General features: G+C 41.6%; 2 protein-coding genes across 2 annotated transcripts in view; one reads left to right on the forward strand and one right to left on the reverse strand.

The window, feature by feature from the left end:
* syt9b (synaptotagmin IXb) overlaps positions 1 to 7287 on the forward strand; it is a gene marked incomplete at its 3' end in the record, with an annotated part of 49627 nt that extends 42340 nt beyond the window's left edge. The window contains exons 6-9 of the mRNA XM_084058981.1: positions 3558 to 3678; positions 4227 to 4398; positions 4589 to 4718; positions 7210 to 7287. Of these exons, the coding sequence (XP_083915107.1) occupies positions 3558 to 3678; positions 4227 to 4398; positions 4589 to 4718; positions 7210 to 7287 (501 nt within the window). The remainder of the gene's footprint in view (positions 1 to 3557; positions 3679 to 4226; positions 4399 to 4588; positions 4719 to 7209) is intronic.
* Positions 7288 to 18854: 11567 nt separating this feature from the next.
* spon1b (spondin 1b) lies at positions 18855 to 84184 on the reverse strand. The gene is made up of 16 exons (XM_084058980.1): positions 83719 to 84184; positions 81179 to 81285; positions 67028 to 67161; positions 60675 to 60748; positions 58821 to 58943; positions 58382 to 58530; positions 38061 to 38125; positions 35255 to 35456; positions 32517 to 32657; positions 31359 to 31434; positions 28801 to 28986; positions 27729 to 27899; positions 25302 to 25469; positions 24883 to 25041; positions 24084 to 24362; positions 18855 to 21842 (listed from the first exon to the last, which is right to left on the reverse strand). The coding sequence occupies exons 1-16, from the start codon at positions 83942 to 83944 to the stop codon at positions 21679 to 21681; spliced, it is 2424 nt and encodes an 807-aa protein (XP_083915106.1). The 5' UTR covers positions 83945 to 84184; the 3' UTR covers positions 18855 to 21678.
* Positions 84185 to 132500: the final 48316 nt, after the last annotated feature.

The raw sequence follows: 132500 nt of genomic DNA on the forward strand, positions 1-132500 counted from the left end.
GGAAGAACGTTCCCTGTTGGAAACCTTCTGTGCCAGTCAGTGTCTTCTAAAGACACCAGTTATAGATTCTCATCTTAACACCTTATTTTCAGAGGTGTTGATTAGGGAAGGAACTCAGTGTGTGAGCTGTTCTGGATGCACTGCAAAGGAAAGAAATCCTCTATAGGAAAACCAGGGTGGTGTGACACCAGACTCCCTCCTGTTCAACTATAGTTACTAGGGATGTCCTATTCAATAATGTTTTCATCATTTAATATGGAGTATCTGCCAATATAGAGTCTAGATCCAACACATGCTTTTTCCCTAGAAAATTATGTTGCACAGTGCACACTTCAAGCAAATCCAAGTAATTAAAATTCACCAATTGTGCTCTCCATGTATGACACCTGTTTGAAGGCTAATGTATATAGCTGATATCGATCGGTTAAGAAATGCCTTATTTCAGTTACATTTACTGATACAGAGTTGAAACAAGAAGCTGATCCAGCTGGTCCAAGCTTTCAACAGAGTCGTCACAACACATTTAAAATGCTCATGATATACACATGAGATAACCCTGTCTATCATCAGTATGCTGATTGATGGTGATGATGAGTGATGTAAATTTGTCTGCTGATTAGACTGGTTTCTATCAGTCTCTGTGGGAGGTGTTGGAGCATGATCCGTCAACAATACAGTGTTGTCTGAGGTGCAGTGATTTATGGCACAGTTTACTGAATATAACTGAAGTATCATTTCCTAAGTTTGACTAGCTAATATCAATAGCTGTGACTGGAATCAAATGGTGTCTCACACTCTTCATGATTAGGCCTATGCACAGTATGGATTGATGTCACTACAAGCTGCAAATGACAATGTACTAGAAATTAAAACAAATCAGGTCTGAGAGAGTAATACTTTAGAATTCAACCCCATGCAGGCCTGAACCGAGAAATGACTGATCCCTTGGCTGACCCTTCTACATCTACATAGATGTACCAATTATAAAACATGCAACACTGATGGTACTGAACAGTCACCTCCAAACAGTCACCCCGCGATGTTAATTAGTTATGGACGCAGCTGTGTGGCGTGTGTGTGCATGCAATGTCCTTGATTCATGTCTACAGGGCACGAACTGCCCCGTGATATTCAACCACTCAACCACTTTAAAGTGCAACATGCTCAACAAAGATTTGCCACACAAACAGCCACAAGTTGCTTCTGTATTATTTAAATGATATTAAATCATATTTCCTACCTTGTCTTTCTTGGCTCTTACACAGCCATATTCCTTGTGTTTCTGGGTGCAAAGTGCCTTGACGTCTGAAAGTCTGGTTAGCCAGGTCACACTCAATAGAAAGTAATAACAGCTTATTGAGTCTCTCCTGGCTCATTATGGAACAGATGTTATCTCTCTTCAGCGAAATATCCTTAATGCAAATGTCACCATAAATGATCTATTCTCCAGCCTCATGTCATAAATTCTGTAGAGAAATGTAATGGATGTTAATGATCCTGAGAATGTAGAACTTTATATCTCTTTCCGGTGGAGCAGTTTTTTTCCAAATCTTCAGATAGATCTTTGGGATATATATATTACATGTATGAAAAATTAACCTAGTTCCTAACTGCTGGAACCAGAGTAAATTAATGTCCTCGACTAACTGAAATCTGGAATTGTTCTGTGCACTGGTCCTCGTTTGCTATGGGAAAACCAATCTCGAATAGGAATCTTATAGCATGCCATTTGAGCTTCAGTGGCATTGCAAGGTACTCGTCAAGTAAATTATTTCTGCTGTAAGTTATTGCTTAAATGTTTCTAAAAGTTTTTGACATCACAGACAGGTCCTGCTGAAGGCTATTATTTTTCATCCACGGACTTGTTTTGTACATTTCACAACACACATTTTGCTGGCACACAGAAACACACTCACAAGAGCCAGGTGTGACCTGAGAAGAGCCAGGTGTGACCTGGCTCTTCTCCTCCGTGTCATCAGCGCCCATACCCTTGGTGGGGTTGGCGAAAGGGCCTACTCTGTGTGGAGTTTGCATGTTCTCCCCGTGTCTCCTAGGGTAGTTAATACCCTCACAAAAACATGTAGTAATCCTGGTCACTATACTGCCTCCCCCTGGTCAGCCGGGGCGCCTGATGGAGGGGAAGGGAACTGGTTGGAATAACGTGTTCCTTCCACGCACTACGTCCAACCAGGGAAACTCTCCCCTGTCAGGTGACAAGAAGGTCAGTTGGCTCTCATGCATTGAAGGAGGCATGAGCTCGGCCCTGGCCTCCCTAGGCTGGTGGGGGGGGGGGGGGGTGTTGTGCCCAGGATCACTTAGCAAATTGGCACCGGGTGTAAAAAAAAAATCACACCCTGTGTGAAGGTAGCGGCGCCTTTGAATACATTATGTCATCGATATGTGTTTATAATGTGTTTATAGCCATGTGTCATGTGAAGCTTGACCAATCACTTTGTTGACGGGTCTGACCAATCAGAGCGTCGACGACAGATAAAGTTAAATTGAGGATCTAACTTTAAATAACTTACCTAGAAGGAGACTTTAGCCAAATAAAAATATATACAAAAAAAAACATGAGGAAATAAAAAATAAACCTTGACATCATAGTGATGTCATGAATAGTCCCCTTGCCTGACAAATCACAACCTTGACGGGCCTGACCAATCAGAACCTTGACGGGCCTGACCAATCAGAACCTTGACGGGCCTGACCAATCAGAACCTTAACAGACTCTTGGATTCTCGATCGTCTCTATCAAACCATTCTGTCATAACGGATGACTGGGTCCCGAACTCAGACTTTCTATACATTCACCCTTCATCTGTTCTTGTATCTTTCTCTTTCTATTCGTCATATTAACTTTAAATAACTTACCTAGACGGAGACTTTAGCCAAATGAATAATAAGATGAAGTCATTGTCATCGTTTATATAGACATCGAATTCTATATTCATGACATCATAGTGATGTCATGAATAGTGACCAATCACAACTTTGGCGCACCTGACCAATCAGAACGTTGACGCACCTGACCAATCAGAACGTTGACGCACCTGACCAATCAGAACGTTGGCGCACCTGACCAATCAGAACGTTGACGCAAAAGCCAGGCATAGAGGGCTAATATCCGCTCTATACCTAAAGGTATAGAGCGGCTAGCGCCGCTCTAAAAAGGGTTACAAAATCGTGGGATAAAAATCATAGAACAAAAAAAAAGAAACACACTCACAATTAACATTATTATGTATAGCTGTGTTTACCTGACAAAATGGCACAAAAGCGGGTCCATTTCCATGTGCACCTTCTTTGGCCATATTGATGAGTTTGACTTTTGACCATATTGACGTATGTTGACATTGGATAAAAATGCATTATATCATTTTAAAAAGGGGGTTTTGTTTGTCAGAGAGTTAGTTGTGTGTGTACCTCATGTCACCTATCCTGTGAGACTTTCTGTTATATGTCAAATATGGAATTAGCTATAAATGATAGTTTATAACGTGCCTTTAAATATAGTGACAAATATATCCGTCTTGATTCTTGATATCACATTACAGGACAATGTGGACTTGGGGGAGCTGATGTTCTCACTGTGCTATCTCCCCACTGCTGGAAGACTCACCATTACCATGATCAAAGCTAGAAACCTCAAAGCCATGGATATCACCGGCGCTTCAGGTCTGTACCTCATATTGCTGTATTGATTGTCTGATCATGGCAGGAACATGTGTCTGTTTCTTTCTGTATATCTTGTTTGTTATTATTTGTCAGGGACTACGGATGAAAATGAGCATTCTTGCTAACTATTACGAATAAACACTGCCTCAGCTCTAAAGTAAAAGTACCAACTAAAAGTGAAATGTTTAAGTTATAAGTAGCCACCAACACACACTGTATCAACAGCTTCACATCTGATCATGAAGATCCAGTCTTAAATCCATCTCTGGGCCATGCAGGCACATTCATACTTTGTTGCGTGCATGACCCTTTCGCTCAGCTGCGGCACTTCATTTTTGTTCACTAATGTTGAAAAGGCTGTTCAATGATACATATTCATACGTACGTTATCAAGAGTGCAGTTGCCCTGCTTCACCATTCATCTTGTTGGTCAACATCCATTCATCACATCCGTATTTTTTCATCTACTGTATAGTACTCCATGTCAAAAAATAAACTTTCCTCCAGACCTCTACAGTGGATTATCATATTACTATAACTTTCTACAGATCCATACGTTAAAGTGTCCCTGATGTGTGATGGGCGGAGACTGAAGAAAAGAAAGACTTCAACCAAGCGTAACACCCTGAACCCAGTGTATAATGAAGCCATAGTATTTGATGTCCCCCCTGAGAACATTGACCAAATCAGCCTCCTTATAGCAGTCATGGATTATGATCGGTTAGTGCTATCTGTTGATCTTCCTGCCTGTATCATTGTGTAACTTATTCAATACAATATGTACAGTATGTTAAACTAATTTCACAGAAACTTCCCTCTTAACTATATACTGTAGCATACTAAGTTACTGAACAGAATGGCAATGTACTAATTAGACAGATCCCATTATGTTTTTTTTCTCATCTCACAGGGTTGGCCACAATGAAGTCATTGGAGTGTGCAGAGTGGGCAATGACGCTGAGGGTTTGGGTCGAGAACACTGGAGTGAGATGCTGTCATACCCTCGCAAACCCATCGCACACTGGCATCCCCTCATAGAGGTACCAAGTGTGTATGTGTGTGTGTGTGTGTGTGTGTGTGTGTGTGTGTGTGTGTGTGTGTGTGTGTGTGTGTGTGTGTGTGTGTGTGCGTGCGTGCGTGCGTGCGTGCGTGCGTGCGTGCGTGCGTGCGTGCGTGCGTGCGTGCGTGCGTGTGCAGTACCACAAATACATAACTCAAAACAGGAATGATTAAAGTTAAATCTGCATATGATTTCACGTTGTCATGTTAGCAATGTATTTTGCAGAGAGAGACGCACACAGACAGACAGACAGACAGACAGACAGACAGACAGACAGACAGACAGACATGATACAGAGAGATACAGTAGTACAGAGAGACAGAAGTGGCTTCATTCACAGTGCTGTTTCTATTTCTGAATTCCCAGCCCACACTCATTAGTACAAACATAGCATACTGACACAGAACTTGGACGGATTCATGTAAATTCATGTTGAGTTGTTAAAATTAAATCAATTGATATTCAGCTTGGATGGGAGGTAAATGGTTAAAATGAGTCAATAACATGCTGTTCAATTCTTTGCATGCATGCCAGATAAAATATCTATTGTGTGTCACATTTAAAACATTTCTGTTATTTTTGCTTAATCGGCTGAGTGGGAAAATCCGTTTTTAGCATTCCTCACTGGTACTGATATAGCCACAAGTTAGCTCATTAATCATCCACACTGTGCATTTTCTGAACAAAATGCATGAAGAAGATGGTCAAAATAAAGGTCAGCACACACCTTCCAGAAGCTTCCCATGTCTGTACCTTCATAAGCACACAGCAGAAAGCTACTTTAAAACACACACAGCATAAAAGTATGGCACATAAACCTGTGTGTCAAAGACCACCATTGGGAAGACTTTCTGCAAGACAACTTTCCAGTAGCCTGTATTGTAAACTCCTGAGTATTAAGAAGAGTGTACTCAGAAGAGTGTACACAAATGTACGCAAAAGTGTACATTTGTAAAAAAAAAAAAAAAAAAAAATACAAAAGAGTGTACAAAAAACAGTGTACACAAGTTATACACTTCAGAGGTAAATTAACACTGAGAATTTTGCTGTGTGCGTTCCAGTTTATGCGGAAAAATGGGAAAGTGAATCAAAGAATACTGCTACCATCAGGTTTTTAGGGTAGATCCTTATAGAAGTACCTGGTAATGACTAAAATAACAGCACATGTGTCTTTGAAGCTCTAGATGTAAACAAATATGCCCTGCAAAAGCTACATGAGAAGTTTAAAAAGGCTATCCAGTCACTGCTGTAGTACAGTAGTACTGAACTGTAGCACACACATGCACTCACTCATGCAAGCTCTCACTCAAGCACGTGTGCGCACGCACAGTAAATTCCTTCATATACATTTTCTCCATCTATAATGCTGAGTGTGTACAAATGGAAACAAATGGACCCTTACTTTGGTTCCATTTGTACACTCTCAGAGCTAAATGTACACTGTACATTTGACAGAGTACAGACAGATATATGCCGCTCACCACGTGTTTTGTCTTTGTTATCAGACGCATAGAGTGGTAGTGGTGTTCAGTATTTAGGACCATTAGTGACCTAGTAGCAGCATTATTCCAGCAGGCTAATGGATTATTATTGTACAGCTGAATACATCTGCAGATGGCTCCTTAGGGGACACATGTTAAACACAATGCATATGATATACTCACACATAATTACTGTACTCAAAGGTATGAATGAAGCAAAATGAGAGAGAGAGAGAGAGAGAGAGAGAGAGAGAGAGAGAGAGAGAGAGAGAGAGAGAGAGAGAGAGAGAGAGAGAGAGAGAGATACAGCAGTGGTTCTCAAAGTGGGGTCCAGGGACCCCCAGGGGTCCTTGAGGGGGTTCCAGGAGGGTCCTCACCAAAATGAGTTAAAATACAAAGTATCAAAATCAGTTTAACCACTATTAACCCTACATACATTGGCTATTTGAAAGTAGCTGATCTAAAAGCTCACAATCGTGACATGTTGTGAGGAAGTTAGTCCAGTTGCACAAGCTTGGGTGCAGCCCGATGTCTCTAGGTTTTTTGTCAAGCCTGGCTGGGACTACAGTGTTGAAACCGAGCTGTAGTCCACGAACAACATGTGCACATACTGTATTTGACTGTCCACCAGCTTCTTCTCATACGAGAGAACGTTGTGAAGACCCCCCCCCCCCCCCCGCCCTCCCCCGGGGCCCATTTTGCGAACTAATGATCTACCGTATGGTATGCAGAGTAGTGTGTGTCCAAAAGAAAATGATGTCTAGTGAATCCTTTGATGGTAAAGGTAAGACCTGTGTACTGTGTTTGTAATTACAGTGAAAGTCAGCATGGAGCAGTCATATTCACTGTGGCTTTAACACAGGTTATGACTTTGAGAGGTCATGATTGTGACTTTTTCTAATTGCAGTGACAGAGCAATCACTTTCTCTCCATCTCTGTCTGTCTTTGTGCCTGCCTGCCTTTCTGTCTCTCTCTCTCTCTATGGTCCAGTGGGTCGGACAGGGGCCTGCAGTGGGTGGAAGTCAAGGAGGATCCACCAACTCTTTGAAGACACCACCTTCACCATGATTACACACACACACACACACACACACACACACACACACACACACACACACACACACACACACACACACACACACACACACACACACACACACACACACACACGTCATGCGCATAATTTTAATGTGTGCCTCACTATCACTTTGAAATCCAATGTACGCTGGAAATCCTAGACATTACCATTTTTTTAATAGCCTGGCTGAAGTTATTACTGTGTAACCACATGAACCCATGGTGTCCCTAATCTGGGCATGTCACAATGGCCAAATATTCAGCAAAAATAGTAGATCTACAAGCTAACAACACATTGCGTTGCGACCCGTTGTGAGCTTGTAGATTGGCTATTTTCTCTATTTTACATACAACACTTATTATAGAAGAACACAAAAATAGAAGATCTATAAGCTAACTATGTGTCACAGCGTTACATGTGGTGAACTTGTAGAAGCGGCGAAGACATTCGGTGTAGGGTGAAAAAGGAAGGGACCAAGTATAGACCACTGGGGGACACCGGCCAATGAAGTATATTGGGTCTATGTGGTTAAATGGTTTTAACTTATGAGCCATTATCGTGTCATTAGATCGAATAGTATTTACTGTGATATGAAGCTGGAAAGGCAGATTTATATTCCTTATTCCTATTTTGTCATGAAAACCAAAAAAACTAGACCACATTCTGAGAAGGCTACTAAAGTACATTCATGCCTAACCTTTATAGCGGCATAACTAAGCTAGATGTTTGAAATAGATTAAACTAACAGTTGTCTCTGTCCAACTGCAGTACGCGGACCAAAATGTTAACTTTGTCAAGAGTGTGTGAGGCTTCAGCTACTGTAACAGTCGGCTCTGTGTGAATATGTAGATAGATAGCCTAATAACGAGCAGAGTTAGACAGGTAAGAATTGCGATGGACAGAATTGGACATTCCTGTTCAAATCAACGTTGTTGAAATGGTTCTTCATCTGGTGCACTTCAGACGGCTGCCTCAGAGCTCCAGCTAACGCTATCATGGAAATGTATGGTTCCAAATTGTCGCCGTCAGGCAGAAACCTTGTATCTCCATATTTCGACTTTTAATGTTTTCTTTGTGAATTAATACCCTACTTTGGAACACAGGTTATTTTTTTCCCCATTTCCTTAAAAGTAACAGTTTGACATGAGAGGCTTCTGCCCCCTACAGTGACGAAATGTTTCAATGCATGACCCTCAGGACGGCATGTTGCCATAGCAGCAAGGTTATCATTTCACTGAACATTCCAGTGGCAGTTGTGTTGGAACAATACAGCTCTCTCGAGTAACAAGTACATGTACATGTACATGTACATGTACATGTACATGTACAGTACAGTAAAGTACAGTACATTACACTACGTGTGACCCCAAGTGACGTGTTGTCATAAATATATGTATGGCAGCATTATTAAGTGTACCAAAGGAGAACACTGCAATCCATGGAGACAGACCGTTTCTGTACATTTTCTATTAAGGATGAATTAAGTATGAAAAGCTGTTGTTGGGATAAAAAATGGACAACATGTTTTATTTATTGCATGTCAAATCATCTTTTATTTTTATTAAAAGGTATGGTAAAAATAATAGAAAACACTGCAGTAGCTTACCGATTGTCTTCGCTCTGTAACGGTTTTGTGCGTTGCTTTTCCTGAAAGTTCATTCTTCTAACTGCGGAGGGCATCGTAAGTAGGCTAATAATGACAAACAATGTTTTTGAATGATTTGGCGTTATGATGATGGTAAAGAACTAGCAACAAATTAAATTGCTTTAGCTCAGCAAGAAACGTATTCGCTTGTTATGAACCACATGAACCCTAGCATCCCTATTCGGGGCATATGTCATAATAGGCCAACATTTGGCAAAAATAGGCCAACACACAATGCACCAAAAGAAGACTTGTGCCCTTTTGACTGATGTGTTTATGTTCTAGAACCCAAATAATTTGTTGCGACAAAGGATGTTCAGATTAATGCCATTAGAAGTAATTTTCATTTGTGTAGTGTGCCAATGATTTGATTGGGTCCTTGCTGGTAACCCCTGCCCTCCAAATGTTACAGAGACACCAGTTCACTGAAGTTCCTTTAAACCATGCATGGTTCTCAAACGTTTTCATGTCAAGGACTCCCAAATGAATATGTATTTGGCCGCTGACCCCCATCTGAAAGCATTTTGTGTCAGGGACCCCCATAAGAGAAGATTTGCGTAAGAGAAATTCTAAATTATTCCAAAATCTTCCCTGGAAAACAAATTACACTTTGAGAATCACTGCTTTAAACCATACCTGGTTATTTCTTTTGAGGACAGGGGAAGAATTGTATTATTTGAATTTCAAGATAACACCAGATTGTTTTGACTTTGTATTGCAAATTATGATTTGTTCTCTGTTCTTCTTTAGGTACAATGCATGCATACATTTTGTGAGATGTTGCCATTTTTAAAGCTTTTCTTTGTTGTGAGATACTAATCCTATTGTAAACACAAAATGTATTATGAAACCATGGCAGACTGTGTAAATTGTCTATTCAGATGTTATTAATAAATATTTCTATATATAGTACTGATTTATTTTATATTAAAAGTGTGTGCATGTGTGCATGTTTGGTACTCAGAGTGAGAGAGAAAAACAGTATTTCTCAAGAAGAAAGGTAAAAAAAAAGGGAGATCACTGTAAGTCTTCACTTACAGCAAAAAAAAGTATTATACCGAGTAGAGTACTGTGTTTCAGTCCAACTGACCATCATCAGGTATCTCAAGAAGGAACATGAAATATACTGTAACTGTACTTTAAATGATTAAAACACCCACACCCACACACACCCGCATGGGGAACCAAACATCTACCTGCACTCAGCCAAATTAAGAGCCTGAACGTGTCAGAGTAATGCAAGAGTAATCTGAGTTCCCAGAAGTTTTCGCCAGCTCTCGCATACAAACGGGAGCAGCGAGGAACTTCTGGGCCAGAGCCCTAGTATTTGTGGGCGGGATGTAACTTACGCTCAGAATCTGAGCGGACACGCCTCTTACCGGTCTGAGAGCTGTGCAACTCGTCTAAAAAGTCAGACGAGAAACAAACAGCAGTACACAACAATGGCGGCCGCAATTTCTCAAGGGGAAATTGCTTCCCGTCCTCCTATTTACATGCAACACCCACTGCATGTGGATCCCGCCCCCTTTTCTTCATTGGCTGTTGATTTGAATCAGAACGCGGTGGCCGCGCCCCTGTTGTTCAGGCTTTGAGCCGAAGCCTCCCAGACTAACGCAAGAGTAACTAGAAAAAGTGCTCCTCGGAGCACAGGTCTCCGCCAGGGCAGGTAGGTTATTTTGGCCTCCTGGCGGCGCTATAATAGGCCAATGTGAAAAGGGCCCCATCTCTTCCTAGGCCGTGCACGGCAATCGGACACCGCATTAATGATTTGAGGCATCTTGTTCTAAAAATGTGTTTTGCTAAATTTTACCTGCTGGTGGCGCTACAACAGGCCAATGTTAAAAGGGTGGCATTTGTTCCTCAACATAGTGTGAATGTGCGTGGAAAGTTTCACCGCAATCAGACGATTTGTTCATGATTTGAGGCATTTTGTTCCAAACAAGGCACTACTGCAAACTTTAGATGTTAATCTTTGCCAATCAGGATGGAATATGAAAAATCAAACAGATCCGTCTTGATCACATGACTATAGAGATCATGTGCACCGATTTGTGTGAAATTTGGATGAAATGGGAAGGAGCAATATAAAAAAATGAGTTTTACATAAGTCGCCTCTTCGTGGTGCTATAAAAGGCAGATGTGAAAAATGCAGGGCAAAGGTTTTTCCTATGCGCACTTGGAGTGCGCATACAAAGTTTTATACGGTGGAGTTATAGGTAAAAACACAAATCGGCCTGTTATAGCGCCACCATGAGGCTGATTTGAAAAATGTGAAGTGGCATTTCTTCCTCGGCATAGTGGGAATGTGCGTGCAGAATTTCAGGGATGATGCTGTGATCATGATTTGAGGTATTTTGTTCAAAACGGAGCACTCCTGCAAACTTTGGAAGCCATTTTTTGCCAATCAGGATGGAATATGAGAAATCTGAAATACCGGTTTTGTTTAATGACTATAGAGATACTGTGTACCGATTTTCCGTGATGTTTGGACAAAATCTGTAGGAGTATTGTCAAAAAATGTGTTTCGGAAAAAGCGGCCTCCTGGTGGCGCTATAACAGGCCCATGTGAAAAATGTGGAGCAAAGGTTCTGAATTGGCATCCAGGGAGTGTATGTGCACAGTTTCGCTGCGATGAAGCCAACGGTGTCGGAGATTAGCTGTTCACAGACGGACACACACACACACACACGGACAGACAGACACACACAAACACACACACACACACACACACACACACACGGACGGACGGACGGACGGACGGACGGACAGGGTGCAAAACATACTCTCTCGCCATACCTTGCGGCCTGGCGGAGACAATTAATCCTGAGGTTGATGTCACCTCAGGTCTCCCCACTGGAAGCCTGAGGTATAGATGGGGAATCTATCAAATAGTGCACCTCTGACATTGTACAGTAGGCTACCAAATACTGTAGATAAGAAAAAAGTTCAAATGTTTTAAAGTCTTCTTCAGGGTTTGAAAGTAAAAGTTCAAGCCATCAGGTTTAGGAAAGAGGCAAGAAGAGGAGAAACACATAACAAGTTATGCAACATTGAAGCTATGTCATCTTTACTTCCAAGTAAAATGATGAATAACCCCCGGCATGTGTTGGCGACCTATAAGGCATATGTTTGGTACAGTCATTCATACCATCAAATCTCACTCTAAGCTGATCTCCAAGCTCACAATGCAACACATTTTAAACCTCACAAAGAAGTGAAAGAGTTGAAGATCAGCATACGGAGAGCATGGCAATAACTGAAAAGGATGATTCAGCATTGCGTCATCACAAATCAGATTGGACAGGATTATGACTACGGTGACTCTGAATAGACAGACAGTGAATGAAGTGCATGCATAAATAATTAAATCAAATCCACTTCGAACTGTCATACCCTGTTTTTTTTTCAGTGCCAGTTTCTCAACACTAGCTGCTCATTTCATTGCCATCAGATACCAGTAATCTAACCTCTGACCTGGGCCTCTGGGAGACCTTTTTCTAATCACTGAAGAACAATGAGGTGCATTTGTAACATTCAGTGTATTCAGAACTCAGACGACTACACCCTCAACATTTTACAGTTACAGCAAATATTTAGGCACTCATCTGAACAGCTGCTTCAATACAAGACAACTGAATGTGTGTCAGTATATCAATTAAATGAATACAGCACTGTTTCCAGTGCAAATAAAGTAACTCTCTTTCAAGAGGCAGCCAACAACCGAGCCTGTTGTCTTGTGCCAGCTTAATTTACACATGTAATGGTGGAAATTAAAAAGAAATTAAATCTGCAAGCAGCGATGAACGGGCCCTCGCACGTCTGTCCACATTAGGGGCACAGAGGGGGAGGGGCTTAAGCGATTACAGTCTGTCTCTATTGGCTGCCTAAGTGTAGCCTGGTAAACCCTCCCTCCGGAAATCGCATTTCCATTTGATTTCAGGAAGGAGTCTGGTCTGAAACGCCTTTCTCCAATAATCGCTCTGCTCGCCGAGCCGACGAGCCTATCAGCGTCGTCGCTCATTGTTCTGTGATTGACAGCGACAGTTGGCCAATCAGGTGGCGAGTTCGAGTGAGCCCGAATGAACCCGAGTGCAGCCTGATAGCCGCCGACAAAAGACGAACAGCAGCCATTGTTGTTGTCCGAGTGCCGTCACTTCTTAGTTTCGTTCTTAAAACGGTCTCAAACTTCTTTTTTGAGGCACGGAATTTACTATTAACATATCGTTTGGATAGAATTTAGTTGTTTAACTTCATATATGTGGTCAATTAATCATGACAGAGCCTATTTAAAAATATAAATTTAGAGAACCGGCAGGGGCGGGGAGTGACACGCATGTATCCCAATAAGGCAACCTATTTTCGGCATGGCCGTCCCAAAAGTCCCGTTGCGTCACATAGTCTGGAGCTCGTCAAAATGAACTGCTGATTGGCTGAAGGGGAAAAACGATCATTGGTTGAAGGGGTTGTCAGTCAACGGTATTACTCCCGCCCAACTCCAGCCCACAGCGATTATTGCAGAAAGGCGTTTCAGACCAGACTCCTTCCTGAAATCAAATGGAAATGAGATTTCCGGAGGGAGGGTTTACCAGGCTAGCCTAAGTGCGCCTAGGAAGTTTCGGAAGTCTAGCATGCCTGGAACTGGAGTTGTGGCTGTTTGAAGGTCAGCCAATAGGAACACAAAGGGGGCGGGGCTTAAGGGTGTGTGGGCATCACTTCCTGTCGATTTCATTGGATATCATTGGATTTCATTGGATAAAATCGACAGGAAGTGATGCCCACACACCCTAGGAAACTTGTGGATTGACCATCTAGTTTTGGAAGTTAACCATGCTGGGAAATGGAGTTATGGCTGTTTAAAGACCAGCCAAAAGGAATTATAGATCGGCTATTTTCACTTCCTGTTTGGCGTTGAAGTTTGACGCTTCGCCTTGGTCACGCAGTTTTACAAAAACTCAAGCTTTGATAACTTTTCATCGTTAAGGTCTTTTGTGTACTCTGAGCGAATTTGAGGCGGATCCGACAATCCGCCTAGGAGGAGTTTGTTAAAGTACAACCCGTGAAAATGGCGTGAAATGCACAAAAACTAAACTATAAATAAAAAATGGCCGACTTCCTGTTTGATTTAGGTCATGGCTCCAAGAGACTTTTTTGTAAGTCAGGAAATGATACAGGTGCATACCAATTTGCCTTTATGTGGGTGAAACCGTATTGTGGGGCTTGAAGCATCATTATGCCACGCCCCTTTTTGAGACGATTAAAATACGTAATCTTTCGCCACTTGTGTGATGTGTGTGCTAAGTTGCGCAACTTTTTGAGTACGTATTGCCCCTGAAAAACGTGATTCATTTGTGCAAAGAATAATAATATTCCTTGCAGTTTCAATAGGGCTTCGCACTACTGTGCAGTGCTCAGGCCCTAACAAGACTAGGCAAGCCTGGTCCAGCCAGACCCTACACACTAGGGCATTGGTTCTCAAAGTGGGGTCCGGGGAGCCCCAGGGGTACTTGAGGGGGTTCCAGGGGGTCCCCAGCTAAATGATGGACAGGAACTAAATGGACCCTTATGGGTCTGTAACTCTCAGAGTTAAATTAACATTGATTTTACAATATGAATTGGGGTCCCAGAGATAGAAATGCCATTAAATGGGGGTCCGTAGCCTAATGCATGTCAAACTGGGGGTCCTTGAAATTAAAATGGTTGAGGATCACTGCAAGAGAGCTCTAAAAGGTTGAGAACCACTGCACTAGGGAGTATACAAATTGCAAAATCAAAATGTTTAACCTTCTTCTCTTTTCTCTAATAATTTTGATAATTCACCCAGGGATGAAATACAGTACCTGCATATCGCTGGCAGTGAATTAACTGTGTTGTGTGTGTGCATTGCTAGATGGATATTTTTCACACTTCTGATAGCGGCTGGCTGGGTGCAAGAGAGCTATTACACCAAAGTGAATCTCATAAAAACTGAGCAAGAGCCACAGGATCCCAAAATGTGTTACGCATCAGCGTTGCCATGAGACACATTCAATGGAAGTACTGTAGAGCCCTGCTCTCGTACTTCACCACAATGAGGAACTATTTCATAAATTAAATGTATTCGCCTGTCACCTAAGCAACCAGAAGGTGCATAGCCTACTGTGAGACCGGTCTGAATGAGTTATTTGAGACACACAAGTCTGGTCTAGACACCTTTTCTGTTTTTCTGTGACATGCTGAAGAAAAGAAAATAGGTGCTATTATAGCGCTAATGCAGGAGAGGACAGCCATTCAGTGGTACAGTACACGAGGAACTTGACAATGGCTGTCTCGGTACATGGAATTATCATAGTGCATTTAAGGATTCATTTCTGGTGGGTGCGTTGGCTATGCACATCGTGTGTGAAACTGGAAAGCTGTACTGTAGGAAGTCCAGGTCAGGAGCCATTTAGGCCAGGTTATACCGAGGAGGCTATGTCAAAGGAGAATTTACTGTATGGTCATCAGCTGCTGTTTATTATGTGGGGCATGTGAAGTGTGTGTGTGTGTGTGTGTGTGTGTGTGTGTGTGTGTGTGTGTGTGTGTGTGTGTGTGTGTGTGTGTGTGTGTGTGTGTATGTGTGTGTGTGTGTGTGTGTGTGTGTGTGTGTGTGTGTGCGCGCGCGCACACACGCGAGCGAGCAGGGGCATTCGTGAGAGATAGAGAGGGAGAGAGAAAAATATCAACAGAAAAGTTAAAATGTTAATCAGGGTGGATAGAGTACCAAAATATTCTAGTCAAGTAGAAGTGCTTGACTTATTACTCAGTCAAGCACAGTAGAAGTACGCTTTACTTGTGTTCACTTCTACACAGGTAAAACTTATGACCTGGCACTTTGTCCATAATAAATGGGAATGGGAAACAATGGTTAACACACTATGGCAGAGGTCTAATAATGGATGCTATTAACTGAACAACCAAATTCAGTATGGAGAGAGAGAGAGAGAGAGAGAGAGAGAGAGAGAGAGAGAGAGAGAGAGAGAGAGAGAGAGAGAGAGAGATTAGTTTAGCAGGCAGACTGGGCTCCTCAGCTGTTCCAGGTTACTCTAATGAGCACAGCCATGTGAAAAGGCAACAGCAACCCTAGATGACAGCAGGGGTCATCACATCACATAACTACTGTATCTCTTCTGAGTAACAGTTACATATGGTCACATCCTGACCTTAATATGAATGTGTCCTACAACCAATCCCTCTCCCATTCTGGGTTACTCTCCAAAGTGGTCATCATCTTTTCTTTAAACGAAAGCTTTCTCAAAGTAGCTTTCTCAAAGAGCTAACTTAAATCCTCCTTATTACAGTACAACACTTGATCAAAAACCAAGTGGAAGTAGAATTACTTAATTCATATACAAAAATGACAAGGGTCGTCCGCCACTGGTATTGAGCTGGTAACCAGTTTGATTTTCAGCTCCTCTTGCTTGCATGTTGAAGTGGCCTTGAGCAAGACACTTAACAACTATAGCCGATGAGGTTGGTGCCTTTTAAGACCCCTACCTTACATGGTTTCCTCCACAATCAGTGTATGAATGTGAGTGGGTGTGTGAATGTAATTCACATTCTAAAAGGTGCTATATTTGTGCATTTTATGCTGTTAACTTGTTAACTACCTGTTAACAAAGAGTTAATAACCGGCTTGTTTGTTCTTTCTGCTTATGCTGATGTGTAGGTGGGTAGCAGTGTGAGCTAATTTAAATACACTCCCACACTGTTGCTTTGTATATCTCCCTATTCCCATTTCCCAGAGAGCATTAAGGACACAACATTTTGTCTGTAGGTGAAATCATTTCGTTACACAAGCAGAATAAAACATTGGGTAAAGCCACAATGTCATTCAAATCAACCTACAGTTTAACCAATTTAAACCTACTGTCCAAGGTCAGAGACTGGTCAAAGGGACATAGTGCGTTCTTGCCCAGTGTGTTGCCCTGTAATCCAGGCATAAACTATAATAGTCAACGGGTGATACATTTCATCCATCCATTCATCCATTTGTTCATTCCTTTGTTCACTTTGTCTGGGAACTCATTAACAAAGAATGCAATGCTCTATGCTGCTCCACTTTCAGTCTCATCTTAATGGAGAGTCTATTCCCTGTGTGTTTGTGTGTGTTTGTTTGATCCGTCTATGATTTACAGCCAGGCAGAATGAGATTGGGGGGGGGGGGGGGGGGGGGCGGTATTGAGTTCACTCCTCTAGCTAGAAGCAGCACTTAGTTCAAAGAGCGGCAAACAGGGTCACTTAGTCTCCAACCACAACACCGTCAGGGGGATTCCACCAGGCATCGCACAAACACACACGTGCGCGCACACACACACACACACACACACACACACACACACACACACACACACACACACACACACACACACACACACACACACACACACACACACACACACACACACACACACACACACACACACACTCTTGCTGCATGCTAATGGTATCACCATCTACCCTATCCTCTTCCTGTCACTGTTCAGTGAGTTATGGACTTGTTTGTGATCTGCAAATGCAGACCCCCCCCACCCCACACACACACACACACACACACACACACACACACAATACCTTTCGGTATCCATGCGTCGGTCTCTCTTCCTATCTGAAAGCCCCGCCCGCTATTTCACGATGGGGTCTAATCCCAAGGGTCATCTTCTCTTATGCCGTCCTTTTAGTTTCAGCATTAGACCTTGATATGCCGTGGCAGCGATAGGGACCAGGCCCAGGACCACATGAACCATGTAAAGATGTGAGGGAATTATGGAGCGAGAGGACAGAGAGCTGGGTACAGAGGAACTAGGACTGAGACAGCGGTGGGTGCAGTAGCCTATAGCTGTGGACCTGTGGTATTGTATGAGCATAATGACCCTATTTGCCATTCGCTTATGCAAGTTGGACACAGGGCATAATAGTCACCTCCAGGTTGCAGTGCACCATCCCTTCCATTATAGCACCAAAGTAGAAGGGAAGGAGATAGCATGGAGATAGCAATTAAGGTACAGTATAGGTCAGTACGTAGACAGAGGAGAGAAAGATGAGAGAGACCGAAGTGATGAGAGAGTCAGATAGAAAACAGATGGGCAGGCAGGCAGGCAGAGAGAGAGAGAAAGAGAGAGACAATCAAATCAATATTTCTAAAACTATCACGTCATAAGGTCAGGTCTAGCTTGTCCTGAGATAAACCTTTGAGTCTTATAGGTCTTGGTGAAACAGATGTCCCAGAGAGCTTCTGCCTGAAGCTGTTTGTTGGTTACAGAAATCAATGTCTAATTGTGTGACTATTGTATCATGGTGACATTATGCGTTGATACTTCAATCCACTACTCAGTATGCTGCACAGCATCATTTATAATTGATGGTTAGTAGATAAAAAGCTATTCCCCATTGCTCTGCATTAATTATTCATGATCATACTGAAAACATACACTGTAGTTTTGAATCCCCTTGCTATCCAATACACATCATTTTATGCACCAAATCATTTGAAAACTAAGAACAGACATTTCCTTGTAAAAGTCATACCCCCGCCCCCAAAGCAAACATGCAAACCAAAGCCAGTTTCATTTCGGAAACACATCTATTGTGTTTGGATCTGTTGCCAACAGCAACACAGCCAGAAGCGCCCCGGCAAAGGTTTTCTCATTCTTTTGACTCCATCTAGTGGAAGTAACGTGTAATCACAACAGAAGCACTGTCATGAGAGAACATGTAGGCGAGTCCTACAAAAACATGGACAGCCAAGATGTTTTATTTTTGTGTGTGATGATGTACAGTAGTAGGCTATTTGATGTCCGGCCATTTGATGTCCGATGCATGGATATCCCATTAACTACAACTACATATTTGCAGTAATGTATATAAATATTGTCCAAATACATTACGATTCTCACATTTACCTGTTTATTGTAAAGACTGTTTAATACAAAAAAAAACATGGTCACATGGTACAGTATGGAGGCTAAGAAAGGTAAGAAAGGAATAGGCCTGGAACAGAAATCGTGAATGGAAAAAGGTAAAATTAACTAAACATTAACTGAACATTAAAGTGAAATTCTTATCAAAATACATCGATATTACAGTATAATATGCAACCTAGTCTTTGGAAAAAAAAATTGCCTTGTCTGCAAAGCACTGATGACAGCAGAAGAAAAACAAGTCACTTTGTCTCTTACAGTAACAATGCTCTGAAACATACATTTCAATGGTACGTTTTTTTTACCCAGCCAAGTCAGCAGAAAACAGCCTACTCTATTCTTAACTTGGTGAATTCAATTCACAACATGTTTTATTACAATCAGAGTACAATTCAGAGGCTCAGACATTACTGTATGTACAGTCAGTTACCCCGGAGGTGTGGGAAGTGTTTATACAATGACACATTCAGTGGTGGAAAGTACATTTACTCAAGTACAGTACATAAATACAATTTTGAGGTACTTTTATTTTACTTGAGTATGTCCATTTCTCAATACTTTACACTTCTACTCCACAACATCTCAGTGGAAAATATGGTACTTTTTACTCCACTACAATTATTTGAAAACTTTAGTTACTAGTTACTTTGCAGATTTAGATTATTAATACAAAACTAACATTAACCACTTAAACTCTATTTTGTATTTCGGCTATTCAGAAATAACTGCTTGTAAATCAGCTATTTTGGAAAAAGTTTGGCAAAACTTCAAAGTGAAATAGAACTCAAGTACAAATTAGTATACAGGATTTTTACTTGTAAAAGAGTGTTTCTACATTGTGGTGTTGCAACTTTTACTTCAGAAAAGAAATCTGTACTTTTTCCACCACTGACAATGACACATAAAAAAATGGTCTATTGGTTGCTGTTCCATTGTAGCAAGTTCACTAGCACTTGCCTAGTTACTTTGAAAGGCCTCATTAACAGGCTTTTCTGTACATCATCTTTCAGCAGGCGGCTGAAGAAAGAAAAAAGTTGGTTCCTTCCTATTCTTTATGTAAAGCGACTTTGGGCGCTATATAAATCTGAGCTATTATTATTATTATTATTATTAAGAGAATGTCTGATTGATGTGCTGAGTGAGACGGCTATCCTAGGATTAGTGCTACATGAGCTGAAACAACAGGGAAACAGTAGTACAGTATATAGTATAAAGAAATGTATAAAACATATGTATTTATATAGTATGTCTGAGTATTTGTGTGATAGTGTTTTAGTAATTACACAGATGTGTCATTTAAAAGTGTTGGTTAGATAGTAGTTATACAAACTTAAGTCTTGAGACTACTAACTTATGTCTGGTATACATTATACAACTTTACGCCAGAGCCATGTCATGTAATGTTTAAAGCTGCAATCTGGAATTTATTTTAATGAGTAAAACACTGTGACCAATGTGTACGGTATATTAATACAATATAACTAGCACATCTGCAGTGGTCTCCCTACTCTTTCGTCTATACCCTGTTGTCGGGTAGGGCACCTGCTGGTTGACAAGTAGCACTGCCTTTACGCTCATAAACCCAATATCTCCCCTGGCCAAGCGGAGATTCCCTTTTGCACGAGTGGTAGATGTTTGGTTTCCCACAGAGGAGAACAGAGTTTAAATCCCAGGTGTTACAGTTGCAATTTTCCAAACTTATGGGTCGCAGCTTTAAGGGCTGCGACTTCTGAATCTCGCTGCTCTTTCTGTCCTTAAGGGTGTCTTACTAGGCGACTACAAATCTCAGGGAGGGACTAATCATTTCAGGATTCCCTCACAACTTTTCACAGTGATTCCAACAGCTCCGTACCATGCGGTCCCTAGTTTTGGTAGCCAATCAATCTGTAGCACACTAGAATAAGATGAGGACCACTTCTTAGCGGCTATCGGTACCCCTGCCAAAAAACAAGCGATTGTCTTCCCCAAAAAAACAATATAGCCCACTGGTTCTCAAAGTTCTCAGAGGTCTTTGAAGGGGTTCCAGGGGGTCCCCAGCTAAATTATTGATAGTTAGGAACCAAATTGACCCTTACAGGTCTGTAACTCAAGAGTGTGTGCAAATTGTTCCATTTTGCACACACTTTGAGTTATGGGGGTCCGTGGCCAAATGCATACCAAACTGGGGGTCCTTGAAATGAAAAAGGTTGACAACCACTGATATAGCCTATAGTCAATGGATGGAGATTTTCTTAAATTATGTAAATGAAGGCAGAGGAAGAGTCTGTACGTGATGTTACTCTGTCTAGTAACTTCTGTGACTTCTCTGTATGTCCTCTGTTGTCCCTTTTCCCTAACCCACTTGTAGAAAATAAGTAAACCTAATGAAAATATTACTGACATATGTGGGCCATGCTTGGGCATTGAAATATACTTTCCTAAAAAGGTGCCAGGTTTTTGCAGGGCACTGATATGTACTGGACTATTTCTGCTCTGGACTGTAATTTCTACAATAGTTTGACCAGACAACATCTAATCCTCTTCAATCACATTCATTTCCTCTAATCCTCTCATCCCCTCTTGTTTCTCCTAATTTTTCCAATACATAGGAAACTTTCTTACTACCACTGCAAATTCCCCTTTAACTTGGGGTCAAGCTAACTCGGTCCCCACCTTTTACCTGACCTTAAAACACAACTGCATTATCTTCATCACTCTCATCACCATCATCATCATCATGAAACCGCATCATTTTGATAACTCATAATCATATAATATAGGAACCCCCCCCTTAAAAAGCCACCCTAACTGAGAGGCTCTTCCTAGCAGGGATGTACATTACAGGCACGTATCTCCTTCCTGTCTTTACAGACAGCCATGTGAGTGCTCTTAGCTCTTTTCTTCACCAACATGAAGCGCTCCTGGATACCCCCGGCACAGGGTTTGGTACAGTCTGTCCAGCTGGTCCACGGCTGCATCCTGCAACCTGAAGGTACAGTAGGAACCACTCAGGTGAGTTAGTAGGGACACACATGATAGAAACGGACACTATAAACAACGTCTTTGGTTTATTATTGTTAATCAATCGCTATCAAAGTCTAGAGTGGCAGCTACAAAGTTATGTTTAATATGAAGACATGAGATCAATATAAAAAGAAATCAAAGACAGTTGGTAAGCAAACTCCCTCAGCATTCAGGTCTGTATGGCCCCGACCACATTCAAGCTCACTATGAGAAACTAGGGGCTAAGAAAGATTCTTTCTCTTTCAAACCTGTTTTGACTGTTGATGTGCAAAAAAAACTCCTCGCCCTACAGCCAAACAAGGCCACCGGCCTTGACAACATCCCCACCAGATTCCTCAGAGACGCAGCGGTCTCCATTGCTCCCTTAGTAGCCCATATTACAAACTTATCCATAAGTCAGTGTCATGTCCCACAAGAATTCAAGTTGGCAAGAGTAATCCCTCTATTTAAAAAAGGAAGCAAACTAGATCCTGGCAACTATAGGCCTGTTTCCATCCTTTGTTCCATCTCAAAGGTTATAGAGCGATCAATCCAAGAACAAATCAACAGCTACCTCAGCGAGCGTAAGCTGTTGTTTGAATTCCAATCGGGCTTCAGAACATCCCACTCCACTGACACATGCCTACTGTACTTGACCGATCACATCAAACGTGAGGTAGACTCGGGCAAATACTGCGGCATGGTCATGCTGGACCTCCAACAGGCATTTGACACTGTAAACCACGAAATTCTACTTGATAAGCTGAGGGCGATTGGTTTTGATTGCACATCACTAAATTGGATGAGATCTTACTTGGAGGGTAGAGAACAAGTGGTTGACATCAACGGAACCATGTCCTCATCCCTCCCGGTGAGCTGCGGGGTTCCTCAAGGCAGCATTCTAGGGCCGTTACTGTTTCTTCTATACATTAACGACATGAATGCTGCCTGTAACTGCAAACTGTTCCTGTTCGCTGATGACTCGGCACTCCTGATTTCGGGAGAGGACAAGTTGCAAGTCGAGGAAGCTCTCAGCTCTGAACTCTCAAAAATCCGTACCTGGCTTACCGATAACAAACTGTCACTACACCTTGGGAAAACCGAATCCATCCTATTTGGGACCAAACATTCCCTCAGTAAAATGAAGGTAAATGACTTCAAGGTCAAAGTCGATGACACAATCATCACTAGCAAAGAAGAGATTACCTATTTGGGATGTATTCTTGACAAACACCTGTCAGGTGAAAGCATGGCAACAAAGGTGTTCAAAGGAGTAAACCAGAGAACCAGATTTATGGGCAGTGTTTCCTCCTTTGTCAACCCTCAGGCACTCAGGACCCTCTCGGGGGCCCTGATTCAGCCCCTTTTTGACTATGCTAGCTCCTCTTGGTACTCCAACACCTCAGTGTCACTGAAGACTAAGCTTCAAACCTCCCAAAACAAACTGATTCGACTACTTCTCGGACTGGGGCCCATGACCCACCTCTCTCCCACTCACTTTGCCAGCCTAGGCTGGCTCAGGGTGGAAGACAGGGTTATACAACTAAAAATGGGACTGGTCTTCAAAATTGTAAATGCAGATCTGCCCGAAATGCCCCCTATACCCGCATATCTGTATAAGTACCTCGAAAAAGTTAGTGACACCCACAGTCACAAAACTAGAGGGAGCGTAAACAATAATCTGGTAACACCCACCCATAAAACAAACATGGGCAAATTCTCCTTCTATAGCACTGCCACCAAGGAATGGAATAGTCTAACCCCATCCCTCAAAAAATGCAGTTCGCTGGGCTCATTCAAAACAGCCCTAAAAACTCATCTTTCTGGAGGCCTAAAGAGGAGCTAGTACCAGTTTCCCTGTAGACAGACGACCCCCCCCCTCCCCCTTTTTTTGTACATACTTTTTATTTTATTTACTAATGTTTTTTTTTTTTTTTTTTTGTATATATATTTTTTTGTACATAATGGTATTTTTTTCCCCCTCTGTATTCTTATGTTGATTATTGAACTGTTTGGTTGCTACTATATATGTCTATGAAATTAATTCAAGGACCCCAATGGAAACAAGCCCGCAAGGACTTTTTTGGCCGGACCTTTTAGACAAAAGTATTATAAATGTAACTGTGTTGTTTTACATTATTTTTGCCTAATAAAAATTTCAATCAATCAATCAATCAATCACTAGCAAAAATATTGTTATAACATACTTATAAGCAACACTGACCTGGCTGCGCCTCCACAGCGGCATCTCTCCCCTGTTTACCCCTTCTTCGCCTTTTCCCACCTCCTCCACCTCCACCTCCTCCCCCTCCTCCTCTCTCCTCTTTGGTTTTCGTGCGGCACTTCCTGAGCTTGCACTTCTTCCTCTGGACACCCTCGGGACAGGGGCTGCCCCCGAATTCTGGCTCCAGTTTGACCATACGGGTGCGGATGGTGTGTCCTTTTCCACACGACTTGTTGCACTCTGACCACTCTGACCACTCGGACACCATGCAGTCAACAGCTGTTCGGAGGGCATAAGAAAGTAAAGCCTGATTTATATTTTGTTGCGTACTGAAATGCACCGAAAATAGATGATCTGCTATTTTCACAGTGCAAAACTGTTGCACATTATAATTTAAGCGTAAGTGGTAGCCATGGAAGTTGATGTGCGTAGAGAAAGAGGATTAACATAAAACAGTGAAATTAACACTAAACTAACACTTTACAGAGTACTAGAGCATTTTTTTTGTCACTTACGACGTTGGTTCTCAACCCAGGGGGACCCCCAGGGGTCCTTGGGGGGGGTTCCAGGGGGTCCCCAGCAAAATGTGTTAATATAGCATCACAATAATTTTAACCACTTTAACCTTTTATACTTTGGCTATTTAATTATTTTTTTTGCAATATAATATTTTTTAAAGCGAACATTTGTAACTCAAATCTGTCCCTGGAACAAAATATTTTGACATGGGGGTCCGCGGCTAAATACATATCATTTTGGGGGTCCTTGACATGAAAAAGTTTGAGAACCACTGACTTACGACACTCAGGCAGCATGCATTTCTCAGTCTGCTCCAGCTCCTCCGTGCAGTCTGACGGCTCTGACTTCAGCATCCTTTGCCGCGTGCGCATGCCCATCCCGCACGTCACGCTGCACTCGCTCCACTCAGACCATGGTGAAAGCATGCATGGAATGGCATCTGAAAAACCAGCACATGTACGCATGAAAACATGTTTTTAAATTGTTTGAAAAGCTTTGCATGTATTTAATGACATGCCCAAAATAGGGATATCAGGTTGAAAGTGGTTAAGTGTTGAGACTAAATAAATGCTAATGTTTCAAGTACTGTCATATCATTGTGGCACTCTGCATTACTCCTTGAACGGTCACATCAGGGTTTGTTTAATTAGTTTGTCTCCCTGGTAATGGCATAGTGGTATCCAATTAATTTCTACTCACGACAGTCTGGCATCATGCATTTGTCCACTTCAGTCACCTCAGCTTTACACATAGATCCATCTAAAGGAGGCATCTTCACCATGCGCTCACGCCTTCTCATACCCAGATCACAGGTGACACTGCAGGGGTCCCACTCTCCCCACTCTGTCACCACACAGCTACTGGGTGCTATGGGATGGAAAATACAATATCACACACACACACACACACACACACACACACACACACACACACACACACACACACACACACACACACACACACACACACACACACACACACACACACACACACACACACACACACACACACACACACACACACACTTCAATTCAATTCAATTCAATGGGCTTTATTGGCATGAGAAAACATACGTTTACATTGCCAAAGCAAAAAGAACAATACAACAATACAGCAATACAATCAAAACAAAGAAATGTACATTTGAAAGTCAGAATCTTCAATAGATCAATTTCTATGTACCAAGATCACTGGGTGCAGGTATAGTGCAGGAATATACACAATGATTAGTCTTTAGGGTGGTTGTGTTCCGTTTGATATCCTTCTCCTATCACAGCAACTCACGAATCTTGCTGCTGTGTTTGCACATTGTTGTACTTCTCCCAGCAGATATGGGAGTTTTTTGTCATTGGTCATGTTTTCAAAATCTCTGTGTGTGGTTGTAATCTGTGGGAAGTATGTGTCTCTGATGTCTTGGTACAATGGACAGACGGTTAGGAAGTGTAGCTCGGTTTCCACTTCCTTTTGTGTGCAGTGGGTGCATAGTCTGTCTTCTCTCGGGATACAGGTCTGCCTGTGACAACCTTTCTCGATCGCAAGACTGTGCTCACTGAGTCTGTACCTAGTTAAGATTTTTCTTTGTTTTGGGTCGGTCACGGTGCTCAGGTATTCTGCCACTGCGTATTTCCTGTTTAGGGCCAGATAGCATTCTAGTTTACTCTGCTTTTGTGTTGCTTCTTTCCAATGTGTCAGGTAGTTTTCCTTTTGCTGTTTTATAATTTTGTTTGGTCCGATGGGTTTTCTATCTCGTGGCTCTGTTTGTGTTTGTGCCCGGAGTTCCATGGCCAGCTGGCTGAGGGGGCATCTCTCTAGAGTTTCGCTGTGTGTGAGTGCTTTGTTATGGAGTGCATCTAGGTCGCTTTCTTTTAGGTGGTTGTAGAACTTAAGTGCTCTCTTTTTTATTTTGATTATGAGTGGGTATCGTCCTAATTCTGCCCTGCATGCATTATTTGGTGTTTTTCGCTGGGTACGGAGAATGGATTTGCAGAATTCTGTGTGTAGGGTCTCGGTTTGGTGTTTATCCCATTTTTCAAGGTCATGGTTTGCTAATGGTCCCCAGATCTCACAACCATAGAGGGAAATTGGTTCTATCACAGAGTCCAGTATTTTAAGCCAAGTTTTAATTGGGATGTCTATTTTGATGTTTCTTTTGATAGCATAGAATGCCCTTCTTGCCTTGTCTCTCAGGTCCTTTACAGCTTGGTTGTAGTTCCCTGTGCTGCTGATGTTTAGGCCAAGGTAGGTATAGTTTTTTGTTTGTTCTAGTGGGATTGTATTTAGGAAAAATTGATGGTTTTGGCGGCTGCATCTTTTTTGAAATATCATGATTTTAGTCTTAGTTAGGTTCACTGTCAGGGCCCATGTCTGCGAGAATTTGTGTAGGAGATCAAGTTGCTGCTGTAGTCCTTCCTTGGTTGGAGACAGCAGCAGCAGGTCATCTGCGAAAAGTAAGCATTTGATTTCTGTGTTTGCCAAGGGGATGCCTGGAGCTGTAGACTGTTCTAACGTTTTTGCTAACTCGTTGATATATATGTTGAAGAGTGTTGGACTCAGGCTGCATCCCTGTCTAACTCCTCGGCTTTGGGGGAAAAAGTCTGTGTGCTTTTTGCCTATTCTAAATGCGCATTTGTTGTTTGTGTACATTGATTTTATGATGTCATAGGTTTTCCCCCCTATGCCACTTTCCAACAGTTTGTACATCAGACCCTCACACACACACACACACACACACACACACACACACACACACACACACACACACACACACACACACACACACACACACACACACACACACACACACACACACACACACACACACACACACACACACACACACACACACACAAATTCATGTGATTCATTGAGCAACAGAGGGAGAAGGAGAGAAGAGGAGGAGAGAGGGAGGTTGTGTGTGACATCAGACCAGAGAGAGAGAGAGAGAGAGAGAGAGAGAGAGACAGAGAGAGAGAGGGGTTGGGGGGGTGCTGATAATGCAGCGCAAAGTACCACATTCTCTGCTTGTTTACAGCATAGTGTATATACAGTATGTGTGTGTGCATGCAAAGAAGCATGCACACATCAGCACCGACACTCACACAATGATACATCACTAGTACTACTCACAGCATTCGTCATTGACCACACACTTCTCTGTCTCCTCTGTGTGGAGCTGGCAGAGGGAGCCATCTTCTGGGTACTGTTTGATGTAACGTTCCCTAGACCTCATCCCCATCCCACAGGACACGCTGCACGCCGACCAGCCGATCCACTCCGACATCATGCAGGTTGATGGCTCTGCCCGGGGAGAAACATTTTATGAAAATGAAATCCACTTCCACTTTCAAAGTGGAACAGTCAGCCACTTTGAAAGTGGAAGTGGATTTTATTTTCTTTGTTGTTGACATTCTCCACTCAAAATCATTTCTTCACAATGGGTGAATAAACTTGAGCAATTTCACGTGGATTTTTATTCAACATCACTGGCTCCCCTATTCCTCTTCCTCTCTCTCTCTCTTTCTACAGACTGAAATCAATAATACTTAGGAATGGTAGCATAATAAAGCAGAACCAATAACACTTAGGAATGGTAGCATGATAAAGCAGAACTAAGTGAATAATTAATAAGAGTTACAGTTAACACTGGCCCACATTAATATTAATTAACCATTCCTTTGCCCCAGCTCTCGTGGTTATCAATCTCCCAGTGCAAGCTATGAGAGCTCTGAATGAAAGCAAGGGAGAAAAAAAATGCAGTACAATTATGCATGTTGCGACAACATGTGAAGAGTGTGTGTCTGTCTGTGCGTGTGTGTGTCTGAGAGTGTGAAGAGAGACATAAGTTAATGTTGAAGTGTCCTTGAGCGAGACCCATAACTGCCATAACTGCTTCCGATGAGCAGGTTGCATGGTTGCCTCGGCCAGTGGTGTGTGAATGTGTGTGTGAATGGGTGAATTGTAAAGCATTTTGGATAAGGCCACTATAAATGCACCGTTTACAGCGTGTGTGTGTGTGTGTGTGTGTGTGTGTGTGTGTGTGTGTGTGTGTGTGTGTGTGTGTGTGTGTGTGTGTGAAATAGCTGCATTGTAAGGATGACTGTATGTATATATCTCCAACACCTACACAGTAAAATCCTCACTTCAAAATGTTACTATGAGGGTGTAAACATTGACCCCCAGGTCCCATTTGGATGCCTACCCTCCTCCAAGCCGCATCCGGGGCCCATGCATGGCTGGAAGTCCTGTGTATGGGGGCAGGGCACACTGAGGTCCAGCTGGGCTTTCAGCATCCTCTGCCTCATCCTACGGCCTTTATCACAGGTAGCGCTGCTGCACGCAGACCATGGAGACCAGGGAGAGTAGATGCACGTCTCTGGTGTGTCATCTGGGGGGGGGGGGGGGGGGGGTCCACATTGATTAGAAAAGATCTGGTCCTCCCACTGTTATTATGCTTAATTTATATAATACATAATAATTGTATAATATATCAAATAAATCATATTATGATTAATGTGTATCACCAGAGCACAAACAAAGTTCCGAAAGAAAAATAAAGTCGTTTGAATTGAATGAATTGAATGAATTGAATGAATTGAATGAATTGAATGAATTGAATGAATTGAATGAAATCAGACTGCTATAGAAACACTAATGAACAAATCAACTATTGGATGTGCCATAATTTTCTTCAATTAAACAAAGACAAAACTGAAGTAACCGATTAAAAGTCAGCACTCAGCTTCAATCGGTAATGTTAAAAACCACAAGCCAAGACAAATACCTTGGTGTAGTCATGGACTCAGACTGGAACTTTAACAGCCATATTAAAATAAATACAAAGACAGCCTACTATCACCTTAAAAATCTATCACAGATTAAAGGACTTTATGTCCAAACAGGATTTAGAAAAACGTGTCCGTGCATTCTTCATCTTCAGTAGACTTAACTACTGTAACGGTGTGTTTATAAGTCACCCTAAAAAAAAATCGATGAAACGACTGCAGTTGATTCAGAGCGCTGCTGCAGGAGTTCTAGATCTTTACACTGGCTCCCTGTACTGTACATCAAGAATCAATTTCAAAATACTACTGTTGGTTCTTTTAAAATAACAGATAAAAACCTTACTGTTTGCTGCTGCATTTCCTTGAGATTTATTTTATAACTGTGCTCTTATTTTTACTTTTTTTTGTGTTTTTTGCTCCGTGTCCTCCTGAATAGGACACTCTATTAAGGAGATACATGTTTTTCTTTTCTTTCTTTTCACTGAATTCAAATGCCTTATTGTTGAAATGTGCAAATAAAATGAAATGTACAAATAAACTTGCCTTGCCTATCGAAAATAGCTAATGCTCACAATGCATTGCAACACACTGGGAGTTTGTAGATCGGCTATTTACGGCACGCAACACCGGCGTGCAACTAAGTATAAATCAGGCTGAAGCCCAAACACACTGTTAAGTATGAGTATAGATTAAAACGGACGGACCAACGTATGGACGGACGGACGGACAGACAGACAGACAGACCGATGGACAACTGAAAACATAATGCCTCCGACCATGGCTGTCGCAAGCAGAGGCATAAAAACAGAAGTAAATTGTGTGTGTGTGTGTGTGTGTGTGTGTGTGTGTGTGTGTGTGTAAGAGAGAGAGAGAGGCATAGAGACATAGAAACACGAAGACCTCAGGGTCCAGAATGAATACTTGTGTCTGGAGTTACAGTACATACAAGGCAGTACATACAAGGTATGGGGACAGATAGACCAGCCTGAGTGTGGTACAATGTGGTTAGTAGTAGTAGTAGTGTCATCTATTAACTTCTTTCAATTCATTGATTTATTTGCCACATTCGCCAAACCTAACAGCAATGGGTAGCCACTGAGCAGCACCCAGCTCTAAGGTCAGTGCCTTGCTCATGGGCACTGACAGGAGGACCCAGAGGAAACCCATGTTAACATGAGGAGAACATGCAAACTCTACACAGAAAGGCCCAGTCGGGTTCAAACCGCAGACCTTCTTGCCGTGAGACAACAGTGTCACTAACAACTGGGCCACTGTGCCACTCCTAAGAGAGACATGGTAAGAGAGAGAAAGAAAGACAGACAGAGAGAGTAGGAAGACAGAGATAGTGACAGAGGGAGGTGGAGGGATGAGAGATAAAATGATGTGACCGAGGTCCAAACCGTTCATCAGTGAAGAGGACATTTTTATGAGTCTAGGGACCCAGGGAAAGAATTCCGTAAAAACTGGCAATTTCTTGCACCACAGCCCAGGCTTCTTAATAGTAGACACAAACCACAAAGGTACAAAGCACAATTCAGGGGCTATTGTACACCACCGTGTCCAATGTTAGAGACTGCTCCATCACAATTAAGGTCACGGGTTGAATCCCTGCAACCACTAATTACATGTCAATCAATGGTGTACTCTAGTGCCTGAGAAAGACCCAGAGCCCTTGGCTGCTCCATTAGTGTTAGAAGTCTTGGATAAGAGACCCTCAGCTATAAATACCTAGTATGTAATTATGGATGCTTAGCATTAAACAGAATATGGTAACAAACAGTAAAGTACACACACACGTAATTGCAGGGTGTGGTTGGTTAGTCAGACAGACAGACAGAAAGACAGACAGACAGACAGACTGACAGACAGACATATGCAATAATCGTGTGTGTGTGTGTGTGTGTGTGTGTGTGTGTGTGTGTGTGTGTGTGTGTGTGTGTGTGTGTGTGTGTGTGTGTGTGTGTGTGTTTTGTACCTTCCTCCTTCTGCTCCTGTCCAATGTCGGCTACAATGTCGTCCACTGTGTCTGGCACCACATTACACTGCTCACCCTGGGAACACACACAAGGTACATTTTATTCGGTACGCCTGTCCAACTGCTTGTTAACGTACATTTCTACTCAGCCAATTACATGGCAGCAACTCAATGCATTTAGGCATGCACACATATTCAAGGCGATCTGCTGCAGTTACAATCGAGGATCAGAATTGGGAAGAAAGGTGATTTAAGCAACTTTCAACGAACGTAGCATGGATGTTGGTGCCAAATGGGCTGGTCTGAGTATTTCAGAAACTCTGAAAATCTACTGGGATTTTCATGCACAAGCATCTCTTGGTTTACAGAGAATGGTGCGAAAAAGAACAAAGAATCCAGCGAGTGGCAGTTCTGTGGGCAAAAAATACCTTGTTGATGCCAGATGTCAGAGGAGAATGGCCAGACTGGTTCCATCTGATAGAAAGGGAACTAACTCAAATAACCACAAGTTACAACCAAGGTACGCAGAAGAGCATAAGAAACACGTCAAACCTTGAGGCAGATGGGCTACAGCAGCAGAAGACCACACCAGGTGCCACTTCTGTCTAGCCTGGTAAAAAATCCCGGTTACGTGAATTCACATTATCATGCGTCTTCTGCAGACCGGTCTGGCCCCCAAGCACTAGGTGGGCGTTTTGCAGAAAGCAAAAAGTGGAAGAGCCAATCAGCGTCTGTCAATCACAGAGCCCTGAGCCTGATCTCCTTTCTTCGCCATTCTGATGCTCGGTTTGAACTGCAGCAGATCGTCTTGACCATGTGTGCATGCCTAAAAACATGAGTTGCTCCCATCTAATTAGCGGATTAGAAATCGTGATAATGTGCATTTGGACAGGCGTTCCTTATGAAGTGGCCGGTGAATGTATTACTGTATAATCATGTATATATACAGTGAGTATATCCTTCATCATACTGTATGAATGCACAGCTCTGACCTGAATGCACACACATGTATGCACCCACACACACACACACACACACACACACACACACACACACACACACACACACACACACACACACACACACACACACACACACACACACACACACACACACACACACACACACACACACACACACACACACACACACACTTACCTTCCTTGCAATACGTTCCACCAGCACCCTGGCTAGAGGAGTGATGGCCCCTCCTTCAGGGTCATAGAAAGGGCTCTGTGGATGGTCCAGACTGGTCAGCGGTCTGATCTTCTCCTGAGGATTGGTGGGAGTGTTGGGGGACTGAAAGAGACAGGAGTTAACGGTAGGGCATTTTACTTCACTGTTTGAAACTGCTGGGCTGCACTCAGTATACACTCAGTATACTGAGAGCAAGGATTGACAAACATGGGATCCATTTTTACATTCTAAGTTAAATGATCACCATCTGAGGATTTTACTGTGTTGAGCAGAGACACCAAGTAACGGTTTGTCCCATCAGCCATCTGGTCAGGGGCGTCTCATCTCTTTGATCTAACAATGCATAATGTATCACACACGTACTATCTCTTTAATAAGAGATTCATGGCATTGTTTCCTGGTACGTGCATGATGTGTGAATGTGTGTGTCCTCCAACCATTAAGCTTTCAAACAAACTCTACGGGGGAGAGAAAAAACAAATGAACTACAGTACTACATTAGCCATTCTCTTTAAAGTTCTTTAAAGCCCATTCAACTTTGTTGTTTGCAAGTTTTAGATCAAACTTTCTGTTTAATATGTTCAGCAGCACCAAATTAAAACTGAGAATATGTACATTTACCGAACAATCAATCAATCAATTTATCATTTTTAATAATGTTTAGTGAAGTTTTCAAAAATCATTTTTGTGGAATGATTATTGTGAAAAATACACCATTGAAAGATTATATCAAACGTAACTTTTGTTTAATTGAAAAAGTTACAGTCTGACTTTAAGTGTACCATGTGCTATATAATGACTGTATATATAGCTATAAATATATGCATCTCTCTATTTAGAATACAGTTGAGTAGGAACTCCACACTTCATCTACACCAGTAGATGGCAGTCATTCAATGTCTTGCACACTGTGTGCAAAGATACATCTACTGTAACATACATCTACTGTATGTCACGCATGCACGCACAGCCACAACAGGCACAAAGAAGTGTCACTGGCCAACCAACTTGCCATAATGGATCTGTAATAACTGTAATTTATTAGAAAACTCCACTTTCACTTTTATCCACTTTCATAAATACATGAACAGTTCAGGTGCATGAGGAGTGGAGAGTTACAGTCTTAAAATGTTCTATTATGTTGTGAAATTAGGCTGGATTGAAGTTAAAAGCTTTCTTTAAATGCCGTATACAACAGTCTTAGAGAAAGAGACAAGAGAAAATTATAAAATAATGGATTTATATTTGCTGTTTGTGTTTTGCATAACCTTTCCAAAGCCTGGTTCATATAGGAATTATGTATTTTTAATCAATTCCACAATATTTTCATTGTTATCATGTAATGCCTCTTTAGAAACCTCCATGTATTGTACTGACAATAACAATTCTCTCTCCATCTGGCTTCATTATTTACTGTTCCAAATCTAGAAGTCACAATACACCCCCCCCCCCCCCCCCCCTATCTGGTCTCTAGCTCCTACTGTCCGTCTCTTTCTGTCTGACAGTCAAGCTCTCTCTCTCTCTCTCTCTCTCCAACATTTACACCATTGCTTTGGTGGTGGTGCAACAATACTGCACTGCACTGTAGGCTACTGTAAAAGTGGAAAACATTGGATTTACCAACTGTCACTTTAATGTAATCTACAAATAATATTAAAGATTATTTCAATGAGCTATGAGGGTACAGTACATCTGGATTCTTAAGTACCAAATAATGTAAATATTGCAACATCCAACATTGAGACTTTTAATGACTTCTCACAACCAAGAATCCAGGGAGAGACGGTGTTCTGCATAGTACAGGGCAGTGGTTGTTTTACATTCCAAAATATATTCCAAAAATAACAAATGTATATTTACTGCAAAAGTAAGGTGCGATCCATGACTACTCACTCTAAATTCCAAACACAGTGCACTAACCTAGGTTGCCTTCAGTATACAGTACACAGCACACAAGGCTAGTCATTGAGGTGTAAACAAACACATCCATCTTCGTAAAATGACAACCGACACATTGAAAGAGGGCCTTTTATTTTCCCAAGGCCTGAAAATTATTTACTCTCTCCTCAAGAAAAACTGTATACTGTAGCTATTTATTAATAGCAGTAATTTCAAAACAATTGGTAAATGTGGAGGACCCATCTTCCATTCCAAGGATCAGACAAATAAAGATAGATTGTATGACAACAGGTAGAATTTTGCTTGCTTGGAAATCGGGACAGGCAGAAAAATCTTTCAAGTCTAAGAGTGTTAAAGGGGAACATGCAGCCCACATTGTGTATACAGATGCTCTTGGCACCATCATTGTGCTCTTAAGCCAGGCACTCATACCCAACATACATAATATATAACTTACATGTAATATAATATGGCATGTGTGCCTGTTAACCAGAGTATGTGGTTTATCACCTACCATTAGAGATGCACCGATTGCAATATTCTTAGCCAATATTTTTTTTTCAACAATACATTATTAACAGAACTGTATTGCTTACTTTTCATAATCAATTGGTGTCATTACATGGGTTCAAATGAGCATGTCCAAGAAGTTTTCTGAATTGTTTTATCAATAAACTCCCCAGACCAGCTCTCCAGCCTCAAGAGTACAGATTTTAGGGGGCATTTCTTACAGCTAGAGAGCGAGTGCGCTCATTGGATGAGTATGATCTCCGAGCTCACAGGTAAAAGGGATACAGTACCTCATATGTGACGCCACTGTCTGTCCCTGCGTCAAAGGGTATGAGCTCTGTCTCCAGACGCTGGACCCAGCCACATTCCTTTGTACAGAGATCCTCTCCTGACAGCCCCACGTTCCAGTCAGGGCTGGGCCCTAGCATGGTAAGGAAGGACATCAAGTGATGGGTACGGTCCACAGAGAACTCTGCTGATGGAGCCGCCCGTCTGGTGACGGTAGTGATTGGGGTTGGGGTGCAGAACAAATGGAAAGAGAGACGGGAGGAGAGACAAAAAGACACCATTAAGATAAGGACTACAACTGAGCACATTGTTTTTAATTGACGTTAAGGTTTTTTCAGTAGCATCAGTAGTTCTCACACTTTTTGAAAGATTTTTCAAAATTGTTGAAAAATAGCAGATGTACAAGCTTGTAGATCTGCTAGTTTTGAATAGCCAACTCTAAAATCTAAAATGACATTGATATATGTCTTTCTTGAAATCCACTGCCTTGTAGTTACACATAGTATTGAGACACTCACTCACGCTACTCATGCAACCAGGTTTATGCTAGTAACGTCAGTGTTCTAGTTGTGTTATCAGCTATGGCTTTAGAGCAAAGCCTTTAGTTTACTTTAAAAGCCAAGCCGATAAAAATGAAAGTGAAACTTAACTAAATTGCATTAGTAGGATGGTTCAACATACTTCCTAAAGCTATCGGCATATGTTGCTGTTGTAGAAAAAGCAGTGTACATCACATGTTGGAGCCAAGCCCTTCAACAACAAATGAATGTGTTAAATCTAATCTGAGCAAGTACAGAGTCAACTCAGGTCAAGTTTACTACGTTATAGTGGGTTTTAGTGGTTAAACCATTCTTAAAATGATGAGTAGCCTACAAGCTAGTTCAGGCAGATACTACGTATACACTTGAGAGGTTTACACACGTTTGCATCACTATGTGGTCGATGTATGTGACGTGTCAAGCGGCTGACCAAAGGCTGACCAAATTGGCGGTCTATTTAAGCTCACCTGATTCATTGTACTTCCTCTTGCTGTCAGTGCCACTGAATGTGTGAATGCGCTTTGCTTGCTCCCACCAGTAGGCTCTGCTTTCCCTAATGGTTCCGTTTTCCCTGGAGGGGGGTTGTTATAGATGTATATATCTCCCTGCTCTTAAATGGTTGTCATCTAATGGGCTGAGCAAGGAGTAATGTATAGCAGAGCCTGAACACCAAGATCAAATATAACATTCACACTTGTATTTACATTTTATAAACAAAATGTTCAAAAGCTATTCATGCTCTCAATCCATTTCTGAGTTATCTTTGCTGTTTTCCCTGAATTTGCTTTCTTTCTAATTCTCTTTCCTTTCTTTTCTTTTCTGAAACCCCAATTTTCCTTTCTTGGGGAAAGACATGACTATTACATTGGTGCTACAGCATCTGCAGTCAATCGATTATTAGCTGCATTTAAAGACAAATCATATACAGTAACTGCCACCTGGCTTTCCGCACCACCTATGAAAAGCTTAGTTTCCATTTACTGTTCATATCTGGTCTATTGGATGAGGTAATTCTCTACGCTCTCTACTAACAAAAACAAATACTGTACGTCCATTTAAAACGATATAACCATCACTTTTCGCATACTTCCATGGGTTTTGCATACTTCCAAGCGTTGTAGACAGCAGTGGTCTGTGAGGCAACAAATACATTGTGACATGTGGAGAGAGAATTTTATTTTGTCAAGTCTCGCCTGAACAAATAGACGTTGAAATTAAGTAGCTACACTACTGCCATGATTTCCATTGGTACTGCTCCATCTCGACTGAATCCATAAGCTTTCACAAAATGTGCACAAGTAAGGTTGAAATCAACACAGAAGATGGACAAGAGGGCTTAGTCTGTATCCATAATATGTATTTAACTTTGAGTCTTTAAAAGGTATCTAATCATCTGGAGAAAATTACACTTATGTGTACTATTGATGAACAGTTTTCTTTTCATTGTCTGAAGCTACATACTAGAACATACTGAGTATATTACCATGCCTGTGGGCAACCACACTCATTTTGAGATGAAGTACCTCCAAAAAACAAATGCAGAAACACAGATCTGATCACAGCTTGGCAAATGAATATACAGGACTGTGCTGTCGGACCAACCTGACAACGTTGTGCATAGAATTGTGTGTGTGTATGTGTGTGTGTGTGTGTGTGTGTGTGTGTGTGTGTGTGTGTGTGTGTGTGTGTGTGTGTGTGTGTGTGTGTGTGTGTGTGTGTGTGTGTGTGTGTGTGTGTGTGTGTGTGTGCGTGCATGTGCGTATGTGAGTGTATGCGAGTGTCCTCATTAGAAACAAATAATAGTGGGATGATATCACAAATGACAGACAACGCTTGGAGGGCTAATTAAACAGATGTTTGGCTAAAGATACTGTATGTGTGCGTGTGTGTGTGTGTGTGCGTGCGTGCGTGCGTGCGTGCGCAAGAGGTAGGGTACTTTTCATACTGTATATGAATATTCAAACAAAGTCCCGTAATATAGAATAACAAAGAGTGGTGGACAAGTGGTGCACGAGTCATGATAATCCTAAAGTTTTAATTTATTCATTGTTGATTAGAATGCAAATTATTTTTCATAACTTCTGTACAAAATAATACAAATATACTGTATATATATTTGACTAACTTGAGAGTTAAAAGGGTGTAGCATCATCATCATAATTGAGAATTCAAACACCAGTGATTTACACTTCTCTGTTCAGAGGAGCATTGAGGGATCTCACAGTAGTGGCTGTGTCTATTAGTCCAACTGTCACTGAACGATACTCACAGGTTGAGTGGCTGCCATGCTGGCCACTGGGCCTTGGTTTTAATGACGGTCAGCACTTCCTCTCCCTGCAGAGAGATAAAGATGGGGGGGGGAGAGAGAGAGAGAGAGAGAGAGAGAGAGAGAGAGAGAGAGAGAGAGAGAGAGAGAGAGAGAGAGAGAGAGAGAGAGAGAGAGAGAGAGAGAGAGAGAGAGAGAGAGAGAAGAAATAGAGAAGACATGTAGTCATGTACATCAATGCGATGAAGAAAGGGATAATTAAAGGGCCCAAAATGACACATCGGCTTGACACAGGGTGATCACTGTTATTAAAGACACCAAAGTGTTTTCTACTTTTCAAAAGCCAGAGAGTGCAGACAAATTATATCCATTATCAGGACAATTCAGTTCTGTGTCACAATGGCCATCTGTCTCTCCAAAAGAGAACCCAGCTCTCTGCTAACCGCACACAAACCTAAACCACTCTATTGTAACGTCCTCATTCTCTCTCCACCATTACGGTCAATTTATGGACAGGCTCACAAGATTTTATATAAGAATGCCGTGGACATAAATTCTTCCGCCAATAGCAGGGTGGTAAATGATGAATTCGGCAAAGGAGCTGATTAGAATTGAATTGAACAGTCTGAATATGCCCTTTCAAAATTAATGAGTACTCATTGTCTCCATCAGACCCCCCCCCCAACACACACACAGACACAAAACTGGCAGATAAGAGACTGAAAAACAAGATACAACAAAGACAAAGGCACAATACGTCAAACAAACAAGAACACATTACGATATAGAGACAGATGGACTTGTTCATTTGGTAGACAAAACGTTTGATGATCACACACACAGTCAGTTTTGCTTATTTTGCATCAATATATTTTCCTGAATGCTTCAGGACATAATCTGTTATTCTATCAAGAAGAGATGGAAGAGGAAAGCAAGGGAGTAGACAGAGTGAGAGGAGATAGCGAGGGAGGACAAGAAGAGATGGAGATGAATCAAAGGTTAGGAAAGAGGAAGAAAAATGATTGGCACACGTCCGCATGTAAAAGGGAGTGAAAGAGAGGGATGAGGTGAGGAGAAATTGATGAATGGGTACGCTAAAAAGCAGGGGAGAGATGGACGGAGGCAGAACAGACAAAATGAAAAGATTTAATGAAGATCGCGGAGGCTGCAGGATGGGGCGCTGAGGGGAGGCGCAACGGGGAGGGGGGAACACGGACGCGGAAAGTTAATGAGAATGAGAAACGGAAAGGAGAGGGCATAACATAGGAGGAACCACGGAGCGGGCGGGTTGGGACAAGGAAGACAGGACCATGCTGTGCTGGAGATGTGTTGTAGAAGATAAGAGGAGCGAGCGAGAAGCTGAAAAGGTTAGAGGAGAGGAGCGAGTGAGAAGCTGAAAAGGTTAGAGGAGAGGAATATTTTAGTTCAGAGGTTGGTCATAGTGACACGTCCGACCTACAGCATGCCCCCCCACACACACACACACACACACACACACACACAGGATTCAACTGTGGTGATTCTCCTTCATATTAGAGAATATTTGGTTGTTAGAGAGTTGCCTTTCATTCCCTGCGGGGAACCAGATACTAGTCTCACATAGCCAGATGATCTACGTCTATCAATACATCTGCTGATAACTAAATTCTAATGTAGTTGCTAACAGACCTATGACCACTGCTTCAAATCATATCACCATCCCATGATGAAGGACCGCCCTAGAGTCTTGGTTCTGCATGCAGTTATCTTTTAAATTTCCAAATTGTTTCCACACAGTTTTTAGCAATAACACCGGCGTGTATCTCAGATTGTCTGGAGAGTGAGACAGACACAAGTGAGATACAAGAAGACTTTTGATTTGATTTGATTTGATTTATTTGAAAAGCCATCACCACATGGTCACCGCAGTTCGAGGATAACACAAGAAAGTCCTGAGACTTATTTCCGTTGAGGTCCTCTTACAATTAACAATCAATACGTTAAAAATACTTTACAATACAACACATGTAACTAACGTAACACTACATAGACACAAGTGACATACACAGTACAGACACAGTACACATTACACAACAATACAAAACACAAGTAACAGTCACAGTACATACATACAAACAATACAAGAACACAAGTAACATACAGAGTACACAAACAAGTGCTACCTTATCTTTCCTAGTCTAAAGACCCTCTATAGGGGAACCTTTTCTAATAGACATGCTTTCGTTTTGTATTTAAAAGTCCTCAGATTTGTTGTCAGTTTGACACTGTTTTCGAGGTCATTCCACTGTGTGGCTCCTATGTAAGTAAATGATTCCCTGCCTACTTTACTTTTAAAAGCCGGAAGGCTCACGTCTGCTACACTGGCTCTGGTGAAAAAATGGTGTACTTCGCTTCTCTGAGTAAAACATGTCTTTAAAAATATGGGGACCTCTCCATACAGTATATTATCTTATGAACCATGGTCAATCTGGCCATGATTACCCTGGATTCTACTGGGAGCCAGTTGAGTTCTCTAAACTGGTTCCTACCTATATGGGATCTGGGTCCTAACCCTAGAATGACCCTGATCAGTCTATTCTGAGCTGACTGTAGCTTTGTTTTGAGGGATTTCAATAAGCCCTTGAACCAAGATGTACAAGCGAAATCAAAATGGCACATAATAAGAGAATTGGCTACCACCTGTTTTGTCTCCCTATCCAAGTACCTTGCTGTCCTTGCCAGAAATTTAGTCAGTCCGGAGACTTTGCTCAGCACCTTGCTGGCCATATTTCGGCCATCTAGGTTACCCTCCAAGATACAACCCAGGTATTTCACCGATGATTTAGCCTCAATGAAGTCAGAATTTAATTTGACCTTGAACTCTGGGCTCTTTCTTAATTTGATTTTAGAACCAAATAGGATAGATTCCGACTTCCCTGTGTGTAAAGATAACTTATTATCTATAAGCCAGGAATTAACCTTTGTCAATTCCTCACTCAGGGAACTCTCCAGTGTGGATTGTTCCTTATGGGACATCAGCAGAGCAGAATCGTCGGCATACAAGAACAAATCACAGTTACAGGCGTCTGTCATATCATTCACGTATACCAAAAACAGTGCTGGGCCTAGAATGCTTCCCTGAGGAACACCACATTTCATGAAGCTTGAATCTGACAAAACACCATTTACCTCTACCCTCTGTTCGCGGTCCGTTAGGTAGGATTGAAACCATTTGCATGTTGCCCTGTCTGCCCCCAGGGCCTCAAGCTTGTTGAGAAGTCTAATGTGGTTCACCGTGTCGAATGCTCTCCGTAAGTCCAGTAGTACCATTCCACACAGCTTCCCACTATCAACCTCTTTCCTAATTTGTTCCGTTAAGAATAGTAAGCATGTGTCAGTTGAGTATGACTTTCTAAAGCCTGATTGGAGTTTGTACATTAGATTGTTCCTATTTAAGTACTCGTTTAATTGGTCATTGATTACCCTCTCAAATATTTTTGACACTGAACCCAAAACTGACACCGGTCGATAGTTACCGGGGTCATTTTTGGCTCCTTTTTTGTACAGGGGGAGTATTTTGGCCTTTTTTAGGTCATGGGGGAAGACACCCTGTTCAATTGATAGGTTGAAGATGTGCGTGATACTGGGCGCTATCTGCATTGCAGCATCCCTTAAAAAGAGAGGAGCTATTCCATCCAGGCCTGTGGCCTTAGCGCAATTGATCTTGGATAGCATCTCATAGACCACCTCCACCTCTACCCTCTGCAGGGAGAATGAGTTGGAACACACTCCTTGTTTCCCATAAAACTCCCTGACCCTGTCTATGTCATAGATCCCTGGTGCTAATGGCAATTTGGAGACCAGGTCTGCTGCGACATTTGTGAAATAGTCATTGAATTTATTTGCAACCAATTTTTGATCGAATACCATCTCTTCATTAATTTTAAGACCTATATTACTGCATTTATTGCTTTTGATTTTATCTCCTGCACCTAGTTCTTTTAGAGTTTTCCAGAGTTTTTGTGTGTTGCTTTTATTTTCTAATATTTGTTCTTTATAGTGAGTCTGTTTTGTACTAATAATGAGCCTCTGAGTTTTATTCCTCAGCTCTCTAAAAAGGGCCGAATCTTCAACTGTGTTCGTTTTACAATAGCTCTTGTGAGCTTTCTCCCTGGACCTGATTGACTCCAAAATGTCATTATTGAACCAGCGGCTGGACCTCTGTTTGATTCTCACCTGCCTAAGTGGTGCGGTTGAGTCAATAGCTTGGTGGAAGATCTTCCCAAAAGCTTCCCATGCTTTATTGACACAGCCACATGTTAAACCTGGAGTCCAGTCCTTCTTGTCTATTTGCTCTATGAATTTTTCAGCTGTATAATTTTTGAAAGTCCTTGCTAGGACAGTCTTGTGAGCATGAAATCTTACCTTCTCTATTCTTCTTGTACACAGTATGTCATAAAGTGATCGCTGATGCCATACACAATGGTGCCACTCTGTGATACTTTTGTGACATCTGAAACTAGAATGAGATCAATGATGGATTTCGTTGTTTCACTTACTCTCGTGGGTTGTTTTATTAATTGTCTGAAACCAAAGGAGTTACACAAATTTTCAAACCCTTTAAAGGTAGACTGAGAGGCAGAGAGAGAGAGAGAGAGAGAGAGAGAGAGAGAGAGAGAGAGAGAGAGAGAGAGAGAGAGAGAGAGAGACAAAGATCAAGATCCTCCCAAATCCCTTACTGATCTCAGCACTACCCACGACCATAGACTGTATAAATGAGATGGACAAACCCCCTCCGCTGCTTTCTACAGACCGAAAATGACGCCTTTGCTGCAAGACTGTAGGTCCGCCATCTTTCAATACGCGTCAGAATGAGTTCAGACCATTATTGGTTGGGTAACTTGTCAATCAAGAGCGGGGGGTGGGGAATGAATGCTATTGGTTGTGTAGCGTGTCAATCAAATCATCCCGCCCTTCCTAGAGAATAGCCTACTTTATCGTCAATTTTATAATAAATAGAACCATAATTTAGCAAAACGCATATCCTGATGATTGAAAGGAGACTTTAAACTAGCGACTGGAAGCATATAGAATTTATGACAATTTTTATTACAGTAAGAAAATCTAGTCTAAAGTTTGTCAAAAAACCCATTCACTTGCGCTAAAATAAATTCTTTCTGAACTCACAGGTCGGCGCAGGGTAAAACAGCGCCACTCTGGCCATTTTGTCGGCCTCATCGTAAATATCTCAGCCTTGCCCCTTGCCCACGACTCACTCCCTCACTTTGGAAAAAAGTTGTGCCAGGAGGGACCTGGCCCACACATCATTGTCTTTCTACACCCATCCTAATAAAGGCTAATGAGCCTGGAGACTTTGGGAAAAGCTTTTCTAATGTCTAAATGCAATTACAATTACACAGACGCTATGGAACAGATGGATGGATGAGCCACGCTGCTGTAATTTGTCAATACAGTAGCTTAGGTTAAAATTAGGTGATTCACACGCGCACACACACACACACACACACACACACACACACACACACACTAGGGCATTAACAGAATAATCGAATATTCGAATATTTGACAATCAAACCGACTATTCGACTATCAAACCACTATTCGATTATTCAATAAAAAAAAAAAAATAAAAAAAAGTTTTTTTTTTTTTTTTTTTTTAGATTTTTTTTTTTTTAGTGGCTTTTCTGCAGCAGACACGCAGCTGTGAGCTCTGGTGTGACGTCAACTCGCATTCCTTGAGTCCAGTCATCAATGTCATTGAAAAAAAAAAAAAAAAAAACTTTTTATTTTTTTTATTTTTTATTTTTTTATTATTTTATTTTTTATAATCAAATCGATTAATCGAATATTCGAATACTTATAGGTCGAATAATTCGAATACTAAAAATCACTATTCGTGAATGCCCTAACACACACACACACACAGTACACTTATGCATTCAAGTTGTTGAACCACTGTCTAATCTTATGAAGCCAATTACATGACTACCAGGCTGTCTTCCTGGAAATGTGCTGCAATTTAACTCACCTATCAAGGTGTCTTTGATCATGTGCAAAACCGCACACGCACACACACACACACACACACACACACACACACACACACACACACACACACACACACACACACACACACACACACACACACACACACACACACACACACACACACACAGTTGTCAATTGTCAGTCATCTATGACATGGTTATGAAGCAAAAGCCCTTCAGTATCATGTGCCCAATTATACTTTCCCCTAAGGCTGGTTGCTGTAATTGTGATAGCAAAATAACAGTTTCTGCATTCTATAAATACATCATAAAGAGGTATTTGAAATGAACAGACATCCCATCCCCCCTGCAGAGCAAGAAATTGGAAATCCAATTTTCAAGTATATTAATATTTAATGTCTGATACTTTTGGTTAACTCCGGTTAACTGTCAGTAAGGTCTAAATGTCTTATTATCATTATTATCATTATTATTTTCATACCGTAGCTCATTAGCTCAACAAATCCAACGCTTTATGTACTGGTATCTTAAGCTTAATTTATACTCATACAACTGCATCATAGCAGATCTACAAGCTCACAGTGTGAGCCTGTAGATGTGCTATTTTCGGAGCACGACAAAGTCATAGGATGAAGAATCAGCCGACAAAATCATAGCCCACATACATTCAAAAACAATATGTCGAATAAAACAAACCTTTCTCTTAAATAGTGTGATACAATGCACAAATTACTTGAATTTGAGAGTGAGAGTGAGAGTGACACTGCCTGCACTGTGACGTGTCACTGACGCACGTGAAGTGTTATTCTGCTGCGCTGCAGGGAGAACACCATTGAGAACACATAAAACACACTTGATTCCTCACCAGACAGTCATTTTTGGGAAGATTTAATGACTAGAGGTTCAGGCGACTACACAGCCCACACATCTAGAGTTCGGACCGTTGTGCAGCCCTCACACCTACGTTGCACCGCCAATTTAGGACTTCTTTTAACTACAAGGCACTGATATTAACATGCTGCTTACTCAGGTTTTTTGTGCTCAACTTGTTTTCCATTCTTTACTGCCAATTCTTTTCTTTTTGCTCCCTGAGCTGCAAACATATGCATAAACAAGAGTTTCACCTCACTGTTACCTGTAATTGTGTTGTGACAATAAAGTTGATTGATTGATTGATTAGACCGATATGCGCCGCCTAGCGCCGCCGGTGTTGGGGTTTGTGCAGAACATAGACAATAATGGGGCGGGTGTTTTGATGTGTGCCGTGTGGTGTGTTAGCCTATAGTATGCACCTAAATAATATTACAAAATGTAAAAAGGTCATGAAAATGATCATGGAATAACAAATACGTCTCTTTAATAATATTGTTATTTGATATTAATTAACTGTTACTGTTCACTTTGTCCATGCACAAAATGTCACATGCACTGTATGTCTTTTTATCCATACTGTATCAATATGCATGTGTATGCTTGGCACATTGCCTTCTCCTATGTGCACCCATACGGATGCACACTGTAGGTATCATAGGTACGGTGTACCGTATGTCCCCTGCTTCTGTTCAGATAATCACTTGCATTTGTTTGTCAGGGAGTGCACAGGAGCCTGACTCCTTTTGTGTGCAAGTGTGCGCACGCGCATTAACCTGAGGCTCAGGTAATCCATCACACCACTGTCAGATGTAATATGTGACACATTCACCTGGGGAAACACTGTCACATTAGTCAGCATGGATCACTGACTGCTGTGTTTTGTCTTGTCAAAATTATCTGTCTCTTGCAGGAATATAAAAAAGCAAGACTAGCTAGCGCCTAGCACTACCTGCTGGCACTTCACGAAAACACTTATTTTTACAGTCTACTATGCAATGCACTCATTTCTGGCAAAAGAAGATTGATAAGATGACAGACATTATTTTATTCATAATGGAGGATATAGCTCCTGTTGTAAGGTTTTTGCTGGTATGATTTGATCAATTTGGATAAACTTGGGTGGCCCCAACCTGCCAAAGCCCTCCAGCATGTCATACTAAGGTCCATATGAAAACACTTTATATGCCATGTTTTAACCTAGTCTTCGAAGAGAAGAGAAGAGAAGAGAAGAGAAGAGAAGAGAGAAGAGAAGAGAAGAGAAGAGAAGAGAAGAGAAGAGAAGAGAAGAGAAGAGAAGAGAAGAGAAGAGAAGAGAAGAGAAGAGAAGAGAAGAGAAGAGAAGAGAAGAGAAGAGAAGAGAAGAGAAGAGAAGAGAAGAGAAGAGAAGAGAAGAGAAGAGAAGATAAGATAAGATAAGATAAGATAAGATAAGATAAGATAAGATAAGATAAGATAAGATAAGATAAGAGAAGAGAAGAGAAGAGAAGAGAAGAGAAGAGAAGAGAAGAGAAGAGAAGAGAAGAGAAGAGAAGAGAAGAGAAGAGAAGAGAAGAGAAGATAAGAGAAGAGAAGAGAAGAGAAGAGAAGAGAAGAGAAGAGAAGAGAAGAGAAGAGAAGAGAAGAGAAGAGAAGATAAGAGAAGAGAAGATTTGGGTGTAACAGTGAGAAATGATAGCTGGAGTAGTGAGGTGGGGGGGGGTGACAGGGAGTAGCAGTAGAGTGGAATGGAGAGGGGAGAAGAGGAGGTGGGGTCACTGTGTGAGTGAAAGTCCAGTAATTGCTTTGCCCTCAGGCCGAGCCGGGTGGTCGCTCAGTCAAAGCTAGTGATGAATTCCATGCCCCTGGTTCTGCCCTGGGAATAAAGTTACTCTTCACAGGGATTTGTGTTTATGACCGCTGGAATGAACAAAGAAAGAGACTGCAAGGGCTGTTTAGAGGAGAGAGGGAGAGGAGGGGAGAGAAAGAAAGAAAGAAAGAAAGAAAGAAAGGGAGAACACCAAGTGGCAAGCACTTCCCAGAGCTCCTGTTAAATGGACAAGATGAGCTGGAGGGGATGTTTGGACAGAGAAAGAGGGAGAGATGGGTGAAGGGGGAGGGGTGGGAGGTAATACAGGCAGGGCAGATGAGTTCCATCAAGACCTCTGACCTGTCAGCAGCTGACAGCAGTGGACAGTTTAGCTGGCCCGAGGGCCCCTGAGGGCCACACAGTGACACTGGTGAAGAGGGAACTGATATTACACTGTAAAAAGTATACTGTTAAAGAGTGTTAATTTAACTCTCAGAGTTACGAATGGATAAATAAAAGCAACAGATAATTTTAAATGACAGAATCAACTAACATTAAAAAAGGAGGAAAAAAAGGGGAAAAAAGTAAAAAAAAGCCCACAGATTTCTCGAAGCAGCCTTGGAAAATATTAATTACAATGATGAAACAACAGTACAGTTTATGGTATGTAACTCTGGAATACAAGCTCTTGTGGATTTCTTTGGTTCCTGTGCATCTGAACTATAATTATCTTGTCACAACAACCTGATTGGTATGTTGAAAGTAATTGTTTACAGTGACATTGACTGCCCCGATATAACTGAATCCAAGCTCTGTAATGAAGAGGGACAGAACTTGCATTAAGCCGCAGACATGTGGTCAACACAACTCACATATCAGTAATGAGCAAGGTGCAGTTCCAGGTCTGGATGATGCCTCATCATCCACATGTGTCTGCAGACTGTTAATCAAAGGAGAAGTGACAGGCATTAGCAGGGGAAGATACGGCAAATTGTCAGATGGAAGGTGTTAAGGTTAAAGTGGAAGGAAGAAAGAAGGCAGGTAGGAGAAAAGAATGGATCCATTGAGTGTAATTCATAAGTATAACAGCTTAGATTTTTAATTAAAAATGTTTTTTTTTGGGGTGTTGCATTAGTCGACTATTATGCAAGGCAACATTTGGCCAATCAGATTCAACTATAGAAATCCGTAGTCGGGGACAGGCCTTATATGTATGTATGTATGTATGTATGTATGTGACACACACACACACACACACACACACACACACACACACACACACACACACACACACACACACACACACACACACACACACACACACACACACACACACACACACACACACACACACACACACACACACACACACACACACACACACACACACACACACACATATATATATAAAACACATACAAAACTGTTAAACAATCATAAATGTTTAACAAGGTCTTCAAAATGGAGCACATGGTCCTGGGTAGATTGGTTTCACTTGAGGCTAATTCTCCTATCAGTAAGTCAATAGAAAAGAATTAAGCTGCAGTGAGACTGTTTGTTGGGCTATCTGGCAGTGTGGGGTTTGTTTTGTCTGGTCATTTTACTTTGTCTACATTTTCCCTGCAGAGTGGAGCCATCTTGTGTTCAAGGCCGTCTAAACTCTAGAAAATGGAAAAGGGGAAAAATATTTTGATATTCATTGCAGATAGCAAGCAGAACGTCAATGTTTATCAATTAAGGAAATAGCAGGTGTGTTTGAACATCTAAAAAAAAAGAGCAGAAATGTGAACTATTGAAGGTCATGTCACTCTTTCTTGACCCAAAGCGAAATCCAACTACAAAGTGAAGTCTTTCATCATAAGATGAAAGAATGGGAGTGGTACCTGGAGACAGACAGCAATGAATGCACTGAGAGACGCGGTCTCTGCATCAATCACCCTCTTATCTAGATGCAGATGAAACATCTTAACACACACACATATATATTATATATATACATATACGTGTGTGTGTGTGTGTGTGTGTGTGTGTGTGTGTGTGTGTGTGTGTGTGTGTGTGTGTGTGTGTGTGTGTGTGTGTGTGTGTGTGTGTGTGTGTGTGTGTGTGTGTGTGTGTGTGTGTGTGTCTCTCTCTCTCGATGTTTAATTCTCACACACACACACACACACACACACACACACACACACACACACTGCTAGTTAATAACCACACTATTATCCCTCTTAACTTCAGTAGCACAACCAAGGGTGCACACTTGTCTTTTAATATTTGACATAAACAAATGTAATATGCAAATATCTGACATCATTTAATTTAATAAAGACCAGACCAGAAGCAGGGATAACATTAATGACCAGAGGGGGAGAATAAGACAAAAATACATTCAGTCTCTATACACGTTGCTGCCCACCATTTGAATATCATTAGTTTGGATGGATCCAATCAAGCGTAATTCACACTTGGAATCCTTTTCACCTTTCAGTGGGAAGTGTTCCCACCTCACACAGTTTTCTTATACTTGAGCTCCACATCAGCGTTTGGACCTTGGATGTCATTGGTGGGCGGGTTTCTGAACAGCCCATGCACCTCTGAGATGCAGAGTGATTAGACAGAAATTGTGCGCTCCTACTGTATAATGAGCATTAGCGGGGAGCAATTATATGAAGATAAGGTTGAAAATCGGAGTGTTCCTTTAATTACTGCACATGAAAACTTCTTGAGGCTTATACAGTCTGTCAGCTACAGTACACTGATTAAAAGTTGGTTAACAGGCTATTTGTTGAATAACATTTCTTTAACTACATTAAACATATAAGCTAAGCCAAAAACAAGCAGTTATTTGGTCTATCTCAAACAAGTGCGTTTTTGCTGTTCTCCTTGGATCGCCACCTTTCTGTGGTGGTACGGTCTAAGCTTATATGTATTGTAGCTTTATTTCCAATGTCAAAACATGCAACTATTCCAGGTCCTCAATAGCTCATAGGTAAAACGACACTGAGCAGGTGGAGGTTATTGCAATGTTAGGTATTCTAAGAACTAGCTTGTGAATACGATTGAAAAGAAAACCTTGAAGGAGAGGAAAACTAATTCTATATGATATGTCTGATGTTCAGCCAGCTTACATAAAATAACAACAATGGACAACTGTTTTTTATGGCATTTATGCAATGCAACTGCATTTGGAAGGCAACTAGAAAACCCATTTACTCAAACCATTATAGCATTCGGTTTAGGGCTCAAACTTTGCAAGCGTATCCATTTGCAACGGTAATAAAACCCATTTCACTGGAGGTGCCTTGTTATACGGAAATAATGGCTACCCTCCAGCCAATGTGATTTGAGCATTCACCCATTATATAAACAGCATTATGACTCCATTTTGAGTGATTATAGTTGACAACTCTCCACCTCCTCAGTTCAACAGTGTAAACAGATAAACCATGCACATCTAAACAATGGAACAGAACAGAGAGTAACAGAACAGGATGGAACAGAGCAGAGCAAAAGAGAACAGACCAGACATAAAGGGTGGATCAGAAAGATGCTGTGTTAGTGGCATCCTCCCGACTTTAGAGTGAGGCGGTGCCTGTCATGTACTCACAACACCATGTGTTCTCTTCTGACCTCTGAACTTTGCCGTGTTTGTAAACACTCTTCCATCCTCCCAGTCTCCCTCCTTCTGTTCAGTACCCTGACTGATAAAAGGCGGCACATCATACAAATAGAAAAAAAAGAAATGTCTCGGCTGCCACTACTCTCATCTCCAGCTCCGTGTCCAGCTTCCTCCCTCAGTTTGGCCCGTCTGAACCTTTCAGCCAATTAAGAGTCGGCTGCGAGGGTCTGTCCATCTGTCATCCGCCAAAAGCTTTCTGAGCTGTGTGTGTGTGTGTATGTATTTGCCCTTTGGAACTTCCTAACTCAACTACCTCAGTCTCTTACAAGCACAACTCTTGATGGATAGCACTACACTATATAACTCCCTAACGTACGAAAGGCTCAAAGATACAGACTCCCACCACAAAAATATGTGCACACACAGAAACACATGTGCATGCCCCGCTTTTTTAGAGAGAGAGAGAGAGAGAGAGAGAGAGAGAGAGAGAGAGAAAGAGCTGTCTCCTACTTTTCATCTACTTTCTGCTCTACAAAGTAAACTCCTGTTAATTAACCTGTGTTAATTTAACTCAAGAGTTACAAATAGATAAATGAATACAGGATTTTACTGTGTACAAGACACGTAATGCCATTACGCTGTAGTCCAGCTGACCCTTTATAACAATCCACTGGGATCAGCATCACAAACACTGACCTCCACCATCACCACGGATAAATAAAACTTAAAGCTCAGCAAAGTGAGCACACGTGTCGTGTCTCAGAGTGGGCGAGTGAGTTAACATGTGTTTGTGTGTGCATTAAATGCGTGCACGTCTTAAGTGAGTGATACACCAGTACAAACCATCCTAGACAATAAACCAAAAGGTTTAAAGGTTAATATATTCCATACTGTTTTGAAGATTATTGGTATATGAATATGATTAAAAAGAAGCCTTCTGGCAGAGAGGAATGCAACGGGGCATCAGGTTCATGGACAAAGGCGGTTTAAATCCATCCAGACATTTGCAACTAATAGATATGGAGATCTTGAAACCTCTTTTCTTTTCCTGTACGATAGTCTATGATACAAATGCACAGCGAGCAAGTCATTACAAATGATACCACCGGTAACAATTTTCCAAATAGATGAATACATGATAAATACAAAGGATCATTAAAATGTAAATCCTCCCCTCTAACCTCTTTCTCCTTCCTTCTGTCCTCTTTTAAAAGTGAGACCGGCAGAGAGTTGCTATAAACATGTGTATGTGTGTGTGTGGATTCAGTAATTGTAAACCTGCATCCGCAGGTGATCTTACGAAGGTGTAATCTGAAATGTTTTCTTTTTTCTGTGCTTTGCACCCTGTTAAAATAAAAGGCTCCAATCACCCGAGTTGCTCCAGCGCCTTCTTTATTCAGCTATATGCGTCCGATCCTGAGACGCACCGGATCAGCCTGAATTCGGCTTGAGGCGCGGTGGAATATCCCTTTAATCCTGCATCTGCAGGTATTACGAGGTAAAAACTGTTAAAGCCAGCACAATAATAATGTGAAATTATGTAGCCTATATATTCGACACAAAATATGCTTAGATGTGTTCCCGAATGCAAATTATACACAAAACACAGATAACAATCTTGCAAAGCATCTTCTATCTGCCAAGCAAATGGAAAGACAACTTCCAACCAAGTCTGAACAATGCTACTGTTGACAACTGCAGCAGGTAAAAAAAGAAAAAAGAACACACAAACTTTTACTTCACACGAATGTTGACGCTGTGATAGTTTGACAAAATGGTTCTAAGCACGGAGATGGCTTGAAGACGCACAGAGGGAGAGAATGTTTCTCTTAGCACTACTTTCTGCCCTCTTAATCTGACAGGTGTCAGGAATGAGAATAGATGGTGTGTGTGATTGTCTGCCAGTTTGAGGGAGGTCTACGGCATTTTCCTGTGAAATGTTTTGAGCACAGAGATGAAGGATAGTTCCATCGACCCCCTGTGACAATCTCCCTGAAATGAGGTCTTCAAAACAGATAGAGTATAAACAATGGGATTAGGGTGAGACAATAACCCATTTAGACCTGAGGCCGATTCTAAAAACGCCTTCTAAATCCTGACCTAAGTTCTCTGAAAAACTTCAAATATTTATAAAAAATTACAACAAATGTATGTTGCTGCTATATACTGTACATAGCAACAAGAACCCCAAAAGGGGTTCCCGTCCTGAAAGGTATAGTTACAAATAGGGGTTCCCACCCAAAATGGGATAAGAGAGAGAGGGTGTGAATGTATGAGAGGAGTCAGTCCGTCAAGCAGCTGTAAAGATGGAAAGAAGGGATGAAGGGAGGAAGAAGAAATGGAAAGAGTCAATAAAAGATATCAAGAGCTCCGGTGAAGTTCATAGTGACATATTTTACATTTCCTACACTGTCGCATAACAATGTGGCTCAAACAAAAAGCTCTGACCCTAAAGTACAGCACAAAAAAAAACAATCTATACAGGACTCCCCAGAGAAAGATGATGGGTACTAGCCTGGGGCAATATGGCTAGGCTCAAACCTACTGTATGACCCAATGACCATTGCAGGAAGGGGGTGTTACACCCCGAAACAGGATATGAGGAGGGTGCTGTGAAGTGTGAACATCAGTAAAGTAGCCGGACCGGCGAGTCATAAAGACCTGCATCAGTGCAGGTCCTGCAGGTCCTGGTGCCAGTGTTCAATCACAGACTGTCTCATACAATTTCAAATGCTGCCGGCTGTCTCGAGAGACTACATCAATGCAGCATAATTTAGCACTTATATAGCACACGTTTTTCATTTAAAACTCTTAACCACTTAAACCCTCTATTCTTAGTAAAATGGACCTGAGTTACAACTGTACTTGGACCGCTTTTTCCCATCTACACCAAATCTCTTTGCCAAAAATAGCCAATCTACAAGCTCACGCAATTTGCTATTTTAGGCGAATGTTCCCCCCAGAATAGGCATGCTGGGGTTCAAGTGGTTAAATAAAAAAAAGAGAGAGGGGAAGGGCCTTTCGCTTCAAATGGCTTTTTCAAAGGTCATGTAACAGTCACAATAGATATTTCCCAGAGGAATCTTACCCGAGTGACGCTTTTGAAAAATTAGGTGTTGGATGCATGACAAAAGGTTAGTTATGGCAGTGGTGGGGGTTCAAAGCAGACACACCGTGGAGCTCGTTCTAATGCACCTCTGAGATTTTATGTTGTGGGCCGTCACATCCGACTAAACTCATTACAAGTTAATTGCATCAACCTATCAACTCACTTTTCCACTTCAATTTTAATGCACAGTGCTCTCCGGCCGGCCGCTCTTGACATTTTGCTATCTGATCATGTAAGATTACACTTGGCTGTACAGTATGTGACATTTCGAAGCAAGTTATAATTAGGTGCACCATGGATTTTTTTTTGTCCCTGTTCTCCGTCAGTGTGCCATCATGGTATTAAAAAGGTTGAGATTTTAGTCCTTGACCAGTAGCTCTTCACATTTCACAACCTTGACTTTTACAATATTCTGGTCTGTGTGACATTTCACAGTAATCCATAATTAGACATGCCATGTAACTGAGTGTGCCATGTAATTTAGTGTCCCATGTACAGTAAGCGGGTTGTGACTTTAGAAAGGTGGAATTTTACTGTGCTGGATGGATGTTGGGCGTTTCCCCTCAATCAGTCAGTTGTCCTGGATGAGAACAGTGCACTCTTAATCTTTATTTACCAATATTACTGAGCACAATTTGTTCCTAAGTGAGATTACAAAAATATCATTACTGGCACAAAATACAACTCAAATTGTATTTATTTTCACAAAGTCAACTACGTACTGTGCACCTCTACTTTATTTATTCTTGTAGGCACCCTTTACTTTGGCAGTCGTAGTGAACCAACTAAATTACTCAAGCACTTGGCATGTCAAAACCTGTGAGTGCCGTTTAGTGCCAGAGAGACCATGACTTCGAATTAAGGCAGAACTGTGGTTATCAACTGCTGGGGTTGGAGTGGAGTAAGTTCAGGTGTGCCTGGAGGATTTGCTCAAATGAACTTCATCACACATACTTTTCCACAGGTTTTTGCATGTTGAGCCTTGTCCAGTTGCTCTTTGTACTTCCATTTGCTACTCTCTCTTACAGAAATGATGTGTAGCCTGCGAGCTAGTTCAGGCAGATACACGAGAGGTTTACACGCATGAGCAGCTCTATGTGGGCGATGTACTGTACTGTATGTGACGTGTCAAGCAGCTGATGAAATTGGCGGTATACTTAAGCTCAGCTGATTCTTTGTACTTTCTCTTGCTGTTAGTGCTGCCACTGAATGTTGTATGCACTTTGTTTTCTCCCACCACCACCACCAGTAGGCTCTACTTTCCCTAAGGGTTCTGTTTTCCCCTGGGGGGGTTTGTAATAGATGTATATCTCCCTGCTCTTAAATGGTTGTTTGGGGGTCATCCCTATGTTCCCCGGGTTCTATGTTCCCCCACTAAGGTTAGGGTTAGGTTTAGGTTAGGTCCTATGTTCCCCGCTCTCCCTAGGAAAGCGGGGAACATAGGACCCGGGGAACATAGGTACAGTCCCGTTGTTTGCTAATGTGCTGAGCAGGGAGTAATGTATAGCAGAGCCTGAACACCAAGATCAAATATAATATTCACACCTGTATTTGCATTTTATAAATAAAATGTTCTCAAGCTATTATTGGTCTCAATCTATTTGTAAGTTATCTGACTGAACTACTGCTTACAGTATATGAAGTTTCTGACTGAACAACGAGTACGTCATGGATTTCGGTTTCTTATCACAGAATGCCACAGGTGACTACCAAGTCAGAAAAATATCTCAGGGATTTATCTTTATATCATCGTCACAGTGAGTGTTCCCAGCTGCCATCGCCACTGCTTGATTGTGTCTCTGCCTGCCTGTCCGTCTGTCTTGTGTCAGGGCTTAGGCCGTTGGTAGTTAGGAAAGCAAAGGTTCAAGCTTGTAATAGAGGTATCTCTTAAGGCTTTGTCCTCGCATCACCACAGCTGATCGCTCCCCTGGATGGTTGAGATTCTCAGCTAAGACAGGGATTATTGACCCATGTCAACTTTCTCTGTTCCAGCTTTACAGCAGCCTCTTCCAAGTGCACGCTGACTGAAGCTAGAGTTAATTGAAGGAACATACAGTAGTATTTGTTTCTTAGCAGTTTGCTTACAGAAAATGTTATGTTCTGTATGTACTGTACATGTGAGAGATATCAGTTGCACTAGTTTTATTCCACAAGTGGAGATCATTATCTACTTTCACATCTATTCATTTAACCACATTGTCGCCCACTACTGTATGATTACTATTCATAGTCATTCAGCATGACTCTTCTCAAAATATAGGCCTATTATGAATTCTGCAACAAAAAAAACCCCAAAAAACAAGACTATCTTCAACATTATCATTATTCATAATTATGGCCCACTCAGTCTAAAATTGGTGGACTGTCCCTCTTGTTAAAAAAATATGCTGCATATTCATCTGGATCTCTTTGTTCCTGTCGTGTTCTCGCTCTGGTTGCAAAAATGTGACAGCTAAATTTGCAAGTTACACAAGCTTTGAGTTTGAAAAATAAGAATTTAAAGTGTGTTTTCTCTTTAATCTTTATCTACTCAAAAACAACAAACACACACACACACACAAAGTACCACGGTTGTTGGGTTGAAAAGGTTAACTACCTAGGGGTCCGAATTTTGGGGCAATCATTTGGCGAAAATAGCCGATCTACAAGCGCACATCACCTCACGTTGCAATGCATGGTTGGTGAGCTTATTATCATCTATTTTCGCGGAAGAGTTTTGGTGTAGAAGGAAACAAGGAGCGAACCAAGTATAGAGCCCTGGGGGACCCCGGTCAACTAAGTATATAAAGTGACATCATGTCACAATTAAAGTGTGGGGTACTCCATATAGTGATGAAGAACCCCACATTTATTTTTATTTTGAAAACCCAACATTCCATAGTAGAAGGCCCACTCAAGTCATGTCAGTGAGTCTACAGCACAATGGCTTACATTCCAGGCTACAGTACACTCGCAAACCCTCTCATTCCACATAACATTTCCTTTGTGTCAGGGTAGTGTTTAGTGCCAGAGACAAGACAAGGCCAGCCAAGAGAGGAGTTAGGCCTGTCCTTCAGCCTCGAATGTCTCCATATAACAACCTAAACCCAAACTGACAGGCAAACACCCAACTGTCAGACCACTAAGAACACACTATTGTTCAACTATAAACTGCTATGATGCACCTTTCAGCACTCTAGGAGAGAGGCAGCATGGCATGGAGCAAGCACGCACGCCCCCCCCACACACACACACACACACACACACACACACAGAGTACAGCATACACTGTACAGTAGGCCACACTCAAGTACACACACGTGCACGCGCACACACACGCAAGCATGCGTGTGACATGCACACACTCACAGGCTTTTCATACACATAATAGCAGTCTTATCACACACACTTCCTCTCCCAAATATCTTAACGCAACCTTCTACACCCACACCCACACACACACACTCCAAGAGAGCTCAGCTCAGCTTGTAGCCCATTCTCTCGGGGAGGAATCCAGGGGATGCGTCACATAAACATATGATCTCCGAAGGCACAGTTCACTTAAAAAGGGGTTTGCGGTTTGCTGGTGTTTTCAATAAGGAATCTAAAGTCAAGCTGAATCCAAGCTTCAAATATCATGAACAGACCAGCTAACTACGCAGCATGCTCAGTCTAATGTAGATATGCATTTGGTTTAATGAAACGGATAATGAGGGGATATAGGTACAAGAAAACCCACTCTCTGTATGTAAATGCCTTGCCCCCATGCTGTCGGTGGAAATGGGAATTTCACACTACTGCGAATTCATCCATTAAACCACCATTGTGACAGAGGAAAAGTAGAGCGTGCGAGAAAGGATATGTACGTACATGCAGATGCACGTTTGCCACAATTTACATTCCTCATTTCATCAGACCCCTCATTAACTTCAAACTGTGATGTAATGGCTTCTGACAACACACATTAACAGTAGGTGGAGGGACCCAGCAAGCAATAATAATCATCATACCTCAACTCTCTATGCACTGACAAGGATGAGAAGCGCAATGCAGATACCATGCTCTCTGACTTTATCTGAAGACATTTTGCTGATCTTCTCTTGGCTCAGCATACTGTTATTTTGAAGTAACAGCCTTTTTTCTTACTAGTGCAGGGATTCTCACACCAGTTGACCCCATATTACAGACTGAAATCCATCTAATCCCAACCTTTAAGAGATGGAAATTATGCATTTACATGATACTGACATTTACAATAGCCCCTTGGTTGTAAAAGGTTAAAATTTTCAATGTGACAGGAATCAATTTGTTCTTCTGAGTTGGTTAATGGTAATGCATGGCCTGTCTGCATGGGCGGTCTATACAGCCAGATTATATTACTGTCATTTAGGTTAGTACGGATTTGTCTTCACTAAAGAATATTTTAATGGGAATTTGTGAAAAGAGAACAGAATACCAGTCCATAATACCTTGGTCAAAATCTCAAGGCACAATAGACACATTTTATTACTCTCATCACTCTGTAAATGTTTATTTTTATGTACCAATGCTACCAAGCCCCATTTCATACAAAAGGAAAAAAAACACACACAGCCGTTCTCAGAGTACTTAGCGCAGTACACATTATCATAGTACTTGGAGGCAAGTCCATGTCAGTACGATGACGTACTATCGATGACATCAAGGATCTCCATATGACCGATACACACTCACAGATTCCTTGCATTTATATATAGCAAAGAATAACCTCTACAAGCTCAAAACGCATCAAAATGCGTTGTAAGCTTGTGGATGTGCTATTTTGGCCGAATGTTCGCACCAGATTTGGGATACCAGGGTTCATGTGGTTAATAAACAATGAGTTTCCAGGTCTCATTAGCCTCTGAGCCGGTCAGACTTTGCCACTCTTTCAAAATGGGAGTGAGAGTAAAGATCTAGACTAAGGCATTATGTTACCTTCTGTCGAATCTCTTCTTCCATCTTGACTGGAGAACCTAGTTCAGCAACCTGACGGACTCCTTCACTGGCATAACCACCATATTCCCACAGGACGTAGCTTCTGGAATGTGACCCTCCAATCAGAGCTGACCAGTGGTTAGCTCGTCCTGGGACACAAGAAAGGATAACAGGTCCGTATAACTTACAATGCAGAGAACCTTTTCAGTATGCTCCTTGTAAACACTGCTTACTGCTTCTCTATCCTCTGTGATACATAGTTCTAAGAACACACACACACACACACACACACATCATGGTGTGTGTGTGTGTGTGTGTGTGTGTGTGTGTGTGTGTGTGTGTGTGTGTGTGTGTGTGTGTGTGTGTGTGTGTGTGTGTGTGTGTGTGTGTGTGTGTGTGTGTGTGTGTGTGTGTGTGTGTGTTCATCTTTTGAACTCACTGGGGTAATCTTTAGGATGAACTTTCTCAGACCAGTTGCCAAAGAAGGTGAGTCTGTACTTTGCCGTTCCACAGGCGCAGCACTCCAAGAGAGGACTCTCTGTGGCCGCACCAAACACAGGCTCTATAGAGAGACAACACATACAGTACACATAAACACACAATTCAGCCCTACCATAGACACTCACATGCACACATTAGGAAGTGCGCAAGTGGGCTTAAACAAAAACGCAGTACCTTATGAATTACTAGAGGTTGTAACTACACCTAAATGTCACTAAATAGCCCACCTATAAACTGGTACATGAACCCTAGTGTTCCTATTCTGGGGTGAATATTCGGAAAGAAATAGCAGATCTAAAAGCTCACAATGTGGCACAACACGATTGGCTATTTTTGGGGACGAGATTTGATGTAGAGGATAAAAAGGATAAAAAAACAGACTGACGCTATAACAGACCTCACTTGAGAGAGGGCGCGTGTGTGTGTGTGTGTGTTCGCGCGAACATGCGAGCGTGACGCTTCCCTCTGGAAACGACAGTTTATAGCTTTATAGCCTTCCAGATTTATGCTTCCTTTAACAACTGTGTCCCAGGGCAAATACAGCTGATCTACAACCCACGTTGAGGGTTTGTAGATCCGCTCGCGTTGGACTTGAGTTTTCCTTCTAGGCACAGTGGTCGATGTAACAACATCTTTATTATTCTATAATCATTGCCTACATTGTAACATTAAGGCAAAAATAGGTTACAATATTTACATACAGATATTCCAATTATAATAAACATACATTAAATAGTACATAAACGTTTAGCCCTGATAAGGCATGATTAGTCTAATATTGCATTTTGCCATAGTGATGACGGGGTCTGACGGAGATGGGGGGGGGGGGGGGGGGGGGGGGTTCTGCATGTTGATTCCAGGGGTGTGGCATATTCATGAGGGGTTGTTCTTGCAGTCTTGGAATATTGGCATAATTAATAGATCCTGGAATTGTTAATGAGGGCAAATAGACAGAACGAAGTTCAAGGTGCTATAAAAATCTTTTTTTGGATGAAAAAAATACTTGACATGGGCATTACTGATCAAACATTTATATTTCTGACCAAGTTTGGATGTGTGAACTGGACCTTTAAGATTTTAAGCCTGAGAGTCTCTGTGTAACTAAGTTACTTACTTATTATGTAACTAATATTTGGTTTGATAGTGTATTTAAAACGGATCATTAAATTAATCTGAGAATAAAATGGTCACCCTTTCATGAACCTTGCATAATGAGATAACATGGATTGGGTAAAGTTGGCAAAACAAACTAAAAGGGGGTCAGCTTCACTAGCTTCCACAATACTCTGCAAAACTATGTTGGATTGGTTAGAGAAGGTTTCTTGAAATAAAAGGGTCCCTCAAGGTACAGTGCTTGAAAACCATTGGTGCAAGAACATTGTAATGCCTCAGTGATTGTGAGCAATCAGTGTGGGTAGCTGGAAGTGTCCTGCTGCCACTCTTTTGTGTTTATCTGAGCAGCCTGCACATCTCCAATGCTGACGTAGTGTTTCCCTCCACTATAAAATCACAGGGAACATAAAAGCATTACTGCCGCACGATGGTAGATTCATTGGGGTATTTAAAATTCCACAGAGCATGCCAGGAGATCTATAGCCCTCACTGAATTTTGTTGTTGACAATGTAATTTTTGTTGTTGCTTTGAGACATTATTTGACACTTCCTTTTGAAAGCCTATATGAAAGGTATTAAAGAACGGATGACAGAGGGATAATGGACAGATGACAAGCAGACAAGCATAACACTGCGAATAGGCAATGATGGCAGGTGGATGACGGACGGCTGTCATTACCTTTCTCACACAGTGGAATGGTGAGGGAGCCCTCATCCTGGAAATAGATAATTCTCTTCTGGACAATACTGGCCCTGGAGACATGGATAGTGACAGACAGACAGACAGACAGAGAGACAGACAGAAAGAGAGAGAGAGCAAAAGAGAGACACACACAGAGAGAGAGACAGAGAGAGAGACAGAGAGAAGAGAATGAGAGAAGAGAATGAGAGGAACAGATACATCGACAGGAGAGGGGTGGGAAAGGGAGGAAAAGACAGCAGAGGGGAACATGGGAGGAATTAGAGGACTAATACCATAGTTGTTGTTTTTCCCCCCCGATTCCAGAACCATGTTTTTCCCAGACAGGCAAAGGTAATGGGTTCCTGGGGGTATCATAATGGAGTTGGAGTGCACATCTTTTCACAGATGCTGTGTGGTATTCTCTGCCCCCTCGTGACACGCTATCGCGCAGCTGTGACATAAAACGTAACCGATGTCCATGCAGAGAGGGAACGGAGTGAGGGGAATGTAGGCATTACCTCGGAGGTAGGTGTTATGTTTGGCATATACTGTACATATTTTCATAGACTCCAAATAGAACTAAAACTTAGCCTTTTTGAGTCTCAACATGGCTTCGAAAAGAAACTGGTTAAAAGGATTTCATTTTGTCTTCCAGGGTGATTATCGCGCCTTTTATGACTCAATAAAATGACTACAGTAAAATTAAAACTTAAAGACGTAAAGAGGGAGTGAATGTATAGGGACTACCAGCACTGAGTTGTGTCCTTCTATAGAGATTCCTCAGTGACTGAATTGTGCACAACAGTAATGCATGACACTACACAACCTGAATTTAACAGTCTCTGCATGGCACTGCTACATTCTGCTGTGTTCAGTCCAGAAACACTTTGCACCAGATAGCATAATATAAAAATTGTATATGTCAACTGAACATCAGTTCCAGAGAGGATGAAGGGATATTACCTCGTTATCTGTTGTATTGGCCATATAAATCTTTAACAGTCTCTAAGTGGCACAGTGTACTCGATATAGCTTTGACTGCTTGGCCATGAAATTGAAGAACACAACTGATATACATTATATATGTCCTGGACACACAGATGTCTGCCTGTGTGTCACACCATGAAAAATAGAGTCTTTTCTTTTTTGTAGTGAGCCGCCTACAAATGGGTCTGTGTGTACACGTGTGTATATGTGTACACGTGTGTGTATATGTGTGTGTGTGTGTGTGTGTGTGTGTGTGTGTGTGTGTGTGTGTGGTACTGCCAGTAGGCCAAGGAAGTATCTACTGTAAGTTGGGAGGAAAACGGAAAGCGGGAAAAAAGGGAGATAAAAAAAGAAGAGAGGAAAAGAAGAAAGTCTTACAAGGAGAAAGTAATGCCTAATTTATGCAACACATTGTTAGTTTGTAGATCTGTTATTTTGGCAAACGACGCCATTGTTCGATGGATTATAAATTAAGCCTAAACCTCCTTCCAGCATGAGGTGTGTTCTTGTTGCTGCCATTGTTCATGCTTTTTAATGCAACAGTGTCTCAAAATACAGTTGCTCAAATGAAACGAGGCTTCCCAAAACGAAAGCAGTGCTAGAAATGTACTGTCAAAGAGCACATCAAAGTGACTAGCTGTTCCTGTCAAAATGGAAATAAATAATAAGTGCTGTAGTAGAAATGTTTGGCAGAGTTTCCAGCAAATACTTTCAAATCCAGTCAATATACAGTACAAACCCACAGAATCATGTGAAACATGCTATGAATCTATCATAAAAGAACTCTTTTGCTTATTTTGTTGAATACTTGATTCTGAATGTTCAATCCGGCATTCTAGGATCTGTTACTTCTATATCAAAGACCATTGTCCTGCCTCAGAAGCTTGTAAGGAAGCGGAAGCTTATAGGCCTATATAATCTTTTTTTAATGAATTATTGATTTAATTTGTAAGTAGCCGTGTAATAAGCAGGATAATGTAAGGTGGACATTATTGGAAAATAATTCTTTCAGGGTGAAGCAGGACCTCTTCTTCGCGTATGTCTTGCTTCATCCTGTAGGGATTATTTTTTTAATAATGAACACCACACTGTACAACATTGCCCCAAACATAATTAAGCTCAGAGAAATAAGGTAATGAAAAAAGTGCAAAAACCTGTTTAGGTGAAATAACAGAAAACTTGTTGGCAGTTATGTTTAACACATTTGAAATACAATAAAACGCAAAAGAGATGCAAAAACAACGCTGAAAGGTATAACAACATGATGACTCGTCAAATTGAGGGCCGGGGAGTTTTGAAAGGAATTGAAGTATAAAGAGATGGAGAACTGATTTACAACTAGAAAAGGTGCTCCTCGGAGCACAGGTCTCCACCAGGTCAGGTAGGAATATGAAGAATCGGACAGATCCATCTTGATCACATGACTATAGTATCACACTACCGATTTGCGTGATGTTTGGACAAAATATGTCGGAGTAATATAAAAAGATTGTTTTGCAAAAATCTGCCTCTTGGTGGCGCTATAATAGGGCAATATCAAAAGGGTGGCATGTGTTCCTCAATGTAGTGTGAATGTGTGTGCAAAGTTTCAGCAATCAGACACTGTATTCATGATTTGAGGCATTTTGTTCAAAACGGGCCACTCCTGCAAACTTTAGATGTCAATCTTAGCCAATCAAGATGGAATATAAAAAATCTAACATATCCGTCTTGATCACATGACTAAAGACATCATGTGTACAGATTTGCGTGAAATTTGAATAAAATCTGAAGGAGTAATATAAAAAAGAAACTTTTACATAAGTCAGCCTCCTGGTGGCCTATAACAGGCTGGACTGAATAATTTGGGGCAGAGGTTCTGCTCTAGCAGTGTGCGTGCACAGTTTCGCTGCGATCGGCCCAACGGTGCCGGAGATTAGCTGCTCACAGACAGACGGACGGATATACACACACACGGACAGACGGACGGACAGGGTGCAAAACGTATAGTGTCATTGGCCAGACTGATAACGTGGATTCACGTTCCTCCACGGTATCGTGGAGGAACGCGTGAGTGAATCCACGTTATCAGTCTGGCGAATGCCAGGCTACAAAACATAGTCTCTGCCACGCCTTTGGCCTGGCGGAGACACTGAGATTGGACACACTCTGTGTCTGTGTGTGTGTGTGTGTGTGTGTGTGTGTGTGTGTGTGTGTGTGTGTGTGTGTGTGTGTGTGTGTGTGTGTGTGTGTGTGTGTGTGTGTGTGTGTGTGTGTGTGTGTGTGTGTGTGTGTGTGTGTGTGTGTGTGTGTGGGGGGGGGGGGCTCTGGGGAAACATTTCTAGACAGAAGCTTTTCCAGAGATCAAAGATCAGATTTGTCCTGAGCTCATCAGACCTAATACAGAGAATGGATTACGCACAAACAAAGCTCATAACACTTTAGTGCACAAAAACTGTCAATCACCTGCGTATGCACACAAGTACATTTGGGGATGTTGGATAGAGGCACATCATGTACAGTACACACAAGATTTCTGTTCAGATCTAACAGGCTGAAAAATCATGTGGTTTTAATAAAGCAAATATGTTTTCAATGAAGCAGTTTTTTTTTAAAGAAAACAAAGATTTTCTTAATGATCGTAACAATTAATTGGTTTAATGTATTTGTTTGCTTGTGCCAGCATGATGGTAAGATAAAGCACACCCACAACTAATGCCATTACCTTCAGCTGTGTTTACCGTTTACTGTTTATCCAGTAAAATGTCCGCTCTGAAAAAGGTCTATTTACAACCTCAAGGATTCCTGCAATAAAGCATCATGTTAAATATATAAATAACCCAAAATGACAAAGTGACTGGAGTTTGACTTGGCGTGTCTGGGACTAAGCTGATAAACGTATGCTTTATGGTGCGAGAGACAAGATGTCTGTCTGTTAAAGAGTGCAGGCGAGGAAGTGAGAACAACAGAGAAGAGGCAGTTGACCTGAGAGACAGAGAGAATGAGAGTGATGGATCGAGGGGGCTGGAGAGAGAGAGAAAACGAAAGTGAAGGATTGAGGTAGCCGGAGAGACCGAACATGAGTCCGAGAGAGAAGAAGAGGTAGAGAGACATACAGCTTCTATGGAGGTAATACGAAGCTGTAAGCTGACGAACATGACAGCACTATGAGCCGAATTTGCATAGCAGATGTTCGCCTACGCAAGGCTAGATTTATTGGAAAAACAAACAGCGGAATGGCTGTATGCCATCTGTGAGACAGCAGTGGCAACCAAATATTATAAATAACAGCTGTCAGTATATGTTGTCAAAGAGCGGAGGTAAGGGAGAGTCAGGAAGAGTTACCGTGTCTAACGAAGAGGTTATTCCCTCTGAGGTGTGAAATGAGAAGAGAGGTGTGAGATAGACCGAGGAGTGATATCGACCGATAGATATTTACTGTATACAGAGAAGAAAGATAAAGTTTTCAGAAACTGATATACAGTATTTCATGTTCACATCTTGTATTCGAGGCTACAGCTTGCGGTGAAGTAAGGGAGAGCATTGCAAGCTTTGTTTGTACCTACTGAGGTGGCCTGAATTACACTTACTGTACACTTGACAAAATATTAATAAAGCAAGGCAATTGTAGCACAGCATCTAATTGCTATCAGTGTTATGGTTGTACAATCATAAATCATTGTCATCATGAATAAAATCAATTATTTATAAGTACCAGTGTCAGAATATAATTTCATCTATCTGCTGCTCTCTCTCTTACAGTATACTCGCAGCCATAGCCCTCTCTTATTCTCTGTTCTCTCTCTCTCTCTCTCTCTCTCTCTCTCTCTCTCTCTCTCTCTCTCTCTCTCTCTCTCCCCCTTCTACCTAGCGATTTTCTTTTTTAATTCCACAACAGCCTGAGGCGTTCTTTGTAAGAACAACATTAAGAATTAATGTGTCCATCATGGCATGGCCGTCAAAGTATTATGGGCCAGGGGCTAAACACAGAGTTCACTCTGTTCCACTGTTTTGCAATCCAATTCAAACTAGAAAAGGGCGCTCCTCTGAGCGCAGGTCTTCACCAGGTTGGATGGCCTACCCAGGGCTATGTCAGTCACGGGTTGCGGCTGACAGGACTCGAGGAAGTTGCGGCGGGAAATAGCATTTCTACAATATGGTTCAAGTTTTCGCATTTATGGGGCCCCCTGAAGAGAAAGCACTTTTGGAGGTGCGCTCCATAAAAAAACCCCTTTTTTGTAAGAAATAGCACAAAAAAAATGAAGCCAATTTTGGTATTGAAGTGTGACAAAAAAGATCAGAGACAGTGGGGAACAGACAGAGAGAGGAGGTGGAGGTTTGGAAGGTTGACCCTTTTAAAAATTTGAAATACGCCAAGGGGTTATTGTAGCCACTTTCGAGAAAGGAATGAAATAAAACAAACGTCACGCATACATGCCTGCACACATGCAAACATAAATGCACACACATGCGACCCGGTGCGCACGCGCGCACACGCGCACACACACACACACACACACACACACACACACACACACACACACACACACACACACACACACACACACACACACACACACACACACACACACACACACACACACACACACACACACACACACACACACACACACGTCATCAAATTAAGCAGTGTAATCACACCTGCTCCAGTTCAAACCATAAAATGCTCTGTATTTTCTGCATCACTCTCTTTATTTTAGTTCCAGTCACAGTACACAGGCACAGTATACCAGAGGTTTCGGAGAAACACCTGGTATTTGTTTCCTTAATGTCTTGAATATAACCAATAATCAGTGTTGTTAAAAAACAACAAATAAACATTCCCTCAATGGAATGTTCTGTGCCATATATTTTGGGAGAGGTAGAAGAAGACCAAATGGCAAAGTGATCTTAAAAGGACTTCAAATACAGTACTTCACAAAAAATATATATATTGTAACTTCACATGCATAGATTATCAACTACGATTCAACACTCCATATAAGTTTCACTGCTTCAACAGGGGCCATATTGTATGATGCGTACACAGTGCTCTGCGCTTCTCTGTATGAGCACTGGACCAGTGCATGGCTGGTATCCTGGGTACTCCACCAATAGGGAAAATATACATTGAACCATGCATCTCTTTTCAGATTATAAGTGTAAGTACAATGGTGGCATTAGCAACAAAGTAGTTAATAACCATCTGATCTTGAGGAGATCTTAAGCATGTTCTGACATGAACTGTGACTGGTCTACTTTCGAGGAGACATATATATACATTACATGCATACAGGCAAACCTTGTCCTAGATGCCATAAAAAACAAACCTTTGACATGAGACTTTAGTTGCTATCCAAATAAGAGGAAAAAAAGATACCCACTTTAGTATGACACAACCGGTCCCAGTGGGTGGGGCTGTCCAGAACACCTGTATCCTGGTGCGCCTGCGGGGTGTGCTTTCTGTCACAGCAGGGGGGCAGTTGGTCATGAACTGGGTGTCGTCTTCATCAATAATCTGGGGACAGAGAAGGAGGGACAGGTTCAATTAATATTGAACCCAGCATTACAAGTGGTCAAATTAACATAATCAAATACCAACACCAATAATCCTGGATATACGCAAGTAGAGATTTTCGCTTGTGTGTAGCAGTAGTAAACAGAATAAATATGACATTTTTTTGTTTTTAGAGACTGGGGATACAGTCACAGAGTTTCCCATTGCTTTCTGAGGCATAAGGTGCGGAGAAAGTTGAGACGATTTGTCTCTCAGGGGTCTATTCTTGGTCTCCTTTTTCATTTTTTCATTCTACACCATTATCTTCACAAAAAAAATGTTCGCCTATTATGACGCCCAGAATAGGGACACTAGGGTTCAAGTAGTTAATATAATATTGTATTAGTTGGGAATGTGGCCTTTATACAACATTGGAATTGGCTGCAAGCTACATGAAACATTATATGACCCGAATACATCATTAACCCAAGACAGCTGTTGCCCCGCCCCCAGCTATTCATTTCTATTAAAGTGCTCAGTGGCGTTTTGAAGCACCCAAAAGTAAGAATAGGTCAATAGGAACCAATATGGAACCAATATGAACCAATGGAATGGATCCATGGGTTGTGACACGTTGTGAGCATGCGCACAAAACGGGAGATGCACGCGCAGTAGCATTTAAGTGCATTCTCAGATTTGACCACCAGGCTTGGCCGCTTCACTGTTCTACCGTAGTTCTGGGGGCTTGGACCCAACACACGGAAGAAGAAAAAATAAACAGTCCGACAAAAAAAAAAAGAACGCATACAACAATCGCTTGCTCTTGACAATCGGCAGGGAGCGCTCTCTTATGGATATAATGGTACTGACCAGTTCTGACATCGCATGCGCATCATTTTCTATGCAAAATATAATAGAATAATAATTGAAAACCAGCCAATTTGTAAGACCAAAATTCTAATATAATGTCTGAGCTCAGTTGACAGCCCTATCCCAGATATGCCAACCCAATGCTATAATCTATTGATGAGAATACTGTGATCAATAGTGTCAAATCAAGTCCAACAAAACAAGCATGGAAAAGTTACCCGTGTCAGAATTCATTCAAATATAGTTTGTGACTCTAATAGGTGCATTGGTTGGGTCAAGACCAAGTTTTTTTAAGAAGGGGCTGAACACAGTCAATCTTAAAATAATTAGGGATAGATCCAGAAGATAGGGAGATATTAAAATGGCAAGATAATTAAGGGGCAAGTTGGCAACTATCAGGGGCGAGTTGGCAACTATTAGAACACATCTTGAAGAAATGAGTAGCCAGCCAAGTTGGCCAGTATTTTGCCTGTTGTGGAGAGGAGGCAGATCCTTCTATCTTTTCCACAGTCTGCCTGGTCTCCTCTGATGAAGACAGTAATGATCATGGCATCACTGAACTCAGATGAAATGTCCTCCTTATCTCAGATTTCTTCAAGCAAGGCCATCTTTGACATCCCATCAAGCACAGTGGATTTGTCGTTGCTTAGTTTCTTTGTAACCAATGTCTTCCATAGTGTGTTACTAAGAGATTTGATTGATGCTACTCATCTCAACAGTTGTGTTATGGTTCAGCAGTTCATGGAAGTTTTCTATCGGGTATTGATGGCCACATTGTCCTTCCGTGGCAAGCACATGAATCCATCCACACTGACGATGGCTCCATACTGTAGTCAGAGTTTATTTGAAGCACAACAATAGAGTGTTGCATACGGCTTATGTAGACGCAAAGTCGCAAACGTCATTCGTTGAACATCATTGTCGTTTATTCAGACACTTCCTGACTCTTAGTTCCTGGTCCCACTGATAGTGTGAACAGACCGCAAATCAGATCCCACAAGCACGATGTCGCACACTTTTGGTCGTGGAAAAGAAGCTATAGAATGCATAATGCCATTGGTTTAAGGAGCAGTAGTTATGGTAACTATGGTAACTTTATATTCAGATCCAGAGGCTCACGGCAGAGCAGCAATGATGACAGCATTCATACCTGATGAAGGCCAACTGTGGCCGAAACGTTGTACCGTCATGTCATTTTTTTGAAAGGAAAGTAATCACACTGCCGTTTTAAGAATCCTTTTGAAATTGCCGGCTACAAGGCTTAGTTGAATTGGATCGGTCTTTATCTATACCCCATAAAATGCTCAGCCCTTGAGTGCGACATAATATAACAGCCAGGTACAATTAAAACGCATCAAACTCATCTTCTGCACCTGAGCCTTGTCAGACAAATAGTCACACACACATAAAATCAGACACACACAGACTGCAGGCACAACCACTCGTATGTACAGAAAGACGCACGCACGCACGCACGCACACACCACACACAAACAATGACCTTCTACTCAATATGCTCCAGCTGCAGTCTGACAGGATATAAAGACAGAGACAACAGCCCTCTCTCCTCTCTCTAGACACTTTTTATGTGACTCACAAAGATTCCTCACTTCACACATTCCCCTGTCTCACACTCACACACACACACACACACACACACACACACACACACACACACACACACACACACACACACGGGTGTCATGATTTTAAAATGTCATTCCTGTTAGGCTTCACGGCTTCGTAAACAAAAAATCCAAATTGCAGGTATGACAAATAACTTAAATATATATATAGAAATTAGTCACATGATTAATACCTTTATACTTAATACATTTTTTTAACAGTGGAAATGACCGGTCTACAAGCCCAAAGCCTGTCGTGATGCAACATGTTGTGGGCTTATACAGTAGATCGGCTATTTCTACTATTTTGGGGAAATGTTTGAAAACATCATCTTTCAACGTGGAAGTGATTATGACGTTTTTGGAAAATAATTGCAATTATCTCAAATAATCGATACTTAATAAGAGTGACAGGCCTAACGCTCACTCACTCACACATAGACCCCTAACTCATCTTCTCAGTATCTCTGTATCTACTTCCTCAAAGTGAATAATATTCATTATTCACTTTGTGGTTTATTTCTGTTTTGCCAAGACTACGGTTCTGACAGTTAAGTCTAGATGCAAACAAATGTTGAGAGATGACAAATGAGCAGAGAGAGACAGGCAGAGAGCAAAAGAGCAAGAGAGAGAGAGAGAGAGAGAGATGTGAGAGGCACAGAAATAGAATTAGATCAGCGTCAAGATATGACAAATTGATAGGAAACCTGCACTGTCTGGAAGTGTAAAGAACTATACATAAGAAAAATACTTCTCTGGATCTATAATGGCACTGGATGTATACTATTTGAACTTACTCTTCAACTACATTAAGCTTACAGAGGGTATATACTATAAATACGAGTGTCCATCACTGCTTTGTAAATGGTAAAAATAAATGGTGCATTTGTAGTGCACCTTTATCCAAAGCGCTCTACACTGCATTACATTCACCCATTCACGCAAACATTCACACAGCGACGGCGGAGGAAACCATGCATGATTCAAGATTTTTTGTCATTTCCGTCTGCAAGCATCAGAAAACTAAATTGCGTTCCCCCTAAAAGGCAGTGAAAAAATGTATAGTGCTAAACTCAATATCTAAATCTAAATAAATACATCCTAAACCAACCTGCTCATTGGGAGCAGTTAAGGTTTAATGTCTTGCTCAAGGACACGAACCCAGGGGGAGCCGGGGATCGAACCCGGGAACCTTCCGATTCCCAAACGGCCGCTCTACATGAGCCACAGCCGCCATAGACACTGTACAATAAGAATGCTGCACTGCAGACCATTTCTCCTCCAACAATGTGTGCAAATGAGTGACATCCTCTAATACTACACAGAATTAATGGAACACATGCATTACTAGGGATGGGACGATATGGAATTTACATGTCACGATTATTGTGGCAAAAATAATTGCGATTAACGATATTATGGCAATAATCAAAATATGCTTAAAACTTAAAATGCCACTTTTGTTAACCACTTGAACCCCCAGCATCCGTATTCTGGGGGGAAAATAGCTGATCTACCAGCTCACAAGCTTGTGAGCTTGTAGATCTGCAATTTTTGGCGAATCGATTTGTGTAGAGTGAAATAAGAGCGTACCAAAGGGTACTGGGTACCTTTTACTGGGTACAGTACCCACGGACCTGTAAAGAACGCATTAATTTAATGCACTCTTTACAGGTCTGTTTTATCAAGAATAGAGGGTTTAAGACAAGTGGTACTGAATTTGCAGCACAACAAAAGCAAATTCAGCCTAGTGTATGTATGACGGAGGACAATTTCACAATAAATTAAAATCTCCACGATACGATTATTGTGAGCGTTTTTTTTTCTTGATAAATTATAACGATTATCGTCCCATCCCTATACAGTACAGTGCATGAGTAGTGAAGCATTGTTCTACAAAGTGTTTTGGACAGTTCAATCCACTAGGCCAAAGAGTTCAAAACTTTGTATCCCTATCCGAGTGGATAAGATCTGGATTTTGGGTGTTAAAGATATTATTTGATTAATCAAATATATATTTCTTATTGATATGTTTGCTGAGATAATTCCATTATCACAGATCGGATGTCAAAGTGATCCCAATGCTGTTTTGAACTACCAAAAACCTAAATCTGATCCACTTGGATAGGGATTAAAAGTTTTGAGTGATTATTATTACAGTACCACCAACCGTAGGATTAGTTACGGTTTTATTCTGCAAATATAGTGAGTGTGTAGATCTGCTAGTTCACGATTTGACATACAACAAAGTATACAACATTTAAGTGGTAAAGTTGCAGTCCCTAAAGTTTGGTATCTGACTGTCTGGCAAGACAGTCACAGCGAGTGAGGGTTGAAGAGAGGGCAGTGAACGGACAGCATAGTAAATGAGTCTTTGTTTTAATTGCGGTTGCTGGTATGTCTGTGCGTGTGCGTGCGTGTGGGCGTTTGTGTGAGTGTCCAGAGTTCATCCCACTGTCTTTGTCAGCGGAGATGGTAAACACAGATGTCTGCTAAAGCAAATGCAAAAGCACACACAAAGACAGAAAGAGGGAGGGGGGAGATGGACAGAGTAAAGATCTCTGGAGAAAATCAACAATTAGAATAATATTAACTTGGTGAGTGTGTGTGTGTGTGTGTGTGTGTGTGTGTGTGTGTGTGTGTGTGTGTGTGTGTGTGTGTGTGTGTGTGTGTGTGTGTGTGTGTGTGTGTGTGTGTGTGTGTGTGTGTGTGTGCGCGCACGCACACACGTGTAGAACTGTGTGGCAGCACATGCATTGCGGCTATGTATTTATATGCAAAGCAGTTATCCAGCAGTGAATCAAACCTCTGGGACCGAAGTACGGAGTGAAACTTTTTCTGACGAACGCACGTCACAGACAGACAGACTGAAATGTCACGTCAACATTTGAAGACACGCTTACCTCATAAAGTGAGAGAAATCTCTTGTCTTGATGGAAGCCTCTGAGGCACAAACATTTTGCCTTGAGCCTTCTATCAATCAAAGCTATACATCATCACTTCAGATCACTGCTGAGATCTTGGGGCCACCTTATTACATCATATAAAAACAGACTTATACTTAGTTGAGTTCCGCCCAGCGGAGGTGGGGTGTAGAGGCTTTGTGGCAAGATCTACCACCAGACTGTTTGCTGACCTGGGAGTCAGAGCAGAGGCGAGAGTCAGCGCTCAGCCATCAAAGCTGCATCGGAGGCAGCCGAAAGAAGCTTAGGCTTGACTCAGGGAAAAGGACGCAACTGCCATGCATAGTCCCGTGGGATGTCTGCCATTCAACATCAAGGCGACTCTATAATTGGGCATGGAACGCAAGCTCAAATCTGATCACCCTGTAGCTGGCCGCCTTTGGGGAAGGTGTATACTAGTGTAAAAGGCACGCCCCAAGAACCAAGGGAGCCCTACTGATGATGCGTCCCAGAATTACAACCTAGCCCCAGCTCCCTTGCGTCCACCATTCATCACCAAGACGACACTCTCATGCATGTGCTTGCGCAAAGGAAATCTACATCTTATCCTGTGTTACATAAATTGCGCGGGTGTCGCGCACCAAACATAGTCGATCTACAAGCTCACAATGGGTCACAGCTATTTTCCGAGTGTGACACGGCGCACAAACCAATAAAGTATAAATCGAGCGTAACAGCTTTTGTCATCCATGCAATGGGCACAGTAGTGTTACATCTCCAAAAAGCACCTTCTAAAATAACCTGTAACTGTGTGTACCTGTGCGTACCTATCAAAAGCATCCTTCATAGAAAAATAATTACTTGAAAATTTGTTTTATAATGCAATGTAGTACAGTACTGTCCAATTGTATTCTCTGTGGAGGGCACTGCATTGGATATTGGATATTATATACTGCTTATAAGTTTGACTTTATTAACAATACTGAATTTATTTCCAGTAAAATGCATTGGAGGTTGATTTGTAATTATATGAACTGAAATGGTTCATTACGTTTTGCTGTATTACTCAAACCAGTGGGTATGTAACCAATGTGTATATACTGTGCATGAGTACCTGCGTGCGTGCCTGCCTGCCTGCCTGCCTGCCTGCCTGCGTGCGTGCTAGCCTGGGTGCCAGCCTGCTTCGCTACGTTCGGCGGATTTTTTTTTCTCTCTGCACAGAGAGAAAAAAAAATCCGCCGAACGTAGCGAAGCAGGCTGGCACCCAGGCTACGTGCGTGCCTGCGTGCACACGCAAATCTGCAGTTCTAGACTGTCTTTTGTTCACGCCGTTTGTTTAGGCTATTGTCAAAGAGAGCAGCATGAATAAACTGTTGACGTCTTGCTCAGACTTTGCAGTCCTAAATGATAAAAGCGCTGATGACTGTGACCCTAGACACCCCCAGAATGGTGAACTCTAAAAACAAAACTATTACATTTTCTTTAGTCCTTTCAATCCAGTTCACTTAATTGGCACATCATTATTTACACACACACACACACACACACACACACACACACACACACACACACACACACACACACACACACACACACACACACACACACACACACACACACACACACACACACACACACACACACACACACACACACACACACACACACACACACAGATTATAAAACATTCATCCCAATGACATATCTGTCATCCTTAATGCTTACCCTTATTGTGCATTACTAATAGGAATAGTATTAACAATATCAATATGGGCCACTAATCCATAATCAGGCCATAATCAAAGACACTGCAAATAACTATATAATTACTCAAAAGTGGAGTACACTTTTGCTTGTCTGAACATAAACGTGTCCATAAAGGACAAGGAGCAGTAAATGAGCATTGGGTGGTGATGTCGTTTTTTGAGTGTGATTGGTGCTAAATCTTGAGGTGTTTATCTCAGAGCTGGAAGCTGGGAAAATGCTTATTGTTTGAGAACTATTGTTGGCACACAACAAGGTCACTGTCATTTCAGCTCTGCACAGTGCATTCAGTCTTTCTCCTTAAAGATCCTCTCGGCAGCAGTATATATAGCATTGCTGGGCTTATGCAATAGTCTGAATCTCTGAAAACGTACTGAATGACTTTAGCTTAGGCACTTCAAACTGATTGGGTTTGTTTATCCCCGGCTAAACTCGGAACCCTATATAGCCTTAAAAAGAAGATAATATCTGATGTGTGCTGCTGTGCTCATCACTCCACTTAACCAAACAAGCTCCGTTTTGTCTCCATGGGCAATAACATGTCCTCTAGCCTAGATAAATATGACCCCAGAGTCTGAAGGAGTAAGATGATGGCTGGGAAAAACACACATCTACTCCACTACACCGTGTACACAAGCAAGCACGAACACACACGCGTGCGCGCGCGCACACGCACACACACACACACACACACACACACACACACACACACACAATAATGGTGGCTGAGTGAAATAAAGGGTGAACACATAATAAAGCAGGAACTCTCAGTGGCTGTTAAAATGAATGTGTGAAAAGTTTTCTTCTCTTTTTTTGCGTGTCAGTGAGACAGCAGGCGGGCACATTCCAGAAGACATGCCAGAAACAACTGAAAAAGAGAAACCAAAACGAGAGGAGAGCCGGACTTGGAGCTACCAACCTGCAACCTCCTCTGCACAGTATAATGACACTGCAAAACCAGACAACGATTTTTTGGGGGAAATACACGGTCAAGGAAATAACCAAATATAACCTTGAATTTTGCATTTAAATAAAATCCCTGCAGTCATGTCATGCACATACTGTAGAACATAGCAGTGCTGCCACTAATTGTTGATCCACAAAAAGAAAATCACTGGTAAACAAAATGACTGAGAGTTTATTCCAACCTCAAACCCATTGCTCTTTTCCATAATAATAATTCTAAAGAAAAACAGATGAATTCACTTAGTATAGCTGACAAGAGCTGAATTACAATGGCAAAATAAGAATGTGAACAACTGCTGTAGAAGAGTTAGTAATTCCCACAGTTCTTAAGGACTTAATCCAAAATGTAATTAGCAATTAGTGCTACCATGCTACCCTTCTGACAGGCCAACAAAACCAATATTTAGTAAAGACAAAATAATATAAAAATGTATTTATCTGCTAGCACATCTAATGAGGTGATATCCACCAGGAGCACACAGATGCTGCATAAGTATTTATCCACTTGACTACAAAACCTTTCCAAAGTATTTAATCGCCCCCCCCCCACCCATAATGAAACAATTGGGATGCCAGGGTTAAAGTGGTTAAAGACCAATAGCCTCTTTGCACACTTAGTGTATGTTGAAATTGACATAAATTTCGGCTTATTACAGTAAGTGAACAGAATAATACAAATAAACACTCCTTTCCTTCTGTTATGCAAGTCGATAATGATACAAGTTGGAAATGCATGTCCCACCCGGTTAGTCAATACCCATTGTCAAAGTACCTGTTGTGCCAGTCTGTCTGTCTGTGTCCCTTTTATGCCCATATAAAGAGAGAATTCTGTATCTGTCTGTCTGTATCAGATGCCAATATATGGAGTTCTTGTCAGGCATGCTCAAATATGGGCCAGGCCAATCTAGGCCAACCGCCGATACAACCAATATGGGCATTTACTGATGACATCAGGGATCTCCATACATGGGCATAAAAGGGACAAGGACTGAGAGATACAGATATCTCCATATATGGGCATAAAAGGGACACAGGAAGACAGACAGACAAAGCCCCCAACCCTATGACTCAGACATATTGGTTGGATCGGCGGTGCGATGTAGGTGTGAGGGCCGCATAGCCTCATAGCCCCTATATTTGTGTTACTCTAGTAACACAAATATACACTCCTTTCCCACTGTTTGATACAGAACACCTCATCAGTGTTATGCAATCTTTCATGAGATGGGATACATAACACTATCCGTGTTCTTGCTGTTCTATATTCTTTCAGGAGATGGAATACAGAACACCTCAGTGTTATACAGTCTTTCAGGAGATGGGATACAGAACACTTTGTGGATTGTACAAGTAATTAAGAGTACACAAAAGTGGCAAAATGAGAAAGAAATGACTTGTTAAAACCCACGCTAGTCAAGTGTCTGCTTGCTTGTGACTCATTCTCAAAGGAGGCCCGCTGAGACATACCGACACTGGAAATCCAGTGGAGACGAGTGGGCGGACATGTTTGTTATGGATTGAATTTCAATTAGTTAAATCAAACCATCCTAGTAAGTTGGCAGCATGATGTGGCGGGTTGCGTTCCTGGTGTGACCAAGTGGATGTTCTAAAAATGTCCTTCAACTGCATTCATACAAAACAAGACATCCTTGTTGTTGATTAACACCAGCTGTGTAGCAGTCTTCATATACTGTAGATCTTCTGTGACCTGTATGGGTCCATTAATGTGTATAACATGTCGCTAACAATCTAGAGATCTTGGAGGCAGCCAGGGATCTGCTGTCCATTTCAAACGCAAGACCAAATAGATCTGGGTAAGAACCAGTCTTTTCTTTATTGCCATTTTGTCATTCCTGAAGATCTTTAAATCTTGTTTCCCAAAGTTCAATCTGGGAACCCATCGTCAAATAATAAGGAAAAACAGCGCCCCCAGCGTTTTTCATTTTTGCTTTTGACTCTGGGGGGAGTGATTAACTAGACCTATGCTGACTGGAAACCGGGGTTTGGTCCATGCCCTCAGCCCTCCACTTCCGGTGGTGCACCTATGTTTTCATTCCGACTAGATAACATTTCTTCCACCACGGAACACTATGGGCCACGCAGTAGGACTCTTTTATGCTGAGGCACACAAACTGATTTAGCTCTGTTCATAATAAACAATTTACTTAGGAATTATGTTCAATATGAGCGGGTGGCTTAAAAGAGACATTTTGGCAGTTTTTGTTAGTCCTAGAGAGAGAGAGAGAGGGTCCATGGATCCATTTGGTTCCGTACCCTCGCAGAGTTAAATTTAGATTGCGATGTAACGTTACGGTGCGGAGACAGACGCCGGGGAGATCATTCTCACAGACAGACAACCACACCAGTTACAGACGGTTGCCGCAATGGAGAAAAACGGCACCGTTGATGCGGTGGCCATAGATAAAATATGTTCACTTTTAACTGTTTCAGAGAGAGGGGCTCGAGTCGCAAAGCGACTCAAGACTGACTTGTGTCAGTCCGGGCCGTGGACCATATGTTTCGCCTTGCAGACCTAGAAAGTCTGTGGAGACTGGATCGGCTTTGATTGGTTAAAGCGCGGCTTGCTTCCGGATCTAAGGCCTGCCCACTTGTAGGCCACTTGTAGGCCAATGTGCACACGTTCTGAACGACGTCCCGACAGATTGCAAAGCTCTGAATCTGTTCTTGAGATATTACCCAATGTTTTATACACTGGACTATGACTAAATCGTAAAATATTAAGTATCCTATGCACTAACCGGTCATTGATGAGCTTCCAGCTCTGGCCATGCCTCTGGTTAACGTGCTCAACCTCCCTGATCTTTTGGGTAAGCTCCTGTTGTTCCAGTATCACGTACACTTAGTATAGTTCCTCTTTTTTTCTGCTTATACTCCTCCCTCAGATGCTCTTTTAACCCCTTACAAATGGATACATTAACACTGAGGATTTTACTGTGTTCAGTCAAACACAGGGACTGTAAACTACACTAAAGAGATCCAAAAGTAGAGCAGTGTGAGAAGAGATTCAGTTTGAACCAAAAGTTGTTTGGTGAGATGATGATTGAGTTTTGGAACAAAGATAGTACAGCGTTCACAGAACTAAAAAAGAAAGCTATTATACTGAGAGGACTATCTAAGATGAATGATGTAAAAACTACGCGAAGAACAAATAAGTTAACTAATTCGTTTAAATTATTAGTTAAAATTAGTTAAGTTAGATGATCCCAGTGGTTTTCATACTTTCGTTATTTGTGTAACCTGGTAAATGGTGCATTTATATAGCGCCTTTGTCCAAAGCACTTTACAGTGTGCATTACATAAACCCATGCACGCACACATTCACACACGGACGAGGGCGGAGGAAACCATGGAAGGCACCAACCTGCTCATCAGGAGCAAATACTGTAGGGATTCACTGTCAGTGTCTTGCTCAAGGACACTTCAACACTAACTCAGGGGGAGCCGGGATCAAACTGAATTGTAGGTCCTATAATCAAATATTTTCCCCTGGATTCCTTATGTTGCGATTCCACAAATAGGCCACGCCCATTTCCATGGTCCAAAATTCACACAAATCGATACACATAATCTCTGGAGTCATGTGATAAACATGTGCTGTAACATCCCTATTTTTATATTCCCTTCCGATTGGTTATGATTGGCTTCCAAAGTTTGCTGGAGGGGCCCATTTTACAAGAAGTTGAAAAATGTGTGAGCGCACCCCAATTTTGAATCACATATTGAGGGGCATCTAAGCAACACAGAGCCATGATCGATTTAAGTTACACCCGGGGCGGATGTTCCATACCGTTTGCTTGGAATTGGCTTTAAAAAATGAATGGGCATCAAGATCTTTCTAGCAGCAAGCAAGAAAGCGATCACGCGTCACTGGTACCAACAGGATCCTCCAACCAAAGACAATTGGGTGGACATTATAGGGGAAATCTACACTATGGAAAAACTTTCATACTCAGACAATGTTACACAAAAATTGGGAGAAGTGGTCTTTCTTCTTTCAGCCCATGTCAATGTATAACAAATCTTTACTAGAGTAATAACTGTAACAATTGTAGAATGCAGCCTTTTTTCTATTGTCTTGTCCTTTTATTTTTCATTTCGTTTTTCTTTCCTTATTTTTGTTCTGTTACTCAGCCGTGGGTAGGCTAGAGGCTACCCAACCAGGCAAAGACACGCTCTGAGGTCTATACTTGTATGACCACATTAACCCTGGTGTAACTATTTTTCTGCAATTAAAAATAAATACATTTAAATGATCAAAATTCTTCCATACATTTTATATTTTTATTTTCAAAAATAGCTAAAATAGCCGATCTACAAGCTCATGTGTCGCATCGGAAACTTGTAGATCGGTATTTTAGCTATTTGTCGTATGACGAAGTATACAGTATATAGGGATTAAGTGGTTAAGAAGACACAGAGGCAGGAGGGCATAAAGAACACTTGTGTGGGCTCTAGGCTGAGACACTGAGCAAGTGCAGCTCAAAGGCTGAGCTTCAAGATGAATGGGCTGAATAATTACGGTAGCATTTGAAGAAAATAACCAAATGTTCTGTAAAACAAGATCCCCCATTACTCCTCCAATCAAATCAAACTAATATTCCACTTGAAGTTGTTGGCTACATAAAAGAGGCTTCCACAGTCTCACCTTGGTATTAATCTGGTTAGTGTCAGGGAGTGGAAACAGCGAGAGATGTGTGTTCCTGTTTACACTGAGCAGGAGGTAATTGAGGAAGTCTGTCTCTCTCCTCAGGAGCTCTCCAGCTCAGTAGGAGCAGAGCTACTACTCAACAAAATAGATCACATCCCCTCTCTCTCTCCTGTCTACCTTTCCATATCACTCTCTCTCGTTTCCACAACTCCCCCCACCAACCCACTCACCCAACCACCCTCGCTCTTCTCTGCTTTCCCTTCACCGGAGGAAATATGCGCTTCTCAGTTGGAAGCATGTCATGTCTGTCTCACCCCAGAAGAACCCAACAAATGAGAGAACTAGTTTCTCTTCTCTTCGAACTCACCCCCCGTTTGCAACAGGAGAACTCTGTAGTCTATCTATGGGAAGCTTCTTCAGCAGCAGAGCCGAGTCCCTTGTGCATTAAAACATGTCAGATAAACGACTCTGCTGCATATCAGGTGGGTACATGGATTTTTTTTTCTTGAAGCACAGCCTATCCCTTCGGCGTTATGGTCCTCACTAGATGGTAGGGTTGCCTCGGTGTGGAGCTTTTCCCAATTACTAACCTCATGAACACACCGGGAAAAAAACAGTATGCAATCTGAGTATTGGATAACATTAATTTATTCATCATTGCACTGATGAAGGCCAACTAGGCCAAAACGTTAGCATTTGCTGTCCGGCCAAAATGAATTGGTGATATTGAGGCACTGTCCTTGTCCTGTTTTTTAAAACATTGGTGAGTGTTACCATACACCTCTGGATATCTGGTCTTTTTTAGTATGGGTTTAGCATCCACAGTCTCATTCGGAGAAGGCACCTCCAATCCCTCCATTGCAATATCGATAACATGCTTAGTATGTTACAAGAACATGGGTGCCACACAGAAATGAATGGATTTTCTATATTAGAAAAAGGGCAAGTAACATAGCCTACATAATTGGTATCCCTGCACACCATGTACACCAGTAATAGTGGACACCGTGACAACCTCAACCCTCCCTGGAAAAGATGAAGGTCCCACAAGAACACCCTCCCCAGAACTTTACCCTAACCATACCAAACACATGCCTAGCCTAACCTTAATTAAACTTAATTAAGTAACGCCTAAACGTAACTAAATGTAATTCATAACAGACATCCCTATACTTAACGTGGGACATCATCCCTCTTTTCTAGGGTGGCCATAGTGAAGATGACCATGTGTTATTCCCTACCTGGAACTGGCCAGCATAGTCATCGTCTGTGGTTCCCTCCTTGCCCTCCTTTAGAGAGATGAGAGTGAAACCTCTGAAGTAGGAAGGACTGGAGGCCAGGAGTGTCACTGTGTGTAGAAGATATAACGCAGCATGTTAATACATTGCCTTTGCATTATTCAACACACGTACTGTAGCGTGGGTTAAAGGGATTCCCCATCAAAGGTTAGTCTATGGATCCAGGGGCGTGTGTGTGTGTGTGTGCGCGTGTACGTGTGTGATACAGGGTCACTTTGGATGCAGGGTGACATAGATAAGATAGATAAATAGGTCCCACAAGGGAAATTCAGTTGTCATTGCAGTAGCGCAGTATGAAACGCAGGACAGATACTGAATAGAGAGACATTTTTTTATTACCGTTTTGTTGTATCTCTCCGACAGATACAACAAAACAATGATAATAAAATAAATAATAGGAGTAAACAGTAACGTACATGGATTAGGAATAAAGTAACAAAACCAAATGAGATTTAGGGGCTTGATATACTTACTAAGTACCGGTGTCGTGCACCGAAAATAGACGATCTACAAGACGATATACAAGCTCACAATGTGTTGCATTGCGATGCATTGTGAGCTTGTAGATCAACAATTTTCAGTGCACGACACCAGCGTGCAACTAAGTATAAGGGTCACTCTGTAGGATACAGGGGGACACCAAATGATGCGGGGTCACTCTGTAGGACAAAGGGTGACACCAAAAGATGCAAGGTTTTTACGGCTCTGCAGGAGTCTAGCCGTGTATAAGAGCGTTTAGTGTGTCTGGCAGTGGCCTGAGCTGATCTCACAAACCACCCAAATTTGTTGTGCACACCACCAGAAGGCCACAGAAACACCTCCAGTATTTAGTTTTTCAAATATATTTTATGCTTTTTGAAATATTTAACTTTAATTTTACAATGGAAGTCAATGGCACTTCTGATTAGGCTAAAACCTCGCCCAAATTTAGACATACATCATATGTGATGGACGACGACTGACATCACAGGCTGGCCACATAAAGTCTGAAATCCACATTGGAGCCACTCCGTTCCCATGTGTCACGATATCCACACGATTTGATTTCTTTCTTATAACAGGCACTTAGCATCTCAGACCTAAACAAGGGGATGGTGCCAAGAAATCTCAGTCTGTTGCTATAAATAGAGCTGTAAATTGTCTTAGAAATGACAGAGGCATAATGGAAGTTAACGAAAGCACACTGTATTTCGTGTGTTGATTTCACTCGGAGAGTGTACACATTTAACTAAAGAGTTAAATTAACACTTGAGTATTTTAATGTATATGCCACACCCTGCATTTTAGAAGACAATTGCTGAGAACTGCTCATGTAGTGATTTTTTATAATATATAATATATAAATATAATAAAAAAATATTTTACAAAATAGTTTAAGTATTTCATTCTGACTAAAGTCATGTGGAAAGTGTACTGTACAGTAGGTTCCTATTGCACAAATATTAAATGTCTAAATTGTGATTAATAGATTTAGCCACAAAAAGATTGAAGCACACAGCCACATTTTCATAATCTGAACACCCCAATGCAGTAATATTATTTTAATAATCTCCTTGAAGCTTATCATTCCAGCACTGACTCACTGGAATGAAGACATTTTTCACTGTCTGTCACTGAGTTTTTAAAACAAGACAAAATGCCTTGTTAGGACTGTGTGTTCAAGTTGAAAAAGTTTTCAAGTTCAAGTCCAACTGAGTGTACTGATACTGATTTGTGTAAAAGTTGGCATTTGTGTAGGACAGCATCTTGATATCGTCACCCACTGACAGGAAGGGGAGAGGAAATTAAGAAGAAATATAGGTCAGGTCAGAAATGATATCACAAAGTGGCCCCTATCAAGGCCAAACCCCTCCCTTTAGGGATCATGAGGAGGAAACCAAAAACAAACATAGGGAGGGAGAGAGAATGATAAAGACATGGTGACAGATAACGTCCTTCAGCTGCTGTCTCTATCGACATTTTTGCTCTGCAGCCATTAACACACATTAAAATGAAAAGCAAACACATTTCAGAAATCAATGTGTAATGAGCACTCTAGTGCAAATAGCCTACAAATCAAGTATTAATTTTATACTACCAAATGGATCGCATTTAATTTAGACCCTAACAAATGGAATTAAATATTGACTAAAGGGTGTCCAAGGAAGTCCCCAGCAAAATTGGTTAATGCCATCAAAATCAATTTAACCTCTTTAAGCTTAAACATCTACAAGCTCACAACGCATTGATTGATTGATTGGACACTTTATTTAAGTTTGCAGAAAAAAGCACATGAACACACATCATAATGTGATGCGTTGTGAGCTTGTAGATCTGACAAAAAATGGCTTAGGCTACATTTGCACAGTGTCGGTGTTAAATTAACTGAGGTTTTTAGTGTGCATTGCATTTTACAAAGACATGTTAAAATGTGTTGATGTATTTTTTGTTGTTGTTTTTTTTCTATGTAAGCACCAATGCAATGACTGTAAAAGTAACCGTACCCCTGTAGGTGCTACCGGGCTGGTAGGTCTCCGGGTCCCCCTCCACTCGGAGTCTGAACTCATGGTACCCGTCCCTCCGGGTGCCCTGTGTCTGCGCCCGGAGGATACGACCGCAGTAGCCGTCCGATCTGCCGGCTGCAGGCTCCTCAGCGAAAGCGACCGCGTTGCACACAACAAAACTCGAGACAAAACACTGCAAAAGCAGTGAATGCAAGTATATTCCCATTTCGTAGAAACCCGAGACAGGAGTCTGTCAATTCAAAGAAAACTCTCCCTGGAGAAGAAAGAATGAACGGGTTGATCAAATCTACGCCTAACAGATCAACATTGAGACATTCCACCAAACTAGGCTTCTAATGTTTACTGACAGTTCGGGATAAAGAGCAGTGGAGCCATTCTGATTTCTGATGAACTAAACGCGGAGCGGAGTTGCTTTGCAGCTCGTCTGAACTTCAGCGGCTCACACACGCACGCGCGCGCGCACACACACACACACACACACACACACACACACACACACGGTACAATGTGTGTGCAGTGCTGGAAAGTAACTAAGTACGTTTACTTAAGTAATGTACTTAAGTACAATTTTGAGGTACTTTTTACCTTACTGGAGTATTTCCAATTCCCAGTACTTTTACTTCTACTTCACAACATCTCAGAGGCAAATTGTACTTTTACTCCACTACAATAATTTGAAAACGTGCTTACTATAATAGGCTACTTTTTAGATTTGCATTATTATTACAAAACATACATTAACCACTTCAGCCCTATACTTTTCGGCCATTTGAAAAAAAGCCGATCTACAAGCTCACAATGAGTTGCAATGTGATGCATTGTGAGCTTGTAGATCTGCTATTTTCAAACATTTTTTTATACTTGTAAACTTGTGAAATATGGGACATTATGCATAATGAGTAGGTTTTTGTCTTTAAGGACATTTTGATACTAATATGTTGCACTTTTACTAAAGTACATTTTGAATTCCGGACTTTTACTTGTAACACAGAGTAAATTTCTACATTGCAGTATTGATACTTTTACTTAAGTAAAATATGTGAGTACTTTTTCCACCACTGCATACGCGGATTGAAATGCTGTTCAATTAATCTGTCAGTTTGTTTGTTCCATGAAATGTCAATTGTTCCGTAATCTATCAATTCGTTTGATAGTGTCTCTGTCAGCAGGGTTGAGGAAATAACGAAGTTCGACTTTACGCCACTGTTTCCTCTGCGTTGGACAACATCAGGGAAGGTCTAAATTGGAGTCACGAAAGAGGCAGCAGCTGTGGACTTTTAACGAAAAACAGACATTTCCCCCCTGATCCTGCTGAGCTCTTAAGGGAGGGAAGCTGTCTGTCTGTGTGTCTGTCTGTCTGTCCAGCAGGGGACCATCATCTCACAAATAAATTATGCACCCAGTATATTACTGCTCCACACCTGTGCGCGCTTTACGCACGTCGTTGTCAGTTTCTTGAATAGTGGTTAACAATGGGTGTTTTAGAAGCTAGAAAACATTTTATTGCTTATACAGGAATGACTAATTGGCAGTGTGTTCTCTTTAGAATAAGCTTTCTTTTGAGTGCCTTTCAAGTTTCAATAAAATATGCAACCTTTTCTGACTAATCAGATTGCCCAGATGTGCCCCAGAAATTAAAGCTGGAGAATACAGCCATAACTATTGTAGCCTAGTTATCCTACTTTATATGGTTGCCTGCAAGGGTTTTCAACAGGTGGTCTGTGGACCACTGGTGGTCTGTGAAGGTATTGCATGTGGTCCCTGACCATGCATTTTGTAATGAAGGAAAGTGAAGATTTAGATTTTTATTCCACGGAACAGTGCATTAACGACCTGGTGTTGTCAGTTACTGGGAAGTTGGAGGTCAAGAAATTCCACAGAAAAGGGAATTAGAATCTCAAGAAGGGGAAGTGTACCAGATTGCCTGATTCATCATTATTAGGAAATGTTCCCATATAATCACATACTGTATGCTTGTATGTATCACTCATACTTAAGATACAAATCAGTAAATCAGTTAACATAAGTTTAATGGAAGGTTGGATAAAGAACATAATAAGGATAACCGTGGGATAGGAATAGATCAGTGGTTCTCAACCTAATTATGCCATGGACCACTAGTAGTCCGTGGACCATTGGTTGAGAAACAGTGGGATGTAGGCCTATAGACATGGGATGCATAGCAAGTGTTACCAAAGCACAAATCGTAGCTCATAATATCCCCATCGACCCAACACAACAGTGGTCCCCAGGTTGATTCTTAGTCAGGGTGGTCCCTGGTTCACAGTCAGTTGAAAACCCCTGGCCTATGGCTATAACCCAGTGGTTCTCAAACTGAGGTCTGGGGACCCCCAGTGGTCCATGAGGGGGTTCCAGGGGGTCTGCAGCAATATTGGTTGATAGCATCAAAATCTGTTAACCTTATTTCAGTCTATAAACATCGGCTATTTGAAAATATAGATCTGCTATTTTCAAAAAATCTTGATTAGAATTATTTTTGAAATATTTCACAACAGAAATTGTATGTGGGTCCCTGGCACAAAATATTTTCAGATGGGGGTCCGTGTCCGCAGCCAAATAGTACATATTAATTTGGGGGTCAACGGTTTGATAACCACTGCTATAGCCTATCCACTTAAACACTAAAACAGGTGTCTTCAACAGGGGGTCCGGGACCCGTAAGGGGTCCTCAGAGTTACTACAGGGGGGGCACCAAATCTTTGTCAGATAAGAACTTTTTCATGTTTTTACATTAACCACTTAAACCCTATAGCATCCCTATTCTGAGGTGCACATTAGCCGAAAATATCTGATCTACAAGCTCACAGCGCCTTGCGCTGCGAGGCGTTTACACAACACTAATGATGGTGCTATTAAACAAGTCTATGAAGCTATCTATGAAATCAATGAAAAAGTTTAATGGGGTTCCTTCCTGCTTCATCTCTCTCTCAGCTAAGGGGCCGTTGGCCTGAAAAATGTTGAAGACCATTAAAACATTCTGCTTACAATGGTTTATTCCTTCAAAAGGTTTTTAATGTCCTCATCCCTATGGGGAGATGGCCACTGGTCACACACAGTCCATCCAGTAAATGTCAACCACCAGGTGTCACAAGAGTATCTTTGCACCTTGCAAGGAACCTTTTTTTTTCACAGATATAAAACATCACATAAAAGGCAGGTCCTCAATGGAAACAAGCCCTGGGCTTATTGGGTTATCCTTTAAGTATTCTTTTGTATAAATCTGTGCCACCGTGCCTTTTTTTGCAAACAAATTCAATAAATCAATCAATCAAAAGGTGTGTGTGTGTGTGTGTGTGTGTGTGTGTGTGTGTGTGTGTGTGTGTGTGTGTGTGTGTGTGTGTGTGTGTGTGTGTGTGTGTGTGTGTGTGTGTGTGTGTGTGTGTGTGTGTGTGTGTGTGACAGACTGCAGTATGTGCAAAACTCAGCTGCCAGAGCGAGCACTCATCCATACCAAACCCTGGCAGCACATCACCCCCACCCTCAAACACCTCCACTGGCTTCCGGTTAAGTTCCGCATCACCTACAAACTGCTCCTCCTCACCTATAAAGCTCTCCATGCCCTAGCCCCACGGCTACCTGTCAGACCTCCTCCAGGATTACACCGCAAAACGGAACATGAGGTCTTCTGACTTGGGGCTCCACACCATCCCTCACAGCAATAAGCGGACCCTCGGCGATAGAGCTTTCAGTGTGGCAGCCCCTGCCCTCTGGAACTACCTCCCCATGGAGATTCGCCAGACGCCAACATTGGGCTCTTTCAAGTCCTCACTGAAGAGACACTTGTTTACTCAGGCTTTTGGCAAATAGTTTCTTTATTTTTTGTATTGTAAAGCGTCCTTGGGTTTTTGAATTATTTTAATTATAAAATCAAGTTATTATTATTATTATTAATGCGATGCATTTGTTGCTTGTAGATCTGCTAGTTCTGACTTTTTTCTTTTGAAAGTGGTTACGTTTGTGGGTTTTATAAATATTGAACGAATGAAAAGTATTAACAAGTGCGTATAATAACTACATTGGATCCATTGAAATACAGGTTATTTTTTCCATTTTCTGAAACATAACAGGTTTGGACATAATGAGGTTTCCATCCGGCAGAGATGGTGCTAGAACCAATCAGTTGTCTCATTGAGAATTGTCTGTCCTCTGAATCTGGATGTGGGTAATTTGCTTTCATTTAAGATACCTTTTCGCCATGGAACTCATCTTCCTTTCGGTAGGTCAAAAATATATATATCATATATATATATTAACTGTCTGCTATGCCTTTAACAAGCCCTCAATGATGTTGCACAAGTGGCTAATATAATTTAAAATTATGTAAGGCTTTTCCTCCCCATAGAAAACATCTGGTCCATTGAAAAGCTTCTTTCTTATGTGAAGTTTTAATGACTGAAGGGATGGATTGGCTGCATAAGCGCAAAGCCCATTGCGCGACATACTGTTTTGTACGGTATACTGATCATAAGGCATACAGTATACATATACGCTGAGGAAGACCTATTTGGTTGAAATGCGTCGCTCTGTTTGGGTGAGGTTGTTTTCTCAGTATCCGGCAATGACATCACAACATTATTTAGTTAGTTTATTTTGAATATTTAAAACATAGAAACATGTTTTGCACTTTCTTCAAAGTCACAAAACACAAAGAAAAAATTGCAAAAAAGGCACAAGAAAAAAAAAAGCAAGTAAGAAAGTAATCATCACAACGTTGTCATCACAAGCCATAAAAAAGCCTTTATAATAAAATTGCAGATTGAACAAAACGTCATTTAGAAACTTTTACCAACGAGTAGATCTGCATCTTTGTAAGATAGCTGTCAACAGTGATTCGGAATCAAAATCAAAATCCTCTTTATTATCACATGACAGGTTTACCCGTGTAAAACAGTGGGTGAAATTACGTTGGACGATACAATGGAGGAGCACAGAAATCATCCTCCAGCCATGCTGTGGTAATCGGGAACAGAGTTTACTCCTTTGGAGGGAACAGTGCCATGCACGTCAGTGATAAGATTCATGTGCACGTCTTTAACACTTCTTTGCGCTGGGTGAAGTTGACCCCAGTGATAACTGTAAGAGAAGAATGAGGTTCCCTCCATTCGCTACAACCACACAGCTGTGCTGATAGAAGATATCATCTACATCTGGGGAGGACATAGCTAAACAGGTACACGTGAGGTCTACAATGTCCTTTATGCGTTTGATGTCGACACCCACAGATGATTCAAGCCAATCATTTCTGGGTCCATTCCAGAGGGGAAGTTTTGCCATCCAGCCTGTGTCTTGGGGAAGGTTGTGTATGTCTATGGAGGATACAATGTGCTGCTGACTCAATACACTAATGACATCTACAAGTTGGACACCACCACTATGGTCTGGTCTTTAATTAATACCAGAGGCACCCCCTCACCTGCTTCCTCAGGTCAATCTGCCACCATCATCGGGAAAAGGATGTTTGTATTTGGGGGCCAAACGGACCAGGACAACTAGGTGTTTGACAGAGAGACCAACCGCTGGCTGCTTCCAAAATGCTCTCTATCCACCTTTACTGTCTCACTGTTGCTATCAAAATAAAGCAGAAATACCCCCAAAAATAATCTTAATTAGAATTATTTAAATTTTTGTTTTGCTTAAGCCATGGTCAAAGTTGAAGGAAATGAAAGAAAATCACACATGAAGGAAGTTTAAGTATTTTGTTTCTCTTATACATTCATTAGGTGATTTTTGATCTCAAGCCTAGTTCTGCCTTAGCGATATCCATCAGCTATGTCATCATGTCTGTGGAGGACATTAACCATGTCCTCATGCACACAGGCACGTGTTCGCACACATACACACACACCAGCAAATGGTCACTGGCACTATCGGATGACAAAAAATAAGACAGGTGCCTATCAATTTTACATGTCTGTCAATTACAGCGCGGCAGTTCTTGTGTTTGAATGCAAAGGTACACATAAATCAGCCTGGCGATTGGGTTGCATAAATAGATAAGCATGCAAGAGTCAGAATATCATTTTTGTCGCTGTCGGGCAGAAACCTCCTAGCCTGGCTCCAGCCCGTGAATCGCTAGCCACGGCCATTAAAAAAATATGTTCAGGCGATTCTGGTCTGGTGACGCTCTCATTGGAGGTCTCAGCCTCGGTTGAAAATCTGTTCGACGAATCGGGATCGGGATAATCCAGTACGAACCAAGAGTCTTTGAAAAAAAAAAACGTTGGCCACGCCCCCATCTCAGCAACCGGCTGCATTGAGAGGGCTTTCAGACTGAATAATGGAGTGAAACGAAATGAAAATTCAGGCTGAGTGTCAGGCTAGAAACCTCCTACTGTATCTCCATATTCAAACATCTTGTGTTTCTTCATAAATTAATGCCCTTCTTGATCATACTACAGCGTCACACAAAAGTATCAAAAGTAGCAGATCCACAAGCTCAAAACGTGGCGCAAAGCCACGCGTTTTGAACTTGCGGATCTGCTACTTTTGCTGTTTTTGAATTTGAATCCTGAAAAGTAACAGTTTTGGACGTTTTGTTACCAGGTATATTGTATGTAGGCTGTAGAGACCGCACTGAGGAATGTGAGCGACCGATTGTGTAAATGTGACAGATGACAGAGAACTGACCACTTGTGTGAATATGTGATAGAATTCCTGAAATTCTTCAGACAATTCCTCATGAAAACCTCATGTGAGATGTTACAAAAACTCCCGGATGGACGGACACACACGCACGCACGCACGCGCGCGCACGCACGCGCGCGCACGCACACACACACACACACACACACACACACACACACACACACACACACACACACACACACACACACACACACACACACACACACACACACACACACACACACACTTTAAAGTTTCTCTACTGTTGACTGATGTCTTCTTACTAGGGGTGTGCCGATATATCGTCCCGCGATATATCGCGATACGTTTTCGCGACGATATGTATCGTCGATAAAATATCGTTTTTGAAAAAAAAAAAAAAATTTTTTTTTTTTTTTTTTTTTTACACAATCATAATAATCAGGCATGCAAACGGCCCCGAAGTGAAAAGAGTGACAACATGTTTTTTTTTCGGGTCAGGTGTCATACTATTTGGATTCAAAACGGCTATTGTAGCTGAAAAGCTACAAGTTTGCATGTCTGAATAATGCAAAAACAGAATTATTTGTTTGCATTTTCTTTTTTTCTCCTCCATATATTTTCATAATAAAAAAAGTGCGTATCGTATCGTATCGAAATCGTATCGAAGTTGTGAGCCAAATATCGTATCGTATCGTTTCGTGAAATTAGTGTATCGGCACACCCCTACTTCTTACTGGGGCGTGCCGCGTGCGGTATAAATTTTACGGAATTGTCAACACTAAAATGCATCGGCATCCAGCAGAGACTATGGTAACAAATAATATGGACTGAACAGTTCTTTCAAAGCATTAATCAAATGCATGAAACCTGCATTAGATCCCTGAAATATTTAAAATGTTCTTGAGCCATCAATCACAAGTATAAAGCAAAATGTGTTTTGTACTCACATGTCCGAAGTTTTTATCATTCATGACGAATGGGCCGTAGTCCAACAGCCTTTGGCGAGCTGAAAGTAAATGTATTGATATTACTTTCATGCAATCCCCATGCAATGGAGATCCCTGTTTCATTTCCAACCCACAGAGTGCCCTCTCAGTCAGTCACCATGTGTATCTGGTTCTGTCAATCAAATTTAACAAGCTAGCTGGAAGTGATGGTGGTGGGGACTGGTGTCATGTGCTCTGTGTTCAGTCAGGAAATCAGGAATTCCTGATGAGGAGAGGGTCAAAAAGAGAGAATGTGAAGGTTTCAGACCATGTCTCGACCTGACTCTGGACATTGTCCAGAGTTAACGCTATATGTGAAAGAGGCAGAGGGGAAGAGCGACAGGGAGCTCAGTTCATGAACCGTTAAAAAAAGAAGAAATACTAATATGTTTATATTGTGTTGATTGGACAAAAGCTTTCACTTGTTCCTGGTTCATCTCTGTCTCCAGTGCGCTACAAATGCCAGAGGTCATGTTGGAAAAAAGACAGAAGAAGTGGTTAATGGTGAGTATTTCTTTAGACTAAGTGTCAGATTTATGGTTAGCATAAAGTCAAATTCATTTTCATAGCAAAAACAAAAACTGTTGAAAGACATGTTTTGTTTTGTGTCATGTGTGAAATCATGGCATTTATTTCAAGTGACATTCACTCATGACATTCATTCATGGCCACTGAAGCACAAATAAGCCATAACGTCAAACCAATGACGTGTTTGACGTGTTTTTAGAAAAAAAAGAAAAGAACACTTTTTTTATTGAAAAAAAACGTTAAGAACCCAAGATATCATCATTTGAAGATTTGCTGCTCCAATCACTTTTTGTTTAACGTATTACTGAAAAAGGCTGTATCTCGGCTCCTGAGCATTCTTTTTTACTATGTATTTTTCAATGTTATTATGTTATTTTCAAAAGGCAGACTTTAATGTCAACAAGGTCCAATGACCTCATTGACATTTGTGAAACCACACAGTGCAACCCTCAGTGATTAGCACCCATCAGGGGATCGATTATACTGGAGATAAATATTCTGTGACTACTTGAAAAAGGTATAAGAAAATTGAAAAATTGCTGGCACAGTTCGCAATTATTTTTTTATTTCATTGGCACTGAATGAGATTAACTAAGCTGAAATTTGGAAGAGCGGGTGATACAGTACATCAGAGAATCTCATCTCTCAAATCATTCTCTATTTCCACAGAAAAATACACTGTGTAGTTTTCATAAAAATACTTTGTTCATGCCTCTCTTCTTCAATTCTTCCTGCTCCTGTCTTTTGACCTCCTATTTCATCTTCTTCCCTGCTTCTTCCCTTTTTTAGTGATTCTCATTTATTCTTTGGATCCAGAGAGCTGAAAATATTAGGAAAAAGGCTGCTCCCTTTGCAAACGTATGGAAATAAAGCAATTTAATGGATGCATACCGCATAATGATGGACATGGACACATTTTGGAGAAGGTGCATCAAGCTTTGCAAGCACTCTATAGTTTCCTTCTGCCCTGTTAACACCTGGAACTCTCTTCAGCACAGGGACACTCTGCCTGAGGGCTTTTGAGCTCACCTTTTGCCAGGAGGCAGCCAGCAGAGTGCGTACGTACGTGTTCGAGTGCGAGTGCCAGTGTGTGTGTGTGTGTGTGTGTGTGTGTGTGTGTGTGTGTGTGTTTGAACATCACCTGGTTGACCTTCTGCAAATGTCAGTCATCATCTCTTTCCAAGGTTCACATCAGCAGCATGTATCAGTTGCCTGCTCAACTTTGAATAACAATTGATGGAACTGTGCACAGCACACCATGCCCCTCTCTCAAGTCAAAGCTTGTAATTATCAGCATGTCCTCTAGGGATGTGAATGAAATTGCCTCTGCATAATACATACTAAGTTCATTTGTGGTATTTACAGCATCAGTATTTTTAAAATCATTATTTAAATGATTCTCTTGCACTCAATTATTGAGTCAATTGGCTATGCAAAAACCTGTAAATCAAAACAGATGCTAAGGGCTATGCTGGAAATGCTCTCTGTGGACTCTTGATTCATGAGGTTGTGATCAACGCAATTTCAGGAATTGAGACCTCCCTTTACTTCTCACAGCCACTTCCGTTCACAATCACCACCGTATCTACTGCACCTGCTTCCACTTAATCACAACCAATCCTCGTTGCAATCACCTCCGTATTAATACATCTGCAATTGCTTAACTAAACTGATTGATCTGCTTCGTGACCTCCTCCACGGCTCCACCCCAACCTCTTCCTTCCTCCTCAATTCTCGCTCTTCCTCCTTCTACAGTATCTCTATTTCTCTAGGAACCTCGGAATGGGGGGCAGTGAAGTAGCTACGATGACCGACTGCTCCCGAACAGATCGAGCAACGAAGGCTGTCAGCTCCTGAGACTACGCCCCCACCCTGAGTCTATTCCAAATCCTCCTATAATTCTAGTAACCTCACGGTGGTGGTGGTGGCGGCGGTGTCTTGGTTCGGGGGACTCTTGATCAAACTGCGCATGCGTCGTTGCCAGGTTTCGCGAGAGAAACAAGCAGCAAGGTCTATGAAAACAAGGCCAAACCAAACGAACCCTACAAGCAATGAGGTCTATGAAAAGAAGGCCAAACGAAGCGCCTCCACGCATATACCTTGCCTCTTGGAAAACAGCCGATCTACAAGCTCACAACACGTCCCCACACCCACCTGCACTTTCACAACCAACGCCAAAACACAATACCACTAAAGCGCTTACAATAGGCCGACATGGCAACACCACGCTGCAGCATAGACCCCGCCCACTCTTAGAGTGCACTCTACAGTCTACACCAGACTTTTCAAAGCGAGCGTATGCGTTGAGCGTACAGCGAGCGCGTCTGTTTACATCCAATTGATTATCAATGATACCGGCTACACCAGGCACGCGGATACGCGAGTCCCCCATACGCAGACTTTTAAAATAGGACTGTCTCTAAAAGTGTGCTTGGGCGACGCCCGTGTGTGTTCGCGACGGGCGACGGGCCGCATGGATGTACCGTGGTGTGTGTGTGTGTGTGTGTGTGTGTGTGTGTGTGTGTGGTTGTGCGCGCTCGCTCGTGTGTGTGTGTTGGCGACGGCCCACGGGGTGTTAATGTGTGTTCTGTGCCTCCACGACGGGATTGCGATTGCGTGTGTGTGTGTACACACTGACTACACAGTACAAACTCACTTTCGATCCCTGATAAACTGTCTGCTCTCAGCGCATGCATATGAGGTGGGATCGGTCTACGTTTGAATGGACGTATGTACTTTCATGCATGCATACATGTATGCATACATACAACATTTATCCCCTTCAAAAAGAAAAGAGAAACACTTCATAACACGTTCAGTGTCAAAAGTTATAAATGATATAAATCACAGAAAATACAGTACACTACTACAAATAGAAATTATTTTCAGAAGTAATTCAGCAAGACACACTTATAATTCTTAGAATTGCATTTTCTTAGTTCTGTATTTTCTAACTAACTAACTCAATGCGCAGTGAAGAAGAGCACAGAATATTGAAATATAGGAACAGGCAGACACAAGTATTGGATTATTATAATGTTTTCCCCCACTCCAGATGATCATTTTACCCTTTCCAGCTGGACTACAGACACCTGTGTGGATCATGGGTATACCAGCTGTGTACACACAAGCCGTTGGAAAATAAGTCAATAAGTCAAATCCAGTATTTTTTCAGTAATACACTATCAAGAAGGAATTGGCTTGTGGCACCAGATATTTATCATACAGTTCCTGTCTCTCAAGAGAACCGAATGGAGATGCTGATCACAGAAAAATGCAATTCTGTTGACATTAAAACAAATCCATGGTCTCAGCAGAACTAATGACTACCCTGACTTTTTTAGATCAGAACTGTGTTTGTGCTTTTTGATGAGTTTTGCGAAATGCTGCAGCACAAAGTATGTCGAGTTATCTAAAAGGCTATAATGTAGAGTAGCTGCACATCAGATGAAACGGTATCTCTGGAGTTATCTCTGCTACTGTGCAGTGCAAAGCCCGGCCCCTTATGCTGCTGCTGATGAAAAGTTAATTGCACCACCTCACAAAATATAAGTATGCTTAATCTGCAGAACTATTGTATAATGGACACAGATACAGTATAATACATACATGCATGTGTCAACACACACATGTTTGTACTAACATAAAGGCACACACACACACACACACACACACACACACACACACACACACACACACACACACACACACACACACACACACACACACACACACACACACACACACACACACACACACACACACACACACTCAGACACACACACACACACACACACACACACACACACACACGCAAACATCCGATATATTGTGCCGTATACAGCACATGTAGATTTAAAAATGTCTGTCTTGGCTTTCACCCCAAAACTGAGTGCCAAGTCAAATAACATTTTTGCTAAGTTATGATTTTATAATGTATATATTTTCCGCAGAAAATATGTAAGAAACTGATTTAGCTATCCACAGCATATCATTTGTATATTTGAACTGACATAATTTTGCTGCATTTTAGTCGAGGGGTTCATTATTCATAGTTGCAGTAACAGCAACCTTCAACCTGTCTGGTGTCATTGGAAAAAAGTTTATGTTACAAAGAGGCAGAAACTTCATCTGAGAATTTTGTTGGTCAAGTGCACCTGGGGAATTAACTGACATTCTAGTAACCTTTTCTCATTTGTGAGCAAACATATCTTGTGCTCAATTATTGGTCAATATTATCCCTTTCGGGTTGCCGTGGTCCAATTATTTTAGCAACACTAGTGGCAGGCCTCTAAGGATCTCAATTCAAGGGAAAGACTAGCTCAACTCAAGGACAGTCTGGAGAAGTTCATGAATATAATGGGTGCAGATTCAGATAATACGTAAAAAAGAGGCCTCTAAGGATGGCACTGTCAGTCAGCCCATCAGTCCATCCATCCAAAATTTTGGTTCCAAACAAGATATCTCAAATAAATGTCTGGGTTGCCATGGAATCTGCTCTGCACCTTCATGCTGATGAGGATGAACAATACTCTATTTGGTGACCCCATGGCCTTTCCTCTAGCGCCACCTTTAGGCCAAAATGTCCACTTGCACACAAGACATCTCAAAATCTAATGGCCAGATTGCCACTAAACTTCCTGAACACATTTATGCTCCCTGTAGGAGAAATCATACCCACTTGAGTGACCTCATGACCTTTCTTCTAGCGCTACCGTCAGGCCAAAATGTCATTGCACACAATATATCCCATAATCTAATAGGCAGATGGCGGGATAAGCTCTACTGATTTTGGTGACCCCATGGGGTTTCCTCTATTGCGTGTGTGTGTGTGTGTGTGTGTGTGTGTGTGTGTGTGTGTGTGTGTGTGTGTGTGTGTGTCGAGGTAATCACAAGCAAAATATCTGTGAAGGGCCTGAGGTTTTAAAGTCCAGTCACATTTGATATGCAGCCCTAAATTGCCCTGTGTTATCCCTGTGCAAGCTCATCTGTTTTGCTGCATTTATTATCATATTTCTAAATCCATCTGTTTCAGAAGTAATTGACCACTCTGTGCAAATGAAACATCAAGGATGAACAAGGATTCCCACATTGAAATTCTGTCCACCATGGTCCAACCCCCCCCCCCCCCCCCCCCCCCCCCCCCCACACACACACACACACACACACACACACACACACACACACACACACACACACACACACACACAGTTGTTACGACCTGAATTATAGAGTTTTAAACGCGACAATTCTGAAGTCTCAGGTGTACAGACTTTCTCATATGTATGTTAATGAATTGCTGCCTCAGCGAAACATGCACCAGGCAGCAGGGGAGTTTAAAGTCCAGGGGCTCTGAATGAACCTCAGTGTCCCAACAGACTCTCTTTCAAGACAACTTTCTCCTCTCTGCACCCTGCTGACATTTTTGGAGACAGGCTTACTTATTTCCCATGTCAGCATTTGCAACAACAAGCTTTGCCCATGCTTCGCTCAGCCCAAGGCAGTGTGCGTACGTACGTGTTGAAGTGTGGTGTGTGTGTGTGTGTGTGTGTGTGTGTGTGTGTGTGTGTGTGTGTGTGTGTGTGTGTGTGTGTGTGTGTGTGTGTGTGTGTGTGTGTGCGTGCATAATCTCCGGCATGATTGGCATCTGACATTGTGATATGCTGTATTATGCTGACTAAGCACATTGTCATCAAGCATCTAGCATCTATCAAAGTAAAAAATATTTGGTCAAAACTGTTGCTTACTTTGGGGACGGGGCGGGACGGGACGGGGGGACGGGGGCACAGTGACCTTGTGATTACCACCAGACAGCCTCTCTACTAAGTTCCCCATATGGACACTATCAATATAAATTCTGTACTGTATGTATGTTTTTCATTTTGTTTGTTTTTATGAATATAGGGCAAATGAAAGTAATTGTTAAAAAGCCAAAGGTTTAAGCTCTAACATGTTTTTATTTAATATTTCTATTTGCTACAGAGGTTGAGAAATAATTGTTTTTTGAAAACTGTCAGGATTTAAAAGGCGTTTTTAGAATTGGAATGGTCTTTATGCATTGGTTCACATCCTCTTGTTTGTCAGTCTAATTCAAAAAGCTCCTGATGCAGGAGATGAGTGGTTATTTGTTGGGATTGCCCTTTTTATTCAATTGTTTTTATTGAATTTTTCAAGACACACACACATACCAACATATATGAGACACACTGTTCCACACTGAACAAAAGATCAGATGACAATGTTGTTCCTTGCAGAGCCTTTTGTGTGGGACCATCCCTATGTTCCCCGGGTTCTATATTCCCCAGGTTCTATGTTCCCTGCTTACCAAAGGGGTTAGGGTTAAGGCCTTTGCAGACAGGGTGAGATTTTTTTGCATGGAAAAAACGGACAATATATATTTTTTAAAGAATACATTGTTCTCTATGACCTCATGCACACCGGCTCCGAATTTGCCGTGCGGCAAGTGGCTGCGGCGGTGCGTTTTTTTTATTCAATCGAGCCCAGTTCGATTTGTGCGTCTTTTCGCATTCGGGTAAAACTGCTGGTTAAATCGTACCCTGTCTGCAAAGGCCTTTATAGGGTGATAGCCAGCAGAGTGTCAACTTTCAACGTTTCAAGCTTGAAGGCTTTTTTTCAGCAATCCCAGTTGGCTGACATGTACCCACTTCACCTGCAATGAAGAGACATGGTGCTTACCATGCTTTTTTTGTACTATTTTGACCTTTTAATTTTACAATTTACATATTAAAGGACACAATAGATGTTGACAGGAAAGGTTTGAGATGGAGAGCCGGGTGGCTGTACTGTAGGTCACACACTGTAAAATACTGAGTGGTAATTTAATTCAGAGTGTATACAAATGCACCCTATGGTAAATCAACACTCAGGATTTTCTATGATCTACTGCAGTGAGTGGACTGCAGGCCATCAGCTGGATTCCGAATCAAAATACATAAAGTACAAATACAAACACAGTATGCTGCTTCGCCCACTGTACCGCAAAGACAAAGAAATACCCAAATATTATACAGAATAGAGGGTTAATACATTATCATGTGTCATATTGATCAATTGGAAGAAAGAAAGAAAGTGTATTTGTTTGTATATGAAGTTTTTTTTTATCAAGCATATACCGCATGCTGTCTATGCCTTCCATTTAGACTAGGGACTAAAATATTCCTATTTTGCAGTATAGACGTACAGTAGACTATCCTTTAACTGATTTAAGACACAAACCTACTCATTATGATTTATAAATCAGTGCAAACAGACGCTGGAAGTGACTTTTGCAATTCTATTGCATGCTTCTCAATCAATGGTCTTGCTGTAATTATGAAATAAATTTGCATCATCATCATCATTGTCAATTCCATTATCAAAGTATCATAAACGTCATGAATTAAAGATACATTGTCTGCCTACACTGAACGTTTCTGACAGTCTGTGGACAACACTGGAGTGCAAGTAGATGTCATTGTCAAATATTTAACATGGCCATACTCATTTACACTGAAACATGAATGTCTTCTTTCTGAGAGACTGACAAAGACTGAAAAAGACTGACCAACAGACAACAAGGCAGGAAAGAAGAACAGCCCAGACGGGAGACCCCCATAACACACACGCACACGCACACACACGCACGCACGCACGCACGCACGCACGCACACACACACACACACACACACACACACACACACACACACACACACACACACACACACACACACACACACACACACACACACACACACACACACACACACACACACACACACACACACACACACACACACACACAGGTTTGTATTACTATACTTGTGCGGACATCAACGCTTTAGGACAGCCATTTTATGAATGTCATGTAAAAATATATATATTTTGTCATTTTTAACCGTATGCCTAAAGCCGAAAAAATAGCAGATCTACAAGCCCACAACGCGTCGCGCTGCGACACGTTGTGAGCTTGTAGATCGGCTATTTTTCGGTGCATGACACTGGCGCGCAACTATGTATGAATCATGTTTAACTCTTAATTCCAATCCATAAACTTAACCTCTAAATGTTTAATCCTGACCTGAATGTTTTTCTAATTGTAAACGTATCTCTAAAAACAGGAAAACGGTCCTCACAATGTATATTTCTTCAACTTCTCCTATACTTGGTCCTCGCAAGTATAGTAACACACACACACACACACACACACACACACACACACACACACACACACACACACACACACACACACACACACAAAATGAAGTAAAAGACAGCGACTCGAGCAGACACTGACAGGTATTGAGCCAGAGAAAGATGGAGAGGCATGAGGGCAGGTTGCAGGCTGAGTGCCATTACGTGGCAGGTAAACCTGGCCACCATGTCAATAATGGAGACCCCTTTAGGTCTCTGAGGTGAAAGTGATGGATGATAGCTGTGAAGTGAGGATGAACTCCAACTCTCTCTACTGTCTTGAGAGTGTGGGTGTGGAAAATGGAATGCTCAATTTGGTTAACAAAAGCCATTACACACTTTGTTTAGCATGGGTCTGTGGGGAAAAGCAAATACCACTCAATCAGTATTCAGCAGTGATGAACAAACCTACTACTACTACTCAATCCCAGTTCTTGATTCTAGATAATAATATTACTCCACTACAAGTAAGTTGAGTTAAGGGGAATTTTGGCCCACTCCATGAGTTACTCCACAGTTAAAAACACGCTCTTATGGTTCTTGCCTGAATAATTCTGCAGAGATCTGATGTTTACAGTGAGAAAACACTATGCAACTTGTTGTTCTTGAACGCGCTCGACCGTATAAGCCGAGCTTTCACGACACTTCCGGCTAGAACCATAGGCACGTGTTTTTAACTGTGGCGGATCCGTTATGGAGTTATGGAATTTCTGTACTGTACCACTCGTCCTAGGTTATCATAACGTGATAATAAAGGTAAGAATAACGTGGGACGAAATTCCCCTTTAAAGTACTGGAGTACTTGCTTAACAAATACCTAAGTATTCAAAAGTACATACTTTTAAAGGTATTCAAAAGTACAAATTACAAAGTAAAGAAATATTGGTAACACTTTACTTAAATGTCGGGTCTATAATGCATTATAATTGCATTATACACCCGACCTTTAAAGGGGAATTTTGGACCATGGTTACCTTTTCTATGATGTTATGATATCTTATGAATGGTACAGTAGAAAAATGTCATAACTCCATCCCGGGTCCGCCACAGCTTAAAACGTGCTCCAATAGGCCTTGCGCTAGATCGCGTACTTGAATAGTTTTTTTTTTTAGATCTGACGTTCATAGTGACAGAACACTATGCAACCAGAAAAAGAAATGGGGAAAAAAAACGCCGGTCTGGCTAGATGAGATTGAAATCTCGAGATCTCAATCTCATCTAGCGAGACTTACGTTTTTTTTTTTTTACATCATAGAAAAGGTAAGAAAACCGTGGTCCAAAATTCCCCTTTAAGTAAAGCGTTACCTGGTAATTATAATGTGCTGTTCCACTGAGTTTATAATGCATTATGACCAGCACTTATAAATGATATTATTATAAGTTATTCATAAACCTTGTTATAAGTTGTTATGCATAATTATAATCATTTATAACAAGTGTTACAATGCCTTATAAGGCCATTATAATGCATTATAAATGTGGTTATAACGCATTATTGACCCGACATTAATAAAGTCTTACCAAGGCTTTTTTCAAATAGGTTTTAAGTAGTTGATTCACAATGTACTTTTTCTGTTCCTAGAAATGTCAAATGTACAATATTTGTCTTGTAGTGGAGTGAAAGTATCAAAATACAAATACTCAAGTAAAGATACTCCACTAATGTACTTAAGTACTCAAGTAAATGTACTTAGTTACTGTCAACCACTGTTCTTCAACCCATTGATAAATTCAGTCAATGGTACGAAGTAAAATTCATGTTAATGTTAATTTAACTCAGAGAGTGGAAGTGGAACCAAATGCCCCTTACAGTACATGTCTATTTGGTTCCATTATACCCTTTGTTAAATTAGTTAAATGAACAGTCAGGATTTGACTGTGTAAGCATATAATAACAAGAACTAAGGAGAGAGCATGTCTGTATAGTGCCATGGATAGGTTACTGGTCACAGCAAGGCAGAGTTTTGCAGCGTGTGCTGAAGTGGATTCATCGATCCAAGATAGAGAGACAAAGGGACACGTGTGACAAGAGGTTGAAGAGAGTCCGAGAGACAGCAAGATTGCAGACATAACACAAGGCAGGATGATATACAGCCTCATTGTGTCATATTCCCCTTTTTCCTTTAAATTGCCTGACATGGAATGTTTTTAATTAGTACAGCAGTCATCCAGTAAATGAATAATGGCATATGGTGTTACTGTAGCTACCTGCCTGGGAGTCACAGAAGGTCACTCCAATTAGCTTAATGCAAAAGAAGAAAAACTTTCTGCTATGACAAGGTGTTCATGTGACTTCAACACCTGACGTTAGAGGCTAAAGTGTGCCAAAGTTTGTGCATGTGCATGTGTGTGTGTGTGTGTGTGTGTGTGTGTGTGTGTGTGTGTGTGTGTGTGTGTGTGTGTGTGTGTGTGTGTGTGTGTGTGTGTGTGTGAATTGTGGAGTACACATCAAATTCCAGGCAGTAGCCTACAGTCAATAGTTTTCGAGATATCTTATTTGGGAGTAAAGTGGTGGATGGATTGATGGACGGAAAGACATTCCTCAGAGCTCCACCGCTAGTGGGGCTCAACACATTATCAACACAATGGTGGTATTTTGTATTTTGTACCATAAGCCAATAAATAAAAACCAAAAATAGATGTCAATTAACATAATTTTCTTTCTTGAATTATACCATGATGCCCCCGGTGACCCCACATTTCTGTGAAAGCAAACCAAATTAAAAAGCAATTTACAATTGCAATTATTGTTTATGTAGCCTATCTTTTAAGTAGCCCCCCCCCCCACCCCACACACACACACACACACACGCACACGCACACGCACACGCGCACACGCACACACACACACACACAGTCAGGAAACTGACGTAAGTGGTCTCACATGGTAAAGTAAAACCAGCAAGGAACACGTGCCCAATGTTATTTTTGCATTCTTTAATGATGTTTTTTACTGTGCGGAAGAAACACAATATACAATCTGCAAGCAATTTGGCTAGGCTTGTTAATCCAGTGTAATTATGTTTGAATGAGGCTTTTTTATTGTCTTGTTTCAAAACGGGGACATATTTTCTAGCCTGGATTCAGAAACCACTTCACAGTTTGCCGATGATGGGTACTGCCATAGTCATTCTAACTAATAATGTGTATAATGCCACACATTGTTGAAACTTTACTATTTTGTCCAGTTTGAAATCAGTAAACAACACTTGGTCAAACCACTATCTAGAGTGAATGTCAAAACCATTCAACTCCCTCTAGTTGTGGTCAAGTTAAGATTTCCAAGTTTGCACTTGCAAACTTCAGATTTTAGACAGCCTCCTTGCTGTAGGCCCATCCAGCGGTCATTTCAGAGCCGGTCCACCCTATACGCACACTACGAAGGTTGCGTAGGGCCCCGCCTACCCGCCGATCAAAGGGGCCCCCTCTCCGCCCCCTCCCTTAAGCAGAAAATAACGTGCATTACTGCGTTCACATCAGCACAGGCTGCGCAGCACACTAAAACCGAAATAAAGTAACAAAAAAAGTAACTTTATCCGCGGGAAACCCGGAAAAAAGGGCCCCTGTGGAGTCTAAACCGGCACTGGGTCATTTGGATAGTCAAGTTAACAAATAAAATAGACAAATCATCCTTTTTCTTTAGTTGTATTTTTCTCCTCTCCTTTCCTCTCCACTGGACATAAACATTATGAAGCTCTTTGTGAAACTAAGGTCAACTTTGAGCACAAGCCATGTGGTTACCTTCTGTGAAGCACTAATGAGAGTTAATTCGTTTAGTTCGTTTATTTTTGGTATTTTTTTCTATTTCTTTTTCTTATGCAGCTCAAAATTAGCCTGGTAAACCACCCCCCCCCCCCCCCCCCCCCTCCGGAAATCTAATTTCCATTTGATTTCAGTACTGAGTCTGGCATGAACTCCTATTTGGCTATTTGGCTGTTGGCGGGAGCTGGGCGGGAGTAGCAGTGTTGACTGACAACTTCTTCAGCCGATCAACAGTTCGTTCCACCACCACCACAGAGCAACGTGACGCAAGGGGACTTTTGAAAGGGCCATGCCGAAAATAGGTTGCTTTATACGGATATCTATCACTGCCCGCCCCTGCCGGTTCTCTGAATTTTTATTTCTAAATAGGGTCTGTCTGTCAACTAAATGCTATCTGAAAAATATCTTAAAAGTAAATTCCGTGCCACAAAAAAAGAAGTTTGAGAGCGTTTTGAAGTTTCAAAACAGCGGCGAAAACAGCGGACAAAGTTTTAATGGCCGCCGTTTGTTTTCGCTCGGCTGCACTCGGCTCCATTCGGGTTCACTCGGGTTCCACCTGATTGGCCAACGTCCTCTGTCAATCACAGAACAATGAGCGAGGACGCTTATTGGAGAGTTCCTGTTGTGAACCCTGCAGAAACTCCCAGAAAGCCTCTCAGGCCAGACTCACTCCTGAAATCAAATGCAAATGAGATTTCCGGAAGGGGGATGGTTTACCAGGCTAGCTCAAAATACACTTGCATATAAATCATTTATCACAATCACAATTTAAAGTGTAAGACAAGACCGAAAAGTAGGGATGTCCAATAGTGGCTCTTTGCCTCTCTGTTCATATTGACTCCAACACCTGAATTCAAAATTCCATGCATTTTCAAAGAATTTCGAAAATAGCAAATGTAAGCTCACATCGCGTTGCAACCCGTCGCAACTCATTGCTCATGCATCTGTCCCGTGCTCATGCATCTGTCCTGTTCTGACCAGCGTAATGAGCTCTGCCTGCTATAAGCTCAGATTTACACACCACACTGCTAAGAGCTGAGGCAGCAGAATTCCCCCTCATCCGTTAGCTTTCTGCTCAATAAAACAAGGATAACGCCTCAAATATTCATCCCAGCAGTATTTTATCCATTAAGGAGGAGAGAGAGAGAGAGAGAGCGTGTGTTGGAAGAACAAGAGAAATGGGAACAAAGAGACACAGGAGAGAGATTGAGCAGGGAAGAGAGAAAGATAAATAGGAGGGTACATTAACCATTATAAATGACTACCTCGTTACCCCCCTCTATTCACAAAGAACAGATTTTTATAGCATCCCATAGTGCTGATGCAGTTGAAAAATGTATATTGTAGGCTATGCCTGGAATGATTAGACATAGTATTTTGAGTCACTGATGTATTTTGTGCACTGTAGGTAATGTACACACACAGTGAACATTTCAACATTTGCAGTGGGTGCACTGTAATTGTTAAGAAAAGAGCAATTCAATGGGGACACATTAGTTTTTCCACCTGCACAGGTTTGGCTGAGAAGTGATATAATTAATATGAACTCACACGTGGGCACACACATACACTGCACAAGCCCACAGACACAGACACACACTGTCACACACACACACCCCTGTACAGTAAGTATACACAGAGCAGACACATGCTGATCATTCAACATAATGAACAATACATGACAGTAGCCAGCGGCCTCAATGGGTGCATGTGTATACGTGTGTGTGTGTGTGTGTGTGTGTGTGTGTGTGTGTGTGTGTGTGTGTGTGTGTGTGTGTGTGTGTGTGTGTGTGTGTGTGTGTGTGTGTGTGTGTGTGTGTGTGTGTGTGTGTGTGTGTGTGTGTGCGTGCGTGCGTGCGTGCGTGCGTGCGTGCGTGCGTGCGTGCGTGCGTGCGTGCGTGCGTGCGTGCGTCTCACACACACACACACACACACACACACACACACACACACACACACCCCTACCCATGTCTGTTCATGTTACTCAAGGTTCACATATTTCTTCTCTTGTGAGAATCAAGCATTGTGACAAGCAGTGGCGTACAGTAAGTACTTCTACTCCACTGCATCTGAGAAGCAAATCTTTAGATTTTTTGTCCAGTACATTTATTTGACTGCTTTACTAGCTACTTTGCAGATTTTGATTGATGATGATAAATTAGTCAAACCATTGAACAAAAATCTTCTAAATGTTTGGAAAATAGCAGATCTATAAGCTGAAGATCTTTTATTTTTATTTTATTTTAAATTAAGTGATGAAGTAAAATACCCTTTTAAGTTCAAAATCTGGCTCCTTTTCTTCCACCACTGGAGATGAAAATACTGCGCAATATGAATATGAGTCAGTCCATTTGAGTACTAGTTGGCATTAAAAACTATATATATTTAATTTGGAGGATAAGCTTAGGAGCTATGGAAATGTAATGATGAAATATCTTCAAAAGTGTGTGTGTGTGTGTGTGTGTGTGTGTGTGTGTGTGTGTGTGTGTGTGTGTGTGTGTGTGTGTGTGTGTGTGTGTGTGTGTGTGCGTGGTCTGTAGAAATAAGAGAGACCCTTCAACAGTGTTACTGCATTTGTTAACTTTTTTTTTGTTTTTACCAGGTGCTCGAAGAGCGCCTGAGTCTAAGAATCGTCAGAGCAGAGGTCGACATATTACAGATTTGCATTAGACATATTTTCGACACATTTGCGTCATTGGCTGTCCTGGCTGTCCTTCACTCCTTGAAGCCAATGGCCACACGAATGGGGAGACGGCCCGCCCCCCACAGTAACAGCCCTCCGCTCTCGGCTCCCCTCATTCACACTGCAACAGTTGCAGAGCAGACAGTGCAAGTTGTACTGCAGCCTCAGGCTAACACAGTTAGCCTAAATGCTAGCGTGCTTCATTAGACCTAGTTTGGCTATTAAGTTATTATTTGGCCATGTTCACACTGACTTCAATCTTCGCTATTGTTGGGAAGACCTGTGTGGTGTCTAAAAATGTTGCCACCACTTATATAAAAAACATTATTAGCGTTTCGCGTCGCAAATTATGTTGCCAGGTTTGGCGAGAGAAATAAGCATTCCGAAAAACAAGTAATCAGGTCTATGAAAACAAACACACACACACACACACACACACACACACACACACACACACACACACACACACACACACACACACACACACACACACACACACACACACACACACACACACACACACACACACAGCACCTGGTAGAATATGACTTCAAGTCATTTTCTTTCTTGTTTTGTTGCTTAGTTCGCTGTTCTCTTTGAAACATCAAACTCCACCAGCACAGCCAAGAATACAGCCCTGTGTCAGGAAATCTTTTCATATTGTCAGTGTTGGTGCATCTTTACAGTACTATGAAAAGATAAATCCTGACTATGAAAGACTACCTTGCTACATGCTAATGTGTGATAACAAATAAAAGAAAAGATACACTATGCATAATTTCAATTTAATTTCTGAATATAACTTCCAAAAGGGCAGATACAGTACTTTCTTAACACAAGCCTGCGCTCTACATATATTTGTGAGAAATCTGTAACAATGGTGATGCACATATTGTCTATTGTGGGTGAAGAGAAGTGGTGAATAAGGCAGAAGGCACCAAAAGTGCAAACTTGATTCAAAAATGAAATTGCTTGCAGTTGTTGGGAGAACACTTATATTCAAAATGCAAACCATACATGAAATGTGCAACACTCACACACCCACATGAAAAGCCTACACCAATTGAACACTAATCAGTCTGAGCCTTATGCTGCATTCACAATAGAAGTGATAAAAGATAAGTGTGGTCAGCTACACTGTCACTGCCGTTGAAATGTTGATCAACGCTCCTTGATGTCATCAAGCATGCCATGCATCCATGTGTGGGAGCAACGAGCGAGAAAATTATAAAGGCTTGGGTTAAAAAGAACAGGGAACAGGTTATGGCCAGTATGTTTTTCCTCCATTACAAGCAAGAATTGTGTTGAGAGAGAAGGGAGTGGAAATGGTGTAACAAGAACATATGATAGATAGGCTTAGGCTTGGTTGATTTAAACAGTACTTTCAAGACAAAATGTTTCAGAATTGCCTTATTTATTGCTTATTACTTTAATCAATAATTGAATCGATCATTTGCATCCCTACCATTAACATATATAAATATAATATTGTATGAGGCTGAACTGAAGACGTGAAGACAACAATTCAAGACCACTTTAGGATATTGGCTAATTTTGCAGATATTAAATCATCATTACAAAGTATAACTGTCCCACTTTTATATCCCATAACGGAACTCACTCTACTATTGGGTGGGGGATATGTAAAAGGCATTCTGATGTAGCCGATGTAATAGCGCATTACACAATTTTGACAATGGACACGCTCTAAAACTGTGGAAAAACATACTTTTAGTAAGCTCACCTCTTTTGTAAGAGCATTGCTGACATGTGCAGTAGGCAGTGAGAGTGAGAGGATGAGGAGGACATAATAATAATAATAATAATAGATAATAACAATAAACTTTATTTATAAAGTGCTTTTCGAAACATGGTTACAAAGTGCTTTACAGTGGTAATATAAAATACAGTAGACCAAGAACAATTCAGCTTAATCGTTTTTTGATGTTTACGCTGAATATTTCAGCTTAAAAACTGATAATAATATTGTAATAAAGGCAGTACAGTACAGTGTGTGTTGTGTTGTGTTGTGTTGTGTTGTGTTGTGTTGTGTTGTGTTGTGTTGTGTTGTGTTGTGTTGTGTTGTGTTGTGTTGTGTTGTGTTGTGTTGTGTTGTGTGTTGTGTGTGTGTGTGTGTGTGATGGGGTTGTCTGTTGGGGCTCCTGCCCTGACTGTATGGTTGTAATTTTGACTGGATGTGCATGACCCAACCCAGAGAGTCCTGTAATTGATGCAGCTGTTTAACCTTATTGGTTCATTTTCACTGTAGGTGGATTCCATTCTAGCTAAAACCAGGCATGAGGCCGAAATGTTATACGACAAAGAGCCGTTGTGGAAGCCCCTGGACCGCTTGGGGATATATCACCTTGTGTGGTGCCATTAGTCTGCACCATACTGTAAAAAAAAACATATGTCTGCACACTCTGGGTTCCTACAATAGTGCATCACATTTCTGGATGCACTACATAGTGCACAATGTTAGTTTCCATCGGGCTGCTCTGGTCTGGGATTGTTTCACCAACCACAATAATTTAGTTGTATGCTTTGCCCCTTACTCACCATTTCGCAATCCAATTGAGGAATTATTTTCAGCTTGGTGTTGGAAAGTGAATGACATGCCCACCTGCCTCTCCTGCAAGCAATGGAAGAGGCAGGGGGAGATGGGCCCAGTTTAGGGATAGATACGGCACACAAGGCCACATTTTCCCCATTGCCTTCTAGTCAGGGATGACATTGCCCATGATGTGGATGAGGTTATGTAAACACACCGTAGGAGAAGACGTCCATCCCATGCCTTCAATCCCTAATAATAGATTTTACTGTAATTATTTTAGTTTCCATGTGTTTACAGTAATTGTATTGATTACTGTCCTTTAATTCAACTTTTCCTTGTGTTTGTTGTGTAAGCTCCTTTTTTTCTTAAGCCTTTGTATTTTTGTGTCTGATTCGAGTACTGGAACATTCTTTCACAGAAGCCTTTATGATGTAAGTTACACTAGTACTGAAGAGTTTTGCATAAAGTACATCAGTGTGTTGTTGCTGCTTTGAAAGAGTAATGAAAATGCGTGTCTTGTTTTTTTCTTTGTTTTTTTAGTTTTAGCAAAAATGCCTGATAAATAATTGTTAGGTTTTGATTGCAGTTTCATTTCAACATAGAAGTGATTATGTTTAATTCCAAGTATTGTGTCTTACTTGGTGTGCAGAGTTTTGACAAAATGACCAAGTCTTAAGCAGTCGCAACAAACTGTAAAGCCTTCAAACAGCACCAGAGATTCTCAGATCATGTTGTTTTGATCAGTTTTTTACCGAATTTGTTGATCCACTGCCACTTCAAAAGAGCTTTGTGGTTTATAGAGAGCTAATGAGCTACTAGCTAGTGGAAAAAATTAAACATTTGTCAAATTGAATGTGTGCGTGCGTGCACGTGCGCGCATGTGTGTGTGTGTGTGTGTGTGTGTGTGTGTGTGTGTGTGTGTGTGTGTGTGTGTGTGTGTGTGTGTGTGCCTGTGTGGTTTCAGGCTGCAAATGCTTACTGTATGCTGAGACTTTTAAGCATCCACTGTACGTCATGGGTGGCCTTTTAGACTAATCTACTGAAAGTGAATTTACAATGCATCGTATATTTGTGTGGATGTGTGAGATAAAGTGACAAAGTGAGAAGATGAGAGCAGAAAAGGATTTGGGGTTGAGAATAGGTTGGATGGTTGGAATAGATTTAAAGGACCATACTTTATGGGTGGTCTTGCATGTTTAGCTTACTGACTAGTACTACGACTGTATTACTGACCATTTTCTAAAGTGCTGGAAATCAGATGGAGGGTTTTAGTGTTGAAACATGCTCAGCCTGAGTCCCATTTCTCCTAAATTGCAGAATAAGGTGTCACTCAATCCTCAGCTTAGTGAAAGTCTTGGCCGATTGGTTTGAGCTTAAGAAACTTCCAGTCCAGGATGTATAGAAAACATAAAGCAAAAGTTATGATCCAATAGAATTCAGAGTGTGACAAGCCAGATTGAAACCCTGGGCATTAATGTCAGTATCTGTTAAAAAAATCACACCTGTGTGAAGGTAGCGGCGCCTTTGATACATTTTGTCATAGATATGTGTTTCAATATTAATATCTAATATATAATATCAATATTAGTTTATACCGCAGTTAATAAGAATACAGAGGACGAACATAAGGATGGACATACACCTGGACATAGACACGGACATACGTACACACAGAGAAATACTAGAGAAACAATATTAAATCTCTGTAAATTTATTTCAAGGCTTCCAGTGGCACTAAATAGTGCCATTGGAAGCGAATCACCAAATGCATTCCAAGGTAAGTGGCAAAAACTGATCTGTCATAGCTGATAGAGTGGGTACCTAAAAAATAAACTTTGTGTGTCCGTGTGTATACATGTGGTACCAGAAAGATATGTATGTGTTATGAAATAATCTATACAATTTATAAGCCGTACCCAGAGTGTTTATGTTCCGGACTTTTACAGTTTATATAAACCATCTAATTTTGTATTCATGATATAATATTGATGTCATGAATAGTTCCCTTGCCTGACCAATCAGAGTGTTGACGGACCTGACCAATCAGAACCTTGGCGGGCCTGACCAATCAGAACGTTGACAGACCTGACCAATCAGAACGTTGACGGAAAAGCCAGGTATAGAGCAGGACCGCTCTATACTATGTATAGAGCGGCGCCAGCGCCGCTAAAAAACACTCGTTATCTAGCTTCCAGGGATTTTTATTTGGCTGTGCATTGTTAAAGACTCAGTTAACTGTCATGAACCAGTGTAATTGCAGCTCCACGCCGTCACAGCGCGTCATTACATTTTTTTTTTAAGGACATCTGGGCCAGTTTATCAATATATTGCATTCGTTATAGGTGCCTGTTTTCTTTGCAAGGAGACGAGTGGTGAGGCGAGAGGGAGGGAGAGAGAAAGGGAGAGAACATTTTATTTCAATAAGCGCACAAGAGCTGCTATTTTCACCGTGTGACACCGCTGCATGACAAAGTATAAATCAGGCTTATGTGGTTAACTATAGACATTGGATCTTGACTGTAACAAAGGGGAAAATGGGTGCATTATCTTAATGTTCATTCATTCAAAGCATTGTATCATTGTATCTACTAGTATTTTACCATGACGTTCAGGGAATATTCTTGATTAATGAGTGTGTGTGCGCGCGGTGCGTGCGTGCGTGCGTGCGTGCGTGCGCACGTGTTGCTGTTATTGATACACTATTGACCTGATAAAAATGTATTGACATCGAAACTTTGTTTGCCTGCACCCTGTGAATAAAAAGGCTTTAATTGTCAGAGTTTGCTCCAGTGCCTTCCTTCTACACTATTGTATATCAGATGACTTTGAGCAGTCTGACATAGATTGGAAAGCCTGGATGTAAAGCAGTACATTAAATACTAAACATTATTTTTTAAATAGCAGCACTTCAAAGAATAAAACGGCAACAGTCTTGCATTTTTATTCTTTGGAGTACCCACTATTTCGAACTCTGTGTTTTTTTCAAAGTATAGTAGGTATAGTTTAGAAGCCTTTTACCCAAATAACAGCAGCTGTACTTTAGACCTAGCTCAGACGGTGCTCCTACACATCTTTTGTCTCATGTCTCCCTTCCATCCTCAATAGTTCATTAAAACTCCCTGCCTGCTCTTAAAAAAACATTTGAATATGTACTTCTTTATTATAGTTTCTTAGGTGAGACAGGTATATTGCATTTGTGCTTCAATACCATTTCCTATTTTTCACAGAGCCTGCGTTTTAATGTCACATGAAATGTATTCATATTACCTTGGAAATATTAAATCTATTCTTAATATACTGTATCTTTCATGTCAAATAAGGCCAAAGGCAGCTTACTAGTACTAACTAAAAATGTGTGTAGCGCCTTAATATTCAAATTAATTAGACTGGGTCACTGGGAACGCATGCCCTTCCGGTTGAGCAATACGACATTGTACACGTTGTCTGTCTGTATGCCTGCATCACTTTTATGCCCTATGTCTGTTTGTCTGTATCTGTCTGTGCCCCGTTTATACCCATATGGCGTTCCGTGTCAGCCATGCCGAAATTGGGAGTCCAGACGTCATGACATCATTCAATATCACATAATTTTGATGACATCAGGGTACTCCATATCGCAATTTGTGAATTTATCAAAATGTATTTTACAACCACCGATCTGACCAACATCGCATTCTGCAAATCACTCCCTCGATCTGGTCCTCGGTGGTACGCACGTCAACTTTGAAGTAGACGGTTCTTAAGATACGTGGGGGACACACGTTAGAGATTTAGCTAATTTGTGATATAGTGCATGCTCTGATCGGTGCAAAAGGATTTCAGGCTGCGAAGCATACAGTTGCCTTGTGGGTGGACTATAGACTGGGGTGGACAGCGGATGGACAGTGGGCGTCACCTCACAAACGTAACATGACCATAATATATGGAGACAACTTTAACCACTTAGACCTTAGGGTTTATGTCTCTCAAGACTCAATACTGGTGTCTTTTCTGTTTTCTGTTATTGTGGGGAAAGCTTTCGCTGAAAATAGCAGATCGACAAGCTCACAATGCAACGCAACATGGCGCATTGTGAGCTTGTCGATCTGCTATTTTCAGCGAAAGCTTTCCCCACAATACATATGCTGGGGTAAGTGGTTAAGGCATGGTTACAAAAGTACTGCGGTTTTGATTATTTTGTCTAAGCATTCACTTTCAGTGTGTGCACAATCAGCAAGAACTGTAATCTGTAGGTAAGCAGCTGTGCTGTACACTTTTAAGATAAGATAGGATAACGCGTTATTGATCTGTGTGGGGAAATGCAGGTGCGGTAGCAGCAACAGTGAGCATGAAACACAGACCAGGCACAGGTCAAAGTAGATTTGCCAGATTATAGTCGTACAACAGTGTCGCATGCTGAATACGCATTGTGAGTACAGTAGATCTGCAATTTTCGATACCATGGTACAACAAAGGAGGAGCACATTGAATGGGTGTGGTGGAGGCAGGCAAGTGGAAAGTTTGCTGCTTTTTTTTCTAAGTTAACAATTCTATGAGCAATTGCGTTAATATTATTCAAAACATTAAAGTTTCCCATTATTCAACGGTGAACAATTTATTGCTTATACATTTTCCTGAAAGAGAGTTTAAAATGTAATGGATTAACATGTATAAATGTTCAAGCAACAATGAGTGCACTCCCTGTAAAATCCTGACCCGTAAGGGTTCATTTGGTTCCTATGTTACAGTCTCTCAGTTAAACTAACACAGTGTTAAAATAATTAACACCAGATCCTTACTGTAATCCTGCACACCAATTTGTAGGAAATTCCTGCAGGAAAAGCAGTTTTGAATAAAGCATGCATAAGCTCATTGTGGCAAATCAATACAAATTATGGAGCAAGGCATTGCCCTCTGAAATAGTTATTTGTGTAATGACCTCATTATATGGGTATAGTACAGTACCCATACAGAAAACAGTCAGCAGAATGTCAGAGAATGATTTCCTACTTCCCGTGAGCTGTCATATCAGTTCTTCATTCTGACCAGCAGGGCACAGGATTGCTGCTGTTCTTAATTCATGCTGTACATTACAGGATATTATCGACACATATGCAAGAAGACACACTTACACACATGGATGTGCGCACGCAGTCACGCACACACACACTTCAGGGTCGATTTATAATCTGCAAGATGACTTTCCCATAGTCCAGTGCCCCTCCATGTAATTTAATTTCAGGGAAATTAAAAACTGATTGCAATGGGGTTTTGATCTACCTCACTGACATTGCGCGCGCGCACGCGCACGCACACGCACACACACACACACACACACACACACACACACACACACACACACACACACACACACACACACACTTTGAGTAAACATCTAGATGTGGTGCTAATGGTCAAATCTAATCAGGGAACAGTTCAGGGGATGAAATGAAAGTGTACAGTATATCTATCTCATGAATTGATGACTGCACATTGTGTATTACATGGTGTCTGCTAAAAGCAGTAACTCTGTAAATAAGTGTTTCACTTGAATGTGCTATGACAGCAGTATGGCTTACATGTGGTATTTGTTGAATATGCTAAACACACAAGCTAAACTCTATGAAATGAGGTCTCTTCCTACACTGTTTTCACAAGCATTAATAAATAAAAGAAATTGTGTGAAGTGAGAAGCCATTTCTTTTTCCTGTGTCGATTTGCACCAAAAAAAAAAGATGCAAATTCTTCTCACTTTATCAATGTATAAGTTTGTACATTTCAGCTTTCCACATTTGAAATACTGTATGGTGGTGATATTTTTCACTTGAGAAGAAACTGGCGATGAGAATTTCACAGTTAACACAGTTTCACATAATTATGTCCATTTTCCAGATATCACAGTGATGAGCCTACATTTACCCACTTTAACCCTGATTTTGAGCATGTCATCATGAGAACATTTTCAAAAAGTTTCAAAATATTACATAATAATAATAATTAAAAAATAGCATTAAATACAGATTACAAGCTCAATGCACCGTGGTGCGACCCTTTGTGAACTTCTAGATTGGCAATTTTTTGCTATTTTTGAAATAGAGCTTAGGCCTACGTGGTATTAAGAATGCTTTGAAATAGCCCTGTGAAAGTTAGCCATCAAAGTGAAACACATTACCAAAGAAGAAAGGGGGAAAGGGTGGGTATAGCAGAGGAAAAGAAAAACAGATGGACAGTGCCGAAATCAATTATAAGCTGGGAGGCTTTCTCTCTGCATGACAAACGTCTGACATTTGTTTGACTAAGCAATGTTATGGGTCATTTTTTTACTTTAGCCGGCCTGCTGCTGGCTTCAAAAGGCTGATGTCTCTGAAAAGGTGTATTTGAATGTGTGTGTGTGTGTGTGTGTGTGTGTGTGTGTGTGTGTGTGTGTGTGTGTGTGTGTGTGTGTGTGTGTGTGTGTGTGTGTGTGTGTGTGTGTGTGTGTGTGTGTGTGTGTGTGTGTGTGTGTGTGTGTGTGTGTGCATGTTCGTGCATGAATGTGAGTCTGTGCGTGCGTGCGTGCGTGCGTGCGTACATGCACAAGCATACAAATGGGAACACATGTTTGTGTGCAATGCCATTTGGCAGCTATTCCAACATTTTAAAAAATCTATGGTGTGATACTGTAAATTATTCATCTAGCAAGGGTATATATATTTTTAATAAGCTGACTTCACACTATGTTCCAAGATAATTAATGCATAATGTATTCATAGCTATTATGTCAAAGCCATTATGAATACTGAATAGCTAGTAAGTTGTTTTGATTATATAGTGGAGATCTATTGAATTGAAATGATGAGCCGTATTCAGGAAAACAAGAAAGAAAAACATATTCAGTAAAATTTTGATAATGACTGCATGTCATTAATTTTGAAAAGTACAGTACCATGATGATGCTTATTTGGAACAACTTGTGTTTATGTACAGTATGCGCAGTCACAGTGTTACTTTAGATGCACTTATTTAACCAGTTAAACCTACGGGGGCCCTCAGGGGTATCGGGTATGTACTTTCGCCACCTCCTTTTTTCCCTTTCAACACCAAATCTCTTCAGCGAATATAGCAGGTCGACAAGCTCATAACGCATCATTCACAATGACATGTGTTTGTGTTCTTTGTGTTCACCTATTCTTGGAGAATGTTCAACCATGAAGACATGCCCAGAATAGGAACATTAGAGTTCATGTGGTTAAAGTTTTAAGAACAAGACCACACACTATATATAGAGGCGCCGCGATTAGAATTCCACCTTTGCTTGTTGAAATATCTACAATGCTGCAACATACAAAGTTTACATTGAACTGAAGGACAAAATGTCACTGACTGCAGGCTAAATCTTTATCTTTTACATCGGTCGGGTTGCACCATCTTGTATTCCCTTCTCAGTTATTCAAGAGTTATCTCTAGCATTGACAAGAGTCAGTCTATTTAACTGCACTGAATGAATGGCTATAACATGATTGAATGCCAGTGTCAGTCCTATTTTACCTCATGGAATGAAGTATAGTACCCTCATAAACGATAATCATGTTCAAATGTCGGCCATTTCTGAATGTTCTGAATGGCCATAAAGAGAAAGGAATAATGGCTTCTGTCATTTGGAGCTTTTGTCTGGTTTCTCCCCGACTCTCTCTGTGTGTGTGTGTGTGTGTGTGTGTGTGTGTGTGTGTGTGTGTGTGTGTGTGTGTGTGTGTGTGTGTGTGTGTGTGTGTGTGTGTGTGTGTGTGTGTGTTACAATTGCATGGGATGGTCTAAAATGTTTAGTTTTTTGTCCCATTTGGTTTGAATTTTTAGAAATGCAGAGGATATCTGCCACTTGAACATAGAGGCAGCAGTATTGTGTGTCACATAGGAATATGATAAGGGCTGCAGTTGCAGATGCTTGTTTGTGCGTTTGACTTTTTTATTACTATTTTCAAACGCCAAAGGCAATATTGGCTAAATTGTCTAATTAATGTGATAGACAAAAATATATTTTCCTTCTGAAGTGGGTAAAAGCCACTCCCTAGGCATCAGTTGCTATAGCACAGAATAACAGTTAAATCCTTTAAAATATTGGAAGACTGAGTCGTGCCAAGAAAAACTGAAGTTTTTTTTTTTTTTCCTGTTCTATTTCAACCACCTTGTGTTGTTTTGGTTCTTTTATTTTAAAAAGGATAACATCTCATTCGAGGTCTCATAAACTAACCATGACAATATAGAAGTTTGTCTTACTTACTAGTATAGCAGTCTGAATCAAGTAGCCTATCTAACTATACTTATTCATAACTGTTTCATTTATTTCAATGCAGGGACCTTTGTCAAAAGATACATGAACTAGAAAAAGTGCTCCTCGGAGCACAGGTCTCCGCCAGGTCAGGTAGGTTATTTTGGCCTCCTGGTGGCACTATAATTGGCCAATGTGAAAAGGGTGCCATTTCTTCCTAGGCCGTGCACGGCAATCGGACACTGCATTCATGATATGAGGCATTTTGTTCTAAAAATGTGTTTTGCTAAATTTGACCTGCTGGTGGCGCTACAACAGGCCAATTTTAAAAGGGTGGCATTTGTTCCTCAAAAAAATCCTGAAATGAGCCGTTTCTTTTAATGACTATACTGTGTACCGATTTGGAGGATTTTTGGCCAAAATCTGTAGGAGTACTGTTCAAAAATGTGTTTTGCACAAATCGGCCTCCTGGTGGCGCTATAAAAGGCCCATGTGAAAAAATTGGAGCAGAGGTTCTGCTCTGGCATCCAGGGAGTGTGTGTGCACAGTTTCGCTGCGATCAAGCCAACGGTGCCAGAGATTAGTTGTCCACAAAATGACAGAATGACACACACACACACACACACAGATACACGGACGGACAGGGGGTAAAACATACTCTCTCGCCATGCCTTTCGGCCTGGCGGAGACAATACATATAACACAAATGTGGTAGCTAAGTATTAAGTGCCGTTTTAAAATTGTACAGATTTAAATTTCAACCAGCATACCGTTGAATGTTCTCCCCACAATAGGGACACCCCTAGGGTTCAAGTGGTTAACAGTAAGTGTGTGTGTGTGTGTGTGTGTGTGTGTGTGTGTGTGTGTGTGTGTGTGTGTGTGTGTGTGTGTGTGTGTGTGTGTGTATTATTTGTGAACAAGCAATTAATAGTATGGCAAAAAACACATTAGAACCTTTGTATGCAAGTGCACCTACATTATTCGCATGCCATTGTATTAAATAGAGATTTCACTGACAATACTACACAGGCTTCACCGGCACACTGTACTACGTTTTTCAACCGGAGGGATATACACAGGTTAAAATACAACTTCACGACTTAATCCCTATATACTTTGTTGACCGGGGTCCCCCAGAGGTCTATATTCTCTGTGTCTCCTTCTTTTGTCCCTTTACACAAAATATATTCATTGAAAATCGAAGATTACAAGCTCCCATCTTGCCCAGAACAGGGATGCAAGGGTTCATGTGGCTAACTTGACGAGATGTGAGACTGGGATAGACAATATACTGAAGACGCACTAATCTGTCCTCTCTCCTCATTGGCTGTACACACAATGGCCTCCCCTGATTCATTGACATGAAAGCAAAAGGCATATTTTGTTGAGAGGTCAACTTGTTGGAAGCCCTGCAGGTCTTATCAACCACACAGCTGTGCATGTTTAATTACCATGGCAACCACTATTAAACCCAATCTATGCTACGTCGTGCAATGGTGTCACGTGCCAGAAAAAGAAAATAGCAGATCTAAAAGCTCACAACGCATTTTGTCACGTCGCATTGTGAGCTTGTAGGTTGCCAGGCTATTCTCTGAGCGCGACGTGTGAATCAGGTTTTACTCATCTCTGTGGCTGCCTGGAGCTGAGCTCACAACACATGCACACGCTGTCTAACACACAGACACACTTATTGCCATGTTTGCCTGGCAGACCCCCCCCCCCCCTCCCCACACACAGAGGCACTAATTTGCATGTTCAGCCTTGGCATACATACACAATCATGCACCCACAAACATGTGCGTGCGTGTACACAAAAACATGTGTGTGCGTGCACACAAAGGTATAAGCACAGCTGAATCAACATTGGGGACACAATTTCAAATTGGAAATGTCAATCACAGCCTGATAGCGGAAAACTAACCCCCCCTCCCCCTTTCTCAGACATGCACGCACACATGCACAGACAGGGGTAAGAGACAAAAGTAAATTCCAACTCCCCATCTCTTTCTGTTGCCCATACAGTACATTACAGAGTATTGATGCGATGCACTCAGCCTGCTCTCTCTTGGGATAAGGGACACAGAACAGGAAACCAAAGAGGGGGGGAAAGTTGTGTCTTTTATGTGAGTAGGAAACTTTCTAGGGACTATCTAAGGAAGAAGATATCTCCCAGTCCTTTTGGGGAAAATGCAGACTCTCTCCAAAGAGTAGTTAGTAGTTACAGATGTGTATGAATCATGGCGCATAAATATAACTCGTGAGAAACTTTTCTGGGAATTGTCATATTTGGAGTGTGTTCTCTCAGATGGGTTCACCTCATTGCCAGAGACAGAGGTGCAGTATTTAGCTAATTGTCCAATCAAAGTCTGTTGAAATAATCCACATGTTTCTCTTTTTAAATGCCTATGCTTGTCTCCAAGTGATGCTGTAGCTTTGAAGGCTTCATAGATTCGTTTGACAGCATTATTCTCTGTGTTGTGTAAATTATATGTAGATTGTTTGTTTACACATTATCTTTGCCAATAATATGTTGGATTCATGTTAGTTAATGAAAAAAAATAGATTAAATATAAAGATGAAATAAGGTTCCTGCCTGACCGTAACAATATGTGAGCATGAAGACAACCTGCAAGGGAGATGGCTAGAAATAAAGAGGCAGCAGGGATTGGGAGCAAAGGTTCACTCAGGTGATAAGAAAAAGTGAAAAGATTATGCATGGAAGATAGCCAGGGATGTGTGGGAGAGAGAAATGATACTGTAGACTAGAGGTATATTAGGGCCAGAAGAGAAGATAAATGGGAGATAGGATATGAGAAACGTTGAGGGAGAAAGTAAATCGAGAAACAAATGTGTCTACAGTTGGTACACAGTAAAATCCTTAGTGTAAATTTAACTCTGAGAGTATACAAATGTTTTATTTATTTATTATTGTATTGATTGAATACTATATTAACGTTAAGATTGTTAACGGTACATGTGCTGTCAAAAGTTATGCTTGTTTCCATTGTGGTCCCACACACACCCTGTACCCTCTCAGAGTTACAAATGGATATAAACCGCTCACAAAATGTAAGGAAACTTGAATTTGGGCCATTATATCTCCCCTTTACTAATACCAATCAGTAAAGTGTTGTATATCATTTTTATCGGTGATTAGTCACCTTTACAACGAGGTACAGCTTGTTAGCATCGGGCATTCGTGGAATGAGCAACACAGGCAAACGTGTGGGTAGCGCCGAGCAAAAATGTGCCAAAATGGCTTGTTAGACTTTTCTGCTGACATTCAATGTCGTGACATTCATGACATTCAATGGGCACAGGAGTGTGCCAGTCACAGGTGTATGACTGCCTCACAGGTGAATGACTGGCACCTGAATCTGCAACTTTGTTGAGTTTGTGTATGCTCCAAGCAGCAACACTGCCCCCATGGAAAGATGCCACTTTTGTCAGGATAAGGCCCGTGCAACAGGGCAAGTGAAGCTGGTGTTCCGTTACGCAGATTATGCATTTTTGATGTCAGCCCTGGTACCATTTGCAGGGAGGTGTGTGCCAGTCAAAGGTGTATGACTGGCACCTGAGCATGGGCCCTGCAACTTTGACATCTGTCTGTGGTTGTAAAGGTGACTAATCACCGATAAAAATGATATATAACACTTTACTGATTGGTATTAGTAATGGGGAGATATAATGGCCCAAATTCAAGTTTCCTTACATTTTGTGAGCGGTTTATTAACACTGAGGATTTTACAGAATACTCACACAAGGCTGTAATGCACATCATGTACTATAGGATGTATTTGATATTATAATAGCATTGTTTACTGTAACAGTGATGGATCACAACTCATGTCCTTTGGAGACAGCTATGTTAGGTTAATCTCAGTGTTCAAACCATTCATTTTCAGTTTTAGCCCCTAGAGGTTCAAAAGCTTGAGATTAATTTCTATTTTGGTAGTTATGGAAATTCCCCCTCTGTGTTACCGGCATGCTGGACGGACGTCTCAGAAAGAATTCTGCACATCTATGATTAATACTTCTGTCTGAAACAGAGTTGTTTTATCCCATAACAATTCTTTGTGTAAACAAATGTGTGTGTGTGTGTGTGTGTGTGTGTGTGTGTGTGTGTGTGTGTGTGTGTGTGTGTGTGTGTGTGTGTGTGTGTGTGTGTGTGTGTGTGTGTGTGTCAGTTGTCTATGTATCATCGCCATCACCAGAATTATCATAATTATCCTCAGCATCATCAAATTCATCATCACCATTTAGTAATATTGGGAACAGGGTTCCTTTAGTTAAATGTCTCTCCTTTATTTAACTAGGTGAGTACCACTGAAATGGTTATCTCTTCTATATCTATATCACTCAGGGATGGTACAGTTCGAAGAGAAGGTTGTGTGCACATCCCACGCCTGTATTTAGGCCAGGTGCTGGACATCAAGGAGGAATCAAGAAAAAGAAGGAGGTCCGCACACCGTTTCAAGCTCCAAGAAACTCTCTTTTTAATACTGCAACGTTTCGACCTTAAAGGGGAAATCCACCCATTTTCAATATTTAACTATGTCATTAATATAGCATAAAGGAGTTGTGTGGAAATAAGAAATTACAACATGATGAGTCATCACGTTGTAATTTGCAATGTTAAACCCACAATCAATCCTCCAGTTCAAGGCAACACAGAAAGGGGGGAACTTTTTTCTTATTTCCACACAACTCCTTTATGCTATATTAATGACATAGTTAAATATTGAAAATGGGTGGATTTCCCCTTTAAGGTCTTCATCAGACAAAATTCATATTGAGCATTTATATATATATATATATATATATATATATATATTTATATAGAGCATATCCAAGCATACTATGAAAATCAAGGGGTTCAAAAAGATGATTTCTCACTCGAAACGGTAAACACTGAAGATGTGCTAAAAAAGCTTATCGCCTTTCAGCCAACCAAGGCCACTGGCAGTGGCCACGATAATTAATATCCCCACCAGATTCCTCAAAGATGCAGCCGTCTCTATTGCTCCCATGTTATAACAAATGCATCAATCAGACAGTGTCACTGTCCAATCTGGCTTCGGAACATCCCACTCCACTGACACCTGCTTACTATTTGATATGAATCAAACGTGAGGTAGACTCGGGTAAATACTGTGGCATGGTTGTGTTGGACCTCCAAAAGGCGTTTGACACTGTAAACCATTCCTTAACTGTAATCTGAACCTTTTTGGGGTAACAGAGTAACCTAACGCTAGCCTGACACTCAGCCTGAATTTTCATTTAGTTTCACTCCATTATTCAGTCTGAAAGCCCTCACAGTGCAGTCGTTTTCTGAGATGGGGCCGTGGCCAAAGTGGGACTCTTTGAAGATTGATTCATACTGGATTATCCGGATCTCAATTGGGCCGAGTCGCCGGTTAGATTTTCAACCGAGAAAACCCCGCCTTCGACAGCGTCACCAGACCCTGAATGAGAGGCTAGCAATTCAGGGGCTGGAGCCAGGCTAACTACACGTCCAGGACGTTTTGCCCGTCCTGGTGTTGGACGTGCAAAAAGTACAATTAGAGTACTCGAAACTTGAAAGTAACGTTACCCAACACTGCTTACTACTGAGTAAACTGAAGGTGATTGGTTTTGATAACGCATCTGTGAACTGGATGAAAGCCTACCTTGAGGGAAGAGAACAAGTGGTTGCTGTAAATGGAACAGTGAACTGTGAGGTTCCACAGGGAAGCATACTGGGGCCGTTACTGTTCCTTTTAACGACACAAGCACATTGTGGAAGCTCTCAGTTCTGAACTCCGCAAAATCCTCACTTAGCTCTCTGATAACAACCTGCCATTACATCTTAGTAAAACAGAATCCATTCTTTTTGGGTCCAAACATAACCTAAGTAATGATGATAACTTTACAGTCAGAGTTGACGATAATGTAATCTCAAGTAAAGAAGAGTTATACCCATTTGGGCTGTATTCTTGACAACAAACTGACGGTGAAAAAATGGCATCAGAAGCGAGTGGACAGGATTACCTCTTTCGTCAACAAGAGAAATACTTACCCTAACATTTCGCCAATGGGCTTAAACGTTTTTAGATATTGTTTATTTAGAACTGTCAACGGCGAGGTTACATGGAGCAAGTGAGAGGAACATTGATATGTGGTCTAACATTGCAGATAAGCTTAAAGATTTGGTTTAAGTGTTGTACACAGTGTTGTGACCTTGCACAGGTATAGGCATGGTGTTTGGCCCTTGCATTTCGAGACATTGTTGGTCCGGGGAGGGGTGGGTGGGTTTATTATTATTATTATTTTTATTATTATTTTTATTAACCTTCTGTGTTGTTTTTTAGTTGCGTATGTGTTTGTATCTTGTTTTTGTTGAAAAATGTATCCATTCGAACATAATTGTATTGTCGATATGATAATAAAAACAATTGATAACAAAAAAATAATAAACAAGAGAAATACTCTAGCTGGAGCACCTCAATGTTAAAAAAAAATAATCTTCAGACCTCCCAAAACAAATTGATAAGACTACTCTGCCTAAAGCCCATGCATGACCCACCTAGCATATATTACATATATATCGCTGAGTGATATCTTTTTCTTTTCTTTTCAAAAGTGCTTGTCTCAATAGCATACCATTTGTCATTAGACGACTAATCCTGTTCTAATACTGTATAGTACAGTATGTGACACTGAGCGGTTTAACACTAAAAGAGCATCAACGTAAAAAAAAAAATCAGCATTTTAATCAATATGTCAGTCTACCTTTGTGACAACAGCTTTGAGTATCTCAAAATGAGATCTAAATCTTATCTGTGCTGATGGGACAGGAATTGATTGCCTTTCTCTTACAATGTGGGGCTGCCCTTTTAAAACCTTCAATGCACAGTGAAAAGGGCTCCTTAGTGGAAGAAAGTTATTGTTTGGTGACATATTGGATGCTTAACCACATGAAGCCTAGCATCCGTATTCTGGGCATGTCATAATAGGCTGAGCATTTGTGGAAAATAGGCGAACCTTCGGCAAAAACATCAGATCTACAAAACTCGTCACAATGCAACCAATTGTGAGCTGGTCGATTGGCTGTTTTCTGTTTTCTCTACACCAAAGATTTGGGGTAGAGGGTAAAAAAGGAGGGGGCCAAGGATGTGCACAGTGCACACTCATGCACTCACGCAAACACACACGGTATTGGATGTGCCATTAAAGTGCAGTGGATCATATCAGTAATGTTATTAGACTCTGCCCCTCTGGCTCTCTGCCTGTCCATCTGTCTGTCTGTACAAGCAGCCTGCTAAAGACATTGCCTGGGGATCTATTGCACACTCTATTGCAGTGGTTCTCACCCATGGGTTCAACACAGCTTGGAGGTCTTACAGTTTTTCCCCAAATTGCTAACACACTATCGCCGGTTCCACCAGCAAGAAAATCTGCAGTAGCCTTCCCTCATTCAAAAGATAAAAGAACACTTTTCTCACAGCTGTAAACAACCGTGAAGTTTCTATGTGTAAAACCCCTTTTTGCTCAACTTTACGCAAGAGCGGCCAAATGAATCATTCACTCAAACACACACCAAGCAATACAATACACTCATTCATTATCATCTGACCTCAAAGAGCCACTAAATTAGTGACACACCAATCAAAATAACAGGATGCACAGAATGTAACAATGTTTCCCATCTATGCAGAGATTGAAAAACATCAGAGAGGTGGTGAAGATCAGGCACACAGAGGAAGAGGAACACCAAGACGACAACAAAGACAATTTGTTTCTGGTGCAGTTTGTGTGACTGTTAAAAAAAGCAACTCTTGATTGCTTAAACACAAAAACTGGTTCTTGTAGCACAAATACCTTACATCAGTACACACACACAGACACACACTCTTCCCGTAACCATAAATCAGAATCAGTTTTATTTGTCACATCACAGGTTTACCGATGTAAATCAGTGGGTGAAATTTGTTTTCATGCATGCTCATTACGTTGTTTTCCAGGAAAGAAAGATATGGGGGTAGACCGAGGGAGAGCAAGGATAAAAAAAATATTTAAAAAAATATCTACATACATACACATAGCACAATACCCTAATAAGCAGCATGTATGTACATGAGGTAGCAGCACAAGGCAGGTCCATATAAGAAGGTAGCTGCAATAAGGCGCCAACAAAAAAAACCTACTGGAAGCAACAGTGGATACCTGTGGTGTCTGTGGAGACTATCCAGGCAGGGTTGGATAAGGTACACAAGCAAGGGCATGTTTCCCACACTGCCTGGCAAAAGCAAATAATGTGTGACGTTGATGAGTTTGAGATAGCAGTATTACGGCCTGGCCCAGACCTGAGATGAGATGACGCTGGTGCTGAGTAACCTGTACATTTGTGGCTTTTGCAAAATACTGTAAAGCTTTTGGAAATTGGGTATTTACTGTGCATGGACAAGTCCCTTACATGCCAGTGTGACATTATGCCTGTCACTTCTAACTTTATTTAGACATATTTGTCAATATGTCACTATGTAAATGCATTGTTATTTTTTTTAGTCTTTGCTCTTTATGTAAGGCATACACAATTTAAAATGTGTGTTAATGTGAACACACATAACATTTCTGTCAACATTAATTCCCCTACACATGTTCACATAGAAAATGTGTTCACAGTTCACTGTATGGAAAAGGCAGAGAAGCCACGTAGCATACAATGTATTCATTCATTCAAATAATGTCTTGTTTACAGTTAACTAAAACGAAAAGCGAAGCAATTTGCAGCTTTCTCTATAAGCACCCACATGACCCATGAAGTGTAAAGGAAGAGCGTTTTTACAGACAGTGCTCGAGTTGAAATGGTACATAAAATGAGTTTAACATGACGAGACATGTAGTCTCGTCACGCTAGTGATGCAACGATGTCTGCCCCAGTGAGGCTGAGTAAGTAGTGGGCATTAATGTAAAGCATACCATGAGTCGTAGTCAATGGGGCACCATGCCATTACTCTGACAGTCCATTGTTTCAAAGTACCATTCATCCGACGGCGTGCATTATAAGCCTAAACCTAACCCTAACCTTACTAAACCTATGCACTAACCTGCGCTAATCTAACATTTGTTGGACTATTAGGACATCAGAATAATGGGCTGTCGGACTAATGGGCAGCCCCGTCAGTGCGCTAAATATGCCAGACTACCAGTATGGTCCTTACTGACTGCATGTCTCCTGGTGATATTTATTTTCATGCCAGCAGTGATTTTACATTAGGTTCATGGTGCAAGTGCCAACATTTAAAAATATGTCTTAGGTTGGAATCAAATTAAAAATATTTCCCCTAGTACAGTTACATTTTATTGTTGGCTAAGCAAGGAGCCGATCGCAAGATTCACCATGCCTCCTGGACAAGAAAATCCTCTTTTCAATACCAAGAAGTCATGTTATTTATGGGCACAAGTGCCACTCTGATCAACAACCAGACCTGAAGCGAAAGATAAACTATGGCAAAGGAATGTTTATTGAACCAACCCTGCAGGCTGAAAGGACCAGATTGATAAGCTGCATGTAGCTTGATTTATACTTTGTCATATGGCAGTGTTGTGTGCCTAAAATAGACGCTCTACAAGCTCACAAAGCGTTGCGGATGTGACTATATTATGAATATTATTTTAGGTGCACAATGCGTACGACAGAGCATAAATTAGGCATTTCTGAGGTGATGCAGGGCTCACAGAGGGAAGTATTAAACTCAAACAATGAATTAAATACACTAGCATCCACCCTTGGGATGGAGGTGTTGGGTGGGGTTGGAAGATTAATTGGATCCCCCATGCACACCTAATACAAGTTTTATCTTTACTTTCAAAGGCAACTGCAACAAGATAGTTGTATTTCAATACACAATGCAAGAATGCCCAAAAAACCTAGCCAAGCTGAAAAGTTGGTACTATTATAAATCACAAATAGCTGTAGAAACAGGAATAAACTAGAAACATTGATGTTCATACCTTTCATTTATTTCTGGGTGGATGGTGTGGTGAAGCCTCCATCTCTCCTTCCATACCTCCTCCTGAGAGTACATAGGAAAGTTTGCACCACACACACACACACAGTATAATAAATGATGCATGCAAGATTGTTCCACAGGGATTCCGTTAACACTATTGTTTCAAAATTCCCATGCCTATAACCACATTATTGAAAACATAAATATTTTGTTACACCAACTGAACAATTCTTATTTTAGTTATTATGGCCCCAGCTGGGGGCCCTTTTCATTTCATACTTTGGAAGCTCCTACAACACAGCACTGAGCAAATGAAACCACTGAAACGGCAAACCCTTCTAACCATCCAGCTTGGGAAACAGTAATTGGGTGCTGTTTTGCCTGTTTACTTGTCAGCCTTTTGAGACGGGATGTTCTGACATGGATGCTGTCAACACTCACACAAACAAACTAGTATGATGATTGTCTAAAAAACAACAACCATAGGCAGTGCTGGTTATGTTTCATAACTGTAACAATTGTTTATGTACAATTTATCTAACTATATAAATGGCGAGCAACTTCCGCACCCTCGGTGGTGACACCCCACAGCTCTGTTATCGAATAAACAACGCACCGCCAGACCACATGTCGCCTACTGACTCGCCACGGCGGCCGCGCTGAATTTACTCCTCACGTAGGGGACATCTCACTGTTCACTACACCTTTTCCACCGCGCAACATAATTAATTCTACTCACCAAATGTCGGACAAAACGGAAGGGGAGCCAGCTTCCTACCGTTTACCGTGCGCACGACCTCATCACCACAACAGCAGCCAGCCGCTGCGGGGGTTTTTTCCTTTTTTTCCAAACTTTTTTTTTGGTCACCATTTTCTCCAGGCACCATTTCTGGTGTAACGTCGGGTGTTTCTTTTCACCAGCCAATCACCTTTCACGTTGCCACGTCCGTTGCCACGTCGCGCTGACGTACGCTAAACAAGCGCTGCCGTGCGCACAATGCAAACGAGCCCAAAGGCGCGCAAAAATAAGCCGACCATTGCTTACACACAAAGTCAGACCTGGCAACGCAGCCTACGCCAATCATGTGTGAGAGATCTACAAGCTATGGGGCAGAGACGCCACCGTATCTTAGCAACAACTACAGCGCTCACTCTCATTGGTCGTGTCACGCTAAGAGCAGTCTCCAGACAATGGCATCGCAGACAGCTTACTGTTACTGCTGTAGCCATCACAGGCAGTTGCAGCACGACGGACAGGGCGCTGTGATAGCTGCCATGTCGCTAACGCTAACCTGGTTGTCATGCCTGCAGCGGCTGTGCAATCACTTTGTCAACAATGCACGTTCGTGTGGTGAATGTCTATATTGCTGCTCAGTTCGTCCATTGTAGATGGTGTATGTTTGTGTGTGTCTTCTGGAGAACTATGTAGCTCCACAGCAACTACAGTAACTAACGTAATGGCAGGACCGCCCCGTGCAACGCATGTTACGCTGCATTATGCTCATGTCGTAATTTCAGATAATTTCGCTCCGATTAGAGCAGTGTTTATCAACCCTTTCACGCCGCCCCCCCCCCCCCCCCAAATACACGTACTTGATCTGGGACCCCCCCATTCTGTTTGACTCCGTTCCACAAGTAAATATTGTGAAAATAGCCGATCTACAAGCTCGAAACGCCTCACGTTGAGAGGCTTTGTACGCTTGGAGATCGGCTATTTTCTACATGATTGCCTCTTTCTTACATTCTTTGCCAATGTGGCCCATGTTTTCATAGCATAGTTTATTGACTACTTCTGTTGCAGAAATGGCCATTTCCCTTACTTTCGGTTTTTTATTGTCTCCGCCAGGCCGAAAGGCATGGCGCAAGACTATGTTTCACCCCCTGTCCGTCCGTCTGTGATAGCTAATATCTCACATCGTTGACTTGATCGCAGCAAAATAACAGCCCGATGTGGAGAGTCAGTGAGAGCTGGATAAACGACGTAAAATGTGTCAAAAGGAGTCTGTACGGCTGTCGATAAATGAACACATGACGTCGGTGGGAGAGGAGATATTGTGTCTTTTTGACAAACAGCAGCGTGGTGCTGATGTTTGTTGTGTGAAGCAGCTTAATGTCAGAGTGTTTGTGTTGGAGCGCCTCAGTGCGGCTGCAGAGTTCATGTGCAACCTCTTCCAGAGAGACACAGAGACACTAGAAACTCTGCTGGGGAAAAAAAACACTGCTGGGCATTGACTTTCCTATGGACATTGATCTACACACTGCAGGTATATCTGCTACACACACAACATCAAACTACACACTGCAGGTATGATGCAGCGTTTGCATTACAGCCAGCATGCCAGCGTAGTTCCCATATGGTTTCAAGGTGGGCTAAACCATATGGACCCCATGTCAGCAATGTCAGCGCCATCCACTTCAGTCCCAACTGCGATGCCCATGCAGGCTATAAGTAGCTTCTACCTGGCCCTTAGGTGGGCCCCAACTAGCCATGTTTATGTGGGACCAAGGCGGGTCCTAACTGGGTTTGCCCATGCAGGCTTTAACTGGCTTCTACCTGGGCCCTAGGTGTACCCTAACCAACCACAGTGCAGTGCCCATCGCTCCAATTGTTGTGACGTCAGGGCTCTCAATACTGCACATTGGTGGAGGAGGAGGGGCCGCAGGGCGACCGCACACATCGCTGAACCAATGGTAGCCCACGGATGTTTCCTCTGTGGATTTACAATCTGCCCCTCTATGCCACATATCATCCGCACTACAGGGTCTTCACTGACCGAGCCACGGCCCCACTGACCCTCATGACGCTACGCCACTTAAACGTGCGGCAGCATGCGCTGGGTTGCCAGGTTTGCACAGCCTGCGCCAGAAACAAGCAACCACCTTCATGAAAAAAAAAAAAACACCGAAATGGTCCGCAATGTTCCAGGGGTGTCCCCGCGCGTCCCAACACTCCACAGGGGGTCAGTGGACCATCAGGGGGTCCGCGGACCCCCTGTGGACCCCCTGAAACATAACAAATATTATTTCTTCAAATTTTTTCCTTTTTCAAAAAAACTTTTCCACAGTTTCACTCCGGCGATTTGGGTCCCCCAATATACACACGGCCACGCTGGGCCCCGTGCGCGGCTGGGGTTGAGGGGGGCGTAGCCCCCCGAAACTCTAGTTTAATAATAATGGCAGTGGCTCAGAGTGGCTGTTTGGAGTGTCAGCCTGACCATGTCAATGCGTATTGGAAATTGCCAGTCCACTAAATAATACAATACAAACCCATGTAGCCATATTTGCCAGATCAATCGACGGATTTGGTCAAAAAATATATATGAGGATTTAATTACCCTTTTCAAGACACATTTATTGCAGAGGTCTACATTCAAAGTGCTTCCTAGTTTCTATTACTTTTTCAAAGATAATTTGAGTGAATTTCAGAGTACCCCAAAGCAGCAAAATACTACCGTAACCTTGTATGTGACTCTAAACTTACAGTGATACGTGTTAGTAATGAAAAAGTGAAGTTATGTGTCAGGGTGAGAGTTAGCCCCTTTCGGGACCCTGTTTACCTTTTTTGTATTTGGGAAGGCGGTATCCAGGGTCCCTTGTCGCTCAAAGCACTCTCTCTCTCGTAGTCGCGGGTACCACTGTCTCGTCTCGGGCTAATAGCTCGTCGCTTAGAAGTTGCAGAGATTTCCCAAAGGTACCAAAAAGAGCAATACTAACGCGCGGTTAATCTGCATTAATGCGCTCGGATCGGCGCTGCCGTTTAACATTTTTAATAATTTAGTAAAGCTTAATTTCCTCTCTCACACTCTGCTCCACTTCCCATGTCCCGCCTCCCCGCGTTGTGATTGTCATGCAAGCATGTAGGAGCTCGCCAATCAGAGGCAGTACAGTCTATGGTACCGTAGGACCATAGAGGTATGCGTAGGACGCGCAGCTTGTCAGTCACCGCGGGGAGGCGGGACATGGGAAGTGGAGCAGAGTGTGAGAGAGGAAATTAAGCTTTACTAAATTATTAAAAATGTTAAACGGCAGCGCTGATCCGAGCGCATTAATGCAGATTAACCGCGCGTTACTATTGCTCTTTTTGGTACCTTTGGGAAATCTCTGCAACTTCTAAGCGACGAGCTATTCCCGAGACGAGACAGTGGTACCCGCGACTACGAGAGAGAGTGCTTTGAGCGACAAGGGACCCTGGATACCGCGTTCCCAAATACAAAAAAGGTAAACAGGGTCCCGAAAGGGGCTAGGTGAGAGTAGAACAGGACCCAAGCGCAGGATGACAAAGCGGACAACAGTTCAACACAAAAAGGTATTTAATAGTTCAACACATACCCACACCACGATAGGATTACAGACAAACAGAAGTACATGGAAATTGAGGGGTATATATAGGGACCTACCTAGACACAGGTGAACTCAAAGTACAATCAACACAAGGATTGGCTGGTGCAAACAGGATACAGGTGATACAAATGAACCCTAATCACAGGGTAGATAAGGCAAGACGAGGAAGGTAATACATTAAGGAAAGGGCACCAATGTCATTTTCTCTATCCAGCAATTCCAGCTGTCAGATTCGTTGCACTGGGTGGCAAACTGCAGCCAAAACTTCGGTGGAATACATTGGAGTCATTATGATGGCCAGGTGGACAATTATGAATAATCACTATTTCAGATTTTCTGAATGACTGCGACCATTGTAAAATACTTGGTCCGGGAAAGCAAGGACTACTAGCAAGGACCACACCACCAAACAATGAGCCTTTATGAAAATATATTAACAAAAGAATAAGAACGAAAAACTAAGATGATCAACGACTGGTCATCTGGTCATCCGGGCTGGTTGTCCTTAAGCCGAGGTGGGGAAGCTTAAGGGTTCCGCCACGGCTACCGGGCATACCAAACCCCCCTCAAGGCCCTATAAAAAGAAAAGGGTAGAGAGAGGGAATAAGAAGAGAAGTAGGGTGGGGGGAGGGGTGTCAAATGCGAGAACAGAGGTAGAAGAGTGGGTTAGGTGAGAATTTATAGGTGAGTGGGGGTGACCTGGGGGTGGCTTGATTGGAGGTGTGGTCCTACTCCTGAACTTCTGCCAGTGGCTCCATTTAAGTTCCTTGAGGCAAGACAGGAACAACTACAATGGAAGACATGAAATTGATTGATTGATTGATTGATTGATTGATGTACTTTATTTAGTAAGACATGAGAACAGTACATG

The sequence above is a fragment of the Gymnoscopelus microlampas genome (assembly GCF_963454915.1).
Source record: "Gymnoscopelus microlampas genome assembly, chromosome: 6".
Taxonomy (NCBI): domain Eukaryota; kingdom Metazoa; phylum Chordata; class Actinopteri; order Myctophiformes; family Myctophidae; genus Gymnoscopelus; species Gymnoscopelus microlampas.

Bases quoted from the DNA above. Each gene is read 5' to 3' on its own strand.
- spon1b (XM_084058980.1), bottom strand. From the start codon at position 83,944: ATGGGAATATACTTGCATTCACTGCTTTTGCAGTGTTTTGTCTCGAGT. The intron at 24,363-24,882 runs GTAAGTCAGTGG...CCCTCCGAACAG, and splicing joins ATGCATGCTGCCTGAGTGTC to CTGTTGACTGCATGGTGTCC. The intron at 21,843-24,083 runs GTCAGTGTTGCT...CTGTACCTTCAG, and splicing joins CGCTGTGGAGGCGCAGCCAG to GTTGCAGGATGCAGCCGTGG.